The 144,179-nt window shown below is 43.4% G+C and overlaps 1 protein-coding gene across 1 annotated transcript; it reads right to left on the bottom strand.

Moving 5' to 3' along the window:
* Positions 1–35,340: 35,340 nt before the first annotated feature.
* LOC132836629 (forkhead box protein A2-like) lies at positions 35,341–123,661 on the bottom strand. Its single transcript, XM_060856020.1, has 3 exons — positions 123,590–123,661; positions 35,699–36,639; positions 35,341–35,650 (listed from the first exon to the last, which is right to left on the bottom strand). The coding sequence occupies exons 1-3, from the start codon at positions 123,659–123,661 to the stop codon at positions 35,341–35,343; spliced, it is 1,323 nt and encodes a 440-aa protein (XP_060712003.1).
* Between the last annotated feature and the right edge of the window lie 20,518 nt (positions 123,662–144,179).

The following is a 144,179-nucleotide window of genomic DNA, read 5'->3' as shown; positions in this document are numbered from 1 at the left end:
CTCTGCTATCTCCTCCCTAGCTTCCCAGAGGATCCTAGGATAAATGCCATCAGGCCCAGGGGACTTATCTATTTTCATCCTTTCCAGTATTCCCCAGACCTCTTCCCTACATACCTCAAGGCCATCCATTCTAATCACTTGTGACTCAATATTCACATCAGCAATAGTGTCCTGTTCCTGAGTGAATACTGATGAAAAGTATTGATTTAGTGTCTCTCCAATCTCCTCCGCCTCCACGCACAACTTCCCACTACTATCCTTGACTGGACCGATACCTACCCTAGTCATCCTTTTATTCCTGACATACCTATAGAAAGCCTTTGGGTTTTCCCTAATCCTACCAACTAAAGACTTTTCATGTCCCCTTCTCGCTGCTCTTAGCTCTCTCTTTAGATCCTTCCTGGCTACCTTATAACTCTCAATCGCCCCAACTGAACCTTCACGCCTCATCTTTACATAGGCTGCCCTCTTCCCTTTCACAAGGGATTCCAATTCCTTATTAAACCACGCCTCCCTCACGAGACCCTTTACTCCCTGCCTGACTGGTACATACTTATCAAGGACACCCAATAGCTGTTCCTTGAACAATCTCCACATATCATTTGTGTTCTTCCCTTAAAGCCTATTTTTCCAAGCCACGCATCCTAAGTCATGCCTCACCGCATCATAATTTCCCTGCCCCCAGCTATAACTCTTGCCCTGCAGTGCACACTTATCCCTCTCCATCACTAACTATAACTTGGTGTTGTGTGAGTTTTAAATTTGTACACCCCATGATAACACCGGCTCCTCCAAATCAAGTTTTACGACACATTTCTTATATCAGGGAGACCAGAGTGACCTTCTTCCCTTTGAAGGCCTCAATTGACCCTGCCTCGTCCACACTATGTTCCCAGCCTTAACTGCTCGCTGCTGTTTTTGCTGATTGCTTTAATTCTGTGCCCTCTCGTTCTCCATCCTGTCATGGGCGAGACCCTCCCTCCTCTGTCCTCCTCTTTCCTGTGACCTGACCCCTCATTATCTCGAATGTCCCAGACGCCATCTGTGCGGGTTGCAACAGATGTTGTGTGCCAAACAGTGATCTGCTATGGGAGCAGAAAGCCCCTTTCCCATCCAGTCATCATCAGGTTGCGGTCTGTGGCATTTTGTTGTGATGGCGCAGTGTCATGGAGTCATAGTGATGTGCAGCACAGAAACGAGAGGTCAGTGACGCTAAATGTTAACTGTACTTCCCTCTCTGCCTGACCTTCCAGCAGTTATAGAGTCATAGAGATGTACAGCACGGAAACACACTCTTTACTCCAACTCGTCAATGCCGACCAGATATCCCAACCCAATCTCGTCCCATTTGCCAGCACTTGGCCCATACCCCTCTAAACCCTTCCTATTCATATACCCATCCAGATGCCTTTTAAATGCTGTAATTGTACCAGCCTCCACCACTTCCTCTGGTAACAATATTTAACATTGGATTATGACCTTGCCTGCCTTCTCCTTGTCTGCTGTTTGAGTACCTTCAAGGCAGAGACTGAAGCATTTTTAAGTTTAAAAGATATTGAGGGTCATTAGGAACGGAGTGGCAAAATGGCATTGAGATATGAAAGTCAGCCATGATCTGGACTGGCACAGCAGATACGAGGGGCCGAAGAGTCTTGTTTCTCACCTTCCTACCTCTCTGTGTTAAAGACCCCCGAGGAAGAGGAGGGGAGTGCTCCTGGAGCCTGAACCGATCTGTATTCCTCATTCAGCGCAAAAATAAACAGAGGATCTGGTCATTATCACGTTGATCTTTTGCTGTGTACAAGTCGAAAGCTGCATTTCTGACGGGACGACAGGGACTAAAAGAACCTCATTGGCTGCAAAATGCTTTGGGATGTGAAAAGCACTATATAAATGAAAGTCTTTCTCTAGCTTGCAATGCTTGAGCACCCCGGACTGTACCCTCTGTTCAATTTGTTCTGTGGAAACATTCGGCTCCTCAGTGACAGCGTTGGTCAAGACGGTTTATCGGTCGTTTGGCAGACGAGTTTTAAATTAATTCAGAGGCGCTGAATGTGAGGGACAGATAAGTGTGCAATGTGGATTGGGAGGTTGTGAGGGGCAATCAGTCTCAGGCCAGAATCTGTCCCCTCACCTCCTCAGTGGGTCTCCGAAGATTCAGCGCTGCCTGTGAGGTTGCAAGTGCCCCATATCAAATGGGCTTAAGTTTTTTACATCAGGTTGTAAGCCATCCTTTGTTACCCTCACAGGAGGGCTGATGTAGTGAGTGGATGACTCTCACACCCCGTGCGACTTCTACTCTGCGAGAGCATGATAGGAACAGCATAGAGGAAGTTTTACTCTGTATCTAACCCCGTGCTATCCCTGCCCTGGGAGTGTTTGATGCGGGACAGTGTAGGGGGAGCTTTACGCTGTATCTAACCCGTGCTATCCCTGCCCTGGGAGTGTTTGATGAGAGACAGTGTAGAGGGAGCTTTACGCTGTATCTAACCTTGTGCTGTCCCTGTCCTGGGAGTGTTTGATGGAGGACAGTGTAGAGGAATCTTTACTCTGAATCTAACCCCGTACTATCCCTGCCCTGGGAATGTTTGATGAGGGACAGTGTAGAGGGAGCTTTATGCTGTATCTAACTCGGTGCTATCCCTGTCCTGGGAGTGTTTGATGAGGGACAGTGTAGAGGGAGCTTTATGCTGTATCTAACTCGGTGCTATCCCTGTCCTGGGAGTGTTTGATGGAGGACAGTGTAGAGAGAACTTTACTCTGTATTTAACCCTGTGTTGTCCCTGTCCTGGGAGTGTTTGATGGGGACAGCGTAGAAGGAGCTTTACTCTGTATCTAACCTTGCGCTGTCCCTGTCCTGGGAATGTTTGATGGGGACAGTGTAGAGGGAGCTTTACGCTGTATCTAACTCGGTGCTATCCCTGTCCTGGGAGTGTTTGATGGGGACAGCGTAGAGAGAGCTTTATTCTGTATCTAACTTTGTGCTGTCCCTGTCCTGGGAGTGTTTGATGAGGGACAGCGTAGAGGGAGCTTTATGCTGTATCTAACTCGGTGCTATCCCTGTCCTGGGAGTGTTTGATGAGGGACAGTGTAGAGGGAGCTTTATGCTGTATCTAACTCGGTGCTATCCCTGTCCTGGGAGTGTTTGATGGAGGACAGTGTAGAGAGAACTTTACTCTGTATTTAACCCTGTGTTGTCCCTGTCCTGGGAGTGTTTGATGGGGACAGCGTAGAAGGAGCTTTACTCTGTATCTAACCTTGCGCTGTCCCTGTCCTGGGAATGTTTGATGGGGACAGTGTAGAGAGAGCTTTATTCTGTATCTAACCTTGTGCTGTCCCTGTCCTGGGAGTGTTTGATGGGGACAGTGTAGAGAGAGCTTTACTCTGTATCTAACCTTGTGCTGTCCCTGCCCTGGGAGTGTTCAATGTAGATTATGTCAAGCCCTTGATTGAAATGATTTATCATTCGCCAGTGTAGGTTATAAATTCTGTCAGTGTTGGTGCATGTTTCATTACCAGGAACAAATTGCTGTCCTGTTAGTATTCTGGATCATTGCCGATGGGAAAGAAGTGAATAAATTTCATGTAAGTCTTTCTTTGCGTGAAAGGTGTGCCTGATGGTCATGTGTGGAAATTTTGGAATTCCTAGAGCTGGTTTCCCTGTGAATGTGAAATGGTGATGTAACACTTTGTTTGAACTTTATCTTGCCTGTCTTGATGAGATCATTGAGTGTTGGAGAGAGATGACCAAGATAGCACTCACTACAATGGTTGCAATTTCTTATTCTGGGACTACATGGACATAAATACCTCCAACCAGGCCAAATCCCCAGGCAAATTCCCTTAATTTGTTGTAGCTTCGGGTAGTATAAACCAAACTATTCAGCTGAAAGGATTTGAAATGCCTCCCCTTAATTGTTCACATGCCCCCTTGCACCGAGGTTATTTGAGAAAGGATCCCTCCCCTTGGGGGTACCTTCCTCCCAGACCAAAATTAACTTGCAGTTTAAAAGAAGCCAAGGAAAGGGGAAGTAATGGCCAAATGGTGTTATTAGATTACTTACAGCGTGGAAACAGGCCCTTCGGCCCAACAAGTCCGCACCGACCCTCCAAAGCGCAACCCACCCAGAACCATTCCCCTACACCTAACACTAGGGGCAATTTAGCATGGCCAATTCACCTGGCCTGCACATCTTTGGATTGTGGGAGCACACCCACACAGACACGGGGAGAATGTGCAAACTCCACACAGAGAGTTGCCTGAGGCGGGAATTGAACCCGGGTCTCTGGCGCTGTGAGGCAGTAGTGCTAACGACTGAGCCACTGTGCCACCCACTCTGGGCTATTAAACTATAGAGACTGGTTATGTTCTGAGGACTCAGGTGGCATTTGAACTCAGTTGGGGTGACCAGGAAACTGTTGTTGGTTCTTAGAATCCCTAGCATGTGGAAGCAGGCCATTCAGCCCATCAAGTAACACTGACCCTCTGAAGGGCATCGGACCCAAACCCAACCCCTGTAACCCTGCGTTTCCTCATGCTAACTCACCCAGCCTGCACATCCCTGGACACTCTGGGCAATTTAACATGGCCACTTCACCCTGAGCTGCACATCTTCGGACTGTGGGAGGAAACCCACGCAGACACGGGGCGAATGTGCAAACCCCAGATAGGCTGAGGCTGGAATCGAACCTGAGTAGGTGGCATTGTGAGTGCTAACCACTGAGCCACTGTGCCACCAATCACTAGGAAAATCCCATCTGGCTCATGAATATCAGTTAAGGAAGGAAGTATGTCATTCCTACCCAGTCTGGTCTAGATATGGCTCCAGTTGAAAATGTGTTGCTGGTTAAAGCACAGCAGGCCAGGCAGCATCCAAGGAACAGGAATTTCCTGTTCCTTGGATGCTGCCTGGCCTGCTGTGCTTTAACCAGCAACACATTTTCAACTGTGATCTCCAGCATCTGCAGACCTCACTTTTTACCCATAGATATGGCTCCAGACCCACAGAAACATGGTTGACAATCAGAAACAGAACTGTACAGCACAGGGACAGGCCCTTCGACCCACTAAGCCTACACCAACACCTGATGCCTTTCTAAACTAAAAGCTATCTTTTTCCTCTATGTGACCTGTATTCCTCTATTTCCTGTCTATTCATGTGTCTGTCAAAACACCTCTTGAACATTGTCAAAATATCTGCTCCTGCAATCTCCTCTGCCAGTGCTTTCCAGGAACTTAAAAAAACTTTCCCCCTTTTATCTTCAGGAGAAAGTGAGGACTGGGGATGCTGGAGATCAGAGACGAGAGGGCAGTGCTGGCAGCAGGTCAGGCAACATCCGAGGGGCAGGAGAATCGACGTTTCAGGCATAAGCTCTTCATCAGAAATTCCTGACTCTATCTATCCTCTCCATACCTCTGATAGCTCATAAACCCCTATCAGGTTGTCCCTCAGTCTCCAATGTTCAAGATATAACAAGGTTAGCATGGACGGGTTGGACCGAAGGGTCTGTTTCCATGCTGTACATCTCTACGACTCTATGGCTCTAAACCGTGTTCCCTCCGAGACACCCTCCTCCATTCCACGACCACCAACACAAGCTGCCCTTCCCATGGTACCTTCCCATGTAACCGCAGAAGGTGCCGACACCTGCCCCTTCACCTCCTCCCTGCTCACCATCTAAGGATCTAAGTAGCCTTCCCAGGTGAAGCAGCATTTTACCAGTACCTCCTCCAACTGGGTGCGCTGTATTTGCTGCACACAGTGTGGCCACCTATACAGCGGAGAAACCAAATGCAGACTGGGTGACCACTTTGTGGAATACCTCCAGTCCATGCACAAGCAGGACACTGACCTGCCTGCAGCCAGTCATTTTAACCCAGTGTCCTGCTTGCTTTCTCATGTGTCTGCCCTTGGCGTGCTGCAGTGTTCCACTGAAACCCAGCTCAAACTGGGGGAACAACATCTCATCTTCAGACCAGGCGCTTTACAACCTTCTAGACTCAATATTGAGTTCAACACAGTCAGATTGGCAACCCAATTCCTCCCCATCCTTTTAACTCTATGTGTCAAATTCTCTGTCACCACGTTCGCTCTCCCATCTCCCCAAATCCAAATGGGACTCTCTGTCCTTAGACAATAGCTGAAAATGTGTTGCTGGAAAAGCGCAGCAGGTCAGGCAGCATCCAAGGAGCAGGAGAATCGACGTTTCGGGCATAAGCCCTTCTTCAGGAATTGGGCTTATGCCCGAAACGTCGAATCTCCTGTTCCTTGGATGCTGCCTGACCTGCTGCGCTTTTCCAGCAATACATTTTCAGCTCTGATCTCCAGCATCTGCAGACCTCACTTTCTGGTCCTTAGAAAATAGACAATAGGTGCAGGAGTAGGCCATTCAGCCCTTCGAGCCTGCACCGCCATTCAATATGATCATGGCTGATCATTCCTAATCAGTATCCTCTTCCTGCCTTATCTCCATAACCCTTGATTCCACTATCTTTGAGAGCTCTATCCAACTCTTTCTTAAATGAATCCAGAGACTGGGCCTCCACTGCCCTCTGGGGCAGAGCATTCCACACAGCCACCACTCTCTGGGTGAAGAAGTTTCTCCTCATCTCTGTCCTAAATGGTCTACCCCGCATTTTTAAGCTGTGTCCTCTGGTTCGGGACTCACCCATCAGCGGAAACATGTTTCCTGCTGCCAGAGTGTCCAATCCTTTCATAATCTTATATCCTTCCCAGTCTGACACTTAGACACACCATTCTCACATTCCAATCACTTAATCTGCACTATCAATGTCTTTTCCCCACTAGCACCTTACACCCACTACTGCCATAATCCCCCTCCCCAATTATATAAATGCTGCCCCCTACAGACTTTACTTCAGCTTTGCTGAAGAGTCATCTAGACTTGAAAGGTTAGCTTGTGTTCTCTCTCCGTGGATGCTGTCCAACCCACTGTGACCTCCAGCATTTGTTGTTTTCAGTACAGATTCCAGCCTCTGCCGTAATTTGCTCCCACGAAGATTGTCTAATCTCTCTTTGTAGCTAATACCCTCCAAACTAAGGCAACATCCTGGTAAACCTTTTCTGTACCCTATCCAAAGGCTCTACATCCCTCTGTGGTGACCAGATCCTTCAGCATGGTTGGGTGAGTGAGCAGAGTGCAGTATAATTTGGATAAATCTGCACTTTGGAAGCAAAAACAAGAAGGCAGATTTCTATCTGAATGAGAGAGGGGAGTGTGCAGAGAGGCATGGATGTCCTTGTGCGTCAGCCATAGAATCACAAAGATGTACAGCACAGAAACTAAGTCATCCATGCCAACCAGATATCCCAATCTAATCTAGTCCCATTTGCCAGCACCCGGCCCATATCCCTCCAAACCCTTCCTATTCATAGTCCCATCCAGATGCCTTTTAAATGCTGTAATTGTACCAGCCTCCACCACTTCCTCTGGCAGCTCATTCCATACACGTACCACCCTCTGTGTGAAAAAGTTGCCCTGTAGGTCTCTTTTATGTCTTTCCCCTCTCACCCTAAACCTCTGCCCTCCAGTTCTGGACTCCCCCAACCCAGATTAAAGACTTATTTAAAGTCAAAGGTGATTTCATTTAAGCATGCATAACATCCTGAGGGGAGCTGACTGAGTGGATGCCGAAAGAATGCTTCCTCTTGTGGGAGAACTTAGAAGGGATCATAGTTCAAAGATCAGAGGCTGCCCATTTACGACAGATGAGAAACCTCTTCCTTTCCTCTGAGTGTTGAACGTCTTTGGAAATCCCTCCCTGAAACTACTGAAGGTCGGCATGCAGGTGCAGCAGGCAATAAAGAAGGCGAAAGGTATGTTGGTCTTCATTGTGAGAAGTTTCGAGTACAGGAGCAGGGATGTGTTGTTGCAGTTATATGAGGCCACACTATTGTGTGCAGTTGTGGTCTCCTTTTCTGAGGAAGGATACGCTTGCTCTCAAGGGAGTGCAGCGAAGGTTTTCCAGAGGATGGAGGGACTGATGTATGAGGAGACATTGACTAGGTTAAGGTTAGAGTTACTCTTGGCCAGGTTAGGATTGTTTTCACTGGAGTTCAGACGTGTGAAGGTGGGGGGAATCTCATAGAGACTTATCAAATTCTAACAGAACCAGACGGGGTAGATGTAGGGAGGATGTTCCTGATGGTGGCATCCAGAACCAGGGGTCACAGTCTGAGGATTTGGGGTGGACCATTTAGGACGCGGGATGAGGAGACATTCCTCCACCCAAAGAATGTGTGGAATTCATTACCACAGGAAGTAGCTGATGCATTGAATGTATTCAAGGGCCGGCTGAATATAGCACTTGGGGGGAATGTAATTAAAGATTATGGGGAGAAAGAAGGATTAGGTTTTTGAGTTGGATGATCAGCCATGATGGCGATGAATGGTAGAGCAGGCTTGAAGGGCTGAATGGCTTAACTAGGTTCAGTTTAACACTTCGAGGTCGAGTGACCAGGGATTCTGAGGAAGGGTGCCTCGACCCGAAACGTTAACTCTGATTTCTCTCCGCAGGTGCTGCCAGACCTGCCGAGTTTTTCCAAGGAATTTTGGTTTTGGTCCCCGATTTACCGTATCCACGGTTCATGACTTGAAGTCGGGTGAGTTAAATAAGTCTGGCATAAAATGTTGGTCACAATCATGGTAACGCGTGTTAAAAAAAACCCCATCTGGTTCACTAACGTCATTCCAAACAGGAATTCTGGTCCACGCGTGACCCAAAATGCACGGCAACATGGCTGACTCTTATAGGACCAAACCATTCCCCCAGGCCTCATGGAGTCATAACAGCAAACAGCTAATTGAGTCCACTTCTGCAAGGAGGCAGCTCAATATTGCTTTCCCAAAGGCAATGAACACTTACCTTGCCAGAGATGCACACACCCTACGAATGAATAGAAAGTAAGAGGACGGGCATGTATTTTTAAATGGGTTTATAAAAAGGGATGTCAATTTTATTCCTCAGAGAACATTGCCTTGGGTTGGCTTCTGTCTGATTCCTCTGAGGAATTGGGAGCTGCGTTATTTTCGGAAAGTTGTACCGAGGAGATGAAATGACTTCTGTGGAAGTGTGGCGAATTTATCAGAACTAAACATCCACGTTTCCTCAATTCAGATCTAATAGGAACTATTTTTAAACCATCAACTGGGAGCCGGTCAGGACTGAGGATAAATAAGCAGAAAGTCATGAATGAGTGAAAGAGGTGATTGTGGGAAGCAAGTAGATGAATAAGGTTATCCTGGACTCACTGCCTGAGGTTACAGAAAACGCCACCGACATTTCATTTTGTCCTACTATGTAACTGGAATCGCTTTCCACTTCCATCCCACCCCCGCTGGACTTTTCTAGACCAGTTAGTGATTACCCAACCTGGTGGAGAGACAGACCTAGTCTATTTTGGAGTCAAAAGGCAGTTTAGCTAGGAACGAGCCCTTGGAACCCAATCCACCATTCCTTGGCAAGCAGGGTAATCTGATATCTATGTCCGTCTGGTCGGCAGTGTTTCGGGGAACTCCTTGGTCATGGCCTGTCTCATCGCTGGGAATGGGGGCGGTGAACCAGGATGGCAGTGGGTAAGGCTGGAGTTCTTGCCAACCAACAAGACCTAGACAGTCATCGGAGGGTCAATCAACTCAAGGAGATAACCAAAAGGCCTGGCCAAAGGTGTAGGCCTTCAGGCCTATATTAAATGATAAGAGACTGAGGGGTGGCGAGATTCAAGGAGGGGCCTAGTTGGCTAAGGGATAGCACAATGCAGGAAAGTGGGGTGTGCAGTGAACGTTGGAGGTTTTCTATAAGGAGTTAGATGTAGTTCGCATGGATTAAAGGGTAAGTGGGAGAAATCAGGCACAGAGTGCTGAGTTAGATGATCAGCCATGATTGTCTTGATGACGATGAGGAGCCAGTGTTGGACTGGAGTGGACAAGGTCAGAGGTCACACGACACCAAGTTATAGTCCAACAGGTTTATTGGAGATCACAAGCTTTCGGAGCGCAGCCCCTTCAACAGGGGAAGTAAATAGAATCACACAGGCACAGAATTTGTGAGCAGAGAGATCAAGAGACCCTACAAACGGTGAGAGTGGAATGTCGAGAGGGATAATAACAAGTCTCTCAGGTGATCAAAAGTGTCGGATGGTGTGAGTGAAGTGTCAACAGCTGAATAGCAGTGAAAGGGTGAACTATGATCCGATTAATTGAGGCAGAGAGATAATTACAAAAAAAAATTAAAATAAGATTGTGTTGAGGCAAACCAAATGTCAGGAATAACATGATACATATAGGGGTTTTGAATGGGGGAGGATGCTTGAGGGGCTGAATAGCCAACTCTTTTTAGATGTAGATGCTGGAGATCTGAGTCGAGAGTGTGGTGCTGGAAAAACACAGCAGGTCAGGCAGCATCCGAGGAGCAGGAGAATCAATGTTTCGGGCATAAGCCCTTCATCAGGAATGAAACTTGTGGGCCAAGGGGACTGAGAGATAAATGGGAGGGGGGGTGGGGCTGGGGGGGAAGGTAGCTAGGAATGTGATAGGTAGATGGAACGTGAAGGTGGTAGGTCAGAGAAGAGGGTGGAATGGAAGGAAGATGGACAGATAGGACAGGTCAAGAGGGCAGTGCCGAGTTGGGAGGTTGGGACTGGGATGATGGGGTGGGGGGGGAATGATGAAACTAGTGAAGTCCACATTGATCCCGTGTGCTTGAAGTGTCCCGAGGCGGAAGATGAGGCATTCTTCGTCCAGGTGTCAGTGGTCAGGGTTTGGCGATGAAGGAGGCCCAGGACCTGCACGTTCTTGGCGGAGGGGGGGAGGGGGAATTGAAGTGTTCGGCCACGGGGCGGTGGGGTTGGTTGGTGCGGGTGTGCCAGAGATGTTCTCTAAAACAATCCGCAAGTAGGCATCCTGTCTCCCTGATGCAGAGGAGACCATATTGGGTGCAACAGATGCAGTTCATGACCCGTGTGGAAATACAGGTAAATTTTAGAAAGGAACATGTAACGTTCTGGGATCCCAGGTTCGAATCCTGCCCGATGGTGGAAATTAAATTCAATAAAAATCAGGAATTAGGAGCCTAATGATGACCATGAGTCCATTGTTGGGAAAAAACCCATCTGGGTCACTAATCCCCTTTCAGGAAGGAGACTGCCATTCTTACCTGGTCTGGCCTACATGTGACTCCAGACCCACAGCAAAGTGGTTGACTCTTAACTCCGCCTCCCCTGGGAAATTAGGGATGGGCAATAAATGCTGGGCCTAGCCATTGACGCCCTCATCCCATGAATTAATTTTTAAAAAATTAACTACCTGTGGATAATATAAACATAAAATACTGCAGATGCTGGCAGTCTGACACAAAAACAGGAGAAACTCAGCAGCTCTGACAGCATGTGTGGGGAGAAAACAGAGTTCTGAGGAAGTGTTACTCGACCTGAAATGTTAACTCTGATTTCTGTCCACAGATGCTGCCAGACCTGCTGAACTTTTCCGATAATTTCTGTTTCTGTTTCTGATATCCAGCACCGACAGTTCTTTCCATTTTTATTGACAATTAATTCCACGTTGAGAAATGACCTGTGTTTTTAGAACTCTTTCTCTCACTTATATCTACATTTTTCAGATTAATTTTTGCCTCAGATATTCCCAGTTCCCTGCACCAAAATGTACCTAATCAAAGAACAATTAGCATCTATCACAATCTGACGACCTATTGAAGCACTTTGTTTAATTCACTGATATGGAATGGGAGCTTTGCTGATGGGTCCAATAGTTATTGCCCATCCCTAGTTGCCCCTTGAGAAGGTGGTGGTGAGCTGCCTTCTTGAACCATGCTAAATTGTCCTATAGTATTCAGGGATGTGCAGGTTAGAGTGGATTGGCCATGCTAAATTGTCCCATAGTATTCAGGGATGTGCAGGTTAGGCTGGACTGGCCATGCTAATCCAGTCTGTGTGCTTTAGGTAGGACCTAAACTGCCCTTAGGAAGAGAGATCCGGGATTGTGACACAGTAACTGGGAAGGGATGGTGACATAGTTCGAGTCATGTGTGTGTGTGTGTGTGAGTGAGTGTGTGTGAGAGAGTCAGAGAGTGTGTGCAAATGAGAGAACGTGTGTGTGAGACAGTGTGCATGTGAGTGAGACAATGTGTGTGTATGTGTGTGTGTAAATGTGAGTGTGTGTGCTTGTGTGAGTGTCAACATGTCTGTGTGTGCATCAACGTGTGAGTGTGTCTGTGTGTGTGTGATTGTGTCTGTGAGTGTGTCCGTGTATGTGTGATTGTGTCTGTGTGTATGTGTGATTGTGTCTGTGTGTGTGTGATTGTGTATACGAGTGTGTCTGTGTGTGATTGTGCATGCGAGTGTGTCCGTGTATGTGTCATTGTGTCTGTGTGTATGTGTCATTGTGCGTGTGATTGTGTATATGAGTGTGTCTGTGTATGAGCAATTATGTATGTGTGTCTGTGTATGTGTGATTGTGTCTGTGTGTGTGTGATTGTGTCTGTGTGTGTGTGATTGTGTATATGAGTGTATCTGTGTGTGTGTGATTGTGCATGTGAGTGTGTCCGTGTATGTGTGATTGTGTCTGTGTGTATGTGAGTGTGTCTGTGTGTATGTATGATTGTGTCTGTGTGTGTGTGATTGTGTCTGTGTGTGTGTGATTGTGTATATGAGTGTATCTGTGTGTGTGTGATTATGCATGTGAGTGTGTCCGTGTATGTGTGATTGTGTCTGTGTGTCTGTGAGTCTGTCCGTGTATGTGTGATTGTGTCTGTGTGTGTGATTGTGTATATGAGTGTGTCTGTGTATGAGTGATTACGTATGTAAGTGTGTCTGTGTATGTGTGTGAGACCAAACCACCACTCCTAATCCATGCTCTAGCTCAAACTCACTCACAAATTCAAGAATTTGGGATGGGGTGGGGGAAACTGCAGTTCATGGTTATGTCCAAATGGAACTCAAGTGTTATAGTGGGGGTGAGGCGGGAGTCATCCAAGCCACAATCATAGATTCTCAGCAGTGTGAAGCAGGCCATTCAGCCCATCGAGTCTACACCAATTCCACTCAGATCCATCCCTGTAACCTACATCCCTCATGGCTAATCCATCCAGTCTGCACATCCCTGAACACTATGGGCAATTTAGCATGGCCAATCCACTCTAACCTGCACATTCCTGAATACTGTGGGTAATTTAGCATGGCCAATCCACCCTAACCTGGACATCCCTGAACACTATGGGGTAATTTAGCATGGCCAATCCACTCTAACCTACACATCCCTGAACACTATGGGCAATTTAGCATAGCCAATCCACCCTAACCTACACATCCCTGAACACTATGGGGTAATTTAGCATGGCCAATCCACCCTAACCTGCACATCCCTGAACACTATGGGGTAATTTAGCATGGCCAATCCACTCTAACCTGCACATCCCTGGACACTATGGGGCAATTTAGCATGGCCAATCCACCCTAACCTGCACACTCCTGAATACTATGGGGTAATTGAGCATGGCCAATCCACCCTAACCTGCACATCCCTGAACACTATGGGGCAATTTAGCATGGCCAATCCACCCTAACCTGCACACTCCTGAATACTATGGGGTAATTGAGCATGGCCAATCCACCCTAACCTGCACATCCCTGAACACTATGGGGCAATTTAGCATGGCCAATCCACCCTAACCTGCACACTCCTGAATACTATGGGGTAATTGAGCATGGCCAATCCACCTGACTTGCACATTTTTGGACAGTGGGAGGAAACTGGAGCACCCAGAGAAAAAGGGAGAACGTACACACTCCACACATTCACCCGAAGGTGGGACCAACCCCGGGTTCCCTGGCGCTGCGAGGCAGCGGTGCTACCCACTGAGCCAGTGCGTGCGCCCCAATCAGAGCAGCCCACAACCTTAGTGAAAGATCGAGGAGCTGAGTGAGCCAGTGCTGCTCCTTTTTCTTACGGTCCTCCGCCTCTCACAATCTGAGAGCGTGAATGGGCTTTCAGAATTCATTCATAGGACCTCTCCACCCACCCTCCACCTCCAAACTATGTGGAAAAATGCAGGAAAGGGTCGCCAGTGAATGTCTCAGGGCAGGAAGGAAATAAACTGAATTCCTGGAGAATTAGGGAAAGGAGATTTCAACAGCTGCTCTGTGTGGCTTTTTTGGGTTTATGATTCCTCAGAATAGAGTCTGGGTCGAGCCCTGAAGCTCACGATGAAACAGTGCAGCCTTCTTAGCGGAGGAATTTTCACGCTCAGACAGGACACAGGCAGCTTTTAGTTCCTGCTCACTGTTTGCGTCCTGGCCTGGCTTTCGTCTCTCCCACATTGAATCCAGGCTTGGATCAGCCGATGGAAATGCTTTCAGTGACTGAAGGTGTGGAGCACCTTTCACATCAGACAGAGGGCTGACGGCTGGCCACTGCTACATCTGGATACCATGTGAGCACCCACCCTCCCCCACAACTCACCCCAAACCCACCCACCCCCACCCCAACTCCCACAAACCACTCCCCACCCCACATACCAGACTCAGTCACAACAGGAAGGCTGAGGGGAGACTGACCGAGACCAGGCATCGCTCTTTCGTGACAGAGATGTTCAGTAAAAACAAACAGACCGTTCCCTGGGCTTCAGGTGGATGCTCCACTCTGGAATAACAGCCTGTCCTTCAGCAGCCATCTGGCAAGGAGTCTCAGAAACGACTTACTTCTCACCCCTACTCACAGAGATTCAGCTCCCGGCTCACCAACATTATCTCCAACAACACCCCAACAAATTCAACAGTAACTGCATCATCACACTGACCATTCTGTCTGCATGTCTGATGAAGGGCTCTGGCCCGAAACGTCGAATTTCCTGTTCCTTGGATGCTGCCTGACCTGCTGTGCTTTAACCAGCAACACATTTTCATTCTGTCTGCATGGTCAACCCTTCTCACTAATTCAGACACTGGCTCTGAGACCCCCCCTTAGTAACTCCTGCACTGTCACTGAGACCCCCCCTCAGTAACCCCAGCACTGTCACTGAGACCCCCCCCAGTAACTCCAGCACTGTCTCTGTGCCCCCCCTCAGTAACTCCAGCACTATCTCTGTGCCCCCCTTCAGTAACTCCAGCACTGTCTCTGTGCCCCCCCCTCAGTAACTCCAGCACTGTCTCTGTGCCCCCCCCCAGTAACTCCAGCACTATCTCTGTGCCCCCCCTCAGTAACTCCAGCACTGTCTCTATGCCCCCCCAAGTAACTCCAGCACTGTCTCTGTGCCCTCCCTCAGTAACTCCAGCACTGTCTCTGTGCCCCCCCTCAGTAACTCCAGCGCTGTCTCTGTGCCCCCCCTCAGTAACTCCAGCACTGTCTCTGTGCCCCCCCCAGTAACTCCAGCACTATCTCTGTGCCCCCCCTCAGTAACTCCAGCACTGTCTCTGTGCCCCCCCCCAGTAACTCCAGCACTATCTCTGTGCCCCCCCTCAGTAACTCCAGCACTGTCTCTGTGCCCCCCCCCAGTAACTCCAGCACTGTCTCTGTGCCCCCCTCAGTAACTCCAGCACTGTCTCTGTGCCCCCCCTCAGTAACTCCAGCGCTGTCTCTGAGACCCTCCCTCAGTAACTCCAGCACTGTCTCTGTGCCCCCCCTCAGTAACTCCAGCACTGTCTCTGTGCCCCCCCAGTAACTCCAGCACTATCTCTGTGCACCCCCTCAGTAACTCCAGCACTGTCTCTGAGACCCCCCCCAGTAACTCCAACACTGTCTCTGAGACCCCCTGAGTAACTCCAGCACTGTCTCTGTGCCCCCCCTCAGTAACTCCAGCACTGTCTCTGTGCCCCCCCAGTAACTCCAGCATTATCTCTGTGCACCCCCTCAGTAACTCCAGCACTATCTCTGTGCCCCCCCGTAACTCCAGCACTGTCTCTGTGCCCCCCCAGTAACTCCAGCACTATCTCTGTGCCCCCCCTCAGTAACTCCAGCACTATCTCTGTGCCCCCCCCGTAACTCCAGCACTATCTCTGAGACCACCGCTCAGTAACTCCAGCACTGTCTCTGTGCCCCCCCCGTAACTCCAGCACTATCTCTGTGCCCCCACCAGTAACTCCAGCACTATCTCTGAGACCCCCCCTCAGTAACTCCAGCACTATCTCTGTGCCCCCCCGTAACTCCAGCACTATCTCTGTGCCCCCCCCTCAGTAACTCCAGCACTATCTCTGTGCCCTCTCAGTAACCCCAGCACTGTCTCTGTGCCCCTCCTCAGTAATTCCAGTGCTGTCTCTGAGGCCCCCTCAGTAACTCCAGCACTATCTCTGTGCCCCCCCCCAGTAACTCCAGCACTATCTCTGTGCCCCCTCAGTAACTCCAGCACTATCTCTGTGCCCCCCCTCAGTAACTCCAGCACGGCCTCTGAGACCCCCCCCTCAGTAACTCCAGCACTGTCTCTGAGACCCCCCCTCAGTAACTCCAGCACTATCTCTGTGCCCCCTCAGTAACCCCAGCACTGTCTCTGTGCCCCCCCTCAGTAACTCCAGCACTGTCTCTGTGCCCCCCCCTCAGTAACTCCAGCACGGCCTCTGAGACCCCCCCCTCAGTAACTCCAGAACGGTCTCTGAGACCCCCCCCCCCTCAGTAACTCCTGCACTGTTGGTCAGACCCCCTGCAATCCCACATTGCCTCTGAGCACCATGTTCATGAACAGCAGCATTGCCTCTGGAATCCCTCTCATCATTTCACTGTGGAATCCCATTGGGTGAACTCTGATCGTGTCCTTGCCCAATGGAGATGAGGACCGGTTAGCAGCTCTGTCTGGGTCGGTACCTATTCTGCGTTTTCCTGGGCGTTTTAAAGGGAGCTTTAGTCTGTATCAAACTCTGTGCTGTCCCCATTCTGCGAGTGGTTAATTGAGACAGTGTAGAGGAAGTTTTCCTCTGTATCTAACTCCTTGCAGCTGGCCCTGTAGTCGACACTCAAGGAATATTTTGTGTTACTTTCATTATGCTCGTGTCCTGTTGGTCATGGGTCACCTTTGGTTAAAGTGACAGTGTGGAATGTTCGTGACCCTGTCACTTGTTGTGTTTGGATAATCTGCTGAATAACTGAAGAGTAACTGAGGACTGGTCTTAAGCTGGTCCTTTTGGTCTGTGTGTGAGGGTGAGAGGGTATGTGGTACCTGGGTGTTGGACTAAGGGTCTTGGTGATGTGATGGACACAGGTCCTTTTGAGGATTGACCACTGATCTTGACCAATTGTATGAGGTCATTGAATATCTTGCAACACTGCTGTCATGTCATAGAGATGTACGGCACGGAAACAGACCCTTCGGTCCATGTCATACAACCAGATATCCTAAATTAATCTAGTCCCATTTGCCAGCACTTGGCCCACATCCCTCTAAATGCTTTGTAATCATATACCCATCCAGATGCCTTTTAAATGCTGTAATTGTACCAGCCCCCACCACTTCCTCTGGCAGCTCATTCCATACACGCACCACCCTCTGTGTGAAAAGGTTCCCCCTTAGGTCTCTTTTATATCTTTCCTCTCTCACCCTAGACCTATGCCCTCTAGTTCTGAATTCCCCCATCCCAGGGAAAAGACTTTGTCTATTTACCCTATCCATACTTCTCATGATTTTATAAACTTCAATAAGGTCACCCCTCAGCCCCAGCCTGATCTCTCAAGATCAGCTTTAAACCTCCCAGGCCATCTGCTCTCATTTCCTTCAACTGTTTGCCATTAGATGGAGTAGCAGAAGTAGACCATTCAGTGCATCAATTCTATTCCACTGGTCAATGAAATCATAATGTATCCGATAATCTTCAACTCCGCTAACCTGCACTTTCCCCACTAGTTTTAATTGCCTTATTGATTAAGGTTGTGTCTATCTCAGCCTTGAACATATTGAACAATCCAACATTGACACCTCTCTGTGGGAAAGAATTCCACAGACACACTACCCTCTGAGGGGAGAAATTCCTCCTCTGTCTCTGTCTTAGGTTGGCCTTACCCTGAGATGATGCCGTCTGGTCCTAGACGCTCCCACAGTTTAGCGTTGAGGATCTCTGGCCTTATTGTAGGAACATACCTGTCCCAGTCCGTTCACCTCCCAGCACCGGGGGCTGCAGCAATGAATCCTCGACTCTTCCTTCTTGTTCTCGCAGGTGGGTACTCAATGTGTGCAGGTCCTAAGTTCCGCCACAACACCATAAGACATAGGAGTGGAAGTAAGGCCATTCGTTCCATCGAGTCCACTCCACCATTCAATCATGGCTGATGGGCATTTCAACTCCACTTACAAGCATTCCCCCCGTAGCCCTTAATTCCTTGTGACATCAAGAATTTATCAATATCTGCCTTGAAGGCATTTCGCGTCCCAGCCTCCACTGCACTCAATGAATTCCACAGGCCCACCACTCTCTGGCTGAAGAAATGTCTCCGCATTTCTGTTCTGAATTGACCCCCTCTAATTCTAAGGCTGTGTCCACGGGTCCTAGTCTCCTCGCCTAACGGAAACAATTTCCTACCGTCCACCCTTTCCAAGCCATGTATTATCATGTAAATTTCTATTAAATCTCCCCTTAATCTTCTAAACTCCAATGAATACAATCCCAGGATCCTCAGCCGTTCCTCGTATATTAGCCCAACCATTCCAGGGATCATCCGTGAGAATCTCCGCCAAAATCAGTGCAGGAAGCCATCAGTAAATCCCTTCCACTGAGCATGGCGGATCTTTAACAAAGGAGCACTTCTCAGGCCTCAGGCCTCAGGCCTTTGTTGAGCACTCAGACAGTTGGCAGTGCTTGGACCAAGGCTCATCTTTACAGACATGGAGGCAACACCGAATGTGCGGTCCATCCACCTCAGCATCAGCAGATCACAAACTGGCACCTCCAGGTTCAAACAATGGACCTTTAATGAATTTTGATCTACTCCGCGCTGTACCCAGGATGCCGGATGCTGACCAAGGAGCAAAATTGCCCCTTCACCCCTGCATTTTAATGAGGAGAATTTAAATTAGATTCCAGACAAATGAGCTATTTGGCTCAACCAGGCATAGGTCCCTGCAGGTGTCTATGCTTAACTTGAGATTCCTCCCCTGTTCCTTTATCTAGATTCATTGTTGTAACTCGATCCCCTTCTCCCTCACAGCCTTTCCTCCCTTTAAATTCATCTCTGCTATTGTTTCCTTCACTCCATATGTTCCACATTCTCACCACTACCTGGATAAAGCTGTTGCTCCTGAATTCCCTGCTGGACTTCCTTTGGGATTACCCTCGATTGACGGGCTTCAGTTCTCTTCTCCCTCACCACAAGTGGAAATGTTCTTCCCGTATCCAATCAAACAAAATGTTCCATCACTTTCAAGACCTCAATTAATCACCCCCCTCCTCTTTTCAAGAGAGGACGGATCCAATTCTTTCACTGTTCTGAGGAAGGGTCACTGGACCTGAAACGTTAAAACTCTGATTCCCTCTCCACAGATGCTGCTGGACCTGCTGAGCTTTTCCAGCAATATCTGCTTTGGATTTCCCAATTGTTTCTTGATTTGTAGACCCACAAATTCAGTTCTGTAGGTTGCTATGAAGGTGACAAGTACAGGAGAATTTCCCCTCACACCTTTCTAGTCAAACAATCCCAAAGTTCTGACATAGGGACTGTGACCAGGTCACTTCCCTGTCATTTGTGATGGACTGATATGCGCTGTTATGACCCCCAGAATCTCTACAGTGTGGGAACAGGCCCAACACCAACCGTCCGAAGAGCATTGCATGCAGACCCCTACCCTATCACCCTGTATTTCCCTTGGCCAATTCACCTAACCTGCACATCTTTGGACTGTGGGAGGAAATTGGAGCACCTGGAGGAAACAGGGAGAACGTGCAAACTGCACACAGACAGTCACCCGTGGGTGGAATCGAACCCAAGTCTCTGGCGCTGGGAGGCAGCAGCGCTAGCCACCGTACCACCCCTGCTGCATAAGGCTTGCAAGATCGTTCAGAAAGTACAGTTGCCCATGCGCATAAAGCAGTGAGATTCCTGGGTGGTCTCACTGCATCAAATGCCTCAAGTCCAGAAATGAGCACTCCTGGAGGGAACACTTCAGATGCCTTCACCTATGGAAGAACATCAAAGGAAATCAAGGAGGAGGCTGATTTTTGGGGATGGAGGATAAAGAGGCCTACTGGGTTGGTCAGTGAATCAGGCAGAAACAGAAGTCTTACTGATTGCCGATTATTCTGCCTTTGGGTCAAATCTCTGAGTATAAATAAAATGACCTTCTGTAGCTAAGAGGATATCAAGCAGGGTACAGGGGAGAATTACCAAGACGGTTACCAGGGAAAGAGCTGCAGGGAAACGCTGGTGGTGTTCCATTTCGATCAGACAAGGCCACGTTGGAGACTTCATTGAGAGAAGTGTGGAATGGTTAAGGAGTTGGATAAAGCTTGCAGGCAGGATTTATACACCTTAGCAGAGAGGGGTGTAGATTGTGGGGAATCGAGGAGTAAACCTTTCACCTAAACAGTGGCAGGGTGGTGGAACTCATTGCCTGTAAAGATGGTTGAGCCAGAAACCCTCATCTTAAAGGAACACTAAAGTGTTTACTTGAGGAGATGTAACCTACAGGGCTATGGACCAAGAGCTGGGATTAGGCTGGATGGCTCTCTCAAACATGATGGGCCAAATGGCCTCCTTCTGTGCTATAATGAATGTTACCTGCTTCCCTTTGTGATTTTCCCAAGGCAAAATGGACAACAATGAGTCGAGGAGTCTCAATCATCTGAGCCTGTTGCTGGAGAGAGATCTGTATCCACACCATCTCTGTCAGGAAGTGAGAGTGCTTCCCACTGAACCACACTGGTCACCTGTCTCGGTACTCATTCTCCTCCCAGGTCCATTTTCGTCCCCAAAACGTTTCTGATGTGGTGCCTGACAAAATGATGGAATTCCTACAATACAGAAACAGGCCCTTCGGCCCAATAAGTCTATACCGACCCTCCGAAGAGTAACCCACCCAGACCCATTCCCTCTACCATATATTTACCCCTGACTAATGTACCTAACCTACACATCCCTGAACACTATGGGCAATTTAGCACGGCCAATCCACCCTAACCTGCACATCCCTGAACACTGTGGGGTAATTTAGCATGGCCAATCCACCCTAACCTACACATCCCTGAACACTATGGGGTAATTTAGCATGGCCAATCCACCCTAACCTACACATCCCTGAACACTATGGGGTAATTTAGCATGGCCAATCCACCCTAACCTACATATCCCTGAACATTATGGGCAATTTAGCATGGCCAATCCACCCTAACCTACACATCTTTGGACAGTGGGAGGAAACTGGAGCATCTGGAGGAAACCAATGCAGACACAGGGAGAATGTGCGAACTCCACACAGACAGTCGCCCAAGTCAGGAATCGAACCTTGGCTTCTTGAAAATTCATATGAGTCTTGTCATGGTCCCCAAAGGTTGTGAGGATTGTTCAAGATTGAAATTGATCAATGTTAATGATGTTAGGGGATATAGAGATAATGCAGGAAAAGGGCATTGACATAGATGATCAGTGATGAGGGGCTGAATGGCCTACCCCACTCCTATATTCCTATGTGATAAAGTTGGTCAAAGGTTGACTGGTGAGACAGTTGGAAACCTGCGATCACGAGGCCTGGAAGCAAGTTCACTATGACCCAAGAGTTTCTGAAGATAACATCTTTGAGGAATTCAATGAGTAACCAACTCTTCACCCGTTGGTAGTTGAAGAATCCCATATGTGAGAGTTTCGTTAGGACCTGCCCTGGGGGCAGAACGCAATGGATAGATGAATTAAAGATTGGCAGTCATAATGAGAGCCATTTATAAAAAAGATTCTTATCATCAGTACCAATAATAATGAGTCAAAAAAATCACACAACACCAGGTTATAGTCCAACAGGTTTAATTGGAAGCACTAGCTTTCGGAGCGTCGCTCCTTCATCAGGTGGTTCTTCACAACCACCTGATGAAGGAGCGTCGCTCCGAAAGCCAGTGCTTCCAATTAAACCTGTTGGACTATAACCTGGTGTTGTGTGATTTTTAACTTTGTACACCCCAGTCCAACACCGGCATCTCCAAATCAATAATAATGAGAAACGCGAGCAGGCATACCATTGGACGTTTTTCCTTAATCAGAGAAGCTTATGAAGTGAATGATCACTCCTCATAAGTTATAAGATAAATATTTTGAAAAGAAAATGTATCAAAATGGGTGTGACCAATCTGGTATGGTACATGGGAGGAGCACATTAGTGCGGACGCTGGAAAACACAAAATGCTGGCGATCACAGTGGGTCAGACAGCATCTATGGACAGAGAGCAAACTTCGAGTCTAGATTACTTTTACCTTTAAGGAGTCTCCTACCCTCGAAGGCAATGAAGTGAACAGCTAAAGTTAAACATCGGATTCTCCTTACTGTGCTGCACGGGGACTAGGTGAGGACATTGGAATTTAGATAAACAGCAACATGCGTCTCAGAATTTATCTTCATTCTGCCATTTTTGTTCTTATTTCTGTGACCAGTCACAGAGCACACTGTATTAAAAAAATTCCTCCTCGCCACCCCCCACCCCCTGCCTCTTTTATCATCACTTCTGTTTAGTTTTGTGCAATATATTCCTGGGTTTCAGGCCAGTCTGACCTGAGAGAGGTTGTCAGTGTTTCAGTGCAGGCTCTAGGCGCCATTCCTGTGCTAGGACAGCGCTGGGCCACCTCTGTAACACCACTGGAGAGACTGGGAACAAATTCAGGCAAAACTCCCCAAGTCAGCGGAGAATCCCTTTGCTGGGGTTGATCTGTTAGAAATGCTACAATAGCGGAGGTGGCTCCTGGGAATGCTGCAGCTCTGTGTTATTTCAGGGTGAATTCTCTGTGGGAGAGGCTGAAGGGAGGGTCAACTACTCAGCCACAGAATTTACAACCTTATCTGTTGAGTAATTCATACCTGAGGCACAGCAGAGTGCCGACAAGCCCAAAATAGCTATTTTTCTTTCAGTTGAGAAACCTTTCAGCTCAGTAGATGGGCTACAGAAGCTGTGATTGTTCTCCTTAAGAGCAGAGGAAGTTAAAGGGAGATTTAGCAGGAGTGCTCAAAACCAGGAACTATGTAATTGTTGAGGAGATAGGATCTCTACAGTGTGGAAGCAGGCAATTCAGCCCATCGGGTCCATGCCAATCCTCCGAAGAGCATCCCCATAACCCTGCATGTCCCATGGCTAACCCACCTAACCTGAGCACTATGGGCAATTTAGTATGGCCAATCCATCTTACTGCATATCTTTAGACTGTGGGAGGCAACCCACGCAGACACAGGGAGAATGTGCAAACTCCACACAGACAGTCGCTCAAGGGTGGATTCTAGCACTGTGAGGCAGCAGTGCTAACCACTGAGCCACTGTGATACTGGCTGGAGAGTCAGAAAAGTTAACTAGCAAAAGCACAAGAGGGGAGATCAAAATTATTTTGTTTTGACAGAGAGGGCTGTTATGACCTAGAATTCATCACCTTGAATGGACAGTGGAAGCAGATCCACTAGTAATTTATTTCCAATTCGGAATTGCATTTGTACTTGAGAGTCATAGAGCCATAGAGATGCACAGCATGGAAACAGACCCTTCCCTCCAACTCATCCATGCTGACCAGATATGCTAAATTAGTCTATTCCCAATTGTCAGCATTTCTCTCTATCCCTCTAAACCCTTCCTATTCATATACCCGTCCAGATGCCTTTTAAATGTTGTCATTGTACCAGCCTCCACCACTTCCTCTGGCAGCTCACACACCACCCTCTGAGTGAAAAAGTTGCCCCTTAGGTCCCTTTTAAATCATTCCCCTCTTACCTTGTCCTCTAGTTCTAGATTCCCTCACCCCAGGAAAAAGACTTTGCCTATTCACTCTATCCATGTCCCTCATGATTTTATAAACCTCTATAAGGTCACCCCTCAGCCTCTGGCGCTCCAGGGAAAACAGCCCCAGCCTGTTCAGCCTCTCCCTGTAGCTCAAATCCTCCAACCCCTGCAACATCCTTGTAAATCTCTCCTGAAGCCTTTCAATGTTTGAAAGGGAAACAATTCGCGGAGTTGCATGGAAAGGGCAGGTGCAACTAATGGGTAATTCTTTCAAAGAGCTAGAACAGGCAGATAGGCTGAATGGACACTCATGCATTGCTTCATCAAAGTCAGGGTAAATTAACGCCTGGAAAAAGTAGGGTAGAACATTATGGAAACTTGGAGTGAATTTTAATGGGACCCACCCATCCTCTTAAATTGAGAGCAGGCCTTAGGGTGTGTGAGGTTGATAGTATTGGATGGGGAAGGGCGTAGGGCCCAACAAGAGGTTTTGCCAATGCGATTTCTCCAGGGCCACGGTCTCTGACAACAATGGCAGCTTCTTTGGCCGAGTGACTCACCAAGAGTGGTGCTGACATTTAAGTTTGCATACTCACTGTGACATATGTCCGATGTCCTGGAAACTGCTTAATTATTAACGTGCGGATCTGATCAGCAAACAGATCATGTTTCAATCAATCAAGAGAAACTGTTAGCACGGAGAAAAATGAGTTCTTTTAAAACCTGCTTCCCTCTGCCCCACCATCTCTCTCTATCACTCTGTGTGAACTGCTTTCTTCCTTTATTCTTTCTCTCTTATTCTTTCTTTTCTACCTCTCTGTCTGTCTCTAACTATTCAATTTTGGCTATTTCTCTATCATACCATCTCTCTCTTCTTCGCTATCCAATTCACTCTTTCTCTCTAGTTCTCTGCTGTCTCCATCTCTCTATCTCTGTCACTGCTTCTATTCCTCTTTATCAATGTCTCTCTGTTCCTCTCTGTTTCCACCTATTCTCTCTCTCTCTCTCAAGTTCTCTGCGTCTCTGACTGTCTTACAGTCTCTCAATTCCCCTGTCTCTCCATTTCACTCAGCCTCTCTATCTTTCTCTCTATCTGCCTCATTCCTCTGGTCAGTGTGTTGAGCAGTTGGGAGGTCATGTTGCAGCTGTACAAGGCATTGGTTAGGCCACTTTTGGAATACTGCATTGAATTCTGGTCTCCTTCCTATTGGAAAGATGTGAAACTTGAAAGGGCTCAGAAAAAAATCGCAAGGATGTTGCCAGGGTTGGAGGATTTGAGCTCTAGGGAGAGGCTGAACAGGCTGGGGCTGTTTTCCCTGGAGCATCGGAGGCTGAGGGGTGACCTTATAGAGGTTTACGAAATCATGAGGGGCATGGATAGGATAAATAATCAAGGCCTTTTTCCCAGGGTAGATGAGTCCAAAACTAGAAGGCATAGGTTTTGGGTAAGAGGCGAAAGATGTTAAAAGGGACTGGAGGGGCAACTTTTTCACGCAGAGGGTGGTGTTTGTATGGAATGAGCTGCCAGAGGAAGTGGTGCTACAAATGCAACATTTAAAAGGCATCTGGATGGGTATTTGAATAGGAAGGGTGTAGAGGGATATGGGCCAAGTGCTGGCAAATGAGATTAGATCAAATTAGGATATCTGGTTGGCATGGATGAGTTGGACTGAAGGGTCTATTTCCATGCTGTATAACTCTATGACTCTATTTTTCCATCTGTCTCTCGCGTTCTCTATCCAACTGTTTCACTGTCTCACTATTCCTCTATTTCACTCAAGTTCTCTGCCTCTCTTTCTCTACCCAAGTGTCTCACTCTCTCCATTCCATTCTGTCTCTGCAGTTCTCTGTTACTCCAACTCTCTATCCGGCCATCTCACAGCTTCTGACTCTCTGGTCAGAATATTCTCATTTGATCACGGGCCTGTGTTTGGGCTGATTTCTGTGTCAAGAAGGTGGATGTGCACCTGGCACGGCATCGGGCACCATCTGCCAGGGGCCCAGTTCAGAAGCTGGGAATATTGTGTCAGATGTTTAAGGTGTCAGTGGACTCTCTGTGAATGGACCAGGAGAGACCAGCGCAGACTGGCACAGCCAATTCCTCGCGCCCAGCACCGCCTCAGGCGATGAGTAAATAGTTGCCTCCAGATGTCCTGAGCAGCGTGGATTTTCATCATCGAGATGAATATGAATCTGATGGAGCTCCAAAAGCCCTGATCTACACCTGTTTCTTGTGAGTGGACAAACTGTGAACACAGGGGTGGTCCCGCTCACTTCAACAATATTCCACACTCCTCCGAAAACACACACTATCTACCTCCACGGTTGGTTTGTTTACTCCTGCTGCTATTGGCTGTTAACAGTGTGAGCACAATGGGGTGGGGAACTCTTTGTTACCTGATAGTTTGGCTTTCATCCACCTTTCCTCCCTCTAATACCTTCTCCACAGAGCTGGTAAAATTCAATCCTCTCACTTTTTCGCCTGTCTGTTTGACCCTCTCTCTGTCTGACCGCCATTCGGCCTGTCTCTGTCTGTCTGTTGCTCAGCCTAAATCTTTTTCTGTCACTCCACCTGACTTTGTCAGACTACTTCTTTCTGAGTCTCTGTATCTCTTTGCTTCTCTCTCTTCCCACGTTTCTTTGTGACTATAATTCTGCCCATCTGTCTACTTGGGCTCATTGGTTAAGAATGCTGCCTCACGGCACCAGGGACCCGGGTTCGATTCCACCTTTCGGTGACCGTTTGCGTGGAGTTTGCACATTCTCCCCGTGTCTGCATGGCTTTCCCCCGGATGCTCTGGTTTCCTCCTGCAGTCCAAAGATGTGCAGGTTAGGGTGGATTGACCATGCTAAATTGTCCAGAGACGTGCCATGGGGAATGCAGGGTTACAGGGATAGGGTAGGGGGGAGTAGGTCTGGGTGGTATCCTCTTCAGGGGGTTGGTTTGGACTCAATAGGCTGAATGGCTTGCTTCGACACTCTGGGGTATCTATGATTCAATCTCTCTCTGCCTGTGTGTGGGTCTCTCTCTCTCTCTCTCTGTGACTGTAACTCTACCTATTTCTCTACATACATTTGTATGAGTGCGTCTCTTTCTGTATTATTTGTTGTGCGCGTTAATGGTTTCAGAAAGGTGAATGTTGGAGTCTCCATTAAGCTCTGTACAATCTGATTAATTCATACTTGCTTGAGCAGGAATAGAGCAGAACATAGGTGGGTCCCAAGGATTACAGAGTGATATCCACAGAACTCCTCATAGACTTTAGTAACAATGGCTAACAAGCTAATGTAACTTGTACTTAATTGCTATGCTATCATGCAATAAACCACATCTCATTAAAGTAACGGCCTCTTCTTGTTAAAAGTCACTAGTGGTTGTACCGTTGTAAACAAAGTAGGCCCATAGACCAGTCAAGGAACGAGGGATGGTGGAACCATCTTTCAACCCACAAATACCACGTCACTGTCTATTATATCTGACTCTCCTTTTCTCTATCTATCTGCCTTTCCCTTTGTTTAACTATCTCTCCCTCAGAACTAGAGGGCATAGGTTTAGGGTGAGAGGGGAAAGATATAAAAGAGACCTAAGGGGCAACTTTTTCCACACAGAGGGTGGTACGTGTATGGAATGAGCTGCCAGAGGAAGTGGTGGAGGCTGGTACAATTGCAACATTTAAAAGGCATCTGGATGGGTATATGAATAGGAAGGGTTTGGAGGGATGTGGGCCGGGTGCTGGCAGGTGGGACTAGATTGGGTTGGAATATCTGGTCAGCATGGATGAGTTGGACCCGAAGGTCTGTTTCTGTGCTGTCCAGCTCTGTGACTCTATGACCCTCTCACGCTCCTGCTATTTCTTTCATAGCCTGGCTGCCTTTCTGTTGTCTCCCTGTCACTGTGTCTCTTGCCCATCTGAGTGTCTATCTCATGCAGTGTGCATTTCGCGATCCCATTCTCTTGCTAATTTGACCCGAAGTCATGGTGTGTTCAGATTCTCAGCTTGGTGGGATAAAGTTACTTCTCACTGAGGTGAGACTTAGGAAGGTTGTATGTAGCAAGGAAATAATCAAATGAGACCACTGTTACTGAAAATAATTTGATTTATTTCTTAATATAATTCCCATCACAAAATATCTGTGAATTGAACTGCGATTAATCCTGTGAGACTAAGCTTTCACCCAGGGTAATCAATGGTCTTCCACGCCCTCATTTACTGGAAACTGCATCAGTTGGAAGACACTAGGGTGGAGGCAAGATTTCACCACGTATTACAGATTCCACTGGGCACAGCTGGGCATCTCGTTCGAAAGTGATGGCATCCCAACTCTGTTCATTATTTCGTCATAGGCTGTGGATGTCACTGGCAAGGTCGGCATTTGGTGCCCATCCCTAATTGCCCGTGAACTGACGGTCTCGCTGGGCGCTTTCAGAGGGCATCTAAGAGTCTACCACACACATTGCTGTGGGTCTGGAGTCACATGTAGGCCCAGACTAGGCAAGGGGGCAAATTAAGAACAAATTACTGCAGAGACTGGAAAACAACAAATGCTGGAGATCACAGTCGGTCATGGAGAGAGAGATAAGCTAATGCTTCTGTTAGATTAGATTCCCTACAGTGGGGAAACAGGCCCTTCAGCCCAACAAGTCCATACCAACCCTCTGAAGAGTAACTCACCCAGACCCATTCCCCTACGCCTCACATGATGGGTAATTTAGCATGGCCAATTCACCCTAACCTGCATAGCTTTGGAACTGCAGGAGGAAACTGGAGCACACCCACACAGACAGTCGCCCAAGGCAGGAATTGAACCTGGGTCCCTGGTGCTGTGAGGCAGCAGTGCTGACCACTGAGCCACCGTGCCATTTCAAGTCTAGATGACTCAGCTCTGACGAAGAGTTGGACTGAAGGGTCTGTTTCCGTGCCTTGTGACTCTATATGAATCATCTAGCATCAAAGCGTCAGTTTGCTGTCTCTCCATTGATGTTGCCTGACCCGTCGAGATCTCCAGCATGTTTTGTTTTCAGTAAAGAGGCAGATTTCCTTCACTAAATGGGATCAGTGAACCAGATGGGGCTTTTACAACAACAGTTGCCATGGTCACCATTATCAAGATGAAATTTATGTTCCAGATTTTATTAATTGAATTTAAATTCCAGCAGACAGGAAGTGAACTATGACCCCCACAGTATTAGTCTGGCTCTCCAGATTACTAGACCAGTGACATTACCACAATATAGCCATCTCTTCTCCCTGTAGTGAATCATTCTGGGTGCTGGCTATGAACCCTGCAAAGTTTGCCTGTTAGCTGTACAGGGTGAGCAAAGGATCTCAACCAATGACCTGCCTCATTACGGTCTCAACCACAAATGATCTCCAGGTTGTGGCATTGTTAGGTGTTGTACCCGTAGTAACCAATCTGGGTACATCGGCAATACCGAGCCCAGTCATAGAGTGTGAGGATGCCAGGTACATTTATTGTGTCTCTGTTACTGAGCCAGGTTACAGAGTGGGTACTTTGATGCCAATTGTTTTTTTTTGTGTGGTGAGGCCTCTTTCTTCCTTCTCAACATTTAATTAAATAAAACATTAAACCAGCTACGCTATGATATATTAAAGATACTAATGAGAAAAATTACTGTTAAAACAATTCTTAAATACAGCAACCGATCTTAGTGAGTCAGTTCTGCTCAGTAATGGTTATTTAGGATTTACAATGTAGTTAATAAAATTAAATTCAACCTGTTTTACACCATTAGGTGAGGAATAAAGTCTTTATATTCACTTCTTAAATCAACCACTAAAAGGACTGTGAATTTGTCCATTGTAAGCTTCAAACTGCAGATGGTCATCATGCAGAAGGAACAGTTTTGCTAAAATTCGAATTAGATTCTAAGACAACTGCGATGGGAAGCTCCCACCAAGGTTTCTTCCTTCCTTCCCTGAAGGTATTTTCTCATGTTGGGGTACATTCCCATGGAAACCGACTGTTGCTGGAGCACAGTTTCAGAGGAGTCGGCTGTTGCTAAGTCACAGTCCCAAAGATGCTGCCTGTTGTTAAGGCACAGTCCCAAAGCCATTGACTGTTGCTAAGTCACAGTCCCAAAGATGTTGCCTGTTGCTAAGTCACAGTCCCAAAGATGTTGCCTGTTGCTAAGGCGCAGTCCCAAAGACGTTGATTGTTGCTAAGTCACAGTCCCAAAGATGTTGCCTGTTGCTAAGGCACAGTCCCAAAGACGTTGACTGTTGCTAAGGCACAGCTCCCAGGCTGACTGTTGCTAGGTTACAGTTCTAGGAACACAAACTTTTGTGGGGATATAATTCCGTGGAATGTTGAAAGTTGAGAAGATACAAATCCGGGAATGTGACTGTTGCCAAGTTCCAGTTCCAGGGATGTTGATTGTCGCTAGGGTACTGTTCTAGGAATGCTAAGTGTTGCTGGGATATAGTTTAGGGATGCTAACTGTTGCTAAGATACAGTTTCAGAGATGATAGGTATCAATCCTTCTGACTGTGGGAATGTAGTTAAGACGCCCCTCTGCAAGACAGCGCTGGGCTTATGGACACTGTTTTCTTCTGGTCTGTTGCAGGGGCCAGACTGACTTCTGTCTAAGGGTTAGTTCACAAGTGGAAGGCAGCGTCCCTAGCTGTACGAGCAAAGGAGACTCCAGGATACCTGGAGTTTGCACTGCACGTGTCACCGCCCTCCATCCACTCACTCTCTCCCTCTCATTCCCAACCACTTTGCAACCTTGTAAAGATCTGAAGTGTGTAGCTGCTAACTCGATGGGCCGATTATTTCAGCACAGGAAACTGGGATCAATCTGTTCTACAGGGGGTCGGTGTGGACTAGTTGGGCCGAAGGGCCTGCATCCATACTGTAGGGAATCTAATCTAATCGACCACCATTCAACATGTTCGTGGCTGATCTGTGACGAGATAATGCATGGCTTAGAAAGGGTGGACGCTGGAAGGTTGTTTCTGTTAGGCGGGGAGACTAGGAGCCATGGGCACAGCCTTTACATTAGAGGGGGGGTCAATTTTGAATGGAAATGAGGAGATAGTTCTTCAGCCGGGGAGTAGTGGGCCTCTGGAATTCATTACCACGGAGTGCAGTGGAGACTGGGACATTAAATGTCTTCAAGGCAGAGATTGATAAATTCTTCATCCGGCAAGGACTTAAGGGATACGGGGAAAATGTGGGTAAGTGGAATTGAAACGCCCATCAGCCATGATTAAATGGCGGAGTGGACTCGATGGGCTGAATGGCCTTGGTTCCACTCCTACGTCTTATGGTCTATTCTGAAATACGTGATCGGTGCACACCTGACAGTGTTTCCTTTTGATTGGATCAGGTTTTAAGATTACTTCTGTCCAGGTCGTCAATGTTCAGAAGTAAAGGGAAAATGGCAGACCACCTCAGTGCCGTAGAATGCACTTCCTGTGTCCATGCCATCCCACTTCCTGTGTCCATGGCAATCACATGCTCAGGAAATAGCTGGAGGAACTCAAGCTCCAGGTTTGGCGGTGAGCGACATGATCGCCTGTTTCAGGAGGGAAGGAATGGGCTGCTGTCAGGCTGACAATGAGGATCGAGTGGATGGTGCCAGAATGCCTTAGTGTATCTCACTATCCAACCGGTGACAGTGATGGTTCCTCTGGGGAATGGAACCAGAATTGGGGAATGGTCAGTTTTTACGAAACTCAAGAGTTCATATGAGAGAAGTGCACTGAAAGTAGCCAATGGAAGTCAAGTTAAGCGCCAGGAATGGGAGGCATTCAAGGAGTGGATAGAGAGGGCTCAGAACCAGGGTGTGCTGACACAAAAAAAAGTGGAACTCTCAAATCTCTTGCATGTTAAAAAGCATTCAGGGTGAGATAAAGTGACAAAGTTTAACTTCTGTCAGATTCCAAGAGCTCAATGTCAGAGAATGCGCAGAGGAGAATATATAATATAGACCAAGAGTCCTCAAGAATCTCAGGTTTTAGGATTGACGTGTTCTCCTCTGAGCAGAGCAGTTTGGATAACGTGGATGGATGAATTCTTCCCATTAGAAAATCAGATGAGCTCTTTCAGGATCTCAGGGATCAAGTGGGGTATGGGAGTGACTGAATTGTTTTATAGAAAGACACATTGCTTGATGAGCTGAGTGGTCTCTTTCAGTGTTGGGTGAGGGTTGGAAATGCTCTACCCTGGCTCCTGTTTCTTCCCTTGCCCCATCTAAGTCTGCAGTTACCCAGTGGGACTGTTCAGATGGAGATGCATGAAGCAGCCTCAGTCAGGTTCTAATCTGTTCCTCACCCACCTCACCCAGGCAGCCTTGGCACAGCATCTTCCAAACCAGCGATCTCTATTGTCTAGAAGGGCAAGGGTAGCAGATGCATGGGAATACCAGCCCTTGCAGTTTCCCCTCTAAGCCACTCACCATCCTGACTTGGAAATATAATGGCCATTTCTTAAGGGTGGAATCTTGGAATTCCCTCCCTCGTGGCACAGTGGGTCTACCTACAGCATATAGACTGCAGCAGTTCATGAAAGCAGCTTACCACCACCTTCTCAAGAGGCAGCTAGAGATGGGCAAGAACATGCTGGCCTACAGTCAGTGATGACAGAAGTGGGTACTGCAGATCAGAGTCTAGATTAGAGTGGTGCTAGAAAAACACGGCAAGTCAGGCAGCATCCGAGGAGCAGGAAAATCGACGTTTCAGGCAAAAGCCCTTCATCAGGGGTGAGCCCTCATTCCTGGTGAAGGGCTTCTGCCCGAAACGTTGATTGTCCTGCTCTTCGGATGCTGCCTGACCTGCTGTGCTTTTCCAGCGCCACTCTAATCTTGACTACAGTCAATGATGCCCACATCCTCTGAAAGAACTGGAAAACAAAACTCACTTTCATGACTTGTGCACAGCATGGGATGAAGTATTAGGATTTCAGACTTTGTTTCCGTATCTGAAATCCATCTTACATCAATATGTGAAACATGTCAAACAGATTTATAAAATAATAAGGGGTATAGAGAAGGTGAATGGCAGGTGTCTTTTCTCTAGGGTAGGAGGTTCAAGACCAGGGGACATTTTTTAAAGTGAAAGGAGAAAGATTTTAAAAAGACAATAATGAGTTATAAAGCAAGGCTGGGTGGCCTGGGACTTTTGTCCCTGGAGTGTAGGAGGTTGAGAGGTGACCTGATAGAAGTTAATAACAAAGGGTACAGGTAAAGTTAATGGTCGTTGTCTTTTCCGTGGGATGGGGGAATTTCAAAACTAGCTGTCAGATTTTGAAGGTGAGAGGAGAGAGATTTATAAAAGTCATGAAGGGCAAATTTTTTATATAGAGAGTGTGGAATGAACTTCCAGAGGAAGTGGTGGGTGTGGGTACAGTTTAAATGTTTAGAAGAGATTTGGATAAGTATATGAATAGGAAGGGGTTGGAGGGATATGGATCAGGAGCAGGCAGGAGGGACTAGTTAAGTTTGGGATTATGGTCGGCATGGACTGGTTGGGCTGAATGGACTGTTTTTGTGCTGCACGAACCTATGTAAAGGGATTCTGCCATCTCATGAACAATGCTTTACACTGTACATCGGTACACCGAACAATAAATAAATCAAAGCAACATCTCTGGGATGTTGCCTCAGGAATACAAGATTCCGGTATGTTTTGAGATATCCTCTTAGCCTTTTCAGGCAAGTAAATAGTTTCTATTTTATGTTTGGAAAATGCTGTTTTCTTGCAGCCACTGGATTGAAGCTCTATTAAGGATTGTCAAAATCCCACAGTATTTTCCGCCAAATCTGTAAGGAGCTATTTTGTACACTTATAGATCATTTGTGAATTAAGTATATTTTTGGAATATGTATGAACAGAAGGTGTCTGCAGATAACTTTGAGGATCCTAAATGATTGTGACTTTCTCACTCACACACACACACTCTCACATACTCTCTCACACACACTCTCATACACAAACACTCACACACACACTCACACTCTCTCTCACACACAGACACACTCACACTCTCTCTCTCTCACACAGACACTCTCACACACAAACACTCACACACACACTCACACTCTCTTTCTCTCTCATACACACACTCACACTCTCTCTCTCTCACACAGACACACTCACATTCTCTCTCACACAGACACAGATACACTCACACACTCTGTCACACACACACACTCGCAATCTCACACACAAACACTCACACACACACACATACTCTCTCACACACAAACACTCACACACACTCACACACACTCTGTCTCACACACACACTCACACTCTCACACAGGCACAGATACACACACACTCACACATCTCTCTCTCACACAGACACACACTCTCACACACATAAACATTCTCTCGCACACACACACACACACACGCACGCACACACACACTCTCTCTCTCACTCACACACACACTCTCTCTCACATACACAGACAGGTACACACACACACAATACTCACACAACCTGGAAAAGAGTGAAGTGAGTCATTTTGGAAGATTGAATTTGAATGCAGAATACAGAGTTAAAGGCAGGAGTCTTGGCAGTGTAGAGGAACAGAGGGGCCTTGGGGTCTATGTCCATAGATCCCTCAAAGTTGCCACCCAAATTGATTGAGGTGTTAAGAAGGTGTATGGTGTGTTGGCTTTCATTAGCAGGGGATTGAGTTTCAGAGCTGCAAGGTTTTGCTGCAGCTCTATAGAGCCCTGGTTAGACCACACCTGGAATATTGTGTTCAGTTCTGGTCCTCTCATTATAGGAAGGATGTGGAAGCTTTAGAGAGGGTGCAGAGGAGATTTACCAGGATGCTGCCTGGACTAGAGGGCATGTCTTATGAAGAAAGGTTGAGGGAGCTAGGGCTTTTCTCATTGGAGTGAAGAAGCTTGATATGTGACTGGATAGAGGTGTACAAGATGATGAGAGGCACAGATAGAGCCAGAGACTTTTTCCCAGGGCAGAAATGGCTATTACAATGGAGCATCATTTTAAGGTGACTGGAGGGAGGTTTAGGGGAGAGTGTTGGGGGTGTGGAATGTACTGCCAACATAGTAATAGAGTCAGATGCTCGAGGGACATTTTAAGTGACGCTTGGGTAGACACATGGATGATAGCAAAATATAGGGTATGTAGGCTGGCTTGATCTTAGAGTAGGGTAAAAGATTGGCACAAACACCAAGGGCCAATGGGCCCGTACTGGGGCTGTACTGTTCTGTGTTCTATGTCTGAACTTGGGAATCCTGTCAGGGCCACACACATAAAGAAAGGTTGCAAAGTAATCAGATAAAGGCCTCCGAGTGATTGGGGGAGGGGCAAGGTGGCCGAGTTGAAGAGGGGCCTTTCGAGAAGTCAACCCCCACACCCACCCTCAATTTTCTCCCTTGCTTGTTGGTGACTAGGGTTGGAGAGAGGGTGGGGGGTGGGGCATGTAGACTTATGAAGCGTTGAGGACCGACCTGTTGTACATGAGCTGATAATAGGAGCCGGGATCGTTGGCGACACCGGGCGCCTCGAAGCCGCTTTTGGCGAGCAGCGTGTTGTTGTTGTTGTTGTTGTTGTAGGAGTTGTTGCTGTATTTGTTGCTGCTGCCGCTGCTGTTGTTGTAGTGAGCGGGCGGTTCGAAGAGCTTGGCGTCCATTTTGTGCGGCTGCTCAGAGGACATCAGGTTCGTGATCGAGAACGGGTGGTTGAAGCTGTAGTGCGGGTCCATCTTCAGGTCGGTCTGGAGGTCGGGCAGCAGCGGGAGGAGGTGGTGATGATGGTGGTGGTGATGGTGATGTTGCTGTTGTTGCTGATGGTGGTGGTGGTGGGCGGCGGCCGCCATGTTCTGAGGCAGAGGCGACGGCGACGCCCCTGGCACCGAAGAGGAGGCGCCCACCGCCCTCTGGCAGCCCAGCTCAGTGAGGGTCCTCCTCTCCTCGGTTCCCGGTGGGGTGTCGCACTGACTGGACTCGGCGTCCTCGGAGCTGGGGCTCGAATTCTTCACGGCGCCGTCAATGGTGGCGGTGGAGGAAGCGGTGGTGGTGGTAGAGGAGGCCGCCGCTTCCCGGGGCGAGAGCTTCTCCTTCGGGCACTTGAAGCGCTTCTGGCGGCGCAGGTAGCAGCCGTTCTCGAACATGTTGCCCGAGTCTGGGTGCAGGGCCCAGTAGGAGCCCTTGCCCGGTTTGTCCGGTGACCGCGGCACCTTGACGAAGCAGTCGTTGAATGAGAGTGAGTGCCGGATGGAGTTCTGCCACCGCTGCTGGTTGTCCCTGTAGTAAGGGAAGAGGTCCATGATCCACTGGTAGATCTCGTTCAGGGTCAGCATCTTGTTGGAGGCCTGCTGGATCGCCATGGTGATCAGGGAGATGTAGGAGTAGGGAGGCTTGGCGTGGCTGAAGTTGCGGCGGTATGGCTTGGAGTCTTTGCCCCTGCTCAGACCGGGCGAGAGCGCCAAGGGACCCAAGGTCTGGCCCATGGGCTGGTATGGAGACAGCGAGTTGGCGGGCGCTGTCTGACCCCCGGTCGGACCCACACCGGGGCTCATGGAGCTTGGCATCGACGAGAGTCCATTGGTGATGGGGCTGACCGTGCCCGGCAGCACTGAGAGAGGCGGGCTGAGGTTGGTGTAGGACATGTTGAGTGAGGCGGGAGAAAGGTTCCCGACGGAGCCCATGGAATTCATGCCCATGTAGGTGTTGATTGAGTTCATGGTGCCCAGACTGGGATTCATACTGCTTGCCACAGGGTACATCTGGGTGGGAGAAAGAAATTGAGTGTGAATGTCAACGTTCGACTGAGAAGACAAGAACAGAAACTGCTGGAAAAAACCCAGCAGATCTAGCAGCATCTGTGGAGAGAAAGCAGAGTTAATGTTTCAGGACCTGTGACCCTTCTGCAGAACTTACTGAGAAGACTTCCCTTGTCTAATGGCACAGAAGACAAATATTGAAAGCACTATTCTTCATACCAGCTTCTTTCTTCAACAAACCAAGAGTTTGAGGTTGGTTGTTTGGTTGTTGAATGTGAAGTGGGTTGTGAGGCGCAGGTCCAGTAGTTTGAGTGTGCCGTCTTTGTTGATAGGTTCCCCGTCTTGTTGTCTGTTCTGTATGTCCAGCAGGTTGGCTATTGTTTCTCTGGCTAGGGCTTTGTCGATAAAGGTGAACATTGAATGAGACCATAGTTTCTTCCTTGTCTATATGTATCAAGAACAACAGATTGGGAATCTCCCCCATCCTTCCTGCTTGCCCTTGATGTGCGTCAGAAACATTTACTTGTTTGGCCATTTTATGAATGCACTTTTGCTGGACTGGGAGTCAAATCCAGAGCTTTTGGTTCAAGCAGGGAGGCTAGCCCACTGGGTCAAGCGACCTCTATTAATAAACATTCCACCCAGTAAAATTTCATTCAACATTAAGTCTAGAATCACAAGGCTTCCCAGAGCAACTTAGGGAAGTTTCCCTAAGGCTTCCCGATTTATTAGGAAAAGCCACAAGTCAGTTTGTACACAGCAAGATCCCACAAGAAGCATTGTGACAATGACCGCAGAATCTGTTTTTAGCGATGCTGGTTGAGGGATAAATAATGACCAGAATGATTCATACAGTGCTTAAAAGGCCCTTCGGTAGATTGAGTAATCACCCACGATGATTTACCACTAAAGGCGTGCTAATCCCATTTTCCTGCATTTAGCACTAAAGACGTGCTAATCCCATTTTCCTGCACTTAGCGCTAAAGGCGTGCTAATCCCATTTTCCTGCACTTAGCATTAAAGGCGTGCTAATCCCATTTTCCTGCACTTAGCGCTAAAGGCGTGCTAATCCCATTTTCCTGCACTTAGCATTAAAGGTGTGCTAATCCCATTTTCCTGCATTTAGCACTAAAGACGTGCTAATCCCATTTTCCTGCACTTAGCGCTAAAGGCGTGCTAATCCCATTTTCCTGCACTTAGCATTAAAGGCGTGCTAATCCCATTTTCCTGCACTTAGTGCTAAAGGTGTGCTAATCCCATTTTCCTGCACTTGTCCCATATTCTTCAATGTTATGATATTTCAAGTGTTTGTCTAAATTTTGTTTTAAAGCTTGTAAGGTTTCCAGTCTCCCCTACCTTTCCAGGTAGTGCATTCCTGACTCCCACCGCCCGCTGAGTGGAGATATTTTTTTTCCCCCAAATCCCCTCTGAATCCCTTGTCCCTTCCCCAAAAACTGTAGCCCCCTGTGCTGGACCCATCAACCAAGGGGAACAGCTGCTCTCTATTCACCCTGTTCCTACCCCTGGTAATTTTACACGTGTCAATCATGGACATCCTCAGTCTTCTCTGCTCGAAAGAATATAATCCAATCTTATCTAATCTGTCCTTAAAAGAGAGGAGTTACTCTACTCTTCTGTGTGCAGTTCTGGTCTCCAAATTTGTGGAAAGACATTCTGGCTATTGAGGGAGTGCAGCATAGGTTCACAAGGTCAATTCCTGGAATGGAGGGATTACCTTACACTGAAAGACTGAAGCGACTGGGCTTGTATACCCTTGAGTTTAGAAGACTGAGAGGGGATCTGATTGAGACATATAAGATTAAGAAAGGATTGGACACTCTGGCAGCAGGAAGCATGTTTCCGCTGATGGGTGAGTGCCGAACCAGAGGACACAGCTTAAAAATACGGAGTAGACCATTTAGGACAGAGATGAGGAAAAACTTCTTCACCCAGAGAGTGGTGGCTGTGTGGAATGCTCTGCCCCAGAGGGCAGTGGAGGCCCAGTCTCTGGATTCATTTAAGAAAGAGTTGGATAGAGCTCTCAAAGATAGTGGAATCAAGGGTTATGGAGATAAGGCAGGAAGTGGATACTGATTAGGAATGATCAGCCATGATCATATTGAATGGCGGTACAGGCTCGAAGGGCTGAATGGCCTACTCCTGCACCTATTGCCTATTGTCTATTGTCTTTGAAGTAGTGCTCTGCCCAGGATGGTAAAAAACTACAGAAGCTGGTGTGCACAGACCAGACCATCACAGAAGCCGACCTCCCAACTGTGAACACCTCTCGTTGCCACAAAAAGACTGCCAACATCATCATAGCCCCATTGCACCTCAGTAATGCTCCACCGCAACCCCTTCCATCAGGCAGAAAGTACAGACGCCTGAACACACACCCCGACAGGTTCAGGGACAGCTTCTTCCCTGCTGTTATTCGACTGATAAACGGACCTCTCTAACTTCAAATAATATCAATCCTGCTTTGTACACCTCCTGTGTAACCCTGTATACCTCTCTCTGTCTGAGCAGCTTAGGTTCTGTATGCCCCTATTTGCTATCATCTGCCGGTACACTTTGCAAAACAAAGGTTTTCACTGTACTTAGGTACACGTGACTACAATAAATCAAACAAACAGAGGGCAGAAAGGACCTCGGTTTCACATTTCGTCTGAACAGTGACAACCCCCAAGTAACAGGCTGGAATCACCAGTTAGTATTGTGTGGCCAGAACTCTACAATGGCTTGAACTACAACCTTGGAGCACAGAGGTGAGAGTGGTACTCCAGGGATTGGTTGCTACTGTGCTTGTATTTTCAACAGTGACCACATTTCTGTAATAAACACAGCGAGTGCAGGAGAAACTCAGCAGTATATCTGGAGAGAGAAACAATTATTATTCCCTGACCTATGTGACCCTTCTTCGGAACGACCTTAGTGTACTCGGTTGTTCTCAGTTCTGGTTTCCAAGTCATTTTAAAAAATGGATTAGAGGAGAGACTGGAGGAGATCAGTCCTCACTTTCTCCACACTGGAGGAGACGCAAGATTCACGGGGGGATGATGCCAGAACTTGTTCCTACCACGCTGAACTAAACAATATTTTGTATGCAGCTTCACAGTAGAAAGGATAAGAAGCAGTCGGTGAAAATCAAGAGACAAAGGTGAGGGGTGAACTTACAGTAATCAATGAAGAGAAACTAATAGAAATACTAAGGGGACTACAAGGAGATCTGGTGGGTGCAGAGGGTAGTGTCTCTACCTCTGGGCCAGGGGCTCCAGTTCAAGTCCCACTCCAGCACTTGGTGGCCATGCAAGGTGCACTTGCACTATGGCTAAACAGCCAGTAAATCCTTCCGGCATGTCTGTCGGCTGGTGGTAAGAGCAGGAGAGTCTCCTGGTCAGTCAGGCGGCAGGAGGCTGTGGCTAATCACGACAGTGTTTTGCTGAAAAGCATGGGTCAATCCGACGGAGATGCAGAATCCCATCCTCGCAAATGAGGACGGGCGAAAAGACAGAAAGAAATGAAACATTGAAAAGAGTCAGCATCCCCTGCATTCCCGGGGAGTGAATTCCACAGATTCACAACCTTGAGATAGACATGGTTCCTTCCCCTCTCTGTCTTGAATCTGCCCCTTAGTCTAAAGCTATGACCTGCCATTCTAGACTGCCCCCAAAGAGGAAACCCCCTCACTATGACTACTTTGCCAGTCCTCTTTAGCATTTATGTGCAGGTCGTTCTGTTATAACGCGCGTTTTGTCAACACAAGTTCGCTGTAACACGAATTGGGGGGGGGACACTGTTTCTCGAACGTGAACTTTTAAAACGCATGTTGGCTGCAACACGATTACAGCTCCAATGCTCTAAGCACTGTTTCGAAAGTGCGATTTTCCCGTAACACAGAGGTTGCATAAGAACGCAACCATGGCGTTATAGAAGAATTTTGATTAGATTAGATTATTTACAGTGTGGAAACAGGCCCTTCGGCCCAACAAGTCCACACCGACACGCAACCCACCCATACCCGTACATTTACTCCTTACCTAACACTACAGGCAATTTTGCATGGCCAATTCACCTGACCCGCACATCTTCAGACTGTGGGAGGAAACGCACGCAGACACGGGGAGAATGTGCAAACTCCACACAGTCAGTCGCCTGAGGCGGGAATTGAACCCGGGTCCCTGGCGCTGTAAGGCAGCAGTGCTAACCACTGTGCCACCGTGCCACCCTCATTGCCTGCACCTTAATTAGATTGCCTCTCATTCTTCTTATACTCAGAGAGTATACTCCTAACCTGAGTAATCTTTCTTCAGAAGACAAACCCCTAATTTGCTGGAGTCAATCAAGTAAACCCCTTCTTAAAAACCTCTACTGCAATGACATCCCACCTCACACAAGGGGACCAAAGCTGTACACAGTACTCCAGGTCTGACCTCGCCAGAGGGAGTGGCTGCAGTGAACATCAGGGATGCATTTCATAGGAATGCATAAACACAGGAAAGGAATAGGAGGCTATGTTCAGTGGGTAAAATAAGAAGGGGGTTGGGTTCGGGGTGGGAGTAGGCTTGTATTGAGCATAAACACTAGCCTGGAGAAGTTGGGCTGAGTAGCCTGTTTCCATGCTGTAATTTTGTTGTATTTTTATGGATGTACTTCTAAGCCTAAACTGAGAAATGGCTGCTGCATTATTTAACCTGTAGTCATCAGATTAGATTTAACAGTCATTTGATATAAACATACGTGTTGCAACAAGTAACATGCATTAGCCCTGCTTGCCTGTTGGAGGATACAGGTATTCCTGTGCTGTTTTTACATGCCCTTGTTGCTTATTGACAGACACACTTGGACAAATGGATATGTTGACACCGGAATATAATTACCCACCCTGATATAAATACACACACAGATATAAACCGACACATACGCACTGATGTAAACACACACACTGACACATGAATATGGGGAGGTGATGGTGTAGTGGTATTGTCGCTTGACTAGAAGACTGTAGGAGTGGAAGTAAGACCATTCGGCCCATTGAGTCCACTCCGCCATTCAATCATGGCTGATGGGCCTTTCAACGCCTCTTACCCGCACTCTCCCCATATTCCTTAATTCCTTGGGAGATTAAGAATTTATCAATCTCTGCCTTGAAGACATTTAACGTCCCGGCCTCCACTGCAATCCGTGGCAATGAATTCCACAGGCCCACCACTCTCTGGCTGAAGAAATGCCTCCTCATTTCCATTCTAAATTGACCCCCCTCTTATTCTAAGGCTGTGCCCATGGGTACTAGTATTCCTGCCTAACGGAAACAAATGCCCAGCGTCCACCCTTTCTAAGCCATGTGTTATCTTGACTAATAAGCCAGGGACAAAAATTGGAAATGCTGGACTCAAAATGCTAACTCTGTCTCTCTCTAAAATGCTGCTGAATTTCTCCAGCACTTTCTGGTTTTGATTCAAGTTGCTAGCACCCACAGGTTTTAAGATTTTATTCCAGTAATCCAGCCGCGCAGGCAATGATTTGGGAATCCAGGTTTGAATACCACCACAGGAGATGTTGAAATCTGAGTTGAATAAAAGTCCAATAATGCCCTTTGTTGATTGTCATGAAAAGCCTCTCTGCCTCTCAATGCCCTGTAGAGAAGGAAATATGCTGCATGTAACCCCACTGCAATATGGTTGACTCTGAACTGGCCGGGTTTGGTTTTAATGACTAAAGAGTCTCAAAAAAAAGGAATGAAATTGGACACATGACCTGGGGATTGGAAACCATAGGATCCCTACAGTGAGGAAACAGGCCATTCATCCATACCGATTGTAACTCACCCAGACCTACCCCCTATCTCTGCAATCCTGCATTTCCCATGGCTAATCTACCTAGCCTACACATCCCTGGACACTATGGGGCAATTTAGCATGGCCAATCCACCCTAACCTGCACATCTTTGGACTGTGGGAAGAAACCAGAGCACCCAGAGGAAACCCACACAGACATGGGGAGAATGTGCAAACTCCGCACAGTCGCCCGAGAGTGGAGTCGACCCCGGGTCACTGGTGCCGTGTGACAGCGAGGCTAACCACTGAGCCATCCTGCTGCACATTGAATGAACTCTGTTCACATTTCCCAAAAAGTTGGGACAACATACCTTATCTTGATAATGAGGGAGCATCCCTGTGTCTGCCCGGTATCAAACCAGGAACCTTTCATGTGTGAGGTGTACATGGTAACCACTAGACTACAGAAGCACAACGTAACGAAAATGGAAAACAGTCAACTCTGCAAAGTTCTCCTTACTAACATCTGGGGGCTAGTGCCAAAATTAGAGAAGCTATCTCATACACCAGTCAAGTCAACATCATCATATTCGTAGAAACACACCTTACAGATAAGATCTCAGATGAAACCATCCCCACCTCGGACATGTCCTGGCATGCTGGCAGAACAGACGTACAATGTTATTTTGTCAGGAGGGAGTCACCCTGGTAGTTTTCGAGCTTGACTCTGGACACCATGACCTCACGACATCAGGTCAAACACAGGCAAGGGAACCTCCTGCTAATGAGCACATACTGTCACCTCAGCTGATGAATCAGTACTTCTTCAGGTTCAACACCACTTGGAGGAAGTACTGAGGGCAGCAGGGGCACAGAACATACTCCAGGTGAGGGACTTAAAATATCCATCACTAAGAGTGACTTGGTGCACTAATGTTGGTCAAGTCCTTAGGACATAGCTATAGCGTTGCAGGTGGTGAAGGACCCAACAAGAGGGAAAGCATTCTTCACTTAATCTTCATCAAACTGCCTGTTGCAGATGCATCTGTCCATTAACATATAAATAGGATTGATCACCACATAGTCCTCATGAGACCAAGTCCCATCTTCATATTAAGAATACCTTACATCGGGTTGTGTGGAACTATCACCGTGCCAAATGGGACAGGCTTTAAACAGATCCCGCAACTCAAGATTCAACATCAATGAAGAAGCGTGGATCGTCAGCAGCACCAGAATCACACTCAAACCACAATTTGCAACCTCATGGCCTGGCATATCGCCCGTCTCTACCATTACCATCAAACCAGGGGATCAATGCTAGCTCAATAAAGGGTGATGGAGGGCATGCCGGGAGCTTACAAAGCATACCCGCAATGTGAGATGTCAACCTGGTGAAGTTATAATACAGGATGGATGTGCCAGACAGCATAAGCAGAATGTAGTAGAACAGGGCTTAGCAACTCAATAACTGATGGATAAGATCTAAGTTCTGCAGTCCTGCCCCACCTTGTTGTGAATGGCGGTGGTGGTGATGGTGGACAATTACCAGAGGAGGGGGCACCACAAATATCCCTGGCTTTAGTGACGGGGAAACCTATCCTATCAGTACCAATGATACATTTGAACAGTCTTTTAGGAGTGCCAAGTGGATGTTCATCTCAGCGTCCCCTGGAGAACCCCATCATTGCAGGTGCCAGTCTTTAGACAATTTGATATCCGCATGATGTCAAGAGTTGGCTGGAGGCACTGGACACTGCAGAAACTGTGAGCCTGTCAAACTTTCAGCGACAGTTCTGAAGATATGTTCTCCAGAATAATGTGATCTACCCCTAGCAAGCTGCTTTCGTACAACTGCCGCACTGTTTTTAACAATATAGAGAAGTGGCAAGGTATATCCTGTCCCCAGGGGAAATCCAACCTGGCCAATCACGGCCCCATCAGTCGACTCTTGATTCATCAGTAAAGTGATGGGACGTGTCCTCAACAGCACTTACTCAGCAATAACCTGCTCAGTGATGCCCAGTTTGGGTTCCACCAGGATCACTGAAGCCTTGGATCAGACATGGACAAAAGAGCTGTATTCCAGAGGGGAGGTGAGAACATTTGCCCTTGACATCAAGGCTGCATTTGACCCATCAAGGAGTCCCAGCAGCACTAGGGAACCTGGGAGTCAGGAGGAAACTTCCTGATGACTGTACAATGTTCAGCACCATTTGCGACTCCTCAGCTGCTAACATCGTCTGTGTCCAAATGCAGCAAGACCAGAATAATATCCAGGTTTGGGCGGACAACTGACAAGTAATATGCACAGCACACAAGAGTCTTAATTATGGTGCCTTGACATTCAGAGGTGTTATCATCACTGGATTTTCCCCCACTATCAACATCCTGGGGGTTACCATTAACTGGACTAGCCTGTTTCTATGGCTACAAAAGCAGGTAGGAGCCCGGCAACGAGTAGCCTAACTCTGCAAAGCCTGTTCACCAACTACAAGGCACAAGTCTTGGGGCGGCACAGTGGCTCGCACTGCTGCCTCACAGCACCAGGGTCCCAGGTTCGATTCCGGCCTCGGGTGACTGTCTGTGTGGAGTTTGTGCATTCTCCCCGTGTCTGTGTGGGTTTCCTCTGGGTGCTCTGGTTTCCTCCCACAGTCTGAAGATGTGCAGGTCAGGGTGGATTGGCCATGCTTAAAAATTGCCCGTAGTGTTAGGTGCTTTAGTCAGAGGGAAATGGGTCTGGGTGGGTTACTCTTCGGAGGGCTGGTTGGGCTGAAGGGCCTGTTTCCACACTGTAGGGAATCTAAAAAAAAAGTCAGGAGTGTAATGGAATACTCCCCACTTGCCTGGATGGGTGCAGCTCCAACAACACTCAATAAGCTTGAAGCCATCTAGGACCAAGACAGCTTTGAGATTTATAACATAATAAGATGGAGTTTAATTTAGATCAGTGTGAGGTGCTGCATTTTGGGAAAGCAAATCTGAGCAGGACTTATACACTTAATGGTAAGGTCCAGGGGAGTGTTGCTGAACAAAGTGACCTTGGAGTGCAGGTTCATAGTTCTTTGAAAGTGGAGTTGCAGGTAGATAGGATAGTGAAAAGGCATTTGGTATGCTTTCCTTTATTGGTCAGAGTATTGAGTACAGGGAGTTGGGAGGTCATGTTGCGGCTGTATAGGACGTTATTTAGGCCACTTTTGGAATTGCGTGCAATTCTGGTCTCTTTCCTAATGGAAGAATGTTGTGAAATTTGAAAGGGTTCACAAAGGATTTACAAGGATGTTGGCAGGGTTGGAGGGTTTGAGCTATAGGGAGAGGTTGAACAGGCTGGGGCTGTTTTCCCTGGAGCATTGGAGACGGAGAGATGACCTTATAGAGGTTTATAGAATCATGAGAGACATGGAGAGGGTAAGTAGACAAAATGTCTTCCCTGGGGTGGGGGAGTCCAGAATGAAAGGGCATCAGTTTCGAGTGAGAGGGGAAAGATATAAAAGGGACCTAAGGGGCAACTTTTTCACACAGAGAGTGGTATGTGTATGGAATGAGCTGCCAGAGGAAGTGGTGGAGGCTGGTACAATTACAACATTTAAGAGGCATTTAGATGGGTATATGAATAGAAAAGGATATGGGCCGGGTGCTGGCAGGTGGGACTAGATTGGGTTGGGATATCTGGTCGGCATTGACGGGTTGGACTGAACAATCTGTTTCCGTGCTGTACATCTCTATGACTCTATGGTCAGTATGGACGGTTTGGGCCAAAGGGTCTGTTTCCGTGCTGTACATCTCTGTGACTCTACAAGCTACTTAACTGGTACTCAATCCACCAACTTCCCTCCTCCGTTCCGGACACTCGGTAGCAGCAATGTGTACTGTTTATAAAAAGCACTTCAGAAATTCATCAAGGCTCTTCAACAGCATCTTTCAAACTCACCCCCATCTTTCAGGACAAGGGCAGCAAGTGTGTGGGAACATGACCCCCTGTATGTTCCTCTCCAAGCCATTCATCATCCTGATGTGGAAATTCATTCCTGTTCTTTCTGTGGCACTGAGCTGAAATCCTGCGATTCTCTCCCACGCAACGTCATGGGTGAACCTTCTGTAAGTGCAGTTTAACAGAAATAACTCCACTGGGGCATGCTGTCATCAAGACAGCCTTTATTGACACCAGGATTTGGGGGTGCCGGTGTTGGACTGGGGTGGACAAAGTTAAAAATCACACAGCGCCAGGTTATAGTCCAACAGCTCGTGCTTCCAAATAAACCTGTTGGACTATAACCTGATATTGTGTGATTTTTTTTAAACTTTATTTACACCTCCATACTCAAAACATGTGATGCTGGAATAGCACAGGCGGTCAGGCAGCGTCTGAGGAACAGGAGAGTTGCCATTTCATGATGAAGAGCTTATGCTCGAAACGTTGACTCTCCTGTTGCTCGGATGCTGCCTGATCAGCCGTGCTTTTCCAGCCCCACACTCTTTGACTGTGACCTCCAGCATCTATAGTCCTCTCTTTCTCCCCCTTTCCCTCTCGAGAGCCCTTCACACTGATCCGGCTCCCTCGGAGCCAGCTCTCAGGGTGAACAGAAACCGATTTCTATCTGTCAGCCAGAGCTCCATGATTGAACCAGGTTAACAGCCCCAATCAGGGAACTCATATTCTATGAGGGCCGCCTGGCTGAGCTTGCCACTGCAAACTATCTTCTCAATGGCAACTAGAGAGGGGCAATAAATTCTGACTCAGCCAGTGACATTCATGTCCCATGAATATATATAAAAGAAGTAGAGATGGGTATATGAATAGGAAGGGTTTGAAGGGATATGGGCTGGGTGCTGGCAGGTGGGACTAGATTGTGTTGGGATATCTGGATGGGTTGGACGGAAGGGTCTGTTTCCATGCTGTACGTCTCTATGACTCTCTAAGTAATGAAATAAACACACTAACTGACACTCTTGATATAAACATTCCATTTGATACAAGCGTGTGCACCCTTTCAGAGACGTGTTACAATGTTGAAGGTAGCCATTTTGTCCATCATGTCTGCCCTGGCTTTAGATTAGATTACTTACAGTGTGGAAACAGGCCCAACAAGTCCACACCGACCCGAAGCGCAACCCACCCATACCCCTACATCAGGTCACCATTCCCTTACCGTTACCTGTTGCACATTGATTCTAATTAAACAATCATCCTTCTCACTGCCTCAACGAAACCTGCTTCCATCACAGTTCCAGGGAGGACATTCCAGACCCTAACTGCTCACGGACTGTAAATGTTGCACTGCACCCTGTATTTGCATATTTTGCAAAACACTTTAAAACTGTGCCCTCTGCATCTCAAGCCTTTTGCATATAGGAACTGCTCCCCCCGTCCCCATCCCATCTATCCAGACCCCTCATGATATTGAAAACCTCTGTCAAATCTCCTCAAGGCCTTCTGTCCAAGAAAACCAATCCCAACCTCTCCAAACTTTCCTCAGAGCGGAACTTTCTTATCCCTGGAAACGTTCTTGTAAACTTCTTCCGCCCTCTCCCCGCAGCATTCACATCCTGTCTGCAGAGTGGCACCCAGAACTGCACACAGTGTTCCAGCTGAGGTCTAATCATACATTCATCTTGTACGCTGCTTTTGCACTCTGTGCTGCTATTAATGAAGTCTGGGGAAAAAAAGCATTTTTTTAAATTAATAACCCTCTTTGCCTGTCCTTCCAACTTTAATGAATAATGTACATATAGGCCCAGGCTTTTGCTCCTGCTAATTTTGCATTAGCCCTTTGTTTTTGACTGCCTGCTTTAGCTACGTGCCAAAATATATTACTTCAGCCTCGTCCATACCCTCCACCTATAATATATGTCCAAAGTGATTAAATTTTGAAATACATAGAAAGGCCGTTGAACATCATCTGCCACTTATCTGCTCATTGCATCAATGTGCGAATTTTCTTTCAAAAATCGCATTAAGTTCTACTCACAATTTACAATTCTCCCAAGATTTCTGTTGTTTGAAACTTTGTAGTTGTCCGCTGTACACTAAGATCTAGATCAATGTGCATCAGGAAAAGCAAAGGTCCCAATACTGATTCATGGGGACCCCCCCACTACAAACCTACTTCCAGCCCAAAGACTGCCCCTTACCTGTTTCTGTCTCTTTCCTGACCCCTCAGCATTGCTACAGGACTATTTATTCCATGACCGATCCCTCAAACAATCTTGTCTTCACTTTTCTACTGTCCCATTTAAACTGTGACCTATCACTGTCATCGTAAATCTGTTGTGTGGGTTTGTAGCAAATGCCTTCGTGTACCCCAAATCCTGATGAAAGGCTCCGGCCCAAAATGTCGATTTTCCCGCTCCTCGGATGCTGCTGTGTTTTTCCAGCAACACACTCTCACTCTGATCTCCAGCACCTGCACACCTCACTGTCTCCTACACCACATCAGTAGCCCAGCCCTCATCAACACTCTCTGTTACTTCTTCAAAAACTCCGTTTCGTAGAACAGAATCCCTACGGTGTAGAAACAGGCCATTCAGCCCAGCAAGTCCACACTGACCCTCTGAGGAGCATCCCACCCAGTCCCTGCACTTTCCATGGCTAATCCAACTAACCCACACATCCCCTGGGCACAATGGGAAATTTAGCACAGCCAATCCACCAAATCTTTGAAAAGTGGGAGGAAACCGGACTACCCAGAGGAAACCCTCGCAGACACAGGGAGAATGTGCAACTCCACACAGACAGTCGCCCGAGGCGGGAATCGAACCTGGATCCCTGGTACTGTGAGGCAGCAGTGCTAACCACTGAGACACTGTGCCGTCCCAAAAAAGAACGTTTTGGGATTAATGGGATTAAACCTTTTCTATGTGTTTCAAAATGTAATCGCTTTGGATATATAGTATGGGGGAGAGTATGGATTATTCTTTCATTTCTTTTCTTAATAGAATTCTGGTCTATGGTTAAAGAAAAGTCTTCAGCATTGCATATTTGAATTTCAGCAGAAAGCATTTTGTTAAAGGGGAAACAAATCTACCAAGCCGTGCTCCTGTCTGGGATTTAATTTGTTCTTTCATAACTTCAGCTAACAGTTTCACCTGGTCCGGGTGCCTTGTCAAATTGGAGCATGGTGACTTATTCTTGTTGTCTCGAGGAATTAAAGGCTACGGGGAGAACGCTGGTAAGTGGAGTTGAAATGCCCATCAGCCATGATTGAATGGCGGAGTGGACTCGATGGGCCGAATGGCCTTACTTCCACTCCTATGTCTTATGGTCTTATTCAATACCTCTTCCTTCTATACGTTAAACCCTTCTAGTGACGGAGATTCCTCCTCTGTCAATAAGGCATGTGCAGTATCTCTCTTGTAAATAAACATGAAAAGTATTGATTCAAAACCTCAGCATTTTCTCTAGCTTCTAAGTGTAGATCTACTTCTTGGCCCCTATTTGGATCTAGTTCTCTCACCACCACGGATATAAACACATACTTACAGATGTAAAACACACATTGCACAATGTTCAGCATCACTCACAACTCCCTACAGACTGCAACAGCCCTTACCCAAATGCAATTAGACCTGGACAATATCCAGGCTTGGGCTGACAAGTGGCAAGTAAGATTCATGCCACACAAATGCCAGGCAATGACCACCTCCAATAGCAGACAGTCTGTTGACATTCAAATGCGTTACCATGACTGATTTCCCCACTATCAACATCCTGGAGGGGGTTACCATTGACCAGAAACACAACTGGACTCACATAAGCACAGTGGCTACGAGAGCAGGTTAGAGACCAGGAATACTGCGGCAAGTCATTCACCTCTTCACTCCTGAATGCGTGTCCACCATCTCCAAGGCACAAGTCAGGAGTATGATGGAATACTCCCCACTTGCTCCTGGACGGGAGCAGTTTGAAAAACACTCACGAAGCTCAACACCATCCAAGACTTTTTATCTTAGCCTGCTTGGCACACTCTCCTCATTCCTGATGAAGGGCTTATGCCCGAAACGTCGAATTTCCTGTTCCTTGGATGCTGCCTGACCTGCTGTGCTTTAACCAGCAACACATTTTCAACCATCCAAGACTAAGCTGCCTCCTTGACTGGCATCACACCCCTCAAGCAGTCAGTCCCTCCACCACCAATGCTCAGCAGCAGCTGTATGTACCATCTACAAAATGCAGTGCAAAACTTCACCCAAGATCCTCAGACAGCACCTTCCAAACCCCAGACCACTTTTGTCTAGAAGGACAAATACAGCAGATATATGGGAACGCCACCATTTGCCATTTCCCTTCAAGCCGCTTCCCATCTAGATTTGGAAATATAATGCTGCCCATTCCTCTCACTGGGCTAAAATCTTGGATTGCCCTGTGTAATGGCTTTGTGGGTCCACCGACAGCACATGGAATACCACGGTATGAGGAAAGCAGCTCATCGCCACCTAATCAAGGTCAACTCAGGTTAGGCTATAAACCTTGACCAGCCAGCGATGCCCACAACCCAACACACACACACACAGGCATAAACACAAATTGACACTGGTATGAACACACATTGACAGACTTATATGAAGACAGATACTGTCGCACTGATATAAACACAGAAAGTGAAACACTGCGATAATGACACAGGCATACACACACAGACACACTAATATAAGCACACACTGACACAATCTACACAATCAATAACATAATACAAACACACTGACACGCTGATAAAAACATACAGACATGCTGATGTCAATACTGACACACTGCTGTAAGCACACTTACTGACATACTGATATAAACACACACTGATATATGCACACTCACTGACACACTGATATAAACGCACACTGACACGCTGATAGAAACACATACACTCTCACACTGATACAAACACACACACTCACACGCTGATAAAACTGACACACTGATATAAACACATATACAGAGACAAGCTTAGAGTGGTGCTGGGAAAACACAGCGGATCAGGCAGAATCCGAAGAACAGGAAAATCAATGTTTTGGGCAAAAGCCCTTCATCATCCTCACTCCTGTGTTTTTCCAGCACCACTCTAATCTTGACTCTGACGTCCAGCATCTGCAGTACTCACTTTTGCACATATACAGAAATATTGATATACAGTATACAGACAGAAACACCATGATATGAATTCACACATTGATGCATTGACTGGAAACAAATACTGATATTAACACTCACGCTGACACACTATATAAATATACACAATGATATAAACACACTCACTGACACAGTGATGCAAACATTTCTAAATACAGTCACTGTTGCATTAATCAAAGTAGACGCTGTCACATTGATATAAATCAGAAAGTGACACTCTGCCATAAACATATACACTGATATAAAAACACAAACTCTCTATATAAACATACATTGTCATAGTGATAAAAACAGAACCATTCACATAACATAACCACTCACAGAGACAAACTGATAAAAAAAATCCACACTCTCACAATGATATAAACACAATCATTAACACAAAAATATAAACACACACTGATACACGGGCAAGTTGATACAAACACAGGCCGACTCAGTGATATAAACACACACACTGTTATGAACACATGCAGTGACATGGATATAAACACAGATAAACTGATATAATCGAACACACTGACATAGTGATGAAAACACAAACTGCAACACTGATATTAACACACACACTGATATAAACATGCACAGAGGCAAATGTATACATCTGTTGACACACTAATATAAACACAATGACACAAATACACTACAAAAACGCACAGACACTGTGATATAAACACAATGATGGATACATTAATATATAATCTTACACACTGATATAAACACAATCACACTCACACTAATTTAAACGCACACTGACACAGTGATATAAGCACACACACTGACACAGTTTTTATAAACACACACTGACACACTTATATAAATGCATACTGACACAGTGATATAAATACACTTTGACACACTGATATAAACACAATCACTGACAACGTATCTTTATGTCAGTGTGTCAGTGAGTGTGTTTATATCAGTGTATGACACTGATATAAACACACCTTGACACACTGATATAAACATACATACTGACATAAACACACACACTGACATAAACATACACACTAACATAAACACAATTACTGACATACTAATATAAACACACACATTACTGACACACTGATATAAACACACACTCTGACACACTGATATACATACACAGACTGGGACACTGATATAAACACACACTCTGACACACTGATATACATACACAGACTGGGACACTGATATAAACACACACTCTGACTCACTGATATAAATACACAGACTGGGACATTGATATAAATACACACTGACACACTGATATAAATACACTCTGACACACTGATATAAATACACAGACTGGGACACAGATATAAATACACTCTGACACACTGATATAAATACACAGACTGGGACACTGATATAAACACACACTCTGACACACTGATATACATACACAGACTGGGACACTGATATAAACACACACTCTGACTCACTGATTTAAATACACAGACTGGGACACTGATATAAATACACAGACTGGGACATTGATATAAATACACACTGACACACTGATATAAATACACAGACTGGGACACTGATATAAATACACACTGACACACTGATATAAATACACAGACTGGGACATTGATATAAATACACACTGACACACTGATATAAATACACAGACTGGGACACTGATATAAACACACACTCTGACTCACTGATATAAATACACAGACTGGGACACTGATATAAATACACAGACTGGGACATTGATATAAGTACACACTGACACACTGATATAAATACACAGACTGGGACACTGATATAAATACACTCTGACACACTGATATAAATACACAGACTGGGACACTGATATAAATACACTCTGACACACTGATATAAATACACAGACTGGGACACTGTCTAAAAACACACAAACTGACAGGCTGATCTAATGCGTAGTGTTGCACTGATAGAAACAGACACACTGTTATACTGATATAAACACACTAAATAACACACATGGCATGCTGATATAAATACATATTTTGCCACATTGATACAGCAATATAAACACACATTGATATAAACTTCTCACTGATGCAATTATAAACACACATACTGACACATTGATATAAAAACAGACATTGGCACACTGATATTAACACATACTGACATATGCTGTAAACAAAGCCACACATGCTCAGAGACACACTGATATAAACACACTCACTAACACATTGATACATACACACTAACACACTGACATAAACACAATTATTGACCCATTGATGTTACCACACATACTGACACACTAACAAATATGGAAACACTGACAACATGATATATAAACACACACTGACACCTTAATATCAACACACATTGACAGACTGATATATGTACTCAGTCACAAATTGTTATATACACAAAGTGACAAACTGACATAAACACTTCACTGACCCACTGACACAAGCACACATGTTGATACACTGATATAAACACACACACTGACACACTGATATAAACACACACACTGACACATTAATATAAACACGCACTGACACACTAATATAAACACACACACTGACACACTGATATAAACACACACACTGACACATTAATATAAACACGCACTGACACACTGATATAAACACACACTCTGACACACTGATATAAACACACACACTGACACACTGATATAAACACACACTCTGACACACTGATATAAACACACACACTGACACAGTGACATAAACACACACTGACACACTGATATAAACACACACACTGACACATTAATATAAACACGCACTGACACACTAATATAAACACACACTCTGACACACTGATATAAACACACACACTGACACAGTGACATAAACACACACTGACACACTGATATAAACACACACACTGACACACTGATATAAACACACACTCTGACACACTGATATAAACACACACACTGACACATTAATATAAACACGCACTGACACACTGATATAAACACACACACTGACATATTGATATAAACACACACATTGACACAGTGATATAAATACACACTGACACACTGATATAAACACACACACTGACACACTGACAGAAACACACTCACTAACGCAGACTAACACTGACATAAAAACACACTGAAACACAGAGGTAAATACAGTAACACAGACTATTACTGATATAACCACGCACTGACAGGCTGATAGAAACACTTTCACTAACACAGACTAACACTGATATAAACACGCAATGACACTGATATAAACACATTCACTGACATAGATAAACACTGACATAAACACACACTGACACACTTACAGATTCACACTCACTAACACAGACTAACACTGAAATAACCACAAACTGACACGCTGTTGGAAACACTATCACTAAAACAGACTAACACTGGTATAGACACCTGCACTGATACACTGATAGAAACACACATTAACACAGACTGACACTGACATAAACACACATGGACACACTGATACAAACACACTCCCTAACACAGACTAACACTGATATAAACACACACTGACACACTGATAGAACCACACTCACCAACACATGTAAAAACTGATATAAACTTGCGCTGACACAGTGATAGAACCACACTTACTAACACAGACTAACACTGATATAACCGTGCAATGGCACACTGATAGAAACACACTCACTAACACAGACTAACAATGATATTAACACGCACTGACACACTGATAGAAACAGTCTCATTGACACAGACTTACAGCGGTATAAACACCTACACTGACACACTGATGGAGACACACTCACTAGCACTGACTAACACTGATATAAACACACACTGACACACTGATAGAAAAACACTCACTAACACAGACAAGCACTAATACAAACACCTACACTGACGCACTGATAAACACACACTCACTAATACAGACTAACACAAATATAAACGTGCACTAACACATTCAGCAACACAGACTAACACTGACATAAACATGCACTGACACACTGATAGAATCACTTTCACTAACACAGATATAAACATGCAATGACTCGCTTTCAGAAACACACTCACTTACACAGATTAACACTGATATAAAAACACACCGAAACACAGATGTAAACATAGTAACACAGACAAATACTGATATAAACACACACTGACACAATGATAGAAACACTCTCACTAACACAGACTAAAACACCAATATAAACATGCAATGACACGCTAACAGAAGCACGCACACTAAACACGCAATGACATACTGATAGAGAAACTCTCACTAACACAGACTAACACTGACAAAAACACACCGAAACACAGATAATAACGCACTGACAACACAGATTAATACTGATATAACCACGCACTGACACACTGATAGAAACGCACTCACTAACATAGATCAACACTGACATAAGCACGCACTGACACACTGATAGAATCATTCTCACTAACACAAACATTGATATAAAAATGCAACGACACACTGACAGAAACACTCTCATTAACACAAACTAATATTGATATAAACACGCAATGACACATTGATAGAAATGCACTCACTAACACAGACTAACACTGACATAAAGACGCACTGACACACTGATAGAAACACACTCACTAACTCAGGCTAAAATACCGATATAAACATGCAGCGACACACTAACAGAAACATTCACACTAACACAAACTAACATTGATATAAACACGCATTGACACACTGATAGAAACACTCTCACTAACACAGACTAAAACACTGATATAAAACGCAATGACACATGAACAGAAAAACTCTCACTAACACAAACTAACCCTGATATAAATACACAATGACACACTGATAAACACACACTCACTAATACAGACTAACACAGATATAAACGCGCACTAACACTCTGATAGAAACACACTCACCAACACAGACTAACACTTGACATAAACACTCATTGACACACTGATAGAAACACTCTCACTACCACAGACTAACACTGATATAAACCCACAATGACACAGTGATGGAACCACACTCACCAACACAGACTAACACTGATATAAACACGCACTGACACACTGATAGAGACACACTCACCAACACAGATTAACACTGATATAAACATGCAATGACACACTGACAGAGACACACTCACTAACACAGACAAATACAGATATAAACACGCAATGACACACTGACAGAAACATACTCACTTACACAAACTAACGCTGATATAAAAGTACACCGAACTCAGATGTAAACACAATGACGAACACAGACTAATACTGATATAATCACGTACTGATACACTGACACAAACACACTCACTAACATCGACTAACACTGATATAAACGTGCACTGACACACTGATACAAACACACTCATGAACACAGACTAAAACACTGATATAAACACACAAGGACACACTGACAGAAACACACTCATCAACACAGATTAACACTGATATAAACACGCACTGACACACTGACAGAAACACACTCACCAACACAGATTAACACTGATATAAAAACGCACTGACACGCTGTTAGAATCACTCTCACTAACACAGACTAACACTCACATAAACATGCAATGGCACATTATAGAAACACACTCACTAACATACACTAACATTCATATAAACGCGCAAAGACACACTGATAGGAACACAGTCACTAAAACAGATGAACACTGACATAAACACGCACTGACACACTGATAGAAACACTGTCACTAACACAGACTAAAACACTGATATAAACACGCAATGACACACTAACAGAAACATGCTCACTAATACAGACTAATACTGATATAAACACACTGACACAATGATATAAACTCACTCACTAACACAGTCTAACACTGATAGAAACACACTGACTAACACAGACTAACACTGGTATAAATAACTACACTGATACACTGATACTAAGACGCACATTAACACAGACTAACACTGATATAAGCATGCACTGACACGCTGATAGAAACACTCTCACTAACACAGGCTAAAATACCGATATAAACATGCAGCGACACACTAACAGAAACATTCACACTAACACAAATTAACATAGATATAAACACGCATTGACACACTGACAAAAACACAGTCACCAACACAGATTAACACTGATATAAACACGCATTGACACACTGATAGAACCACTCGCACTAACACAGACTAACACAGATATAAACACGCAATGACGCACTGACAGAAATACACTCACTAACACAGATTAACACTGATATAAACACACACTGATACACTGATAGAAACACTCTCAGTAACACAGACTAACACTGATGTAAACACACAATGACACACTGATATAAACACACCCACTAACACTACTAACACTGATATAAACAAGCAATGACACACTGATAGAAACACTCTCACTAACACAGACTAAAACACTGATATAAACACGCAATGACACATGAACAGAAAAACTCTCACTAACGCAGACTAACCCTGATATAAATACACAATGACACACTGATAAACACTCACTCACTAATACAGACTAACACTGATACAAATGTGCACTAACACTCTGATAGAAACACACTCACCAACACAGACTAACACTTGACATAAACATGCACTGACACACTGATAGAAACACTGTCACCAACACAGACTAAAACACTGATATAAACATGCGATGACACACTAACAGAAACATGCTCACTAATACAGACTAATACTGATATAAACACACTGACACAATGATATAAACTCACCCACTAACACAGTCTAACACTGATAGAAACACACTCACTAACACAGACTAACACTGGTATAAATAACTACACTGATACACTGATACTAAGACGCACATTAACACAGATTAACACTGATATAAGCATGCACTAACACGCTGATAGAAACACTCTCACTAACACAGACTAACACTGGTATAAACACCTACACTGATACACTGACAGAAACACTGTCACTGACACAAACTAACACCGGTATAAACACATACACTGACACACTGATAGAGACACACTCACCAACACACACTAACACTGATACAAACACATACACTGACACACTGATAAACACACACTCACTAATACAGGCTAACACTGATACAATTGCGCACAAACACACTGATAGAAACACACTCACCAACACAGACTAACACTGACATAAACATGCACTGACACACTGACAGAAACACTGCCACTGACACAAACTAACACCGGTATAAACACATACACTGACACACTGATAGAGATACACTCACTAATACAGACTAACACGGATATAAACACGCATTGACACATTGATAGAAACACACTCACTAACAAAGATAAACACTTGTAGAAACACCTGCACTGACACACTGATACAAACACACACATTAACACTGACTAACACTGATATAAACACGCACTGACACGCTGATAGAATCACTTTCGCTAACACAGACTAACACTCACATAAACATCCAATGACACATTAAAGAAACATTCTCACTAACATAGACTAACACTGATATAAACACACAAAGACACACTGATAGAAACACTCTCACAAACACAAATGAACACAGATACAAATACGCAAAGACTCGCTGATAGAAACACTCTCAAACTCTCTATCACAGACTAATACTTGTATAAACACCTGCACTGCTACACTGATACAAATACACACATTAGCACAGGCTAACACTGATATAAACACTCAAGGACACACTGACAGAAACACACTCACTAACATAGACTAACACTGATATAAACACACAATGACACAGTGACAGGAACACACTCGCATACACAGACTAACACTGATATAAACACGCACTGACACACTGATATAAACACACCCACTAAGACTACTAACACTGATATAAACACGCAATAACACATTGATAGAAACACACTCACTAACACAGATTAACACTGACATAAACACTCACTGACACACTCATAGAAACACTCTCACTAACACAGACTAACACACTGATATAAACACGCAACGTCGCAATAACAGAAACACTCTAACTGACACAAACTAACATTGATATAAAACGCAATGACACACTGATAAAAACACACTCACTAACATAGATTAACACTGATATAAACATGCACTGGCACACTAATAGAATCACTCTCACTAAAACAGACTTAGCCTCATATAAACACGCAAAGACACACGGATAAAATCACAGTCACTAAAACAGATTAACACTGATATAAATACGCAGTGACACACTGATAGAAACACTCTCACTGACACAGACTAATACTGGTAAAAAACACATACACTGACACACTGACAGAAACACACTCACTAACACAAACTAACACTGATATAAAAACACACCCAAACACAGAAGTAAATTCAGGAGCACAGACTAATACTGATATAACCATGCGCTGACACACTAATAGAAAAACTAACATAGACTTACATTGATATAAACACGCAATGACACACTGACACAAACAAACTCACTAACACAGACTAAAACACTGATATAAACATGCAACGCCACAATAACAAAAACACTCACACTAACACAAACTAACATTGATATAAACACGCAATGACACACTGACAGAGACACACTCACTAACACAGACTAACACTGATATAAATACGCAAAGGCACACTGACAGAAACGCACTCAATAACACTGACTGACTCGCTGATAGAAACACTCTCACAAACACAAATGAACACAGATATAAATACGCAATGACTCGCCAATAGAAACACTCTCAAACTCTCTATCACAGACTAACACTTGTATAAACACCTGCACTGCTACACTGATACAAATACACACATTAGCACATGCTAACACTGATATAAACACACAATGACACAGTGATGGAGACACACTCACCAACACAGAAAAATAATGACGTAAACATGCACTGACACAGTGATGGAACCACACTCACTAACACACACTAATGCTGACATAAACACACACTGACATACTTATAGAAACACACTCACGAACATAGATTAACACGAATATAAACACGCAAAGACACACGGATAAAAACACAGTCACTAAAACAGACTAACACCGTTATAAATACGCAATGACACACTGACAGAACACACTCACTTACACAAACTAACGCTGGTATAAAAGCACACTGAACACAAATGTAAACACAATGACTAACACAGACTAATACTGATATAATCACGCACTGATACACCGACACAAACACACTCACTAACATCAACTAACACTGATATAAACATGCACTGACACACTGATACAAACACACTCATGAACACAGACAAAAACACTGATATAAACACACAAGGACACACTGACAGAAACACACTCACCAACACAGATTAACACTGATATAAACACGCACTGACACGCTGTTAGAATCACTCTCACTAACACAGACTAATGCTAATATAAACATGCAATGACACATTATAGAAACACACTCACTAACATAGACTATCACTGATATAAACATGCACTAACACACTAATAGAATCTCTCTCACTAACACAGACTAACACTCATATAAACATGCAAAGACACACGGATAAAAACACAGTCACTAAAACAGACTAACACCAATATAAATACGCAATGACACACTGATAGAAACACTCTCACTGACACAGACTAACACTGGTATAAACACATACACTGAATACTGACGGAAACACACTCACTAACACAGACTAACACTGATATAAAAACACACGCAAACACAGATGTAAATTCAGCAACACAGACTAATACTAATAGAACCATGCGCTGACACACTAATAGAAAAACAGACACTAACATAGACTTACATTGATATAAACACACAATGACACACTGACAGAAACACTCACACTAACACAAACTAACATTGATGTAAACACGCAATGACACACTGACAGAAACACACTCACTAACACAGACTAACACTGATATAAACATGCACTGACACACTGATACAAACACACGAACACAGACAAACACAGATATAAACACGCAATGACACACTGAGAGAAACATACTCACTTACACAAACTAACGCTGATATAAACACCCAAGGACACACTGACAGAAACACACTCACTAACACAGACTAACACTGATATAAACACACAATGACACAGTGATGGAGACACACTCACCAACACAGAAAAACACTGACATGAACATGCACTGACACAGTGATGGAACCACACTCACTAACACAGACTAATGCTGACATAAACACACACTGACATACTGATAGAAACACTCTCACTAACACAGACTAAAACACTGATATAAACATGCAATGTCACAATAACAGAAACACTCACACTAACACAAACTAACACTGATATAAACACGCAATGACACACTGACAGAGACACACTCACCAACACAGATTAACATTGATATAAACACGCAAAGGCACACTGATAGAACCACTCTCACTAACACAGATATAAATACGCAACGACACGCTGATAGAAACACAGTCACTAACACAGAATAACACTTATATAAACATGCATTGACACACTGACAGAAACGCACTCAATAACACAGATAACACGGATATAAACACCCACTGACACGCTGATAGAAACACTCTCACAAACACAAATGAGCACAGATATAAATACGCAACGATTCGCCGATAGAAACATTCTCAAACTCTCTATCACAGACTAATACTTGTATAAACACCTGCACTGCTACACTGATACAAATACACACATTAACACAGGCTAACACTGATATAAACACACATTGACACACTGATAGAAACACACTCACTAACATAGACTAACACTGATATAAACATGCACTGACGCACTGATACAAACACACTCACTAATATTGAATAACACTGATATAAACAAGCAATGACCACTGACAGACACACACTCACTAACACAGACTAACACTGATATAAACATGCACTGACACACTGATAGAATCACTCGCACTAACACAGACTAACGCTGATATAAACACCTGCACTGCTACACTGATACAAATACACAGATTATCACTGACTAACACTGATATAAACACACATTGACACACTGATAGAAATGCATTCACTAAAACAGAGTAACACTGATATAAACACGCAATGACACACTGATAGAAACACTCTCACTGACACAGACTAACATTGGTATAAACACATGCACTGACTCACTGACAGACACACACTCACTAACACAGACTAATACTGATATAACCATGCATTGACATACTGATAGAAAGACAGACACTAACATAGACTAACATTGATATAAACACACAATGGCACACTGATAGAAAAACACTCACTAACACAGGCTAACACTGACATAAACAAGCAATGACACACTGATAGAATCACACTGAATAACACAGACTAACACTAATATAAAAACACACCGAAACACAGATGTAAACACACTGATAACACAGATGAATACTGATATAAACATGCACTGACACACGGATAGAAACACTCTCACTAACACAGACTAAAACACTGATGTAAACACGCAACGTCACAATGACAGAAAAACTCTAACTGACACAAACTAACATTGATATAAAACGCAATGACACACTGACAGAAACACACTCACTAACACAGACTAAAACACTGTTCTAAACACTCACTGACACACTAATAGAACCACTTTCATTAACACAGACTAACACTCATATAAACATGCAATGACACATTATAGAAACACATTCACTAACAGACTAACACAGATATAAACCCACAATGACACAGTGATGGAGACACACACACTAACACAGTCTAACACTGATATAAACCCACAATGACACAGTGATGGAGACACACTCACTAACATAGATTAACATGGATATAAACACGCAAAGACACACTGATAGAAACACACTCACTAACACAGACTAATACTGGTAAAAAAACACATACACTGACACACTCACTAACACAGATTAACACTGATATAGACATGCAATGACACACTGACAGAAACACACTCACTAACATCGACTAACACTGATATAAACATGCACTGACACACTGATACAAATGCACTCATGAACACAGACAAACACAGATGTAAACACGCAATGACACACTGAGAGAAACATACTCACTTACACAAACTAACGCTGATATAAAAGCACACTGAACACAGATGTAAACACACTGACTAACACAGACTACCACTGATATAAACATGCACTGACACACTGATACAAACACACTCATGAACACAGACTAAAACACTGATATAAACACACAAGGACACACTGACAGAAACACACGCACCAACACAGATTAACACTGATATAAACACGCACTGACACGCTGTTAGAATCACTCTCACTAACACAGACTAACACTCACATAAACATGCAATGGCACTTTATAGAAACACACTCACTAACATACACTAACATTCATATAAATGCGCAAAGACACACTGATAGGAACACAGTCACTAAAACAGATGAACACTGACATAAACACGCACTGACACACTGATACAAACACTCTCACTAACACAGACTAAAATACTGATGTAAACACGCAACGTCATAATAACAGAAAAACTCTAACTGACACAAACTAACATTGATATAAAACGCAATGACACACTGACAGAAACACACTCACTAACACAGATTAACACTGATATAAACACTCACTGACACACTAATAGAATCTCTTTCACTAACACAGACTAACACTCATATAAACATGCAAAGACACACGGATAAAAACGCAGTCACTAAAACAGACTAACACTGATATAAATACGCAATGACACACTGATAGAAACACTCTCACTGACACAGTCTAACACTGGTATAAACACATACACTGTCACACTGATGGAAACACATTCACTAACACAGACTAACACTGATATAAAAACACACGCAAACACAGATGTAAATTCAGCAACACAGACTAATACTGATATAACCATGTGCTGACACACTAATAGAAAAATAGACACTAACACAGACTAACATTGATATAAACACATAATGACACACTGACAGAAACACACTCACCAACACAGATTAACACTGATATAAACACGCATTGACACGCTGATAGAAACACTCTCACAACACAGATAAACACGGATATGAATACGCATTGACACACTGATAGAATCACTCGCACTAACACAGACCAACACTTGTATAACACCTGCACCTCTACACTGATACAAATTCACACATTAGCACTGACTAACACTGATATAAACACACATTGACACACTGATAGAAACACACTTGCTAACACAGTCTAACACTGATATAAACCCACACTGACACCGTGATGGAGACACACTCACCAACACAGAAAAACACTGATATAAACCCACAATGACACACTGATAGAAGCACACTCACTAACACAGTCTAACACTGATCTAAGCCCACAATGACACAGTGATGGAACCACACTCACTAACTCAGTCTAACATGATATAAGCCCACAATGACACAGTGATGGAGACACACTCACTAACACAATCTAACACTGATATAAGCCCACAATGACACAGTGATGGAGACACACTCACTAACACAGACTAACACTGATATAAACACGCACTGACACACTGATAGAATCACTCGCACTAACACAGACTAACGCTGATTAAAACACCTGCACTGCTACACTGATACAAATACACAGATTATCACTGACTAACACTGATATAAACACTCATTGACACACTGATAGAAATGCATTCACTAAAACAGAGTAACACTGATATAAACATGCATTGACACAGTGATGGAACCACACTCACTAACACAGACTAATGCTGACATAAATACACACTGACACAATTATAGAAGCACACTCACGAACATAGACTAACACGAATATAGACACGCAAAGACACACTGATAAAAACACAGACACTTAAACAGACTAACACTGATACAAATACGCAATGATACACTGATAGAAAACCTCTCACTGACACAGACTAGCACTGGTATAAACGCATACACTGACACACTGACACAAACACACTCACTAACATCGACTAACACTGATATAAACATGCACTGACACACTGATACAAACACACTCATTAATATTGAATAACACTGATATAAACAAGCAATGACCACTGACAGACACACACTCACTAACACAGACTAACGCTGATATAAACACGCACTGACACACTGATAGAATCACTCGCACTAACACAGACTAACGCTGATATAAACACCTGCACTGCTACACTGATACAAATATACAGATTATCACTGACTAACACTGATATAAACACACATTGACACACTGATAGAAATGCATTCACTAAAACAGAATAACACTGATATAAACATGCATTGACACAGTGATGGAACCACACTCACAAACACAGACTAATGCTGACATAAACACACACTGACACATTGATAGAAACACACTCACGAACATAGACTAACACGAATATAAACACGCAAAGACACACTGATAAAAACACAGTCACTTCAACAAACTAACACTGATACAAATGGGCAATGACACACTGATAGAAACACTCTCACTCACACAGACTAACACTGACATAACCATGCACTGACATACTGATAGAAAGATAGACACTAACATAGACTAACATTGATATAAACACACAATGACACACTGATAGAAAAACACTCACTAACACAGGCTAACACTGACATAAACAAGCAATGACACACTGATAGAATCACACTGAATAACACAGACTAACACTAATATAAAAACACACCGAAACACAGATGTAAACACACTGATAACACAGACGAATACTGATATAACCACGCACTGACACACTGATAGATTCACTTGCGCTAACACAGACTAACGCTGATATAAACACGCACTGACGCACTGATATAAACAAACCCACTAACACTACTAACACTGATATAAATACGCAATGACACATTGACAGAAACGCACTCACTAACACAGATTAACACTGATATAAAAACACACCCAAACACAGATGTAAATACAGTAACACAGACTAACACTGATATAACCATGCACTGACATACTGATAGAAAGACGGACACTAACATAGACTAACATTGATATAAACACACAATGACAGATTGATAGAAAAACACTCACTAACACAGGCTAACACTGGTAATAAACACATACACTGATACAGTGATGGAACCACACTCACCAACACAGACTAACACTGATATAAACACGCACTGACACACTGATAGAGACACACTCACTAACACAGATTAACACTGATATAAACATGCAATGACACACTGACAGAAACATACTCACTTACACAAACTAACGCTGATATAAAAGCACACTGAACACAGATGTAAACACAATGACTAACACAGACTAATACTGATATAATCACGCACTGATACACTGTCACAAACACACTCACTAACATCAACTAACACTGATATAAACATGCACTGACACACTGATACACACACACTCACGAACATAGACTAAAACACTGATATAAACACACAAGGGCACACTGACAGAAACACATTCACTAACACAGATTAACACTGATATAAACACGCACTGACACGCTAATAGAATCACTGGCACTAACACAGACTAACACTGATATAAAAATGCAAGGACACACTGACAGAAACACACTCACTAACATAGACCAACACTGATACAAACATGCACTGACACACTGATACAAACCCACTCATAAACACAGACAAACACTGATATAAACACGCAAGGACACACTGAGAGAAACATACTCACTAACACAGATTAACACTGATATAAACATGCACTGACACGCTGATAGAAACACTCTCACTAACACAAACTAAAATACTAATATAAACATGCAACATCACAATAACAGAATTACTCACACTAACACAAACTAACATTGATAAAAACACGCAATGACACACTGACAGAGACACACTCACTAACATAGATTAACAGTGATATAAACACGCACTGACACACTGATAGAATCACTCACACTAACACCGACCAACACTGATATAAACACGCAATGACACACTGACAGAAACACACTCACTAACACAGACTAACACTGATATAAACATGCACTGACACACTGATAGAAGCACTCTCACTAACACAGACTAAAACACTGATATAAACACGCAACATCACAATAACAGAAACACTCACACTAACACAACCTAACGCTGATATAAACACGCAATGCCACACTAACAGAGGCCTGCTCACTAACATAGATTAACAGTGATATAAACACGCAATGACACACTGACAGAAACACACTCACTAACACGGACTAACACTGATATAAACACGCAATGACACACTGACAGAAACACACTCACTAACACAGACTAACACTGACATAAACACATACACTGACACACTCATAGAGACACACTCACTAACACAGATTAACACTGATATAAACATGCAATGACACACTGACAGAAACATACTCACTTACACAAACTAACGCTGATATAAAAGCACACTGAACACAGATGTAAACACAATGACTAACACAGACTAATACTGATATAATCACGCACTGATACACTGTCACAAACACATTCACTAACATCGACTAACACTGATATAAACATGCACTGACACACTGATACACACACACTCACGAACATAGACTAAAACACTGATATAAACACACAAGGACACACTGACAGAAACACATTCACTAACACAGACTAACACTGACATAAACACACTGTGACATATTGACAGAAACATACTCACTCACACGGACTAACTCTGATATAAACACACACTGACATACTGATAGAAACACACTTGCCAACACAGACTAACACTGATATAAACACACACTGACACACTAATAGAAACACACACATTAACACAGCCAAACACTGACATAAACACACACTGACAAAAACACATTCGCCAACACAGACTAACGCTGATATAAACACGCATTGACACACTGATAGAATCAATCTCACTAACACAGACTAACACTGATATAAACACATACATTGACACACTGATATAAACACACTCACTAACACAGGAGAAAGTGAGGACTGCAGCTGCTGGAGATCAGAGCTGAAAATGTGTTGCTGGAAAAGTGCAGCAGGTCAGGCAGCACCCAAGGAGCAGGAGAATCGACATTTCGGGCATATGCCCTTCTTCAGGACTTTTTCAACACTCGCTAACACAGACTAACACTGATGTAAACACACATTGGCACACTCACTTACACAGACTAACTCTGATATAAACACACACTGACACACTGATAGAAACACACTCACTAACAGAGACTAACACTGATAGAAACACACTCACTAACACAGACTAACATTGATATATACACATACATTGACACACTGATAGAAACATGTTCACTAACACAGACAAACACTGACATAAACACACTGACACACTGACAGAAAAACACTCGCTAACACAGACTAACACTGATATAAACACACACTGATAGAAAAACACTCACAAACACAGAGCAATACTGTTATTAACACATACTGCCACACTGACAGAAACACACGTACTAACACAGACAAACACTGACATAAACAGTGTTTATAACACAGACTAATGCTGATATAAACACACACTGACACATTGATAGAAACACATTCACTAATTCAGACTCACACTCTTATAAACACACTCACTAACACAGAGTAACACAGATAGAACCACACTCACTAACACAGACTAACGCTGACATAAACACACACTGACGCACTGACAGAAACACACTCAATAACACTGATACGAACATGCACTGACACACATATAGAAACACACTCATGAATTCAGAAAAACACTGATATAGCCACGCAATGACACACTGATAGAAACACACTCATTGACACAGACTAAGGCAGATATAAACACACACTGACACACTGACAGAAACACACTCACGAACACAGACTAACACTGATATAAACCCACACTGACATACTGACAGAAACACACTCAGTAAGACAGACTAACACTGGCATAAATACACACTGACACACTGATAGAAAAAACTCACTAACGCAGAGTGGTACTGTTATTAACACATACTACCACATGGATAGTACACACTCACTAACACAGACTAACACTGATATAAACACATGCATTGACACACTGATAGAAACACACTCACCAACACAGACTAACGCTGATATACTCACACACGGACACACTGACAGAAACACACTCTCTAACACAGACTAATTCTGATATAATCACACACTGACACACTGATAGAAACACACTCACTAACACAGCCAAACACTGACATAAACACACACTCACACACTGATAGAAACACACTCATCAACACAGACGCACGCTGATATACTCACACACGGACACACTGACACACTGACAGAAACATACTTGCTAACACATACTCACGCTCTTATAAACACATACTGACACACTGATAGTAACACACTCACTAACACAGACTGACACTGATATAAACACCTACACTGATACACTGATACAAACACGCACATTAACACAGACTAACACTGGTATAAACACAAACGCTGACACACTGATAGTAACACACTCACTAACACAGACTAACACTGATATAAACACGCACTGACACACTGATAGAAGCACTTTCATTGACACGGACTAATACTGATATAAACACACACTGACACACTGATAGAAGCACTTTCATTGACACAGACTAATACTGATATAAACACACACTGACACACTGATAGAAGCAATCTCACTAACACAGACTAACGCTGATATAAACACACAGTGACACATTGATTGAAACACACCCACTAACACAGCCAAACACTGACATAAACACACACTGATACACTGATAGAAACACACATACTAACAGAGACTAACACTGGTATAAACACATACATTGATACACTGATAGAAACACACTCATTAACACAGTCAAACACTGACATAAACACACACTGACACACTGACAGAAACACACTCGTTGACAAAGACTAACCCTGATATAAACACGCTCTGAAACACTTATAGAAACACACTCACTAACACAGTCAAACACTGACATAAACACATACATTGACACACTGATAGAAACACACTCACTGACACAGACTAATGCTGATATATTCACACACAGACGCACTGACAGAAACACACTTGCTAACACAGACTAACTCTGATATAAACACACACTGACACACTGATAGAAACACACTCACTAACACAGACAAACACTGACACAAACACACACTGACACACTGATAGAAACACACTCACCAACACAGACTAACACTGATATAAACACGCAATGACTCACTGACACAAAGGCACTCACTAACACAAACTCTGAAATAAACAAACACTGACACACTGACAGAAACACACTCACTTACACAGACTAACACTGATATAAACGCACACTGACACACTGACAGAAACACACTCGCTAACACAGACTAACACTGATATAAACACACATTGACACACTGATAGACGCACACTCACTTACACAGACTAACGCTGATATATTCACATATGGGCACACTGACAGAAACACACACTTACTCAAACATTGACATAAACACACACTGACACACTGACAGAAACACACTCGCTAACAGAGACTCACACTCTTATAAACACACACTGACACACTGATAGTAACACACTCACTTACACAGACTAACGCTGATATAAACACATACACTGACACACTGATAAGAGACACTCTCACTAACACAGATTAACACTGATATAAACACATACATTGACTCACTGATAGAAACACACTCACTAACACAGTCACAACACTGACATAAACACACACTGACACATTGACAGAAACACACTCGCTAACAAAGATTAACGCTGATATAAACACTCTCTGAGACACTGATAGAAACACACTCACTAACACAGCCAAATACTGACATAAGCACACACTGACTCACTGATAGAAACACACTCCCTAACATAGACCAGCATTGATATAAACCCGCACTGACACACTTATAGAGACACACTTGCAAACACAGTCTAACGCTAAGAAAAACACACACTGACACACTGACAGAAACACACTCACTAACACAGACTAACACTGATATAAACATGCACTAACACACTGATAGAAGCACACTCACTAACACAGCCACACACTGACATAAACATACACTGACACACTGATAGAAATACACTCGTTATCACAGATTAACGCTGATGCAAACTCGGACCAACACACTGATAGAAACACACTCACTAACATAAACTAACACTGGCATAAACACATACATTGACACACTGACCGAAACACACTCACTATCACAGACTAACATATGAACTTGCTCTGATACACCGATAGAAAAACACTCACTAACATAGACTAACACTGACATAAACACATACAATAACACACTGACAGAAACACACTCACTATTACAGACTAATACTGATATAAACACACACTGACACACTGATAGAAACACTCTCACTAACACAGCCTAACTCTGATATAAATATATACATTGACACACTGATAGAAACACACATTAACACAGACTAACACTGATATAATCACACACTGATGCACTGGTAATAACACAGGGAGAAAGTGAGGACGGCAGATGCTGGAGATCAGAGCTTAAAAATGTGTTGCTGGAAAAGCGCAGCAGGTCAGGCAGCATCAAAGGAGCAGGAGATTCGATGTTTCAGGCATAAGCCCTTCTTCAGGAATGCTCCTTTGATGCTGCCTGACCTGCTGCGCTTTTCCATCAACTCTGATCTCCAGCATCTGCACTCCTCACTTTCTCCCAGTTGATTTTAACCTACTGCAAATCCTCCTGCAAGGATGCCTACCTTGAAGAAGCTCTCCTCCTCCCTCTACAAGGACCTCGGTGAGTCCTTTTCTCACTGCACCCCCCAGGTCATCCTGGTAATAACACACTCAACAACTATAATAGAAACACTCTCAGTTTCACAGACTAACACTGATATAAATACACCCTGACACACTGATAGAAACACACTCACTAATACAGATTAACAATGATACAAACTCGGACCAACACACTGATAGAAACTCTCACTAACATAGACTAACATTGGCATAAACACATACATTGACACACTGACAGAAACACACTCACTATCACAGGCTAACACTGATATAAATATACACTGACACACTGATAGAATCACTCTCACTAACACAGTCTAACTCTAATACAAATATATACAATGGTACACTGATAGAAACACACTCATTAGCACAGACTGACACTGACATAATCACACACTGATGCACTGGTAATAACACACTCAACAACAATAATAGAAACACTCTCAGTTACACAGACTAACACTGATATAAACACACCCTGACACGCTGATAGAAACACATTCACTAACACAGACTAACGCTGATACAAACATATGCATTGACACACAGATCAAAACTCACTCACTACCACAAATGGACACTGATATAAACATGCAATGACACTCTGATAGAAACACATTCACTACCACAGACTAATACTGAGATAAACACACAGACTAATACACTGATAGAAAAAAACTCACTAATACAGGCTAACATTGACATAAACGCACTGACACACTGATAGAAACTGTCACTAACACACACTAACACTGATACAAAAACACACTGACACACTGATAGAAACACAGTCACTAACACAGACTAACACTGATATAAACACGCACTGACACACTGATAGAAACACATTTATTAATGCAGACTAACACTGATATTAACACACCCTGACACACTGACAGAAACACACTCACTAACATAGACTAACACTGATATAAACACGCAATGACACACTGACAGAAACGCACTCACTAACACAGCCTAACACTGATATATAAACACTTATGCTGACACTGTCAGAAATAAATTCACTAACACAAACTAATACTGATACAAAAGCATATACTGACACAATAATAAACACACACTCACTAACACAGACTAACACTGATATAAACAAGCACTGACGCACTGATAAAAACACATTTATTAATACAGACTAACACTGATTTAAACACGCAATGACACACTGACACAAATACACTCACTAACAGAAAAACACTCACGAAAACGATGAACACTGATATAAACACATACACTGAACAAGATTAAAAATCACACAACACCAGGTTTTTGTCCAACAGGTTTATTTGGAAGCACACATGCACACATAGACATATACCTTTGTGCAGAGAATTTATACTTGCAGAGTTACATTTTACTTTGCTCAAAAACTGTATGAATCCTTGTAAGACTCTGTTAACTCATTTTTAAGATTAGAATCAGTCTAAGCATTATGGCACAGACACCAGAACACAGGGGCTAACACTTTCAACATCTTATCTGGCTGACACCAATTGTTACAGTGAACCTGAGAATGTAAATTCTAAAAAATGTTTTGTGATTTACATATACAAGAAGTGAGACTATCATGGTCATTCAAACAGATGAGAGACTTAACAAACAATCGAGATGTTTTTCAATGTATAATTTCAGTTACATTGCACTGTAAACTTTTGCTATAAATTCTGTGTCGTACAATTGTATCCTCCATAACCACTTGATGAAAGAATACCGCTCTGAAAGCTAGTGCTTCCAATTAAACCTGTTGGACTATACCCTGGTGTTGTGTGATTTTTAACTTACTTTATCCCCGTCCAATCATGACCACACTAACACACTGATACAAACACACTCACCATCACTGATATAAACATGGACTGATACACTGATAGAAACACACTTACTAGCACAGATGAACACTGATATAAACACACACTGACACACTGATAGAAACACTCTCACTAACAAAGTCTAACACTGATATATAAACACTTATGCTGACACTATGTCAGAAATAAATTCATTAACACAGACTAAGTCGGATATGAACACACACACTGACACACTGGTAGAAACACTCTCATTAACACATACTAACACTGACATAAACACACACTGACACACTGACAGAAACACACTCATTAACACAGACTAACACTGACATAAACACGCACTGACACACTGACAGAAACACATTCATTAACACAGACTAACACTGACATAAACACGCACTGACACACTGACAGAAACACACTAATTAACACAGACTAACACTGATATAAACACACACTGACAGCAACACACTCACTAACACAACTAATACTCTCTAACAAACATAGGAACCCTCGATGCACTGATATACCCCCACACTCTGATGCGCTGATATAAACATATTCACTGTCATACGCACATAAACACATACTGATACACTGATACAAATGCACACTGACACACTGATATAAACACACACACTGACATAACCACATACTGACACACTGATATAAATACATACACTGACACACTGATATAAACACGCACACTGACATAACCACATACTGACACACTGATATAAATACATACATTGACACTCTGATATAAACATACACACTGACACAGTGATATAAATACATACAGTGACACATTGATGAAAACATACTCAGTGACACACTAACCCAAACACACACATTGACACAGTGATAAAACATGCTCACTGACACACTGATATAAACATACATTGACACGCTAATAAATGCACATTGATGAAAACACACTCAGTGACACACTGACACAAACACACACACAAACTTACTAACTATACCTCTCATGCTCACAGCCAAATCACTCATCAATACAGTGATATAAACACACTCACTGAAACAGTGATATAAACACACTCACTGAAACAGTGATATAAACACACACCCTGACACAGTGATAAAAACATGCTCACTGACACACTGATATAAACACACTCACTGCCACACTGATATAAACACACACTGACACAAACACACACTCAAGCTTACTAACTATACTACTTATGCTCACAGTCAAATCCTCATTGATGCAGTGATATAAACACACACTGACACACTGATATAAACACACACACTGACACACTGATATAAACACACACACTGACACAGTGACATAAACACTCACTTCCACACTGATCTAAACACACACACTGACACGCTGATATAAACACACACACTGACACACTGACATAAACATGTATTGATACACACTGACATACTGACATTAACACATAGTGACATACCGTGATAAGCACATACTGATACAAGCACACACACTAACATACTGATACAAACACACACACACATTGACACAGTGACATAAACACATACACTGACACAGTGATATACACACAGTCACCGATACACTGATGTAAACATGCACATTGACACGCTGATGTAGGCACACCCACTGACACAATGATATAAACACGCACACTGATACACTGATATAAACAGACACACTGACACAGTGACATAAACACACACTTCCACAGTGATATAAACACACACACTGACACACTGATATAAACATACACACTGACACACTGACATAAACACGTACTGATGCACACTGACATGCTGACATTAACACATAGTGACATACCGTGATAAGCACATACTGATAGAAACACACACACATTGACACAGTAACATAAACACATACACTGACACAGTGATATATACACAGTCACCGATACACTGATGTAAACACGCACATTGACACGCTGATATAGGCACACCCACTGACACAGTGATATAAACATACACACATTGACACGCTGATAAAGACACACATTCATACACTGGCATAAACACACACATATTGACACGCTGATATATACATACTCTGTCACAGTGATATAACCACACACCCTAATACACTGACACAAACACACACATTGACACAGTGATATAAACACACACACTGACACAGTGACATAACCACACTGATACACTGATATAAACAACTCACTGACACACGAATACTGTCTCACACACACTGACTCAGTGACATAAACACACACATGGACACACTGATATAAACACACACACATTGACACAGTGATAAAGACACACATTCATACACTGGCATAAACGCACACATTGACACGCTGATATAAACATACACTGTCACAGTGATATAAACACACACGCAGAAACAATGATATAAACACAATCACTGACACACTAATATAAACACACACACTGCAGTCCTTGCACAAAACACTACATAGGACAAACAGGAAGACAGCTAACGGTCCACATCCATGAACACCAACTAGCCATGAAACGACACGACCAGCTATCCTTAGTAGCCACACATTCAGATGACAAGCAACATGAGTTCGACTGGGACAAGACTACTCTTATAGGACAAGCCAAACAGAGAACAGCCAGGGAATTCCTAGAGGCATGGCACTCATCCACAGATTCAATCAATAAGCACATCGATCTGGACCCAATATACCGGTCACTGCAGCGGACAGCTGGAACTGACAACCGGAAGCGGCAGAGACAAACCACTATAAATGCCAGAGGAAAGATCACAGAAGCGCTTCACAGGAGGCTCCCAAGCACTGAGGATGTCCCCTAGATATAGGACGAAACGTCTGCAACACAAATTCCCAGCTCGGCGAACAGATCCACAACATATAAACACACTCACTGACACACTGACATAAACATGTACTGATACACACTGACATATTGATATTAACACATAGTGACATACCGTGATAAGCATATACTGATACAAACACACACACTGACACACAGATACAAACACACACATGGACACAGTGATATAAATAAAAACACACTGACATATTGATATAAATAAAAACACACTGACACAGTGATATAAACACACACAGATACAGTGATATAAACACACTCACTGACACCCTGACATAATCACGTACTGATACACAATGACTTACTGATATTAACATGTAGTGACATACCGTGATAAGCACATACTGACACAAACACACACACTGACACAGTGACATAAACACACACATTGACACAGTGACATAACCCCACTCACTGACACACTGATAGAAATATACACACTGACACAGTGCTGTAAATACGCACACTTACGCAGTGAAATAAACACATTCACTGACATACTGATATAAACACACACATTGACACGCTGATATACGTACACTCACTGACAAAGTGATATAAACAGACACACTGACACACTCATTTAAACACATACACGGACACACTGATGTAAACACAAATTGACATACTGAGATAAGCACATACTGATAACAAACACACACTGACACAGTGACATAAACGCATAAACTGATATAAACACACATCCTGACACTGAAATAAAGACACACACTGACACACTGTTATAACAATCTCACTGACACACTGATACACACACACTGACTCAATGTTATAAACACACAAACTGACACAGTGATATAAACATACACACTGACACACTGACATAAACATGTATTGATACACACTGACATGCTGATATTAACACACAGTGACATACCGTGATAAGCACATACTGATACAAGCACACACACTGACACAGTGACATAAACACACACACTGACATAGAGGCATAAACAAACACACTGACACAGTGGCATACCCCCACTCGTGACACACTGATATAAACACACACTGACACAGCGGCATAAACAAACTCACGGACACACTGATATAAATATACACACAGACACAGTGATATAAACACACATTGACACACTGATATAAACACACTCACTGACACTGATACAAATGCACACACTGACACAGTGATATAAACACCCACACTGACACACTGATATAAACACACACACTGACACACTGATATAAACACACACCGACACAATGCTGTAAATGCACTCACTGACACAGTGATATAAACACACACTAACACAGTGATATAAACACTCACTGACACACTGATTAAAAACACATACATGGACACGCTGATGTAAACATACACATTGACACGCTGATATCGACACACATTCACAGAGTGACATGAATACATACACTGACACAATGATACAAATAAAAACACACTGATACAGTGATACAAACACAGATGCTGAGACGCTGATATAAACACACACACATTCACACAGTGATATAAACACACACAGACACACACATTGACACACAGAGATAAACACACGCACTGACACTGACATAAACACACGGACTGACACGCTGATATAAACACACAGACTGACACACTGACATAAACACACACACTGACACACTGAATTAAACACAAAGTGACATACTGAGATAAGCACACACTGACATAAACACAAACACTGACACAGTGATACAAACACACACACTGATGCCCCGGTACAAACACATACACGGTCACACTAATATAAACACACACACTGACACACTGATTTAAACACAAAGTGACATACTGAGATAAGCACACACTGACATAAACACAAACACTGACACAGTGATACAAACACACACACTGATGCCCCGGTACAAACACATACACGGTCACACTAATATAAACACACACACTGACACACTGATTTAAACACAAAGTGACATACTGAGATAAACACATCCTGATATAAACACACACTGTCACACTGATTTAAACACATACATTGACACTGTGATATCAATACACACACTGACACACTGATACAAATACACACACTGACACAGTGATATAAACACACACACTGACACAGTGATATAAACACACACTGACACACTGACATAAACATGTATTGATACACACTGACATACTGATATTAACACACAGTGACACACCGTGATAAACACATACTTTCACAGTGATATAAACACATTCACTGACATACTGATATAAACACACACATTGACACGCTGATATATGCACACTCACTGACACAGTAACATAAACACACACACTATCACAATGACATAAACACACACACTGGCATAGTGACATAAACACACACACTGACACAGAGGCATAAACAAACATACTGTCACAGTGGCATAACCCCACTCATGACACACTGATATAAATATACACACTGACACAGTGACATAAACACATACACTGACACAGTGATATAAACACACACTGGCACAGTAACATAAACACACACACTGACACACTGGCATAAACACACTCACTGACACACTGATATAAATATACATATTGACACAGTGATATAAACACACACACTGACACACTGATATGAACATACACTGACACAATGATATAAACACACACACTGACACACTGATATAAACACACACACTGACACACTGATATAACAATCTCACTGACACACTGATACACATAAACTGACTCAGCGTTATAAATACACTCACTGACACACTGATATAAACACACTCACTGACACACCGATATAAACACACACACTGATATAAACACACACACTGAAACATTGATATAAACACACACACTGATATAAACACACTCACTGACATTGTGATATAAACACACTCACTGACACACTGACATAATTATACACACTGGCGCAGTGACATGAATATACACATTGACACACAGAGATAAACACACTCACTGACACAGAGGCATAACCACACTCATGACACACTGATATACATATATACACATTCACAGAGTGACATACATACATACACTGACACACTGATATAAACACTCACTGACACACTGATATAAACACATACATTGACACGCTGATGTAAACATACGTATTGACACGCTGATATCGACAGAGTGACATAAATACATACACTGACACAGTGATATAATTAAAACACACTGACACACTGATAGAAACACACACACACTGACACACTGATATAAACACACACACACATTCACACAGTGATTATGAACACACACAGACACACTGACATAAACACACTGACACACGGAGATAAACACACACACTGACACAGTGACATAAACACACACACTGACACAGTGCTGTAAACGCACTCTCTGACACATTGATATAAACACTCACTGACACACTGATATAAACACATGCATTGACACGCTGATGTAAACGTACGCATTGACACGCTGATATCGACACACATTCACAGAGTGACATAAATACATACACTGACACAGTGATATAAATAAAAACACACTGACACACTGATAGAAACACACACACTGACACACTGATGTAAACACACTCAGTGACACAGTGATATAAACACACACATTGACACAGTGATATAAACACACATATTGACACACTGATAAAGACACACATTCATACACTGGCATAAACACACACAAATAGACACGCTGATATAAACATACACTGTCACAGTGATATAAACACACTCACTGAACCAGTGATATAAACAAACACACTGACACAGTAATATGAACACACTCACTGATACAGTGACATAAACATACGCACTAACACAGTGATATAAACACCCGCACACTGACACAGTGACATGAACACACACACTGACACAGTGGCATAACCCCACTCGTAACACTGATATAAACAAACACACTGACCCAGTGATATGAATACACACACTGACACAGTGATACAAACACACTCACTGACACACTGACATAAACACGTGTTGATACACACAGACATACTGATATTAACACACCATGATAAACCCACACGTTGACACAGTGATGTAAACACACACACTGATACAGTGACCTAAATACACACACTGACACAGTGATACAAACACACTCACTGACACACTAACATACTGATATAAACACACACTGACACAGTGATATAAACACACATACTGAAACACTGATATAAACACACACACATTCACATAGTGAAATAAACACACAGTGACATAAACATATACACTGACACAGTAATATAAATAAAAACATACTGTCACACTGACATAAACACACATTGACACACGGAGATAAACACATACACTGACACAGTGATATAAACACACACACTGACACACTGATATAAACACACACACTGACACACTGATACACATAAACTGACTCAACGTTATAAATACACTCACTGACACATTGATATAAACACACACTGATATAAACACACACTGAAACATTGATATAAACACACACACTGACACACTGATATAAACACACACACTGACATTGTGATATAAACACACTCACTGACACATTGATATAAATACACACTGGCGCAGTGACATGAATATACACATTGACACACAGAGATAAACACACTCACTGACACAGCGGCAGAACCACACTCATGACACACTGATATACATATATACACATTCACAGAGTGACATACATACATACACTGACACACTGATATAAACACATACATTGATACGGTGATGTAAACATACGCATTGACACGCTGATATCGACACACATTCACAGAGTGACATAAATACATACGCTGACACAGTGATATAATTAAAACACACTGACACACTGATAGAAACACACACTGACACAGTGATATAAACACACATTGACACAGACACATAAGCACACACACTGACACAGTGACATAACCCCACTCATGACACACTGATATAAATATACACACTGACACAGTGCTGTAAACGCACTCTCAGACACAGTGATATAAACACTCACTGACACATTGATATAAACACATACATTGACACGCTGATGTAAACATACGCATTGACACGCTGATATAGACACACATTCACAGAGTGACATAAATACATACACTGACACTGTGATATAAATAAAAACACACTGACACACTGATACAAACACACACACTGACACGCTGATATAAACACACACATTCACACAGTGATATAAACACATACACTGATACACTGATATAAACACACACACTGACACACTGATATAAACACACACACATTCACACACTGACATAAACACACACACATTCACACAGTGACATAAATACACGTGGACACGCTGATGTAAATACACACACTGACACATACATAAAAATTAATACACAGACACACTGACATAAACACACGCGTGGACACACGGAGATAAACGCACACACCGACACAGTGACGTAAGCACATACACTGACAGTGTGATGTAAATAAAAACACACTGATACACTGACATAAACACACACATTGAGACACTGAGATAAAAACACACACTGACACACTGATGTAAATACATACACTGACACAGTGGGAAAACACACACACTGATATACTGATATAAACTCACACTAACACACTAATATAAACTCACACACTGACGCAGTGATATAAACACATATACTGACACACTGATATAAACACACTCACTAACACAGTGATATAAACACAAACTCTGACACAGTGATATAAACACACACTGACATAGTGGGAAAACGCACACACTGACACACTGACATAAATACACACACTGACACACTGACATAAATACACACACTGGCACAGTGACATGAACATACACATTGACACACAGAGATAAACACACTCACTGACACAGACACATAAACACACACTGACACAGTGACATAACCTCACTCATGACACACTGATATAAATATACACACTGACACAGTGTTGTAAACGCACTCTCTGACACAGTGATATAAACACTCACTGACACACTGATATAAACACATACATTGACACGCTGATGTAAACATACGCATTGACACGCTGATATAGACACACATTCACAGAGTGACATAAATACATACACTGACACAGTGATATAAATAAAATCACACTGACACACTGATACAAACACACTCATTGACACACTGATATAAACACACACACATTCACACACGGAGATAACACACACACTGACACAGTGATGTAAACACATAAACTGACACAGTGATAAAAATAAAAACACACTGACACACTGATATAAGCCCACATTGACACAGTGATATAAACATACACACCTGACACACTGATTTAAACACATACATTGACACAGTGACATTAACACGTAAACTGATATAAACACACTGACATATAATATAAACAATCTCACTGACACACAGATACACACACACTGACACACTGACATAAACACAGACACTGACACACTGGTATAAACACACTCACTGACACACTGACATAAACACTTATTGATACACACTCACATACTGATATTAACACACAGTGACATACTGTGATAAGCACACACTGATACAAACACACACACTAACACAGAGACATAAACACACTCACTGACACAGTGGCATAACCCCACTCATTACACACTGATATAAATAAAAACACTGACACACTGACATGAACACACATGGGCACAGTGATATAAACACACTCACTGACACATTTACATAAACACACTCACTGACGCACTGACATAAGCACGTACTGATACACACTGACACACTGACATAAACACACACTGACGCAGTGATATAAACACACACACTGACACAGTGATATAAACACACACACTGACACAGTGATAAAAACAGACAATGACACAGTGATATAAACACACACATTGACACACTGATATAAACACAGACACTGACACAGTAATGTAAACACAGACACTGACACACTGACATAAACACACACTGTCACAGTAACATAAACACAGACATTGACACACGGGTATAAACACAGACACTGACACAGTGATATAAACACACACACTGACACAGAGACATAAACACACTCATAGACACAGAGGCATAAACAAACACACTGACACAGTGGCATAACCCCACTCATGACACACTGATATAAATATACACACTGACACAGTGCTGTAAACGCACTCATAGACATACCGACATAAATTTATACTCACACAGAGATATAAACACTCACGGACACACTGACACAAACTCATACATTGACACACTGATATACACGTTGACACAGTGATATAAACAGACACATTGACTCAGTGTTATAAATACACACACTGACATTGTGACATAAACACACTGACACACTGATATTAACAACTCATGGACACACGGAAACTATCACACACACACTGACTCAGTGATATAAACACACACACACTGATATAACAGTCTCACTGACACACTGATACATACACACTGATTCAGTGTTATAAATACACACACTGACACACTGTCATAAACACACACCCTGACACAGTGATGTAAACACACACACTGACACAGTGATATAAACACACACACTGACACAGTGATAAAAACAGACAATGACACAGTGATATAAACACACACATTGACACACTGATATAAACACAGACACTGACACAGTAATGTAAACACAGACACTGACACGCTGGTATAAACACACTCACTGACACAGTGATATAAACACAGACATTGACACACGGGTATAAACACAGACACTGACGCAGTGATATAAACACACACACTGACTCTGTGATTTAAAGACACACACTGACGCAGTGATATAAACACACACACTGACAAAGTGAATTCAACACACACACTGACAGACAGATATAAACACACAGATAGACACAGTGATACAAACACACACTGACACTGCAATATCAACACACTCACAGACACAGTGATACAAACACACACACTGACACACTGATATAAACAGACACACTGACATAGTGATATAAACACACATATTGAAACGCTGATATACGCGCACACTGATAGAAACACACTCACTGACACTCTGATATAAACACCCACACTGACACACAAATATAAACACACTCAGTGACACACTGATATAAACACACTCACTGACATACTGAAATTAACAGACACACTGACATAGTGACATAAACACATTCACTGTCACACTCATATTAACACACACACTGACACAATGATATAAACACACTCACTGACACACTGATATAAACACACATTGACACACTGATATACGCACACACACTGACACAATGATATAAACACACTCACTGACACACTGATATAAACACACTCACTGACATACTGAAATTAACAGACACACTGACATAGTGACATAAACACATTCACTGTCACACTCATATTAACACACACACTGACACAATGATATAAACACACTCACTGACACACTGATATAAACACACATTGACACACTGATATACGCACACACACTGACACAATGATATAAACACACTCACTGACACACTGATATAAACACACTCACTGACATACTGAAATTAACAGACACACTGACATAGTGACATAAACACATTCACTGTCACACTCATATTAACACACACACTGACACAATGGTATAAACACACTCACTGACACACTGATATAAACACACACATTGACACACTGATATACGCACACACATTGGTACAGTGATAGAAACACACTCACTGACACACTGATATAAACACACACACTGACATACTGAGATGAACACACTCACTGACACACTGATGGAATCACACACTGACACACTGTCATAACCACACACACTGGCACACTGATAGAAACACACACTGGTATAAAAACACACACTGACAGAAACACACTCATTGTCACACAGATATAAACACAATCACTGACACAAGCACACACTGACACAGTGATATAAACACACTCACTGACACTGGGATATAAACACACTCACTGACACAAACACACACTGACACAGTGATATAAACACATCACTGACACAAACACACACTGACACAGTGATATAAACACAACTCTGACAAAGTGATAGAGACACAATCACTGACACACTGATATAAACACACACAGACACACTAATATAAACACACTCACTGACACACTGATATAAAAGCACTCACGGACACACTAATATAAACACACTTACTGATACTCTAATATAGACACCCACACTGACACACTGATATAAACACACTTAGTGATACACTGATATGAGCACACACACTGAGACACTGATATAAACATCTACATGGACACACTAATATAAACACACTCATTGACACACTGATATAAAGACACACACTGACACTGTGATATAAACACACTCACTAACACACTGATATAAACACACACATTGACACGCTGATATACGCACACACTGACACAGTGATATAAATACACACACTGACGCACTGACATAGATGCACACACTGACACACTGATATAAACACGCTCCATGACACAGTGATATCAACACACTCACTGACACACTAATATAAACATACTCACTGACACACTCATATAAACGAATACTCTGACACACAGATATAAACACACACAGTGATACACTGATATAAACACCCACACTGACACACTAATACAAACACACACATTGACACACTGACATGAACACACACTCTGACACACTGATATAAACACACTCACTGATGCACTGATACAAACACACACACTGACGCACTGATATAATCACACTCAGTGAACCATGATGTAAACACATACACTGACACACTGATATAAACACACTCAGTGATACACTGATACAAACGCACACACTGACACACTGATATAAACACACTCAGTGAATCATTATGTAAACACATACACTGACACACTGATATAAACACACTCAGTGATACACTGATGTAAACACCCATACTGACAACTAGCATAAACAGACTCACTGCTATAAACACACACACTGACACACTGATATAAACACACACAGTGACACATTGATAAACATACACACACTGACACAGTGAAATAAACACACACACTGACACACTGATACAAACACACACATTGAAACACTGATATAAATACACACACTGATATAAACACACTCAATGTCACACTGATAAAAACACACATACTGACATACTCATATAAGCACACTCAGTGACACAATGATATAAACACACTCACTGACACATTGACAGAACACACACGCAGTGACACACTGATATAAACACACACACTGTCACAGTGATATAAACACACTCACTGACACATTGACAGAACACACACGCAGTGACACACTGATATAAACACACACACTGACACAGTGATATAAACACACACACTGACACACTAATATATACACACACACTGACACAGTGATATAAACACAGTCAGTGACACACTGATGTAAACACCCACACTGACACACTAGTATATACAAACTCACTGCTATAAACACACACACTGACACACTGATATAAACACACTCAATGACACAGTGATATAAACACACTCAGTGACACACTGATATAAACACACACACTGACACACTGATATAAATACACACACGGACACACTGATATAAATATACACACTGATATAAACACACTCAATGACACACAGATATAAACACACACACTGACACAGTGATATAAACACACTCACTGACACACTAATAGAACACAGGTGCAGGGACACACTGATATAAACACACCCACCCGACACACTGATATAAACACACACACTGACACAGTGATATAAACACACTCAATGACACACTGATATAAACACATACACTGACACATTAATATAAACACACTCAGTGACACACTAATATAAACACACACATTGACACGCTGACATAAACACACTGACTGAAACAAATGATATAAACACACTCAGTGACACACTGATATAAACGCAATCAGTGACACACCGATAAAAACACACACATTGACACACTGATATAAACACACACACTGACACAGTGATATAAACACACAAACTGACACACTGATATAAACGCACTCAGAGACACAGTGATGTGAACACCCATACTGACACACTAGTATAAACAAACTCACTGATACAAATACACTCACTGATGCAGTGATATAAACACACTCACTGATACACTGATAGAACACACACACTGACACAGTGTTATAAACACACTCCGTGACACTGTGATTTAAACACATACACACTGATCCAGTGATATAAACATACTCACTGACGCACTGATAGAACACACAGTGACACGCTCATATAAACACACACTGACACACTGATATAACCACACACTGACACACTGATATAAAAACCCACACTGACACACTAACATAAACACACTCAGTGACTCACTGACATAAACAGACACGCTGACACGCTGACTTAAACACACTGACTGACACACTGATATAAATACACTCAGTAACACACTGATAAAGACACCCAAACTGACACACTAATATAAACACATTCACTGACACACTGATACAAAACACACACACTGACACACTGATATAAACACACTCACTAACACAGTAATACAAACACACACACTGACACACTGATATAAACACACTCACTGACACACTGATATAAACACACACACTGACACACTGATATAAACACATACATTGACACACTGATATAAACACCTACACTTACACACTGATGTAAACACACACACTGACACAGTGATATAAACACACACATCGAACCAGTGATACAAATATACTCACTGACATACTCATAGAACACACACTCAGTGACACACTGATATAAACACACACATTGACACAGTGATATAAACAGACACGTGAACCACTGATATCAACACCTACACTGACACACTAATGTAAACGCACTCACTGACACACTGACATAGATACACACAATGAAACACTGATGGAAACACACACACTGACATAGTGACATAAACACACACACTGACACACTAATTTAAACACGCACACTGATGCACTGATATAAACACACACATTGACACACTGATGTAAACACACTCAGTGAACCATGATGTAAACACATACACTGACACACTGATATAAACACACTCAGTGATACACTGATGTAAGTACCCATACTGACAACTAGCATAAACAAACACACTGCTATAAACACACACACTGACACACTGACAGAAATACACTCACACATGACACACTGATATAAACACACACACTGACACACTAATGTAAACACACTCAGTGATACACTGATGTAAGCACCCATACTGACAACTAGCATAAACAAACACACTGCTATAAACACACACACTGACACACTAATGTAAACACACTCAGTGACACATTGATAAAAATACACACACTGACACACTGATATAAACACACACACTGACACACTGATATAAATACACACACTGATGTAAACACACTCAATGTCACACTGATATAAACACACATACTGACACACTCATATAAGCACACTCACTGACACAGTGATATAAAAACACACACTGACACTGCAATATAAACACTAATGGACACACTGATATAAACACACTCAGTGACAGAGTGAGATAAACAATCACGCTGACACACTGATATAAACACACTCCCCGATGCACTGATATAAACACCCACACTGACACAGTGATATAAACACACTGACTGACACACTGACATAATCACACTCAGTGACACACCGATACAAACAACCAAACTGACACACTAATATGAACACACTCACTGATGCACTGATATAAACACACACTGACACACTGCTATAAACACACACTCTGACACACTGATATAAACACACACGCTGACGCAGTGATATAAACACACTCAGTGACACACTGATGTAAACACCCATACTGACATACTAGCATATACAAACTCACTGCTATAAACACACACACTGACACTCTGATATAAACACACACACTGACACAATGATATAAACACACTCACTGACACACTGATACAAACACACACACTGACACACTGATATAAACACACTGACTGATACACTGATATAAACACACTCAGTGACACACTGATAAAAACAAACTGACACACTAATATGAACACACTCACTGACGCACAGATATAAACACACTCAGTGACACATGATGTAAATACACACACTGATACACTGATATAAACACACTCAGTGACACACTGATGAAAACACCTATACTGAAACACTAGTACATACAAACTCACTGCTATAAACACACTCACTGACACACTGATATAAACACACTCAGTGACACACTGATATAAACGCACACCCTGACACAGTGATATAAATATACACACTGATATAAACACACTCCATGACACACTGATATAAACACACACACTGACACACTGATATAAACACACTCAGTGACACACTGATATAAACACACACACTGACACACTGATATATACGCACGCACTGACACACTGATATAAATATACACATTGATATAAACACACTCAATGACACACTGATATAAACACACACACTGACACACTGATATAAACACACTCACTGACACACTGATGTAAACACCCATACTGACACACTGATATAAACACACTCACTGACACACTGATGTAAACACCCATACTGACACACTAGTATATACAAACTCACTGCTATAAACACACACACTGACATACTGATATAAACACACTCAGTGACACACTGACATAAACACACACACTGACACACTGATATAAACACACTCACTGACACACTGATGTAAACACCCATACTGACACACTAGTATATACAAACTCAATGCTATAAACACACACACTGACATACTGATATAAACACACTCAGTGACACACTGACATAAACACACACACTGACACAGTGATATAAACACACTCACCGATAAACTGATATAAACACCCACACTTATGCAATAATGTAAACACACACACTGACACACTGATATAAACACACTCAGTGACACACTGATAAAAACAAACGAACTGACACACTAGTATGAACACACTCACTGACGCACAGATATAAACACACTCACTGACACATGATGTAAACACACACACTGACATACTGGTATAAACACACACACAGACACACTGACATAAACACACACACTGACACACTGATATAAACACACTCACTGACACATGATGTAAACACACACACTGACATACTGGTATAAACACACACACAGACACACTGATATAAACACACACACTTACACAGTGATATAAACACACTCAGAGACACACTGATATAAACACACACACTGTCACAGTGATATAAACACACTCACTGACACATTGACAGAACACACACGCAGTGACACACTGATATAAACACACACACTGACACAGTGATATAAACACCTACACTGACACACTGATATAAACACACACACTGACACACTAATATATACACACACACTGACACACTGATATAAACACACTCACTGTCACAGTGATATAAACACACTCACTGACACATTGACAGAACACACACGCAGTGACACAGTGATATAAACACCTACACTGACACACTGATATAAACACACACACTGACACACTAATATATACACACACACTGACACACTGATATAAACACACTCACTGACACACTGATATAAACACAGTCAGTGACACACTGATGTAAACACCCTCACTGACACACTAGTATATACAAACTCACTGCTATAAACACACACACTGACACACTGATATAAACACACACACTGACACATTAATGTAAACACACTCAGTGACACATTGATAAAAATACACACACTGGCACAGTGATATAAATACACACACTGATATAAACACACTCAATGTCACACTGATATAAACACACATACTGACATACTCATATAAGCACACTCAGTGACACAATGATATAAACACACTCACTGACACATTGACAGAACACACACGCAGTGACACACTGATATAAACACACACACTGTCACAGTGATATAAACACACTCACTGACACATTGACAGAACACACACACAGTGACACACTGATATAAACACACACACTGACACAGTGATATAAACACCTACACTGACACACTGATATAAACACACACACAGTGACACACTGATATAAATACACACACTGATGTAAACACACTCAATGTCACACTGATATAAACACACATACTGACACACTCATATAAGCACACTCACTGACACAGTGATATAAAAACACACACTGACACTGCAATATAAACACTAATGGACACACTGATATAAACACACTCAGTGACAGAGTGAGATAAACAATCACGCTGACACACTGATATAAACACACTCCCCGATGCACTGATATAAACACCCACACTGACACAGTGATATAAACACACTGACTGACACACTGACATAATCACACTCAGTGACACACCGATACAAACAACCAAACTGACACACTAATATGAACACACTCACTGATGCACTGATATAAACACACACTGACACACTGCTATAAACACACACTCTGACACACTGATATAAACACACACGCTGACGCAGTGATATAAACACACTCAGTGACACACTGATGTAAACACCCATACTGACATACTAGCATATACAAACTCACTGCTATAAACACACACACTGACACTCTGATATAAACACACACACTGACACAATGATATAAACACACTCACTGACACACTGATACAAACACACACACTGACACACTGATATAAACACACTGACTGATACACTGATATAAACACACTCAGTGACACACTGATAAAAACAAACTGACACACTAATATGAACACACTCACTGACGCACAGATATAAACACACTCAGTGACACATGATGTAAATACACACACTGATACACTGATATAAACACACTCAGTGACACACTGATGAAAACACCTATACTGACACACTAGTATATACAAACTCACTGCTATAAACACACTCACTGACACACTGATATAAACACACTCAGTGACACACTGATATAAACGCACACCCTGACACAGTGATATAAATATACACACTGATATAAACACACTCCATGACACACTGATATAAACACACACACTGACACACTGATATAAACACACTCAGTGACACACTGATATAAACACACACACTGATACACTGATATATACGCACGCACTGACACACTGATATAAATATACACATTGATATAAACACACTCAATGACACACTGATATAAACACACACACTGACACACTGATATAAACACACTCACTGACACACTGATGTAAACACCCATACTGACACACTGATATAAACACACTCACTGACACACTGATGTAAACACCCATACTGACACACTAGTATATACAAACTCACTGCTATAAACACACACACTGACATACTGATATAAACACACTCAGTGACACACTGACATAAACACACACACTGACACACTGATATAAACACACTCACTGACACACTGATGTAAACACCCATACTGACACACTAGTATATACAAACTCAATGCTATAAACACACACACTGACATACTGATATAAACACACTCAGTGACACACTGACATAAACACACACACTGACACAGTGATATAAACACACTCACCGATAAACTGATATAAACACCCACACTTATGCAATAATGTAAACACACACACTGACACACTGATATAAACACACTCAGTGACACACTGATAAAAACAAACGAACTGACACACTAGTATGAACACACTCACTGACGCACAGATATAAACACACTCACTGACACATGATGTAAACACACACACTGACATACTGGTATAAACACACACACAGACACACTGACATAAACACACACACTGACACACTGATATAAACACACTCACTGACACATGATGTAAACACACACACTGACATACTGGTATAAACACACACACAGACACACTGATATAAACACACACACTTACACAGTGATATAAACACACTCAGAGACACACTGATATAAACACACACACTGTCACAGTGATATAAACACACTCACTGACACATTGACAGAACACACACGCAGTGACACACTGATATAAACACACACACTGACACAGTGATATAAACACCTACACTGACACACTGATATAAACACACACACTGACACACTAATATATACACACACACTGACACACTGATATAAACACACTCACTGTCACAGTGATATAAACACACTCACTGACACATTGACAGAACACACACGCAGTGACACAGTGATATAAACACCTACACTGACACACTGATATAAACACACACACTGACACACTAATATATACACACACACTGACACACTGATATAAACACACTCACTGACACACTGATATAAACACAGTCAGTGACACACTGATGTAAACACCCTCACTGACACACTAGTATATACAAACTCACTGCTATAAACACACACACTGACACACTGATATAAACACACACACTGACACATTAATGTAAACACACTCAGTGACACATTGATAAAAATACACACACTGGCACAGTGATATAAATACACACACTGATATAAACACACTCAATGTCACACTGATATAAACACACATACTGACATACTCATATAAGCACACTCAGTGACACAATGATATAAACACACTCACTGACACATTGACAGAACACACACGCAGTGACACACTGATATAAACACACACACTGTCACAGTGATATAAACACACTCACTGACACATTGACAGAACACACACACAGTGACACACTGATATAAACACACACACTGACACAGTGATATAAACACCTACACTGACACACTGATATAAACACACACAGTGACACACTGATATAAACACACACACTGACACACTGATATAAACACACTCACTGACACAGTGATATAAACACACTCAGTGACACACTGATGTAAACACCCACACTGACACACTAGTATATACAAACTTGCTGCTATAAACACACACACTGACACACTGATATAAACACACACAATGACACAGTGATATAAACACACTCAGTGACACAGTGATATAAACACACTCAGTGACACACTGATGTAAACACCCACACTGACACACTAGTATATACAAACTCACTGCTATAAACACACACACTGACACACTGATATAAACACACACAATGACACAGTGATATAAACACACTCAGTGACACAGTGATATAAACACACACACTGACACACTGATATAAACACACTGACTGACACACTGATATGAACACACACTGACACACTGATATAAATACCTACACTGACACACTAATATAAACACACTCATTGACACACTGATATAAAGACACACACTGACACTGTGATATAAACACACTCAGTAACACACTGATATAAACACACAGATTGACACGCTGATATACGCACGCACGCTGACACAATGATATAAATACACACACTGACACATAGATATAAACACACACACTGACGCACTGATATAGACGCACACACTGACACACTGACATAAACACACTGATATAAACACGCTCCGTGACACAGTGATATCAACACACTCACTGACGCACTGATATAAACACACTCACTGATGCACTGATACAAACACACACACTGATATAAACACACACACTGTCACACTAATATATACACACACACTGACACACTGATATAAACACACTCAGTGAACCATGATGTAAACACATACACTGACACACTGATATAGACACACTCAGTGATACACTGATACAAACGCACACACTGACACACTGATATAAACACACTCAGTGAACCATGATGTAAACACATACACTGACACACTGATATAGACACACTCAGTGATACACTGATACAAACACACACACTGACACACTGATATAAACACACTCAGTGAACCATGATGTAAACACATACACTGACTGTCAAACTGATATAAACACACTCAGAGACACACTAATAAAAACACCCAAACTGACACACTGATGCACTGATACAAACACACTCTGAACCATGATGTAAACACATACACTGACACATTGATATAAACACACTCAGTGATACACTGATGTAGACACCCATACTGACAACTAGCATAAACAAACTCACTGCTATAAACACACACACTGACACACTGATATAAACACACACACTGACACATTAATGTAAACACACTCAGTGACACATTGATAAAAATACACACACTGGCACAGTGATATAAATACACACACTGATATAAACACACTCAATGTCACACTGATATAAACACACATACTGACACACTCATATAAGCACACTCAGTGACACAATGATATAAACACGCGTACTGACACAATGATATAAACACACTCACTGACACATTGACAGAACACACACGATATAAACACACACACTGACACACTGATATATACACACTCAGTGACACACTGATGTAAACACCCATACTGACACACTAGTATATACAAACTCACTGCTATAAACACCCATACTGACACACTGATATTAACACACTCACTGACACACTGATACAAACACACACACTGACACACTGATATAAACACACTGACTGATACACTGATATAAACACACTCAGTGACACACTGATAAAAACACACAAACTGACACACTAATATGAACACACTCACTGACGCACAGATATAAACACACTCAGTGACACATGATGTAAATACACACACTGATACACTGATATAAACACACTCAGTGACACACTGATGAAAACACCTATACTGACACACTACTATATACAAACTCACTGCTATAAACACACACACTGACACACTGCTATAAACACACTCACTGACACACTGATATAAACACACTCAGTGACACACTGATATAAACGCACACACTGACACAGTGATATAAACACACTGACTGACACACTGACATAAACACACTCAGTGACACACCGATACAAACAACCAAACTGACACACTAATATGAACACACTCACTGACGCACTGATATAAACACACACTGACACACTGCTATAAACACACACACTGACGCAGTGATATAAACACACTCAGTGACACACTGATGTAAACACCCATACTGACATACTAGCATATACAAACTCACTGTTATAAACAGACACACTGACACTCTGATATAAACACACACACTGACACACTGATATAAACACACTCACTGACACACTGATACATACACACACACTGACACACTGATATAAACACACTGACTGATACACTGATATAAACACACTCAGTGACACTCTGATAAAAACAAACAAACTGACACACTAATATGAACACACTCACTGACGCACAGATATAAACACACTCAGTGACACATGATGTAAATACACACACTGATACACTGATATAAACACACTCAGTGACACACTGATGAAAACACCTATACTGACACACTACTATATACAAACTCACTGCTATAAACACACACACTGACACACTGCTTTAAACACACTCACTGACACACTGATATAAACACATTCAGTGACACACTGATATAAACGCACACCCTGACACAGTGATATAAATATACACACTGATATAAACACACTCCATGACACACTGATATAAACACACACACTAACACAGTGATATAAACACACTCAGTGACACACTGATATAAACACACACACTGACATACTGATATATACGCATGCACTGACACACTGATATAAATATACACATTGATATAAACACACTCAATGACACACTGATATAAACACACACACTGACACACTGATATAAACACACTCACTGACACACTGATGTAAACACCCATACTGACACACTGATATAAACACACTCACTGACACACTGATGTAAACACCCATACTAACACACTAGTATATACAAACTCACTGCTATAAACACACACACTGACATACTGATATAAACACACTCAGTGACACACTGACATAAACACACACACTGACACACTGATATAAACACACTCACTGACACACTGATGTAAACACCCATACTGACACACTAGTATATACAAACTCACTGCTATAAACACACACACTGACATACTGATATAAACACACTCAGTGACACACTGACATAAACACACACACTGACACAGTGATATAAACACACTCACCGATAAACTGATATAAACACCCACACTTATGCAATAATGTAAACACACACACTGACACACTGATATAAACACACTCAGTGACACACTGATAAAAACAAACGAACTGACACACTAGTATGAACACACTCACTGACGCACAGATATAAACACACTCACTGACACATGATGTAAACACACACACTGACATACTGGTATAAACACACACACAGACACACTGACATAAACACACACACTGACACACTGATATAAACACACTCAGTGACACACTGATATAAACGCACACCCTGACACAGTGATATAAATATACACACTGATATAAACACACTCAATGACACACTGATATAAACACACACACTTACACAGTGATATAAACACACTCAGAGACACACTGATATAAACACACACACTGTCACAGTGATATAAACACACTCACTGACACATTGACAGAACACACACGCAGTGACACACTGATATAAACACACACACTGACACAGTGATATAAACACCTACACTGACACACTGATATAAACACACACACTGACACACTAATATATACACACACACTGACACACTGATATAAACACACTCACTGTCACAGTGATATAAACACACTCACTGACACATTGACAGAACACACACGCAGTGACACACTGATATAAACACACACACTGACACAGTGATATAAACACCTACACTGACACACTGATATAAACACACACACTGTCACACTAATATATACACACACACTGACACACTGATATAAACACACTCACTGACACAGTGATATAAACACAGTCAGTGACACACTGATGTAAACACCCACACTGACACACTAGTATATACAAACTCACTGCTATAAACACACACACTGACACACTGATATAAACACACACACTGACACATTAATGTAAACACACTCAGTGACACATTGATAAAAATACACACACTGGCACAGTGATATAAATACACACACTGATATAAACACACTCACTGTCACACTGATATAAACACACATACTGACATACTCATATAAGCACATTCAGTGACACAATGATATAAACACACTCACTGACACATTGACAGAACACACACGCAGTGACACACTGATATAAACACACACACTGTCACAGTGATATAAACACACTCACTGACACATTGACAGAACACACACGCAGTGACACACTGATATAAACACACACACTGACACAGTGATATAAACACACTCAGTGACACAGTGATATAAACACACACACTGACACACTAATATATACACACACACTGACACACTGATATAAACACACTCACTGACACAGTGATATAAACACAGTCAGTGACACACTGATGTAAACACCCACACTGACACACTAGTATATACAAACTCACTGCTATCAACACACACAATGACACAGTGATATAAACACACTCAGTGACACAGTGATATAAACACACACACTGACACACTGATATAAACACACTGACTGACACACTGATATAAACACACACTGACACACTGATATAAACACCTACACTGACACACTAATATAAACACACTCATTGACACACTGATATAAAGACACACACTGACACTGTGATATAAACACACTCAGTAACACACTGATATAAACACACAGATTGACACGCTGATATACGCACGCACGCTGACACAATGATATAAATACACACACTGACACATAGATATAAACACACACACTGATGCACTGATATAGACGCACACACTGACACACTGACATAAACACACTGATATAAACACGCTCCGTGACACAGTGATATCAACACACTCACTGACGCACTGATATAAACACACTCACTGATGCACTGATACAAACACACACACTGATATAGACACACTCAGTGATACACTGATACAAACACACACTGACACACTGATATAAACACACTCAGTGAACCATGATGTAAACACATACACTGACTGTCAAACTGATATAAACACACTCAGAGACACACTAATAAAAACACCCAAACTGACACACTGATGCACTGATACAAACACACTCTGAACCATGATGTAAACACATACACTGACACATTGATATAAACACACTCAGTGATACACTGATGTAGACACCCATACTGACAACTAGCATAAACAAACTCACTGCTATAAACACACACACTGACACACTGATATAAACACACACACTGACACATTAATGTAAACACACTCAGTGACACATTGATAAAAATACACACACTGGCACAGTGATATAAATACACACACTGATATAAACACACTCAATGTCACACTGATATAAACACACATACTGACACACTCATATAAGCACACTCAGTGACACAATGATATAAATACGCATACTGACACAATGATATAAACACACTCACTGACACATTGACAGAACACACACGATATAAACACACACACTGACACAGTGATATAAACACCTACACTGACACACTGATATAAACACACACACTGACACACAGATATAAAACCACACACTGACACACTGATATAAACACACACACTGACACAGTGATATAAACACACTCAGTGACACACTGATATAAACACACACAATGAAACACTGATGGAAACACACAAACTGACATAGTGACATAAACACACACACTGACACACTGATATAAACACACTCACTGACACACCGATAAAAACAACCAAACTGACACACTAATATGAACGCACTCACTGACGCACTGATATAAACACACTCAGTGACACACTGATGTAAACACACTCAGTGACGCACTGATATAAACACACACACTGACACACTGATATAAACGCACACACTGACACACTGATATAAATATACACACTGATATAAACACACTCAATGGCACAGTGATATAAACACACTCAGTGACACACTGATATAAACACACACACTGACACACTGATATAAATACACACACGGACACACTGATATAAATATACACACTGATATAAACACACTCAATGACACACAGATATAAACACACACACTGACACAGTGATATAAACACACTCACTGACACACTAATAGAACACAAGTGCAGGGACACACTGATATAAACACACCCACCCAACACACTGATATAAACACATACACTGACACAGTGATATAAACACAGTCAGTGACACACTGATGTAAACACCCACACTGACACATTAATATAAACACACTCAGTGACACACTAATATAAACACACACATTGACACACTGACATAAACACACTGACTGAAACAAATGATATAAACACACTCAGTGACACACTGATATAAACGCACACACTGACACACTGATATAAACGCAATCAGTGACACACCGATAAAAACACACACATTGACACAGTGATACAAACGCACTCAGAGACACAGTGATGTGAACACCCATACTGACACACTAGTATAAACAAACTCACTGATACAAACACACTCACTGATGCAGTGATATAAACACACTCCGTGACACAGTGATTTAAACACATACACACTGATCCAGTGATATAAACATACTCACTGACACACTGATAGAACACACAGTGACACGCTCATATAAACACACACTGACACACTGATATAACCACACACTGACACACTGATATAAAAACCCACACTGACACACTAACATAAACACACTCAGTGACTCACTGACATAAACAGACACGCTGACACGCTGACTTAAACACGCTGACTGACACACTGATATAAACACACTCAGTAACACACTGATAAAGACACCCAAACTGATACACTAATATAAACACATTCACTGACACACTGATACAAAACACACACACTGACACACTGATATAAACACACTCACTAACACAGTAATACAAACACACACACTGACACACTGATATAAACACACTCACTGACACACTGACATAAACACACACACTGACACACTGATATAAACACATACATTGACACACTGATATAAACACCTACACTTACACACTGATGTAAACACACACACTGACACAGTGATATAAACACACACATCGAACCAGTGATATAAATATACTCACTGACATACTCATAGAACACACACTCAGTGACACACTGATATAAACACACACATTGACACAGTGATATAAACAGACACGCTGACACACTGATATCAACACCTACACTGACACACTAATGTAAACGCACTCACTGACACACTGACATAGATACACACAATGAAACACTGATGAAAACACACACACTGACATAGTGACATAAACACACACACTGACACACTAATTTAAACACGCACACTGATGCACTGATATAAACACACACATTGACACACTAATGTAAACACACTCAGTGAACCATGATGTAAACACATACACTGACACACTGATATAAACACACTCAGTGATACACTGATGTAAGCACCCATACTGACAACTAGCATAAACAAACACACTGCTATAAACACACACACTGACACACTGACAGAAATACACTCACACTGACACACTGATATAAACACACACTGACACACTAATGTAAACACACTCAGTGACACGTTGATAAAAATACACACACTGACACAGTGATATAAACACACACACTGACACACTGACATAAATACACACACTGATATAAACACACTCAATGTCACACTGATAGAAACACACTCAGTGACACACTGATGTAAACACCCATACTGACACACCAGTATATACAAACTCACTGCTATAAACACACACATGACACACTGATATAAACACACACACACTGACACACTAATACATGCACACTGACACACTGATATAAACACACTCAGTGACACACTGATAAAAGCAACCAAACTGACACACTAATATGAACACACTCACTGACACATTGATATAAACACACTGACACACTGATATAAACACACACACACACTGATGCACTGATATAAACACACACATTGACACACTAATGTAAACACACTCAGTGAACCATGATGTAAACACATACACTGACACACTGATATAAACACACTCAGTGATACACTGATGTAAGCACCCATACTGACAACTAGCATAAACAAACACACTGCTATAAACACACACACTGACACACTGACAGGAATACACTCACACTGACACACTGATATAAACACACACACTGACACACTAATGTAAACACACTCAGTGACACATTGATAAAAATACACACACTGACACAGTGATATAAACACACACACTGACACACTGATATAAATACACACACTGATATAAACACACTCAATGTCACACTGATAGAAACACACTCAGTGACACACTGATGTAAACACCCATACTGACACACCAGTATATACAAACTCACTGCTATAAACACACACATGACACACTGATATAAACACACACACTGACACACTAATACATGCACACTGACACACTGATATAAACACACTCAGTGACACTCTGATAAAAGCAACCAAACTGACACACTAATATGAACACACTCACTGACACATTGATATAAACACACTGACACACTGATATAAACACACACACATACTGACACACTGATATAAACATATACATTGACACACTGATATAAACACACTCAGTAACACACTGATAAAGACACCCAAACTCTCACACTAATATAAACACATTCACTGACGCACTGATACAAAACACACACACTGACACACTGATATAAACATACTCACTGACACACTGATATAAACACACACACTGACACACTGATATATACACACTCAGTGACACACTGATGTAAACACCCATACTGACACACTGGTATATACACACTCACTGCTATAAACACACACACTGATACACTGATGAAAACACACACTGACACAGTGATACAAACACACATACTGACACACTGATATAAACACACTCACTGATACACTGCTATAAACACACACACTGACACACTGATGTAAACACACACACTGACACAATGATATAAACACACTCACCGATAAACTGATATAAACACTCACACTTATGCAATAATGTAAACACACTGACTGACACACTGATATGGACACACTCAGTGACACACTGATAAAAACAAACAAACTGACACACTAGTATGAACACACTCACTGACGCACAGATATAAACACACTCACTGACACATGATGTAAACACACACACTGACATACTGATATAAACACACTCAGTGACACACTGATATAAACACACACACTGACACACTGATATATACACACTCAGTGACACACTGATGTAAACACCCATACTGACACACTGGTATATACACACTCACTGCTATAAACACACACACTGATACACTGATGAAAACACACACTGACACAGTGATACAAACACACATACTGACACACTGATATAAACACACTCACTGATACACTGCTATAAACACACACACTGACACACTGATGTAAACACACACACTGACACAATGATATAAACACACTCACCGATAAACTGATATAAACACTCACACTTATGCAATAATGTAAACACACTGACTGACACACTGATATGGACACACTCAGTGACACACTGATAAAAACAAACAAACTGACACACTAGTATGAACACACTCACTGACGCACAGATATAAACACACTCACTGACACATGATGTAAACACACACACTGACATACTGATATAAACACACTCAGTGACACACTGATATAAACACACACACTGACACACTGATATAAATATACACACTGATATAAACACACTCAATGACACACTGATATAAACACACACAGTCTCAGCGATATAAACACACTCAGTGACACACTGATATAAACAGACACACTGACACACTGATATATACGCACGCACTGACACACTGATATAAATATACACATTGTTATAAACACACTCAATGACACACTGACATAAACACACTCACTGACACAGTGATATAAACACACTTACTGATACACTAATAGAACACACATGCAGGGACACACTGATATGAACACACACATTGACACACTGAAATAAACACACACACTGACACAGTGATATAAACATACTCACTGACACACTGATATAAACGCACTCACTGACACACTGATATAAAGACACACACTGACACACTGATATAAACACACTCAGAGGCACACTGATGTGAACAACCATACTGACACACTAGTATAAACACACACTGACACAGAAACACACACACTGACACAGTGATACAAACACACTCACTGATACACTGATGGAACACACTCTCAGTGACACACTCATATAAACACACATAGACACGTGATATAAACACACACTGATACATTGATATAAACACACACACTGACACACTAATATAAGCTCACTCAGTGACACACTGATATAAACACACATGCTGACACACTGATATAAACACACTGACTGACACACTGATATAAACACACACACTGACACACTGATATAAACACATACATTGGCACACTGATATAAATACACTCACTGACACACTGATATAAACACACACACTGATACAAACATACACACTGACACACTAATATAAACACACTGACTGACACACTGATATAAACACACACACTGACACAGTGATATAAACACACTCAGTGACACACTGATATAAACACACAGATTGACACCGTGATATAAACACACTCAGTGACACAGTGATATAAACACACACTGACACACTGCTATAAACACCCACACTGACACACTGATATAAACACGCTCAGTGACACACTGATGTAAACATCCATATTGACACCGTGATATAAACACACTCAGTGACACAGTGATATAAACACACACACTGACACACTAATATAAACACACTCATTGACGCACTGATATAAAAACACACACTGACACTGTGATATAAACACACTCACTGACGCACTGATATAAACACACACTGACACACTGATATAAACACACTCAGTGACACACTGATGTAAACATCCATATTGACACCGTGATATAAACACACTCAGTGACACACTGATATAAACACACTCAGTGACACACTGATAAAAGCAACCAAACAGATACACTAATATGAACACACTCACTGACACATTGATATAAACACACTCAGTGACACACTGATGCAAACACCCATACTGACACACTAGTATATACAAACTCACTGCTTTAAACACACCACACTGACACACTGATATAAACATACTCAGTGACACACTGATATAAACACACACACTGACACAGTGATATAAACACACACATTGAACCAGTGATATAAATACTGATAGAACACACACTCAGTGACACACTGATATAAATACCCACACTGACACACCAGTATATACAAACTCACTGCTATAAACACACACATGACACACTGATATAAACACACACACACTGACACACTAATACATGCACACTGACACACTGATATAAACACACTCAGTGACACACTGATAAAAGCAACCAAACTGACACACTAATATGAACACACTCACTGACACATTGATATAAACACACTGACACACTGATATAAACACACACACACACTGATGCACTGATATAAACACACACATTGACACACTAATGTAAACACACTCAGTGAACCATGATGTAAACACATACACTGACACACTGATATAAACACACTCAGTGATACACTGATGTAAGCACCCATACTGACAACTAGCATAAACAAACACACTGCTATAAACACACACACTGACACACTGACAGAAATACACTCACACTGACACACTGATATAAACACACACACTGACACACTAATGTAAACACACTCAGTGACACATTGATAAAAATACACACACTGACACAGTGATATAAACACACACACTGACACACTGATATAAATACACACACTGATATAAACACACTCAATGTCACACTGATAGAAACACACTCAGTGACACACTGATGTAAACACCCATACTGACACACCAGTATATACAAACTCACTGCTATAAACACACACATGACACACTGATATAAACACACACACTGACACACTAATACATGCACACTGACACACTGATATAAACACACTCAGTGACACTCTGATAAAAGCAACCAAACTGACACACTAATATGAACACACTCACTGACACATTGATATAAACACACTGACACACTGATATAAACACACACACATACTGACACACTGATATAAACACATACATTGACACACTGATATAAACACACTCAGTAACACACTGATAAAGACACCCAAACTCTCACACTAATATAAACACATTCACTGACGCACTGATACAAAACACACACACTGACACACTGATATAAACATACTCACTGACACACTGATATAAACACACACACTGACACACTGATATATACACACTCAGTGACACACTGATGTAAACACCCATACTGACACACTGGTATATACACACTCACTGCTATAAACACACACACTGATACACTGATGAAAACACACACTGACACAGTGATACAAACACACATACTGACACACTGATATAAACACACTCACTGATACACTGCTATAAACACACACACTGACACACTGATGTAAACACACACACTGACACAATGATATAAACACACTCACCGATAAACTGATATAAACACTCACACTTATGCAATAATGTAAACACACTGACTGACACACTGATATGGACACACTCAGTGACACACTGATAAAAACAAACAAACTGACACACTAGTATGAACACACTCACTGACGCACAGATATAAACACACTCACTGACACATGATGTAAACACACACACTGACATACTGATATAAACACACTCAGTGACACACTGATATAAACACACACACTGACACACTGATATAAATATACACACTGATATAAACACACTCAATGACACACTGATATAAACACACACAGTCTCAGCGATATAAACACACTCAGTGACACACTGATATAAACAGACACACTGACACACTGATATATACGCACGCACTGACACACTGATATAAATATACACATTGTTATAAACACACTCAATGACACACTGACATAAACACACTCACTGACACAGTGATATAAACACACTTACTGATACACTAATAGAACACACATGCAGGGACACACTGATATGAACACACACATTGACACACTGAAATAAACACACACACTGACACAGTGATATAAACATACTCACTGACACACTGATATAAACGCACTCACTGACACACTGATATAAAGACACACACTGACACACTGATATAAACACACTCAGAGGCACACTGATGTGAACAACCATACTGACACACTAGTATAAACACACACTGACACAGAAACACACACACTGACACAGTGATACAAACACACTCACTGATACACTGATGGAACACACTCTCAGTGACACACTCATATAAACACACATAGACACGTGATATAAACACACACTGATACATTGATATAAACACACACACTGACACACTAATATAAACTCACTCAGTGACACACTGATATAAACACACATGCTGACACACTGATATAAACACACTGACTGACACACTGATATAAACACACACACTGACACACTGATATAAACACATACATTGGCACACTGATATAAATACACTCACTGACACACTGATATAAACACACACACTGACACAAACATACACACTGACACACTAATATAAACACACTGACTGACACACTGATATAAACACACACACTGACACAGTGATATAAACACACTCAGTGACACACTGATATAAACACACAGATTGACACCGTGATATAAACACACTCAGTGACACAGTGATATAAACACACACTGACACACTGCTATAAACACCCACACTGACACACTGATATAAACACGCTCAGTGACACACTGATGTAAACATCCATATTGACACCGTGATATAAACACACTCAGTGACACAGTGATATAAACACACACACTGACACACTAATATAAACACACTCATTGACGCACTGATATAAAAACACACACTGACACTGTGATATAAACACACTCACTGACGCACTGATATAAACACACACTGACACACTGATATAAACACACTCAGTGACACACTGATGTAAACATCCATATTGACACCGTGATATAAACACACTCAGTGACACACTGATATAAACACACTCAGTGACACACTGATAAAAGCAACCAAACTGATACACTAATATGAACACACTCACTGACACATTGATATAAACACACTCAGTGACACACTGATGCAAACACCCATACTGACACACTAGTATATACAAACTCACTGCTTTAAACACACCACACTGACACACTGATATAAACATACTCAGTGACACACTGATATAAACACACACACTGACACAGTGATATAAACACACACATTGAACCAGTGATATAAATACTGATAGAACACACACTCAGTGACACACTGATATAAATACCCACACTGACACACTAATGTAAACGCACTCACTGACACACTTATATAAACACACATGCTGACACACTGATATAAACACACTGACTGACACACTGATATAAACACACACACTGACACACTGATATAAACACATACATTGGCACACTGATATAAACACACTCACTGACACACTGATATAAACACACACACACTGACACACTAATAGAAACACACACACTGACACACTGATATAAACACACACACTGACACAGTGATATAAACACATACATTGACACACTGATACAAAACACACACACTGACACACTGATACAAACACACTCACTGACACAGTGATACAAACACACATACTGACACACTGATATAAACACACTCACTGACACACTGATATAAACACATACATTGACACACTGATATAAACACACACACTGACACACTGATATAAACACACACACTTACACATTGATATAAACACTTACACTTATACACTGACATAAACACACACACTGACACAGTGATATAAACACACACATTGAACCGGTGATATAAATATACTCACTGACATACTGATAGAACACACACTCAGTGACACACTGATATAAATACCCACACTGACACACTAATGTAACTGCACTCACTGACACACTGATATAAACACACTCACCAATAAACTGATATAAACAACTACACTGACACACTAATATAAACACACACACTGACACACTAATATAAACACACACTGACACACTGATATAAACAGACACACTGACACACTAATATGAACACACTTGCTGACGCACTGATATAAACACACACACTGACACACTGATATAAACACACTCAGTGACACACTGATGTAAACACCCATACTGACACACCAGTATATACAAACTCACTGCTATAATCACACGCATGACACACTGATATAAACACACACACTGACACAGTGATATAAACACACTCAGTGACACACTGATATAAACACACTCAGTGACACAGTGATATAAACACACACACTGACACACTGATATAAACATACTCATGACCCACTGATAAAAGCAACCAAACTGACACACTAATATGAACAGACATACTGACACATTGCTATAAACACACTGACACACTGATATAAACACACACACTGACACACTGATATAAACACATACATTGACACACTGATATAAACACACTCAGTAACACACTGATAAAGACACCCAAACTCTCACACTAATATAAATACATTCACTGACGCACTGATAGAAAACACACACACTGACACACTGATATAAACATACTCATGACACACTGATATAAACATACACACTGACATACTGATATAAACACACACTGACACACTGATATAAACACACTCACTGACACACTGATATGAACACACACACTGACACATTGCTATAAACACACTGACGCACTGATATAAACAAACACACTGACACACTGATATAAACACATGCATTGACACACTGATATAAACACACTCAGTAACACACTGATAAAGACACCCAAACTGTCATACTAATATAAACACATTCACTGACGCACTGATACAAAACACACACACTGACACACTGATATAAACACACACTGACACAGTGATACAAACACACATACTGACACACTGATATAAACACACTCACTGATACACTGATATGAACACACACACTGACACATTGATATAAACAAATACATTGACACACTGACACACTGATATAAACACACTCACTGACACAGTGATACAAACGCACATACTGACACACTGATATAACCACGCTCACTGACACACTGATATAAACACACACTGGCACACTGATATAAACACATACACTGACATAGTGACATAAACACACACGCTGACACACTGATATAAACACACACACTGACACAGTGATATAAACACACACATTGAACCAGTGATATAAATATACTCAGTGACATACTGATAGAACACACATTCAGTGACACACTGATATAAACACACACATTGACACAGTGATAGAAACACACACGCTGACACACTGACATAAACACACACAATGAAACACTGATGGAAACACACACACTGACATAGTGATATAAACACACACACTGACACACTGATATAAACACACTCACCAATAAACTGATATAAACAACTACACTGACACACTAATATAAACACACACACTGACACACTATTATGAACACACTTGCTGTCGCACTGATATAAACACACACTGACACACTGATATAAACACATACATTGACACACTGATACAAACACATACACTTACACACTGATATAAACACACACACTGACACACTGATATAAACACACTCAGTGACACACTGATGTAAACACCCATACTGACACACCAGTATATACAAACTCACTGCTATAATCACACGCATGACACACTGATATAAACACACACACTGACACAGTGATATAAACACACTCAGTGACACACTGATATAAACACACTCAGTGACACAGTGATATAAACACACACACTGACACACTGATATAAACATACTCATGACCCACTGATAAAAGCAACCAAACTGACACACTAATATGAACAGACATACTGACACATTGCTATAAACACACTGACACACTGATATAAACACACACACTGACACACTGATATAAACACATACATTGACACACTGATATAAACACACTCAGCAACACACTGATAAAGACACCCAAACTCTCACACTAATATAAATACATTCACTGACGCACTGATAGAAAACACACACACTGACACACTGATATAAACATACTCATGACACACTGATATAAACATACACACTGACATACTGATATAAACACACACTGACACACTGATATAAACACACTCACTAACACACTGATATGAACACACACACTGACACATTGCTATAAACACACTGACACACTGATATAAACACATACATTGACACACTGATATAAACACACTCAGTAACACACTGATAAAGACACCCAAACTGTCACACTAATATAAACACATTCACTGACGCACTGATACAAAACACACACACTGACACACTGATATAAACACATACTGACACAGTGATACAAACACACATACTGACACACTGATATAAACACACTCACTGATACACTGATATGAACACACACACTGACACATTGATATAAACACACACATTGACACAGTGATATAAACACACACATTGAACCAGTGATATAAATATACTCACTGACACACTGATAGAACACACCTTCAGTGACACACTGATATAAACACACACATTGACACAGTGATAGAAACACACACGCTGACACACTGACATAAACACACACAATGAAACACTGATGGAAACACACACACTGACATAGTGACATAAACACACACACTGACACACTGATATAAACACACTCACCAATAAACTGATATAAACAACTACACTGACACACTAATATAAACACACACACACTGACACACTGATATAAACACACACACTGACACACTATTATGAACACACTTGCTGTCGCACTGATATAAACACACACTGACACACTGATATAAACACATACATTGACACACTGATACAAACACATACACTTACACACTGATATAAACACACACACTGACACACTGATATAAACACATACGCTTACACACTGATATAAACACACACATTGAACCAGTGATATAAATATACTCACTGACATACTGATAGAACACACACTCAGTGACACACTGATATAAACACACACATTGTCACAGTGATATAAACACACTCAGTAACACACTGATAAAGACACCCAAACTGTCACACTAATATAAACACATTCACTGACACACTGATATAAACACACACACTGACACACCGATATAAACACACACACTGACACACAGATATAAACATACTCATGACCCACTGATAAAAGCAACCAAACTGATACACTAATATGAACACACATACTGACACATTGCTATAAACACACTGACACACTGATATAAACACACACACTGACACACTGATATAAACACATACATTGACACACTGATATAAACACACTCAGCAACACACTGATAAAGACACCCAAACTCTCACACCAATATAAATACATTCACTGACGCACTGATAGAAAACACACACACTGACACACTGATATAAACATACTCATGACACACTGATATAAACATACACACTGACATACTGATATAAACACACACTGACACACTGATATAAACACACTCACTAACACACTGATATGAACACACACACTGACACATTGCTATAAACACACTGACACACTGATATAAACACATACATTGACACACTGATATAAACACACTCAGTAACACACTGATAAAGACACCCAAACTGTCACACTAATATAAACACATTCACTGACGCACTGATACAAAACACACACACTGACACACTGATATAAACACACACTGACACAGTGATACAAACACACATACTGACACACTGATATAAACACACTCACTGATACACTGATATGAACACACACACTGACACATTGATATAAACACACACATTGACACAGTGATATAAACACACACATTGAACCAGTGATATAAATATACTCACTGACACACTGATAGAACACACCTTCAGTGACACACTGATATAAACACACACATTGACACAGTGATAGAAACACACACGCTGACACACTGACATAAACACACACAATGAAACACTGATGGAAACACACACACTGACATAGTGACATAAACACACACACTGACACACTGATATAAACACACTCACCAATAAACTGATATAAACAACTACACTGACACACTAATATAAACACACACACACTGACACACTGATATAAACACACACACTGACACACTATTATGAACACACTTGCTGTCGCACTGATATAAACACATACATTGACACACTGATACAAACACATACACTTACACACTGATATAAACACATACGCTTACACACTGATATAAACACACACATTGAACCAGTGATATAAATATACTCACTGACATACTGATAGAACACACACTCAGTGACACACTGATATAAACACACACATTGTCACAGTGATATAAACACACTCAGTAACACACTGATAAAGACACCCAAACTGTCACACTAATATAAACACATTCACTGACGCACTGATACAAAACACACACACTGACACACCGATATAAACACACACACTGACACACAGATATAAAACCACACACTGACACACTGATATAAACACACACTCACTGACACAGTGATATAAACACACTCAGTGACACACTGACATAAACACACACAATGAAACACTGATGGAAACACACACACTGACATAGTGACATAAACACACACACTGACACACTGATATAAACACACTCACCAATAAACTGATATAAACAACTACACTGACACACTAATATAAACACACACACACTGACACACTGATATAAACACACACACTGACACACTATTATGAACACACTTGCTGTCGCACTGATATAAACACACACTGACACACTGATATAAACACATACATTGACACACTGATACAAACACATACACTTACACACTGATATAAACACACACACTGACACACTGATATAAACACATACGCTTACACACTGATATAAACACACACATTGAACCAGTGATATAAATATACTCACTGACATACTGATAGAACACACACTCAGTGACACACTGATATAAACACACACATTGTCACAGTGATATAAACACACTCAGTAACACACTGATAAAGACACCCAAACTGTCACACTAATATAAACACATTCACTGACGCACTGATACAAAACACACACACTGACACACTGATATAAACACACACTGACACAGTGATACAAACACACATACTGACACACTGATATAAACACACTCACTGATACACTGATATGAACACACACACTGACACATTGATATAAACAAATTCATTGACACACTGATAAAAAACACACACACTGACACACTGATATAAACACACTCACTGACACAGTGATACAAACGCACATACTGACACACTGATATAAACACACTCACTGACACACTGTTATAAACACACACTGGCACACTGATATAAACACATACACTGACATAGTGAGATAAACACACACACTGACACACTGATATAAACACACACACTGACACAGTGATATAAACACACACATTGAACCAGTGATATAAATATACTCACTGACATACTGATAGAACGCACACTCAGTGACACACTGATATAAACACACACATTGACACAGTGATAGAAACACACACGCTGACACACTGACATAAACACACACACTGACACACTGATATAAACACACTCACCAATAAACTGATATAAACAACTACACTGACACACTAATATAAACACACACACACTGACACACTGATATAAACACACTCACTGACACACTATTATGAACACACTTGCTGTCGCACTGATATAAACACACACTGACACACTGATATAAACACATACATTGACACACTGATACAAACACATACACTTACACACTGATATAAACACACACATTGAACCAGTGATATAAATATACTCACTGACATACTGATAGAACACACACTCAGTGACACACTGATATAAACACACACACTGACACACTAATGTATACGCACTCACTGACACACTGACATAAACACACACAATGAAACACTGATGGAAACACACACACTGACATAGTGACATAAACACACACACTAACACACTGATATAAACACACTCACCGATAAACTGATAAAAACAATCACGCTGACACACTAATATAAACACACACACTGACACACTGATATAAACACACTCACCGATAAACTGACATAAACAACTACACCGACACACTAATATAAACACACAGACTGACACACTGATATAAACACACACACTGATATAAACAGACACACTGACACACTAATATGAACACACTCACTGACGCACTGATATAAACACACACTGACACACTGCTATAAACACACTCAGTGACACACTGATGTAAACACCCATACTGACACACTAGTACATACAAACTCACTGCTATAAACACACACACTGACACAGTGATATAAACACACACACTGACACACTAATATAAACACACTGACTGACACACTGATATGAACACACACACTGACACACTGTTATAAACACACACACTGACACACTGATATAAACACACTCAGTAACACACTGATATAAACACACACACTGACACACTGCTATAAACACACTCAGTGACACACTGATGTAAACACCCATACTGACACACTGGTACATACAAACTCACTGCTATAAACACACACACTGACACACTGATATAAACACACACACTGACACACTAATATAAACACACTGACTGACACACTGATATGAACACACACACTGACACACTGTTATAAACACACACACTGACACACTGATATAAACACACTCAGTAACACACTGATAAAGACACCCAAACTGACACACTAATATAAACACGTTCACTGACACACTGATACAAAACACACACACACTGAAACACTGATACAAACACACACACTGACACCCTGATATAAACACATACACTTACACACTGATGTAAACACACACACTGACACACGAATATAAACACACACACTTACACATTGATATAAACACACACTGACACAGTGATATAAACACACACATTGAACCAGTGATAAAAATATACTCACTGACATACTGATAGAACACACACTCAGTGACACACTGATATAAACACACACATTGACACAGTGATAGAAGCACACACGCTGACACACTGATGTAAACACCCACACTGACACACTAATGTAAACGCACTCACTGACACACTGACATAAACACACACACTGACACACTGATATAAACACACACTGACACAGTGATACAAACACACATACTGACACACTGATATAAACACACTCACTGATACACTGATATGAACACACACACTGACACATTGATATAAACAAATTCATTGACACACTGATAAAAAACACACACACTGACACACTGATATAAACACACTCACTGACACAGTGATACAAACGCACATACTGACACACTGATATAAACACACTCACTGACACACTGTTATAAACACACACTGGCACACTGATATAAACACATACACTGACATAGTGAGATAAACACACACACTGACACACTGATATAAACACACACACTGACACAGTGATATAAACACACACATTGAACCAGTGATATAAATATACTCACTGACATACTGATAGAACGCACACTCAGTGACACACTGATATAAACACACACATTGACACAGTGATAGAAACACACACGCTGACACACTGACATAAACACACACACTGACACACTGATATAAACACACTCACCAATAAACTGATATAAACAACTACACTGACACACTAATATAAACACACACACACTGACACACTGATATAAACACACACACTGACACACTATTATGAACACACTTGCTGTCGCACTGATATAAACACACACTGACACACTGATATAAACACATACATTGACACACTGATACAAACACATACACTTACACACGGATATAAACACACACACTGACACACTGATATAAACACATACGCTTACACACTGATATAAACACACACATTGAACCAGTGATATAAATATACTCACTGACATACTGATAGAACACACACTCAGTGACACACTGATATAAACACACACACTGACACACTAATGTATACGCACTCACTGACACACTGACATAAACACACACAATGAAACACTGATGGAAACACACACACTGACATAGTGACATAAACACACACACTAACACACTGATATAAACACACTCACCGATAAACTGATAAAAACAATCACGCTGACACACTAATATAAACACACACACTGACACACTGATATAAACACACTCACCGATAAACTGACATAAACAACTACACCGACACACTAATATAAACACACAGACTGACACACTGATATAAACACACACACTGATATAAACAGACACACTGACACACTAATATGAACACACTCACTGACGCACTGATATAAACACACACTGACACACTGCTATAAACACACTCAGTGACACACTGATGTAAACACCCATACTGACACACTAGTACATACAAACTCACTGCTATAAACACACACACTGACACAGTGATATAAACACACACACTGACACACTAATATAAACACACTGACTGACACACTGATATGAACACACACACTGACACACTGTTATAAACACACACACTGACACACTGATATAAACACACTCAGTAACACACTGATATAAACACACACACTGACACACTGCTATAAACACACTCAGTGACACACTGATGTAAACACCCATACTGACACACTAGTACATACAAACTCACTGCTATAAACACACACACTGACACACTGATATAAACACACACACTGACACACTAATATAAACACACTGACTGACACACTGATATGAACACACACACTGACACACTGTTATAAACACACACACTGACACACTGATATAAACACACTCAGTAACACACTGATAAAGACACCCAAACTGACACACTAATATAAACACATTCACTGACACACTGATACAAAACACACACACACTGAAACACTGATACAAACACACACACTGACACCCTGATATAAACACATACACTTACACACTGATGTAAACACACACACTGACACACGAATATAAACACACACACTTACACATTGATATAAACACACACTGACACAGTGATATAAACACACACATTGAACCAGTGATAAAAATATACTCACTGACATACTGATAGAACACACACTCAGTGACACACTGATATAAACACACACATTGACACAGTGATAGAAGCACACACGCTGACACACTGATATAAACACCCACACTGACACACTAATGTAAACGCACTCACTGACACACTGACATAAACACACACAATGAAACACTGATGGAAACACACACACTGACTTAGTGACATAAACACACACACTGACACACTGATATAAACACACTCAGTGACACACTGATGTAAACACCCATACTAACACATCAGTACATACAAACTCACTGCTATAAACACCCTCAGTGACACAGTGATATAAACACACTCAGTGACACACTGATAAAAGCAACCAAACTGACACACTAATATGAACACACTCACTGATACATTGATATAACCACACACTGACACACTGATGCAAACACCCATACTGACACACTAGTATATACAAACTCACTGCTTTAAACACACCACACTGACACACTGATATAAACACACTCAGTGACACACTGATGTAAACACCCATACTGACACGCTAGTATATACAAACTCACTGCTATTAACACACACACTGACACACTGACATAAACACACACACTGACACACTGATATAAACACACTCAGTGACACACTGATATAAACGCACACACTGACACAGTGATATAAACACACTCTCTGACACATTAATAGAACACACATGCGGTGACACACTGATATAAACACACCCACCCGACACAGTGATACAAACACACACACTGACACACTGATATAAACACTTACACTGACACACTGATATAAACACACACACTGACACATTAATATAAACACACTCAGTGACACACTGATATAAATACCCACACTGACACAGTGATATAAACACACTTACTGACACACTAATATAAACACACACTGACACACTGCTATAAACACCCACACTGACACACTGATATAAACACACTCAGTGACACAGTGATATAAACACACATGGACACAGTGATATAAACACACACTGATATAAACACACACACTGACACACTAATATAAACACACTCAGTGACACACTGATATAAATACCCACACTGACACACTAATATAAACACACACTGATACACTGATATAAACACACTCAGTGACACAGTGATATAAACACACACTGACACACTGATATAAACACCCACACTGATACACTAATATAAACACACTCAGTGACACACTGACATAAACACACACGCTGACACACTGACTTAAACACACTGACTTAAACACTGATATAAATACACTCAGTAACACACTGATAAAGACACCCAAACTGACACACTAATATAAACACACTCACTGACGCACTGATATAAAACACACACACTGACACACTGATATAAACACACTGACTGACACACTGATACAAACACACACTGACACATTGATATAAACACATACACTGACACACTGATATAAACACATACACTTACACACTGATAGAACACACACATTGAACCAGTGATATAAATATACTCACTGACAGACTGATAGAACACACACTCAGTGACACACTGATATAAACACACTCACCGATAAACTGATATAAACAACTACACTGACACACTAATATAAACACACAGACTGACACACTGATATAAACACACACACTGACACACTGCTATAAACAGAACACTGACACACTAATATGAACACACTCGCTGACGCACTGATACATACACACACACACTGACACACTGACAGAAACATACATACTGATACAGTAATACAAATACACACACTGACACACTGATATAAATATACACACTGATATAAACACACACACACTGACACAGTGATATAAACACATTCACTGACACACTCATAGAACACATACGCAGTGACACACTGATATAAACACACACTAAACCAGTGATATAAACACACACTGAACCAGTGATATAAACACACACACTGACACACTGATATAATCACACACACACTGACTCTGTGATATAAACACACACAGACACACTGATATGAACACACTCAGTGACACACTGATAGAAACATACACACTGACACAGTGATATAAACACACACACTGACACACTCATATACACGCACTCAATGATACACTGATATAAACATACTCAGTGACACACTGGTATAAATACCCACAGTGATACACTAATATGAACACATTCACTAACACAATAATGTAAACACACACACTGATACACTGATATAAACACACACACTGACACTGTGATATAAACACACTCACTGACACACTGATAGAAACACACACACTGACTCAGTGATATAAACACACACACTGCCACACTCATATATACGCACTCAATGATACACTGATATAAACACACTCAGTGACACACTGGTATAAATACCCACAGTGATACACTAATATAAACACATTCACTGACACAATAATATAAACACACACACTGACACACTGATATAAACACACACACTGACACACTAATATAAACACACTCAGTGAACACTGATATAAATACCCACACTGACACATTAATATAAACACACACTGATACACTGATATAAACACACTCAGTGACACAGTGATATAAACACACACTGACACTGTGATATAAACACACACTGACACACTGATACAAACACACACACTGATACACTGATACAAACACACTCAGTGATACAGTGATAAAAGCACACACTGACACTGTGATATAAACACACACTGACACACTGATATAAACACACACACTGACACATTAACATAAACACACTCAGTGACACATTGATATAAATACCCACACTGACACACTAATATAAACATACACTGACACACTGATATAAACACACACCCTGATGCACTGATATAAACACACACACTTAAACACTGATATAAACACACACACTGAACCAGTGATATAAACACACACATTGACACACTGATAGTACGCACATTTAGTGACACACTGATACACACACACTGACACTGTGATATAAACACACACATGGACACACTGATATGAACACACACACTGACACACTGATATAAACACATTCACTGACACAATAATATAAACACACACACTGACACACTGATATAAACACCCACACTGACACACTAATATAAACACACTGTGACACACTGATATAAATACCCACACTGACGCACTAATATAAACACACCCTGATACACTGATATAAACACACTCAGTGACACAGTGATGTAAACACACATCCTGATACACTGATATAAACGCACACACTTAAACACTGATATAAACACACACACTGACACAGTGATATAAACACACACTGACACACTGATATAAACAACTACACTGACACACTAATATAAACACACACACACTGACACACTGATATAAACACACACACTGACACACTATTATGAACACACTTGCTGACGCACTGATATAAACACATACACTTACACACTGATGTAAACACACACTGACACTGTGATATAAACACACTCAATGACACACTGATATAAATACACACATTGACTCAGTGACATAAACACACTCACTGACACAGTGGTATAAACACGCACACTGACACACTGATATAAATACACACACTGACACAGTGATATAAACACGCACTGACACTGTGATATAAACACACACACACACTGACAGTGATATAAGCACACAGTGACACACTGATATAAACACACACACTGACAGTGATATAAACACACACACTGATAGTGATATAAGCACACAGTGACACACTGATATAAACACACACACTGACAGTGATATAAACACACAGTGACACACTGATATAAACACACACACTGACAGTGATATAAACACACACACTGACAGTGATATAAGCACACACTGACACACTGATATAAACACACACACTGACAGTGATATAAACACACACACTGATAGTGATATAAGCACACAGTGACACACTGATATAAACACACACACTGACAGTGATATAAACACAGTGACAATGTGAATGCCGACGTTTACACGCTGCTATGAATACAGTAACCATCGACCCGCTGCGATCCTTCAATGACAGAGATGGTGAATGAATGAGCAGCTTTCCTGGTGTATTCCCAGTGTCCGGCTCTGGTTGAGCCCTGTGGCGATGCGATGTATGTGACAACCAAGAGGGCAGGGGTTAGCCTGGGGGAACTGAGAGCAAGTAGCTCACTCCGTGTCCACCTGGGATACAAACTTCCAAACAAATCCCCCCAAAAAAACACAGACAGGGAAGCACCTGGGACAGGTCCCGCTGCTGGGCATGTTCATACTAACCTCGCTCGGCTCAGAATACAAACTGTTCCAGTCCGACACTTCATGGCATTCCATTTTCACCGAACCCAACATTGTCTCTTGCAGTGTGTGTGTGTGTGTGTGTGTGTTTTTTAAATAAACGAGGGGCTGGGAGAGAGATGAGGAATTTTTAAAAAGAAATCAAATGAGGCGAAGGAACCAAATGGAGATGTAACGCTGCATTAAAATTCCTCTGGCTCCGGAATTGTATTCCAATTCACTCGGGCGGTGGGAGGTTCAAATCTCCAGCTTCCCAAATGAGCAGAAGTATCCCAGAGAGAGAATTAGAGTTGGAGGAGAGAGTTTGAGGCGCCGACTTGGAAGGGGGCTTGGGTCCGGTGAGTTCCTTCCCCGAGTCGCCGTCCGAAGGTAGCCCAGCACTTGGGGGAAAGTCAAGATGATGGTCCCCAAATCATCTCCCCACCACTTCCAGCTCCAGTAGTCTCTCTCTTGGTCCGCTTGAGAACTTCAGGAGCACAACTGTGTGTGTGTGTTTGAGAAGGAGAGAGACTGTAGGACCAGTTACTGATTAACTGATCCCCTGAGGTGTGGTGTCAGGAGGGAGAGAGAGAGAGCAATGCTATTGGAATTGAGAAGCCAACTGAGAGGTTGGCTGGATCTTGGACAGACCTGGGTAACGGTAGCGTCCTCTGCTGCCAGAAATTAGAAATTTTGTCTTCTCTCCCTCAATCCCTCACCTTCTCTCCCCCTCCAAAACAATCCTGAAGCCAGTTCCATGAGGAATATTGAGGACTGCTGGAGGTTCAGCAGTTCCAGAGATAAGGTTTTGAGTCCAATATGAAGATTGGATAAGCACACAGATGTTGATGGGATAGATTAGATTCAATTCCCTACAGTGTGAGGACAGGCCCTTCAGCCCAAACCGATCCTCCAAAGAGTAGCCCACCCATTTACCCCTGACTAATGCACCTAACACACTATGGGCAATTTAGCATGGCCAATTCACCTTAACCTGCACACCTTTGGATTGTGGGAGGAAACCGGAGCACCCGGAGGAAACCCACGCAGACACGGGGAGAATGTGCAAACTCCACACAGACAGTCGCCCGAAGGTGGAATCGAACCTGGGACCCTGGTGCTGTGAGACTACAGTGTTGACCACTGAGCCACCATGCCATCCCATTAGTGTAGGGGGACGAGCTGAGAATAGTTGACAGGTCGGCGCAACATTGAGGGCCTAAGGACCTGTTCTGCGCTGTATTGTTCTACGTTCTATGGTCCTTTAGGGCAGAGATGATTGGAGGGAGGGGGAACCTAATCGGGGTGTTAAAGAAAGTGAGGGGCCTGGACTGGGTGGATTTTAGGAAGGAGTTGTTTTTCTCAGCGGAAGGATCACTTAACAAGGGGGCATAATTTTACAGTGAATAGCAGATTAGAGGGGAATTGGAGGAAAACTTTGGTTGCCAGAGGGTGGAATGGAGGGTAGTTGAGGAGGGAAACCTCTGAACCTTTCAAAAATACTGAGATGAGCACTTGACGTGCCATAACATTGAAGGCTGTGAGCTTGGTGTGGGAAGATGGGACTAGAATCATAGAAGAGGTAAAAACAATGACTGCAGATGCTGGAAACCAGATTCTGGAAACTGCTCCTCGGATCCTGCCTGAACTGCTGTGCTCTTCCAGCACCACTAATCCAGAATCTAGAATCATAGAATCCCTACAGTGTGGAAGCAGACCATTCAGCCCATTGAGCCCACACCTTCCCTCTGAAGACTATCCCAACTCCTGCCCTGTGCCTGTCCCCCTGCATTGCCCATGGCTGACACTACGGGCAACATGGCATGGCCAAACCACCCTGAGCTGCACACCTTTAGACTGTGGGAGGCAACGGGAGCCCCTGAAGGGAGGTTGTAATGCCTCTTTACTGGTAAAAACTCGACGGGTCGAAGGGCCTCTTCCCGTACTGTGTGATTCTCTTTGACTCTCCTGGAGAGCCAGGATGAGGAGGTGATGGTGTTGGACTGGGGTGGACAAAGTTAAAAGTCACACATCACCAGGTTATAGTGCAACAGGTTTATTTGGAAGCACTAGCTTTCGGAGTGACGCTCCTCCATCAGTTAGCTACCTGCAGTTAATTGTCCTGCCCAGTGCTTTCAACAAGTTGAAAGATATAAGCTGAACTGAACTTACATTCTGCTCCCACTCCCTTTCCAATCAGATGGAAAAAATAGCAGTAAAACGTGGGGATGATGTATCTGACTTAGACCATTGCTCCATAGCAACCAACTTTTTAAGTTTTAGTTTTGTTAAACTAGCATTTCTGTCTCGACACCTTAAGGATACGGGACTTCATACAATCCTGACAGCAAAGACGCCGGCCAATCAGCCCAGAGAGACCACCCCACCCCACCGAACAGCATCCCACCCAGACCCTATCCCTATCCCTGTAACCCCACATTTCCTACAGCCAGTCCACCCTAACCAGCGCATCTTCTGGCTGTGGGAGGAAACCCACGCAGACACGGAGGGAAGAACGTGCAAACTCCACACACAATCGCCCGAGGCTGGAATCGAACCCGGGTCCCTGGCGCTGTGAGGCAGCACCGCACCCCACTTCTCAGAATCTGTCCAGTACAGAACCTTGCAAGTGGGCCGGGTCTCTCAAACAGATTCCCTGCCCCTCCCGTCTCTTTACCCCAGAGCGTTCGTCCATCTCCAAACAAAACACCAGTTAGCACCTATTCCATCCCCATGTGTTCACCATATTGAGTGTGTAAGGAGCAAGTGTGACTGATTCCACCCCTGTGTTCACTATATTGAGTGTGTAAGGAGTGAGTGTGACTGATTCCACCCCTGTGTTCACTGTATTGAGGGTGTAAGGAGTGAGTGTGACTGATTCCACCCCTGTGTTCACTAAATTGAGTGTGTGAAGAGTAACTGTGACTGATTCCACCTCTGTTCACTATAGTGAGTGTGTAAGGAGCAAGTGTGACTGATTCCACCCCTGTGTTCACTATAGTGAGTGTGTAAGGAGCAAGTGTGACTGATTCCATCCCGTGCGTTCACTATAGTGAGTGTGTAAGGAGTGAGTATGACTGATTCCACCCCTTGTTCAATATAGTGAGTGTGTAAGGAGTAAGTATGATTGATTCCACCCTGTGTTCACTATTGTGAATGTGAAAGGAGTGAGTGTGACCGATTCCACCCCTGTGTTCACCACAGTGAGTGTGTAAAGAGTGTGACTAATTCCACCCATGTTCACCATATTTTGTATTTAAGGAATGAGTGTGACTGATTCCACCCCTGATGGAATCCTGATGAAGGACTTATGTTCCTCAGATGCTGTCTGACCTGCTGTGCTTTTCCAGCACCACACTTTTGACTCTAATCTCCAGCATCTGCAGTCCTCACTTATGCATAGTAATCAAAGATCACAGAATCCCTACAGTGTGGAAACAGGCCCTTCGGCCCAACAAGTCCACACCAACCCTCCGAAGAGTAACCTACCCTGACCCATTCCCCTTACCCGATTGCTCTAAATTTGCCCCTGACTAATGCACCTAACCCACACATCCCTGAACACTACAGGCAATTTAGCATGGCCAATCCACCCTGACCTGCACATCTTTGGACTGTGGGAGGAAACCGGAGCACACCCACGCAGACACAGGGAGAATGTGCAAACTCCACACAGATAGTCATCCGAGGCCGGAATCGAACCTGGGTCCCTGGTGCCGTGAGGCAGCAGTGCTAACCACTGAGCCACAGTGCCACCCACGGGTATGGAGGACCTTGCGTGTTTCGGAGGATACCACGTGCCCCAGTACCTGGGCACGCAGACAGGGGGCAGGCAGTCAGGCTGAAGAGCTTCCTCATATGCCACCACCACCTCTGCAGCCACACCCCTGCTCCCTGGAGCTGTATACATCTGTATACAGATTCTAAAGCATTCAGCTGTGCGTCCCGGAGAGGGGGGATACACAGTAAGCTTTGTACAGCTAAGGTGGCACGGTGGCTCAGTGGTTAGCACTGCTGCCTCACAGCACCAGGGTCCCAGGGTCGATTCCAGCCTCTGACGACTGTCTATGTGGAGTTTGCACATTCTGCACATTCTCCCCGTGTCTGCGTGGGTGTGCTCCGGTTTCCTCCCACAATCCAAACATGTGCAGGTTAGGGTGAATTGGCCTGTATTGTTAGGTGCATTAGTCAGGGGTAAATATAGGGTAGGGGAATGGGTCTGGGTGGGTTTCTCTTCGGAGGGCCAGTGTGCACTTGTTGGGCCGAAGGGCCTGTTTCCACACTGTAGGGAAGCTAATCTATTCTAAACGATCTGTGTGCGTGCGAGCACCGAACGAGGAAGCGTACGGCGTGCAAAGGTTGGCCGTGCGTGGCGGCAGATGGGTGGGTGTTAAAAACAAAGACTTTCATTCGTCTAGCACCCGTCACAACCAGCCAGCAGCCTCAAAGTGTCTCGCAGACAGAGAACTCATTTCAAGATGTAGAGTCGCCGGGAAACGTCTCTCCCAGTTTGCACACAGCAAGCTCCCATGAACAACTATGTGAGCATCTCTTTTTCTGAGATGTTCATGGATGTGAAGTGTTGAAAAATTGGCCAGGCCACCCTGGAGAATTTACCCACTCCTCCGTCAAAACAGGGTGCCAGAATTGTTTACCTTCGCCGGACAGAGTGCCTAGAGCGTTGGCATATTTGAAAGAGGGAGCCTCTGACAGGGTAGCACTCCCTCAGTCACGCCCTCGATGGCTATGCTTGAGGTCTTGGAGCAGGGCTTGGAATGGGGGAGGGGGAGTGATATGCCAACTGAGCCATAGTCAGGACACAGCAGAAACCAGGCGACGTCTCCCCACTGTAACCCGCAGCACTCGGGGTTACCCAGAATTCCCACTGTACCCTGCAGCAGCCGGGGTTACCCAGAATTCCCACTGTACCCCGTAGCAGCCGGGGTTACCCAGAATTCCCACTGTACCCCACAGCAGCCGGGGTTACCCAGAATTCCCACTGTATCCCGCAGCAGCCGGGGTTACCCAGAATCCCCACTGTACCCCACAGCAGCCGGGGTTACCCAGAATTCCCACTGTATCCCGCAGCAGCCGGGGTTACCCAGAATTCCCACTGTACCCTGCAGCAGCCGGGGTTACCCAGAATTCCCACTGTATCCCGCAGCAGCCGGGGTTTCCCAGAATTCCCACTGTACCCCGTAGCAGCCGGGGTTACCCAGAATTCCCACTGTACCCCACAGCAGCCGGGGTTACCCAGAATTCCCACTGTATCCCGCAGCAGCCGGGGTTACCCAGAATTCCCACTGTAACCCGCAGCAGCCGAGGTTACCCAGAATCCCCACTGTACCCCACAGCAGCCGGGGTTACCCAGAATTCCCACTGTACCCCACAGCAGCCGGGGTTACCCAGAATTCCCACTGTATCCCGCAGCAGCCGGGGTTACCCAGAATTCCCACTGTACCCCGTAGCAGCCGGGATTACCCAGAATGCACAATATAAAGCCCTGGAGACCTCAGGCAAGGGTGGGGGGGTGGAGGTGCAGGAGGAGAACCGTGAGATTCGAGCCCATGCTGCTGGCATCTCAAACCAGGCATCCAGCCAACTGAGCTAACCAACTTCCACCCGGTATCCAGCACCTGAGAGAAAAGCCCCCGAGGTTCCAATCTTCGGCGGCCTCAGTCAGAGAGCTGACACGGAGACAGTGAACTGACTGGCCTCCCTGTAACAGATCTGTGGCCCGTTGATAAACATTTGGCTTTAGCTCTCCCTGTGACACACTACACCAAAGGTAAACATCAGGACAGGAACTTGGCAGCGATACAGAGTCCAAACACCTTTGCTTTTGTTTTCACTCTCGCGCTGTACATGGTGAAGTGATTGATGGCTACTGCCAAGCAGCCGGGAGGGGAGGCCACTGGCCCTAATGGGCACCATTCATTTTCAGAGTCGCAGAGAGGCGCAGTCAGGCGGCCTGTGAGTACGACACACCGATGATGCATTTGCTGCCTTCAGAGTCCCGTGCCACTGCCTTGGCAGCTGCTCCTGCTGCTCAGGAACCCCTGTGTGTTCAGAGCTGCGTCCGAGAGAAACTGCAAAGAAAATTAAACAGTGACTGGTGCTCTCCCTTCATCACCAACAACTCAAACACCAACCAAACAGCGGCACTTGGACGTCAACTTCTCATCCTTGCCTACAGGGTAAAGGTCATTCCCATTCTGACCCCATGGCAGAGATCATGAACTCCCCCTGAACCACTAACAAAGTGACTGATTCTCCCTCTCACCTCAGCTTAAAGGTGACCAGCTCCCCCCCACCCCCTGGTACACAGAGCAACGGTTGTTAATCCCCTAACACACAGGGTAAAGGTTACAGATAGCTGTAACCCCACAGCAAAGGTCACTAAATCCCACTGACCCACAGACCAATGGTTATTAAATACCCCCCAACCTCACAGGGCAAAGGTTATAAATATGCTGACCCCTGAACAGAAAGGTTACTAAGTCTCCCCCCCTATCCAGTCACATCAGTGTCCGTTGCCTCTCAGGGGGCTGATGGTCACTCAGGGACCCATGGTCACTCTGGGGCCATGGTCACTGAGTGGCACATGGTCACTCAGGGGCACATGGTCACTCAGGGGGCACATGGTCACTGAGGGGCACGTTGGCACTCAGGGGCACATGGTCACTCAGGGGCATATGATCACTCAAGGGCCCCATGATCGCTCAGGGGTACATGTCCACTCAGGGGCAAATGGTCATTCATGGAACCCATGGTTATTCAAGGGCACATGGTCACTCAAGGAGCACATGGTCACTCAGGGATCCATGGTCACTCAAGGGCACATGGTCACTCAGGGGCACATGGTCACTCAGGGGGCCTATGATCGCTCAGGGGTACATGTCCACTCAGGGGCAAATGGTCACTCAGGGCCCATGGTTACTCAAGGGCACATGGTCACTCAGGGATCCATGGTCACTCAGGGGGCCCATGGTCACTCAAGGGCACATGGTCACTCAAGGAGCACATGGTCACTCAGGGATCCATGGTCACTCAAGGGCACATGGTCACTCAGGGATCCATGGTCACTCAAGGGTATATGGTCACTCAGGGGGCCCATGGTCACTCAGCGATACATGGTCACTCAGGGGCACATGGTCACCCAAGGGCACATGGTCACTCAAGGGGCACATGGTCACGCAGGGGCCCATGGTCACTCAGGGATCCATAGTCAATCAGGGGCACATAGTCACTCAAGGGGCATGTGGTCACTAAGGGGGCTCATGGTCACTCGGGGGCACATGGTCAGTCAAGGGGCACATGGTCACTCAGGGTTTCATGGTCACTCAAGGGGCACATGGTCACTCAGGGATCCATGGTCAGTCATGGGGCACATGGTCACTCAGGAGCACATGGTCATTCAGGGATCCATGGTTATTCAAGGGGCACATGGTCACTCAGGGGGAACATGGTCACTCAGGGGCACTTAGTCACTCAGGGGTCATGGTCACTCAGGGGTCATGGTCAATCAGGGATCCATGGTCACTCAGGTATCCATGGTCACTCAAAGGGCACATGGTCACTCAGGGGCACATGGTCACTTGGGAACACATGGTCACTCAAGGGGCACATGGTCACTGAGGGGCACATGGTCAGTCAAGGGGCACATGGTCACTCAGGGATCCATGGTCACTCAGGAGCACATGGTCACTCAGGGGTCATAGTCACTCAGGGGCACATGGTCACTCAGGGATCCATGGCCACTCAGGGGGACATGGTCATTCAGGGGCACATGGTCACTCAGGGATCCATGGTCACTCAGAGGGGCATGGTCACTCAGGGATCCATGGTCACTCGGGAGCACATGGTCACTCAGGGATCCATGGTCACTCAAGGGGCACATGGTCACTCAGGAGCACATGGTCACTCAGGGATCCATGGTTATTCAAGGGGCACATGGTCACTCAGGGGGACATGGTCACTCAGGGGCACTTAGTCACTCAGGGGTCATGGTCACTCAGGGGTCATGGTAAATCAGGGATCCATGGTCATTCAAGGGGCATATGGTCACTCAAGAGCACATGGTCACTCGGAAGCACAAGTTCTCTCAAGGGGCACCGGGTCACTGAGGGGCACATGGTCACTCCAGGGATCCATGGTCACTCAGGAGCACATGGTCACTCAGGGGTCATAGTCACTCAAGGGCACATGGTCACTTAGAGATCCATGGTCACTCAGGAGCACGTGGTCACTCAGGGGCACAGGGTCACTCAGGAGCGCGTGGTCACTTGGGGCACATGGTCACTCATGGGGCCCATGGTCACAAATGGGGCACATGGTCACAAAAGGGGCACATGTTCACTCAGGGGCACATGGTCACTCAGTGGGACATGGTCACTCAAGGGGCACATGGTCACCAGGAGCACGTGGTCACACGGGGCACGTGGTCACTTGGGGCACCTGGTCACTCAGGAGCACATGGTCACTCAGGGATCCATGGTCATTCAAGGGGCACATGGTCAGCCAGGGATCCATGTTCACTCAGGGGAACATGGTCACTCAGGGGCACATGGTCACTCAGGGATCCATGGTCATTCAAGGAGCACATGGTCAGCCAGGGATCCATGGTCACTCAGGGATCCATGGTCACTCAGGGGAACATGGTCACTCTGGGGCACATGGTCACTCAGGGGCTCATGGTCACTCGGGAGCACATTGGTCACTCAGGGGCACATGGTCACTTAAGGATCCATGGTCACTCTGGGGCACATGGTCACTCAGGGATCCATGGTCATTCAAGGGGCACATGGTCACTCAGGGATCCATGGTCACTCAGGGGAACATGGTCACTCAGGGGCACATGGTCACTCAAGGATCCATGGTCATTCAAGGGGCACATGGTCAGCCAGGGATCCATGGTCACTCAGGGGAACATGGTCACTCAGGGGCACATGGTCACTCAGGGATCCATGGTCACTCAGGGGGACATGGTCACTCAGGGGCACATGGTCACTCAGGGATCCATGGACACTCAGGGGCACATGGTCACTCTGGGGCACATGGTCACTCAGGGGCTCATGGTCACTCGGGAGCATATTGGTCACTCAGGGGCACATGGTCACTTAGGGATCCATGGTCACTCAGGGGCACATGGGCACTCGGGGCACATGGCCACTCAGGAATCCATGGTCATTCGTGGCACATGGTCACTCAGAGTGACATGGTCACTCAGAGGGACATGGTCACTCAAGGGGCCCATGGCCACTCAAGGGGCACATGGTCACTCAGTGGCACATGGTCACTCAGGGGCACATGGTCACCCAGGGGCACGTGGTCACTCATGGGGCCCATGGTCACAAAAGGGGCACATGGTCACTCAGGATCACATGGTCACTCAGGGGCACATGGTCACTCAGGGGGCACATGGTCACTCAGGAGCACATGGTCACTCGGGAGCACATGATCACTCAGGGGCACATGGTCACTCGGGAGCACATGGTCACTCGGGAGCACATGATCACTCAGGGGCACATGGTCACTCAGGGGGCACATGGTCACTCGGGAGCACATGGTCACTCAGGAGCACATGGTCACTCGGGAGCACATGGTCACTCGGGGGCCCATGGTCACTCGGGAGCACATGGTCACTCGGGAGCACATGGTCACTCAGGGGCACATGGTCACTCAGGGGGCCCATGGTCACTCGGGAGCACATGGTCACTCGGGAGCACATGGTCACTCAGGGGCACATGGTCACTCAGGGGGCACATGGTCACTCAGGGTCACATGGTCACTCAGGGGCACATGGTCACTCAGGGGAACATGGTCACTCAGGGGCACATGGTCACTCAGGAGCACATGGTCACTCAGGGGCCAGTACAACCCAGAACCCATTGCCTCTCAGGCTGGTTGCTACATTATCAAGAGAAAATTGGGGCACTGGAGTGGATGCTGGGGAGATTTTGAAGGATGTTATCGGATATTCCGGGGAACACATAGGAAACTGTGGGTCGTATGGGGACAGTGGTGTAGCCATAATGTCAGTAGACCAGTAAATGCAGAGCTCCAGGCTACATTCCTGGAGATGTGTGTTCAAACCCCACCATGGCTGACGGTGAAATTTGAATTAATTAAAAACCTGGATTTTAAAAAAATGGTGATCATGAAATTAACTTCAATGTTTGCTGATGTCCTTTTGTCAGGAAATCTGCCAAGTTTACCTGGTCTGGCCTACAAGTGACTCCAGACCCACAGCACTGGGTTGACTCTAAACTGCCCTCGAAAAGGGCTGACCAAGCCACGCAGTTCAAGAGCTGTCCAGGAGATCGATTACCTTGCCACTGATCCCACATCGCCTGGCAACGAATATGAGACTGTGAGGCCGGGTCTCCCTTGAAAAAAAGAATGATGTGGAGGAGCTGGTGTCGGACTGGGGTGGACAAAGTTAAAAATCACACAACACCAGGTTATAGTCCAACGGGTTTATTACGAAGCACTAGCTTTCAAAGCGACCCTCCTTCATCAGATGGTTGTGGGACAGGATCATAAGCCACAGAATTTACAGTAAAAGATCGCACTGTCACACACTTAAATCATTCAATATACTGTTTTAATTGCATGATATTGTGATCTTTAGCTGTAAATTTTGTATCTTATGATCCTGCCCCACTAGATGAGGGAACAGGGCCTCGAAAACTAGTGCTTCCAAATAAGCCTGTTGGACCAAAACCTGGTGCTGTGAGATTTTTAACTATGAAAAGAGAAGACTGAGAGGGCACTGAGAGGGAAATGCTGAAAGGTTTGATCCAGTGGGCATAGAGTAAACATTCCCTTTTGTGAGGGAGACAGCAACTTGAGACCTTCCACGTAAGACCGTCCCCAAGAAAATCCAGGATGGGGTATTCAGGAGAGATGACTACATTCCAGAGAGTGCTCAGGGAGTGGAAGTTGCTACCACAGTGAGTGGGTGATACGAACAGCATAGAGGCAATTAAACCAGAACAGGCCTAGGAATAGAATGGGGGAAAGGGTGGTGGTTGAGAGGGGTAGAAGAGTCTGGGGCAGAGTGGAAAGCAACATTAAACTGCAGAATAGTCTGAATACAGCAGAATGGGGAAGGTTAGAATCTCCTGCGGCTCCCATTTGGACGTGGGACTTAATTTTTCTCTGTCTCTAGGGCTGAAGAACGAGCAACAAAAATAAATCCTGGAATAATTGTTATTCGCTGTGGCGCTGAAATGTGAAATGTCTGAAAGGATTCCCTTCTGTCTCTCTCAGCCTATACAACAACAACAGAGCGAGGGCAGCCGCAGTCAGGGGTCCGCCACAAAAATGTCCATTTCTACTCTGCAATGTCTCTTCCATTCTCCGATTTCCTTTTCAGTAAACACACTCTGCCCCAGCCCTTTTGGAATTCAGGGACGCTGTGTAACTTTCATTCCGGGAAGCTGTGATAAATAGGGGTGGGTAGGGGTCAAACAGGGTGGCTGGAGGAACCTGCAAAGCATAAAACAAGCATGGGAGCAGATGGGGCGAATGGGCCTGTTCTCCTGCTGTGAAAACAATACACACAGCTTCTCAAAATAACTTAGTGAGGGACTCGGGAGGAACAGGAGAGAGATTTAAACAGCTTCTCTGACTGCCAGTCAGGTGGACATGTGTGTCTGCCTGTGTGCGTGCGTCTGTGTTTATGTGTGTGGGTCTGTGTGCGTCTCTGTGTGTCAATGTGTGCATCTGTGTCTATGTGTAATTGTGTGTGTGTGTATGTCTGTGTGTGTCTGCCTGTGTGTATGTGTCTGTGTGTGTGTGTGTGTGGGCCTGTGTGTGCATCTCTGTGTGTCAATGTGGGTGTCTGTGTGCATCTGTGTCTATGTGTATTTGTGTGTGTGTGTCTGCCTGTGTTTCTGTGTGTATGGTGTCTGTGTGTCTGCCTGTGTGCATGTGTCTGTGTTTATGTGTGTGGGTCTGTGTGTGTGTCTCTGTGCGCCAATGTGGGTGTCTGTTTGCATCTGTGTCTATGTGTATTTGTGTGTGTGCGTGTGTGTGTGTGTTTCTGTGTGTATGGTGTCTGTGCGTCTGTCTGTGTTTGTGCCTGTTTGTGTCTGTGTGTGTCTTTCTGTGTATCTATGTGTGTGTCTTTGTGTGTGTCTGCGTGTCTCTGTGTGCATGTTTGTGTGCGTGTCTTTGCGTGTTTCTTGTATGTGTCTGTGTGTCCCAGACATGAGGGTGACACTGATACTCCTGCAGATTGGTTAGAAAGACAACTAAGTGTCCACACTGGAAGCAAAACAAAAAAAGAACAAACCTTGATTGTGGTGTGCCTGGTAAGGGGAATGTGGCACCTGCTCAATATCAACAAGGGAGGGTTGGAGGAACATTTCGGGAACATTGTGGACAGCCGGGCAGGAGTCCAGCATTGAAGACAGAGACCTACAGCTTGATACACCTCCCTCTACAAACCTAATAGGAAATGTGAAGGGTGTGTGTGCCAGTGTGTATCGGCACGACTTTGTATGTGGGCATGTGAATGGATTTTTTTTTAGATTAGATTACTTACAGTGTGGAAATAGGCCCTTCGGCCCAACAAGTCCACACCGACCCGCCGAAGCACAACCCACCCATTCCCCTACATTTACCCCTTACCTAACACTACGGGCAATATAGCATGGCCAATTCACCTGACCCGCACATCTTTGGACTGTGGGAGGAAACTGGAGCACCCGGAGGAAACCCACGCAGACACGGGGAGAATGTGCAAACTCCACACAGTCAGTTGCCTGAGGCGGGAATTGAACCCGGGTCTTTGGTGCTGTGAGGCAGCAGTGCTAACTGCTGTGCCACCGTGCCGCCTGTATGCACTCATATGTGTGCTTGTGAGTGTATATATGTGTGCGTGTGAATGTATATATGTGTGCATGTGAGTGTATATATGTGTGCATGTGAATGTATATATGCGTGCATGTGAGTGTATATATGTGTGCGTGTGAATGTATATGTGTGTGCATGTGACCGTATACATGCATTTGCCCATGTAGATGTGTGTTGGTGTAGGTGTGTGTCTCTCTGGGTGTATACATAGCTGTCAGTGTGTGTTGGTATCTGTAGATGTATGAGGGAGGGTGGGTGTATGTGTGGATGGTAGTTGTGTGAAGGGGGAGGGGTAGGTTTAGCTCAGTGGCCTGGACAGTTGGTTTGCAGCGTAGTATGATGCCAACAAGTTGGGTTCAATCCCCATCCACCCGTTGAGGATACCAGGAAGACTCCTTCTCAACCTCCCCTCTCACCTGAGATTGTGGTGACCCTCAGGTTAAATCACCATCAGTTACCTCGCTCAGGCCATTTGGCCCCTCAGGTCCACAGCAACCCTCTGAAGAGCATCACCATTCAGACCTATCCCTGGCTCTAATGGGGCAATTTAGCATGGCCAGTCCACCTGACCTGCACATCTTTGGGCTGTGGGAGGAAACCACAGGGAGAATGTGCAAACTCCACACAGTCACCAGAGGGTCGGTATTGAATCAGTGTCCCTGGTGCTGTGAGGCAGCAGGGTTAACCACTGAGCCACTGGGTTTTGTGTGCATGAGTTTTCATTTCACAGTGACTCGTGAGATGTTAGTTTTCCTCAGGTGAAATCTTCGTTGATCCCCCTCCCCGAACCTGAGGAAAGTCACCAACAGCCAGAGGGAGGGTCAGCCCAGACCAGAGACCAACCTCAGTTTGGACAGCATTCTGTCGCTAGCCCAGACTGGAGTCTGATCCCACTGTGGTCCAATCTTCAGGAACAATAGCATCCCCAGGGGAGCTTGTTCTGATGTAACCTGTTGGCAGCATCTATCCCTGCCTCTAGCAGATGGAGGACAGGCTGGTCTTCACAACCTCCACCCCTTTCCCCTTCCTCTGCAGTTGAAACCCACATTCACAATCTCTTTGTTCCCAGACCTTTCCTATTACTAGCGCTAAAAGAAGAACCTGGCAACGAAACATTTATGTTCTAATGTGTTTGAAACGATCAACTAGTTTTCCAGTCACGTGAAACATCTTAATATGGGTTATTGGGCTAATGGCGCTATGTCAAGGCAGGCCATTGTTGCTGAGGCCATTTCGGCGCGATGTTGTACTTTGCTGCCCTCAAGTGGTGAAGCAGCGCTGTGCAATCTGACTGAAACCTCAGGGGTTCTGCAGAACATTGACTCAAACACTGGCCAGACAGTGAAGACAACAAAATAAAGAGCTTGTCTTAGACACACTAATATCATGAGGGGTCTGGACCACAGTATATAGGGAGTGATTGTTCTCCCCCACAAGAAGATGGAGAACCAGAGGGCACTGAATTCAAGTGTTTTGCAAACAAAGCAAATGTAGAGTGAGAGGTTTTATTTTCACACAGCAGGTAGAGAGAGCAGGATTTCTGAAATGGGGCCACTAGCAATCTTCCCTCTCAGCTACACAATCTCTCAGCCGTTCAGAGGATCCACACGCACCAGGCTCAGGAACCTTCAGTACTGGATGAAATATTCAAGGTACCCAGGTATCTGCATTGCAACAGTTTCCACTGTATCCACGGAGGACAAAGTCCACGGCATCTAAACTACCACATCGTGCACTGTATCTGCCCGGTGACAAAATCCATTGTACCCACCTAATGACGGTGTGCACTGTATTCACACTAGGACAGTATCTACGGTGTCCTGTGTATTGAGTATATATTTAACCTGTGCAGTATCCACTGTACCCAGTCAGCAAGAGTCCATTTGTATCTACGCTCCAACAGTATACTCATGACAAGTGTCCACTGCATCTGTGTGTGTCCCCGCTGTTTCCATGCTACCAGTGTCAACTGTATCAGTGCAGCAAGTGTTAATTAGATTAGATTAGATTCCCTACGGTGTGGAAACAGGCCCTTCGGCCCAACAAGTCCACACCGACCCCCTGAAGAGTAACCCACCCAGACCCATTCCCCTACAGTTACCCCTGACTAATGCACTTAACACTCTGGGTAATTGAGCATAGCCAATTCACCTGACCTGCACATCTTTGGACTGTGGGAGGAAACCGGAGCACCCGGAGGAAACCCACGCAGACACGGGGGGAATGTGCAAACTCCATTTTTACGTAATTCACTACATTTGGACTTTACCTGGTGCCCCATAATCACACTGTTCCTGTTGACACTGTATTCACACTGACCCAGCCCTCATCACGTGTTTATTTTCCTGTATTCTTTCTTGCGAGGCCAGTCATTATTGTCCCATCCCTAATTACCCCTTGAACTTAGTGTCTCACTCGGCCACTCTCAGAGAGCAGTGAAGAGCCAACCCCGATGCTGTGGGTCTGGAGGAATGTGCAGGTCAGACTGAGTAAAGCTGTGATGGGCTTTTGCGACCAGTCGGTCCCCATGAGTGGACGTATCCATTCTAGATTTTGATTTGAATGAATTGAATTTAAATTTAATCTGCCATGATGGGATTTGAGGCTGTGTCATCACAGCCTGAGTTTGAACCTCGGGATAATTAGTTTGCTGAATTATTAGCTCCCATTGCTGCTGTGACAGGGTCTTCCCTAAACCTGGGCTCACTATTTCTGCATTTTCACAGCATTCACAGTCTCTGCACTGTGTTATTGACCAAACCATTTGCATTATGACATTGCTGATTGGGTGCACACTGACTGTTCTTCTTAATTTTAAATATATACTTTACTCATAAAAATATCTTTATGTACGTGCACAGTCCCTGAAGCAGTTTGGTTCTATGAAGAAAAAAAACATTAGAGTTTGACTCCATCAGACAAACAAACCAAAGACATCTCTTACTTGTACAAGGTTATATTAACGTGCATTTGAGGCACTGGGGTGGGGTCCAATAACTGAAGAGACCCCCATTTATCTTCAGCAGGGAGACCTCAGATGGTGGTCTTTCCCCACTGTCCCTTGGCAGCAGCTGCCCCAGTGTGTCCCTCAGCACAGAGCTTGGAATGTGCCAGTCTGCAGCACTCAATTGAGGTCAACTCCTTGCGCTGGAAGACCAACATGCTTAGGACAGACCAAACAGTGTATTTCACGGAGTTGATGCCCCCCCACCGCCCCCAGGTGCAGTCGATGTTTGTCTTGGTAGGTGCCCCGGGGAACAGACCGTAGAGTCCGGCCTCATGGGATGAACCTCGACAAAAACCATTGCAGCCTGGCCGGGTGTACATGGAGCCTCTGACAGGTCATGACCTCCTCCCCACCCGCCATGCTATATCTTGGTGCTTGTTGGTAACTTGTTGATGGTGAGGCATTCTGCCAAATGACTTTGACAGTCTGCTCAGGGAACCATGTGACAGGATTCACCCTTTCCTTTTCCCGCAGGGTCTTGACAATGCTGGGTGCTGACCACTTCCTGATGGACTGTGGTCAATTGTGCTTTTCTCTGCAAATTTCTCCATGAGGGTCCAACTACTTAGAGTGTTCTGTAGCAACGTAGCCAGTCCCATCCTTCGCTATGCACAACTTGATGCAGCCACACACATAGGTTGTCATCAGGTTGAGGGTGGCGTCTTCCCCTCCTTATCTAGAATTTTGGAGTCCCTGCAGATACTGGTCCATCTTGCATTTCTAGATGAAGTGGAGGATGGCTCAGGTGACTGCAATGGCACAGGCTCTGGGCATGGGACAGACCTGTGCCATGTACAACAACAGAAAGAGTACCTCACACCTCATGGCCAAGTTTTTACACGCAATGGAGAGGGAGCAGTGTTCACAAAAGCCCAGTTTCTGCCTTACCTTGGTAATACACTCCTCCCAAGGTTTGCACTAGCCTCGGTCCCTCCAAACCACATTCCTGGTGCCTTTGGGTAATCTGTCCTGATGGTGAAGGGTATAAAGGGTCGGTCGGCCCAATTCCCAAAGACCACGGCCTCGCTCTTGCTTCGAGTTACTGTGGCTCCCATGGCCAGTGCTAACTGGTCACAGATGCTCATGGGTCTGTGCACTGACAGTGGATCTGAGCAGCAAATGGCGCCATCATCTATATACAGGAAGGCTTTGACCTGCAATGCTCTGTGCCTGGACGCCATCTGTCTGAGGCTCATATCCATTTTTCCAACTTCAATAATATACTTACAGTCACAAACACAGTTCGGTTCCGTCCAGTAGCATTTCAAGGACACACACACTGTGCTAGATATGATTTAGAGACCCGGTGTTGGACTGGGGTGTACACAGTCAAAAGTCACACAACACCAGGTTATAGTCCAACAGGTTTATTTGGAAGCACTAGCTTTCGGGGCGCTGCTCCAACATCAGGTGATTGTGGAGAATACAATTGGAAAACATAGAATTTACAGCAAAAGTTTACAGTGTGATGTAACTGAAATTATACATTGAAAAGTACCTTGTCTGTTGACTTTTTATCTGTTAGAATACAGTGATAGTTTCACTTCTTTCATGTGTAAATCACAAAACTTTTTTTAAAAGTTGCATTCTCAGGTGAACTGTAACAATTGGTGATAGCTAGACAATATGTTGAAGGTGTTGGCCCCCTGTGTTCCCTGTCTATGCCAGGATGTTTAGACTGATTCTAATCTAAAAAGTGAGATAACAGAGTCTTACATGGATTCATACAGGTTTTGAGCAAAGTACAATGTAACTCTGCAAGTACAAATTCACCCCATAAATGTATATGTCTATGTGTGCATGTGGGTGTTTGTGTCTGCATTCAAACATATGAAAGACTCAGCAAACAATCAAGGTATTTTTCAATGTATAATTTCAGTTACTCTGTGTCGGTGCTGACTGTACTCACACTGTGACAGTGCTGACTGTATTCACCCGGTGCCAGTGCTGACTGTACTCACACTATATTCACATGGTGCAAGTGCTGACTGTACTCGCCCGTATACACACGGTGCCAGTGCTGACTATACTCACACTGTATTCACCCGGTGCCAGTGCTGACTGTACTCAAACTGGTTTTACCCAGTGCTGGTGCTGACTGTACTCAAACTGTATTCACATGGTGCTGGTGCTGATTGTATTCACCCTGAATAACACAGTGCTGGTGCTGACTGTACTCACCCTGTATACACAGTGTCGGTGCTGACTGTACTCAAACTGTATTCACATGGCGCTGGTGCTGACTACTCAAACTGTATACACACGGGGGCGGGGCTGACTGCACTCACCCTGTGTACACACGGGGGCGGGGCTGAGTGTACTCACCCTGTATACACAAGGGGGCGGGGCTGAGTGTACCCACCCTGTGTACACACGGGGGCGGGGCTGAGTGTACTCACCCTGTATACACACGGGGGTGGGGCTGACTGTACTCACCCTGTATATACAAGGGGGCGGGGCTGACTGTACTCGCACTGTGTACACACGGGGACGGGGCTGACTGTCCTCACCCTGTATACACACAGGGGCAGGGCTGACTGTCCTCACCCTGTATACACACAGGGGCAGGGCTGACTGTCCTCACCCTGTATACACAAGGGGGCAGGGCTGACTGTACTCGCACTGTGTACACACGGGGGTGGGGCTGACTGTACTCACCCTGTATACACACCGGGGCGGGGCTGACTGCATCCACCCTGTATACACACGGGGGCGTGGCTGACTGTACTCACCCTGTATACACAGGGGGACGGGGCTGACTGTACTCGCCCTGTATACACACGGGGCTGCAGCTGACTGTATCCACCCTGTATACACACGGGGGCGTGGCTGACTGTACTCACCCTGTATACACAGGGGGACGGGGCTGACTGTACTCGCCCTGTATACACACGGGGCTGCAGCTGACTGTATCCACCCTGTATACACAGGGGGCGGGGCTGACTGTACTCGCCCTGTATACAAACGGGGGCGGGGATGACTGTATCCGCCCTGGATTCACATGGGGCAGGGCTGACTGTATCTGCCCTGTATACACACAGGGCGGGGCTGACTGTATCCGCCCTGTATACACACACGGGGGCGGGGCTTACTGTATCCACCCTGTATACACACGGGAGCGTGGCTGGCTGTATCTGCCCTGTATACACTCGGGGGCAGGGCTGACTATATCCACCCTGTATACACACGGGGGCGGGGCTGACTGTATCCGCCCAGTAGACACACGGGGGCGGGGCTGACTGTACCCGCACTGTATACACACGGGGCTGGCACTGACTGTACCCGCCCTGTATACACATGGGGGCGGGGCTGACTGTACTCACCCTGTATACACACGGGGCTGGCACTGACTGTACCCGCCCTGTATACACACAGGGGCGGGGCTGACTGTATCTGCCCTGTATACACACGGGGGCGGGGCTGACTGTACCCGCCCTGTATACACACGGGGGCGGGGCTGACTATATCCACCCGGCATACACACTGGGGCAGGGCTGACTGTATCTGCCCTGTACACACACGGGGGCGGGGCTGACTGTATCCGCCCTGTATACACACAGGGGCAGGGCTGACTGTATCTGCCCTGTACACACACGGGGGCGAGGCTGACTGTATCCGCCCTGTACACACACAGGGGCGGAGCTGACTGTATCCACCCTGTATACACACGGGGCTGGGCTGACTGTATCCGCCCTGTATACACACGGGGGCGGGGCTGAGTGTACTCACCCCGTATATGCATGGGGGCGGGGCTGACTGTACCCACCCTGCATACACAGAGGGGCGGGGCTGACTGTATCCGCCCTGTACACACACAGGGGCGGGGCTGACTGTATCCGCCCTGTACACACACGATGACGGAGCTGACTGTGTCCGCCCTGTACACACACGGGGGCGGGGCTGACTGTATCCGCCCTGTATACACACTGGGGGGGGGCTGACTGTATCCGCCCTGTATACGCACGGGGACGGAGCTGACTGTGTCCGCCCTGTACACACACGGGGGCAGGGCTGACTGTATCCGCCCTGGATACACACATGGGGGCGGTGCTGACTGTATCCGCCCTGTACACACACAGGGGGGCCGGACTGACTGTATCTGCCCTGGATACACACAGGGGTGGGGCTGACTGTATCCGCCCTGTATACACACAGGGGCGGGGCTGACTGTATCCGCCCTGGATACACACAGGGGTGGGGCTGACTGTATCCGCCCTGTACACACACGGGGGCGGGGCTGATTGTATCCGCCCTATATACACATAGGGGGCGGGGCTGACTTTATCCGCCCTGTATACACACAGGGGGCGGGGCTGACTGTATCCGCCCTGTATACACTCGAGGGCGGGGCTGACCTTATCCGCCCTGTATACACTCGGGGGCGGGGCTGACCTTATCCGCCCTGTATACACTCGGGGGCGGGGCTGACTGTATCCGCCCTGTATACACACGGGGGGGCAGGGCTGACTGTATCCGCCCTGTATACACACGGGGGCGGGGCTGACTGTATCCGCCCTGTATACACTCGAGGGCGGGGCTGACTGTATCCGCCCTGTATACACTCGGGGGCGGGGCTGACTATATCCGCCCTGTATACACACAGGGGGCGGGGCTGACTGTATCCGCCCTGTATACACATAGGGGGCGGGGCTGACAGTATCCGCCCTGTATACACACAGGGGGCGGGGCTGACTGTACCCGCCCTTATTACACACGGGGGCG

This window comes from Hemiscyllium ocellatum, chromosome 47 (genome assembly GCF_020745735.1).
Source record: "Hemiscyllium ocellatum isolate sHemOce1 chromosome 47, sHemOce1.pat.X.cur, whole genome shotgun sequence".
Lineage (NCBI taxonomy): Eukaryota > Metazoa > Chordata > Chondrichthyes > Orectolobiformes > Hemiscylliidae > Hemiscyllium > Hemiscyllium ocellatum.
Note: the sequence above shows the minus strand (reverse complement) of the source record. Positions and strands in the feature narration are given on the sequence as shown.

Excerpts from the sequence above, each read along its gene's own strand:
- LOC132836629 (XM_060856020.1), bottom strand. The coding sequence starts at position 123,661 with ATGTTGGGTTCGGTGAAAATGGAATGCCATGAAGTGTCGGACTGGAAC. Across the intron at positions 36,640-123,589 it reads TGTATTCTGAGCCGAGCGAG|ATGTACCCTGTGGCAAGCAG; the intron begins GTTAGTATGAAC and ends TCTCCCACCCAG. Across the intron at positions 35,651-35,698 it reads GCCCACCACCACCACCATCA|CCCGCTGCTGCCCGACCTCC; the intron begins GCAACAACAGCA and ends TCACCACCTCCT.